Source organism: Anolis carolinensis, unplaced genomic scaffold (genome assembly GCF_035594765.1).
Source record: "Anolis carolinensis isolate JA03-04 unplaced genomic scaffold, rAnoCar3.1.pri scaffold_11, whole genome shotgun sequence".
Classification (NCBI taxonomy): Eukaryota; Metazoa; Chordata; class Lepidosauria; order Squamata; family Dactyloidae; genus Anolis; species Anolis carolinensis.
The window spans coordinates 13838412-13951612 of NW_026943822.1; the positions used below are offsets into that span (position 1 = coordinate 13838412).

Genomic DNA, 113201 nt, shown 5'->3' on the forward strand with positions numbered 1-113201 from the left:
CATTTTAGATGGATTAGGAATCAGCTGTTTTCCCCTGTAATAGGCAGTAAGGGCACCCAAAGTTTCGGAGATCTTCTGGTCAACCATTTCAAAGCTCCCTACTTGAGCAGTGATGGCAAGATCGTCAGCATAGATGAAACTCTCTGTCCTGACTTGCAGTATAATTGTAATAATTGTTTTCTGCTGCCCTGCAGACTAGGACACGGAACAATGGCTTCAAACTACAGGAAAGGAGATTCCACCTGAACATCAGGAAGAACTTCCTCACTGTGAGAAGGGCTGTTCGACAGTGGAACTCTCTCCCTGGGGCCGTGGTGGAGGCTCCTTCTTTGGAGGCTTTTAAGCAGAGGCTGGATGGCCATCTGTCGGGGGTGCTTTGAATGCGATTTCCTGCTTCTTAGCAGGGGGTTGGACTGGATGGCCCATGTGGTCTCTTCCAACTCTACTATTCTATGATTCTATGATTCTATGATAAGAGAACATATACTTCATGGTTCCAGAAGACCCCAAAGAATGAAACAAAATCCCAAATCAGTATCTGATAATACTTTGTTTTAGCACAAAAGTTATTTTAGTGCAAAAGTGTGCACTATTTTAGTGCATTTGCGTCCTCCAGAATTCTTCATCAGATTCCAATCTGGACAGAATCGTGGAAGTTGGCAAGATGCGTTATGTCATTGAAGTCGGAAATTAAAACTTTATCTCAAGATGGAGATCGTACTCCCTTTCGTATTTACTATCCTCTAGATATGGTAATACAGTAGAGTCTCACTTATCCAAGCCATTTTTGTAGTCAATGTTTTCAATATATTGTGATATTTTGGTGCTAAATTAATAAATACAGTAATTAGAACATAACATTACTGCGTATTGAACTACTTTTTCTGTCAAATTTGTTGTATAACATGATGTTTTGGTGCTTAATTTGTAAAATCATAACCTAATTTGATGTTTAATAAGCGTTTCCTTAATCCCTCCTTATTATCCAAGCTTCTGCCAGCCAATTTAGCTTGGATAAGTGAGACTCTACTGTATATATTCTGGAGAACACAATAGCTGTTTTATTCTTTTGCATCACATGGCAAACTTCTGTTCTAGCATCACAAAAAGGGGTAAAGATTTCTCTGTAAATGTTATTTGGTTTTGCCTTAGCAATGGGAAAATAATAATGAGTTATAAGCAATGAATTTGAGCAATGCTTTATGTTTATGTTAAGCACTGTTTCTTTATTATTATTATTATTATTATTATTATTATTATTATTATTATTATTTTATTATGACACAGCAAACAAGGTAGATATGCTGGATTTCGTATCACAAAATCACAAGTCGAACACTTCACAAGTGTTTAGGAGTGTGTGATGTATTTTCGGATGATGCGCGCAGATCCCAGTCGGGTGGCCTTTTGCAGCTGGCAGATCGTAATTTTGTCAATGTCTATTGCTTCCAAATGCCGGCTGAGATCTTTTGGCACGGCACCCAGTGTGCCCATCACCACCGGGACCACCTGCACTGGTTTCTGCCAGAGTCTTTGGAGTTCAATCTTGAGGTCCTGATAGCGGCTGAGTTTTTCCTGTTGTTTTTCGTGAATGCGACTGTCACCTGGGATGGCAACATCAATGATCCAAACCTTTTTCTTTTCCACAACTGTGATGTCTGGTGTGTTGTGTTCCAGAACTTTGTCAGTCTGGATTCGGAAGTCCCACAGTATCTTTGCGTGCTCATTTTCCAATACTTTTGCAGGTTTGTGATCCCACCAGTTCTTTGCTGCTGGGAGGTGGTACTTGAGGCATAAGTTCCAATGAATAATGAGTAGTTGTGCCTCTGTTTGTAGTCTGTCTGTGCAATTTTCTTACAGCAGCTGAGGAGATGATCAATGGTTTCGTCGGTTTCCTTGCACAGTCTGCATTTTGGGTCATCAGCTGACTTTTCGATCTTGGCCTGAATTGCCTTTGTCCTGATGGCTTGCTCCTGGGCTGCAAGGATCAAGCCTTCTGTCTCCTTCTTCAGGGTCCCATTTGTGAGCCAGAGCCAGGTCTTCTCCTTATCAGCTTTTCCTTCAATTTTGTCAAGGAACTTTCCATGTAATGTTTTGTTGTGCCAGCTGTCAGCTCTAGTTTGTAGTGCGGTTTTCTTGTACTGATTGTTTGTCTGCTGTGTTTTGAGGAGTTTCTGATTTTTGACTTCAATCAAAGCAGGATCTTCACTTTGCTTTACATATTCTGCCAGGGCATGTTCTTCTTCTTTGACTGCTTGTTTGACTTGTAAGAGTCCTCTGCCCCCTGATCGTCTAGGCAGATATAGCCGGTCAACATCACTGCGAGGGTGCAGTGAATGATGAATGGTCATGAGTTTTCTTGTTTTTCTGTCCAAATTGAATTGTCCAGTTCCATCTGTGTCCAGTTTATGATGCAATTTATTATTATTATTATTATTATTATTATTATTATTATTATTATTATATTTTATTTGTATCCTGCTTTTATCTTCTACGATCTTTGTGTTCCTCTGTGATTGTTCACTTTACACATTTTCAGGCACAAAAGAACGTCTTCCCGAATGCCTTCAACACACAACTACCTATGAAAGGCATTTTCATCAAGGATTAAACAAACCCAGTGTGTTAAGGCTCCCCTCCCTCCCTCTTTCTCTCTCCCGGCTTTCCCCGCTTTTGGAGAAAAGAGTCATAAATGAATCATTTCATTGCAACCGTGGGCAAATGGGTTTGAGGTGCTGGATTGGAAGTGAACCATGCAATTACATAAACATCGGAGCGGCCAGTCCGCCAGTGAGTGGAAAGACATGGATGTTAGAGGATTATCCAAACAGTAGAACACTTTTTCCATGTGTGTGTAAGAAAAAAAGCCTGGCACACTTGGGCTCACTCCCCTCCCTGCCGCCAACACTTTGGAAGGCGAGTCAGGAGAAGCTCAAAGGGGAGATTCAGACTTTCAATTTGTGTTTGTGATGAACGAGAAGCTCTTCTTCGGCGGTGGCTTTGGTAAACTCAACACAACTCCGATCTCCTTTGCTCCTTGGCCTCTCCAGCAAGCGGAATGGCAGGCGGAGATGCTTCGCTGCCTGAACCACCCGGCCTAGAAGAACCAAACTAAGACTGTCTTGAGACGTTGCACTAAACTTCGTAAAACTTTGGACGTGCTGTCCGTTTTTTTGCCTTTCAATATAAAACTTTAAAAACACTGGAAATGACATAGTGGGATGCTTAGCTGCCGGATGCGTCAGGAATTTTTTCCCTCCATAACCAAGGCATCGCTATGCAACACAAAGCAACTTTGGCCTTCTTGAAAGTGGTGAGTATTTCTGCTGAACATGATATTGAAATGGTGAATGTCCAGTACATTATGTGCTGCTAACCGATACCAGGGCTCTGTTTGTTTGTTTACAATCTTTGAAAAGTTTTAAAGTTGAGAGTGAGAAGAAGGGAAAATCTGCTAGGACTGTTTCAAGATAAAGTAGAGTTTCACTTATCCAAGCTAAATGGGCCGGCAGAAGCTTGGAGAAGCGAGTATCTTGGATAATAAGGAGAAATTAAGGAAAAGCCTATCAAACATCAAAATAGGTTATGATTTCACAAATTAAGCACCAAAACATCATGTTATACAACAATTTTGACAGAAAAAGTACAGTAGAGTCTCACTTATCCAAGCCTCGCTTATCCAACCATCTGGATAATCCAAGCCATTTTTGTAGTCAATGTTTTCAATATATCATGATATTTTGGTGCTAAATTCGTAAATACAGTAATTACAACATAACATTACTGCGTATTGAACTGCTTTTTCTGTCAAATTTGTTGTATAACATGATGTTTTGGTGCTTAATTTGTAAAATCATAACCTAATTTGATGTTTAATAGGCTTTTCCTTAATCCCTCCTTATTATCCAAGATATTCGCTTATCCAAGCTTCTGCCGGCCTGTTTAGCTTGGATAAGTGAGACTCTACTGTAGTTCAATATGCAGTAATGTTATGTTGTAATTACTGTATTTACGAATTTAGCACCAAAATATCACGATACATTGAAATCATTGACTACAAAAATGGCTTGGATAATCCAGAGGCTTGGATAAGCGAGGCTTGGATAAGTGAGACTCTACTGTATCAAAAATGTGTAGACGGAAGGAGATGAAAACAAAAAAAAGAAGAAGTTTGATTGAGATTGTAAAATGTGACTTGTCCATTCCATTTCTGATTTAAAGATTACCTAATTATTTACCTAATTACCTAATTATTAGTATTTATTACCTAATATTTATTTATTTATTTTATTATATTTATATTTATTATATTTATATAATAATATTTATTTATATTATTTACCTGCTGCCTTTCCTCTTGCACAAGAGCAGGCCCTTGAAGGTGTCCATCTGGCCAGTAAACTTTGCAGCAGTCACAGCCTGACCCAGTCTGCATTCTAATGCATTGCTAAATAAATATTAGTATCTTTCACCTAACTGATCATTTATATATGTAAATTAGGCTTTGAAAACTGTGTCGATGCATTCCACTCACCTCTTTAAACCATTGCGGCGGCGCAATGTTAAACCCTTGTGCTGTCTGAACTGCTGACCTTAAGGTTGGGTTGCTGAACTGAAGGTTGCCAGTTCAAATCCGTGAGATGGGGTGAGCTCCCATCCATCAGCTCTAGCTTACAGGGACATGAGAGAAGCCTCCCAGCTATCACATCTGGGCGTCCTCTGGGCAACGTCTTTGTAGACGGCCAATTCTCTCACACCAGAAGCGACTTGCAGTATGTTCTTAAGTTGCTTCTGACACAATTTTTTTAAAAAACCTTTCTTTTGTGGGTTCAAATTACATTAAATTCTTATTGAATACAGAGAAGTGCTTTACAAAATACCAGGAATTTCTAAAGAGTGGACTACTTTGGAAGGTGCTGGAGACTCATTTGTTGGAGTCTCTTACTGGATGGTTGAATGGCCGTCTAGCAAGGATGCTTTATTTGTGACCTTGTAAATGGGATGAACCTTCAGATTAGTTTATTTATTTATTTATTTATTTATTTACAGTATTTATATTCCGCCCTTCTCACCCTGAAGGGGACTCAGGGCGGATTACAATGAACACATATATGGCAAACATTCAGTGCCAACAGACAAACAATATATATAGACAGACACAGAGGCATTTAACATTTTTTTCCAGCTTCACGATTCCAGCCACAGGGGGAGCTGTTGCTTCACTGTCCACTAGTGGCTGTACTTCCTCATTCCTTTCCTCGTGTTTTGCTGGCAGTTTTATGATGTTGTAAATTAGTTAAATTAGCCTCCCCGCATAAAGTGTACCTAAATTTCCCTACTTGACAGATGCAACTGTCTTTCGGGGCTGCATAGGTCAACAGCAAGCCAGGCTATTTAATGGTCGGGGGCTTAACCCGACCCGGGCTTCGAACTCATGACCTCTCGGTCAGTAGTGATTTATTGCAGCTGGTTACTAGCCAGCTGCACCACAGCCCGGCCTCTACAGCTTCCATTATTCTAAGCTGCCTTCATTATATATAGATGTACAGTGTTCCCTCACTTATCGCTGGGGTTAGGTTCCAGGACCACCCGCAATAAGTGAAAATCCGCGAAGTAGGGACACTATATTTATTTTAATATTTATACATTATTTTAGTAGTTATACACTATTTTAAGTCTTTATCAACCGTGTGTTGATAAATCGCCTCCTTCTCGTCCCGTTGCCGCTTGGGCTCCTTTCCTCTCCCTTTGGCTTCTCCTTCCTCCCTTCCTTAGGTTGTAAATTGTATTTTTTTATGATTTATAATAGTCTTTTAGAGTGTATAGAAAAACTGCAAAACAGCGAATCCGCGAAAAGTGAACCACAAAGCAGTGAGGGAACGCTGCATCCCCAAAAATGTCTATTTCCCTTGTTAGAGCAACAAAGCCCGCCCAGTCATTTTTCTGGCAAAAGACACAATGGAACACTTACTAGTAACTCTTATGGAAGGAAATCGGATTGGTTGTTTCAGACAGAGGACACCTTCAGGCACAGGACTGTGCTCGGTAAAATAGACACAGGGCCACCACTATGGTGGAATGGGAAAACAATGGACTGAATGCTGGGTTTGTGTCTGATCTAAGAAGGCATTACTTGGAACCATTCTTGCCTCCTCCTCCTCCCCATTCACCCACTTAGAGCTATTCTCCATTTCTTAAACACACTCTTCCTTCAAAGCAACATTCCAAGCTTGGCCCACATATCTTACCAAACAACAGGTCTACAGAAGTCTGTTCTGCAGTTGTGCCATTATTTGATGAATTGTATATTTTGCGTTAATAGTTCTTACGTATCATATTTTCCTCCTGAAAACCCACCCATTTGATCATTTGGGCCGGGCTGTGGCGCAGGCTGTTGAGCAACCAGCTGCAACAAATCACTCTGACCAAGAGGTCATGAGTTCGAGGCCCGCTCGGAGCCCTGTGTTTGTCTTGTCTTTGTTCTATGTTAAGGCATTGAATGTTTGCCTTATATGTGTAATGTGATCCGCCCTGAGTCCCCTTCGGGGTGAGAAGGGCGGAATATAAATACTGTAAATAAATAATAAAATAAACTAAGGGTGCCAAATAGGTAAAGGTTTTCCCCTGACGTTAAGTCTAGTCATGTCCAACTCTGAGGGTTGGTACCCATCTCCATTTCTAAGCCAAAGAGCCAAGAGCCGGCATTGTCCATAGACACTTCCAAGGTCATGTGGCCATTGGCATGACTGCATGGAGCACCATTACCTTCCCACCAGAGCAGTACCTATTGATCTACTCACATTGGCATGTTTTCAAACTGCTAAGTTGGCAGACGCTGGGGCTAACAGTGGACGCTCACCAAACTCCCGGGATTCAAACCACCGATCTTTTGGTCAGCAAGTTCAGCAGCTCAGTGGCTTAACCAACTGCACTACTGGAGGCTCCATACTGCCATATAAAATCCTGATTACCGTATATACTCACAGTAGTGCTCTTTTGAGTGGCTGACATGGACTTTGGGTGTTAGGAAAACATTTACAAAACAGAAGAATTATTGTTTATTTTATTATTTTATTTACAACATTTATATTCCGCCCTTCTCACCCCGAAGGGGACTCAGGGCGGATCACATTACACATATAGGCAAACATTCAATGCCTTTTAACATAGAACAAAGACAAGACAAACATAGGCTCCGAGCGGGCCTCGAACTCATGACCTCCTGGTCAGAGTGATTCATTGCAGTGATTCATTGCAGCTGCTCTCCAGCCTGCGCCGTATATACTCAAGTATAAGCCGACCTAAATATAAGCCGAGGCACCTAATTTTACCACAAAAAAACTGGGAAAACATTGACTCCAGTATAAGCTGAGGGTGGTAAATTTCAGAAATAAAAATAGATACCAATAAAATTACATTAATTGAGGCATCAATAGGTTAAATGTTTTTGAATATTTACATAAAACTCAAATTTAAGACAAGACTGTCCAGCTCTGATCAAATCATTATTCTCATCTTCTTCAATGTAAATGTGCTTACGTATCCTTTTAATAATAATAGAGTAAAATAATACATGTAATAATAATAATAATAATAATAATAATAATAATAATATACAGGAAAATAATATATGTAATAATAAATAGAGTAAAATAATAAATGCAATAATAATAATAATACAGTAGAGTCTCGCTTATCCAACGTAAACGCATCCTGCAGATCAGAGATTTACATTACGATTCATAACAGTTGCAAAATGACAGTTATGAAGTAGCAACAAAAATAATGTTATGGTTGGGGGTCACCAGAACAGGAGTAACTGTATTAAGGGGTCACGGCATTAGGAAGGTTGAAAACCACTGTTTTAGACTTTGAAATCCCCAATCATTGGTTAGGTTGGCTATGGAGAAAACTGAAGTCCAAAAACATCCAGGTTGCATTTCAATGCGCTCATAAACCCATTTTGTAATAAAATTGCGACAAGATGCAAACTCACGACTAAAGACATCTTTCGGGATACCCCAGAGAGATTTATTTGTCAATTTTATTTTCCCTTTCCTCCTTTTTTGCAATTACGAAATAGCAGCAGTGTCCGTAGTGTTATACAGAATTACTGAAACAAAGTCATGTGACAATCCTTGGGTATGTTTCCAATTATTGTACTTGAGTTTTTTTCTGCCAGGCCCGAGAGGACAAACAGCTTTCTGATGGAGCCTGTTTTTTCTGCTTCTTTGTTGTAAGTTTCTTTTAATATTTTATTTTTTCGAAAGCTTATGTGTGTTCCCTCCCTCTCCCCTGTAACAGCTCCGATTTCTCCTGAAGGAAATGATAAGATCATGGTAAGCTACTGATTGGAAAGGATTTTTAACAAGAGAGCATGCTGAATCTCAGAGGCTTCTTGTTGGAGTTGCATGCAAGATTATGGCACAAGGGAAATGCTTCATGGTGGCATTGGGATGGCACTGTGTCTTTGGCTCTGGGATTCCTTGCAAGAGCACACATATTTTCAATGCTTTGTTCATTTTCATGTCCACATACTTGTGGATTTCCATGGCTTCTCTGTGTAGTCTGACATGGTAGTTTTTAGAGTGGTCCAGCATTTTGTGTTTTCAAATAATATGCTGTGTCCAGGTTGGTTCATAAATCACTCTGCTATGGCTAATCCAACCAGAGAAGTCAGCCATAGCAGAGCACTTAATGAACCAACTTGGTTCACCAATATCATACATGATCAAGAAATCCATTTCATTTCTTTCATTTCTTTGTCTTTTGTCCAGCTATTATTCTCCACTCTTTGCCCTATTTTCTCAGGATTCCTTTATTCCTTAATAATAATAATACAGTAATAATAATAATAATAATAATAATAATAATAATAATAATAATAATAAGGTAAAGATAAAGGTTTCCCCTGACGTTAAGTCTAGTTGTCTCCAACTCTGGGGGTTGGTGCTCATCTCCATTTCTAAGCCGAATAGCCAGCGTTGTCCGTAGACAGCTCCAAGATCATGTGGCCGGCATGACTGCATGGAGCGCCGTTACCTTCCCACCAGAGTGGTACCTATTGATCTACTCACATTTTCATGTTTTCGAACTGCTAGGTTGGCAGAAGCTGGAGCTAACAGTGGGGGCTCACTCCGCTCCCCGGATTAGAATCTGCGACCTTTTGGTCTGCATGTTCAGCAGCTCAGCGCTTTAACACACTGTGCCACCAGGGGCTCGCAATACAGTAGAGTCTCACTTATCCAACATAAACGGGCCAGCAAAATGTTGGATAAGTGAATATGTTGGATAATAAGGAGGGATTAAGGAAAAGCCTATTAAACATCAAATTAGGTTATGATTTTAAAAATTAAGCACCAAAACATCATGTTATACAACAAATTTGACAGAAAAAGTAGTTCAATACGCAGTAATGCTATGTAGTAATTACTGTATTTACGAATTTAGCACCAAAATATCCTGATGTATTGAAAACATTGACTACAAAAATGTGTTGGGTAATTCAGAACGTTGGATAAGCGAGTGTGGGATAAGTGAGACTCTACTGTACTTGTATTATCTTAAATCTGAGCTTTATGTAAATATTCAAAAACATTTAACCTACTGAGCCTCAATTAATGTAATTTTATTGGTATCTATTTTTATTTCTGAAATTTACCATGCTTGGCTTATACTGGAGTCAATGTTTTCCCAGTTTATTTGTGGTAAAATTAGGTGCCTCGGCTTATATTCGGGTCGGCTTATACTCGAGTATATACGGTAATTGGTTTAAACGTGTCCTTAGAAGAACAGTGAGCAAAATACTTCTTTTCTAGTCTTCTAGTATGCTTGGAGACACACATAAAATATAGAACAACAGTCAGTTACCATGTCTTTGGAAATTTAGCAAATTGTGAGACATACAACTGTTATTTGTGAACCGAAGGGTGGTGTCTTTAACCAGTGTGTTGTTTTCCTTTGTGCCAGGGAGAAAAGAAGAAACATCGTATTGATGATTGACTCCTGACTCTGCCTCCATTCTTTTATTTTCAAGAACATTCAAGTCTATCTTTCAAGAAACTTAACTGCAATGATGAAGAAAAAAACGAAAGCGATAGCTATGGCAAATCGATAGGGGACAGACTATTACTTGGTCCCTGAAGATGGAGCGACCAAACGGCTCAAAGACTCGGAAATCGAAGACGCTGCGCTCCCTCTCGCGCTCGCTCATCCTCTGCAATGGCAAGAGCAGTGACGAGGGGTCGAGCCCGGAGGAGAAATGCCCCGACCCCTTTGAGGACCAGGACAACTGGGGTCAAGAGGAAGCAAGCCACTGCCCTCGCCTTGAATTAGTGTGTACTTCGTCCAGCGAGGGTGGCTCTCCTGATCCACTTATGCTCACCAGCATGATGCAGCTGAGAGCCTCAGCCAGCGATAGCTGCAAGAATATCAAGAGAAAGTTCTTCATAAAGGTAGGAGAGCCACCAACCGTTGGCTATTGAGTATTTCCAAGGATTTGGTGAGATTTTCCTCTGTCTCGGTGTTGTAGATGCAGAGGCATAAAACCCTGGCCAAAATTCTTCCCTCAGAGGCAGCATAGATCGCGTGGCAAGGGTATTACACCCCTCCTGTGTCGCTGGCTCATCCAAGGCACTCTTCATTCAGTGGCACAGCAGGCTGCCCTTCCTGGAATGGGGAGAGAGCATCACCACCGGGCAAATCTGTCATTATGGCGCGATGCACAGCAGGGATAAGCTGAGGTCTTGCAGGCATCTTTTAGAAAACACGCCTGAGTTTAAGAGCTGTTCGTTCGGAGAAAATGCTGGGAGATGTTCTATGTTTTCATCTACTGCTGGTCTTGAGTATGCATGGCTCCAAGGTTGGTGAACTGAGAGCCTTCCAGGAACCCTAGCCAGGAAGTATTATGAAAGCCAGGATAGAAAATAACATTGTGTTGTCCAGGTGGTGGTGGTTGTTGCTGTTGTCGCTTCTACAATACTATACAGTTCTTGCAGTACTATACAATACTATACAATTCTTGCAGTACTATACAATACTATACGATACTATACAGTTCTTGCAGTACTATACAATACTATACGATACTATACAGTTCTTGCAGTACTATACAATATTATACAATACTATACAGTTCTTGCAGTACTATACAGTACTATACAGTTCTTGCAGTACTATACAATACTATACGATACTATACAGTTCATGCAGTACTATACAATATTATACAATACTATACAGTTCTTGCAGTACTATACAGTACTATACAGTTCTTGCAGTACTATACAATACTATACGATACTATACAGTTCTTGCAGTACTATACAATACTATACGATACTATACAGTTCTTGCAGTACTATACAGTACTATACGATACTATACAGTTCTTGCAGTACTATACAATATTATACAATACTATACAGTTCTTGCAGTACTATACAATACTATACGATACTATACAGTTCTTGCAGTACTATACAATATTATACAATACTATACAGTTCTTGCAGTACTATACAGTACTATACAGTTCTTACAGTACTATACAATACTATACGATACTATACAGTTCTTGCAGTACTATACAATATTATACAATACTATACAGTTCTTGCAGTACTATACAGTACTATACGATACTATACAGTTCTTGCAGTACTATACAATACTATACGATACTATACAGTTCTTGCAGTACTATACAATACTATACGATACTATACAGTTCTTGCAGTACTATACAATATTATACAATACTATACAGTTCTTGCAGTACTATACAGTACTATACAGTTCTTGCAGTACTATACAATACTATACGATACTATACAGTTCTTGCAGTACTATACAATATTATACAATACTATACAGTTCTTGCAGTACTATACAATACTATACGATACTATACAGTTCTTGCAGTACTATACAATATTATACAATACTATACAGTTCTTGCAGTACTATACAGTACTATACAGTTCTTGCAGTACTATACAATACTATACGATACTATACAGTTCTTGCAGTACTATACAATATTATACAATACTATACAGTTCCTGCAGTACTATACAGTACTATACGATACTATACAGTTCTTGCAGTACTATACAATACTATACGATACTATACAGGTCTTGCAGTACTATACAGTACTATACGATACTATACAGTTCTTGCAGTACTATACAATATTATACGATACTATACAGTTCTTGCAGTACTATACAATACTATACGATACTATACAGTTCTTGCAGTACTATACAATATTATACGATACTATACAGTTCTTGCAGTACTATACAATACTATACGATACTATACAGTTCTTGCAGTACTATACAATACTATACGATACTATAGTTCTTGCAGTACTATACAATATTATACAATACTATACAGTTCTTGCAGTACTATACAGTACTATACAGTTCTTGCAGTACTATACAATACTATACGATACTATACAGTTCTTGCAGTACTATACAATACTATACAGTTCTTGCAGTACTATACAATACAGTTTGTTTATTTATTTATTTATTTATTTATTTACAGTATTTATATTCCGCCCTTCTCACCCCAAACGGGACTCAGGGCGGATCACATTATATACACATAAGGCAAACATTCAATGCCCATAAACATATCAAACAGAGACAGACAGACGCAGAGGCAATTTAACCTTCTCTTGAGGGGATGTTCGATTCTGGCCACAGGGGGGAGCAGCTGCTTCATCATCCACTCTGACGGCACTTCCTCATTCCAACTATCTTTTGGGTTGCTAGGTCAGCAATGAGCAGTGGCTATATTTTATTTTTAATTGACGGGTGTTTACCCTGCCACGGGCTGGCCTCGAACTCATGACCTCATGGTCAGAGTGATTTATTGCAGCAGCTGCTTACCAGCCTGTGCCACAGCCCGGCCCCTTGCAATACTATACAATACTATACAGTTCTTGCAAAATCATTAATGACAAGGTATGTGGGGGCCCCTGGTGGTGGCACAGTGTGTTAAAGCACTGAGCTGCTGAACTTGCAGACCGAAAGGTCCCAGGTTCAAATCCTGGGAGCGGAATGAGCACCTGCTGTTAGCCCCAGCTCCTGCCAACCTAGCAGTTTGAAAATATGTCAACGTGAGTAGATCAATAGGTACCGCTCCGGCGGGAAGGTAACAGCGCTCCATGCAGTCATGCCAGCCACATGACCTTGGAGGTGTCTACCGACAATGCTGGCTCTTCGGCTTATAAATGGAGATGAGCACCAACCCCCAGAGTCAGACATGACTGGACTTAACGTCAGGGGAAAACCTTTACCTTTATGTGTACTGAAGGAAGCTGTGAACATTCAAGTCTATCTACTGTTATGCACAGGTAAGGATAGATAATGTACCGTAATATGTTCACAGCTTCCTTTCTGGAAAAGTGGGTGTGGTGGCGCAATGGGTTAAACCTTTGTGCCGACTGAACTGTTAGTAGTTAGAATCTGTGAGACAGGGTGAGTTCCATCTGTCAGCCTTAGCTTCCCATGTGGGGACATGAGAGAAGCCTCCTAGCAGGATGGTAACACATCTGGGTGTCCCCTGGGCAACGTCTTTGTGGACGGCCGATTCTTTCACACCAGAAGCAACTTGCAATATGTTCTCAAGTCACTTCTGACACGATAAAAAAATCTGGAAAGGTCAGTAAAACATTTATTAGTCATGAGAATAAGTTCATTTGTATAATAATAATAATTTGTATAATAATAATAATTTATAATAATATTATAAATCAGAAACTTCTCAAAGCACAGCAGACAAAAAACCAGTACAAGAAAGCCACACTACAAACTAGAGCTGACAGCTGGCACAACAAAACATTGCATGGAAAGTTCCTTGACAAAATTGAAGGAAAAGCTGATAAGGAGAAGACCTGGCTCTGGCTCACGAATGGGACCCTGAAGAAGGAGACAGAAGGCCTGATCCTTGCAGCCCAGGAGCAAGACATCAGGACAAAGGCAATTCAGGCCAAGATCGAAAACTCAGCTGATGACCCAAAATGCAGACTGTGCAAGGAAACTGACGAAACCATTGATCATATCCTCAGCTGCTGTAAGAAAATCGCACAGACAGACTACAAACAGAGGCACAACTATGTGGCCCAAATGATTCATTGGAACTTATGCCTCAAGTACCACCTGCCAGCAGCAAAGAACTGGTGGGATCACAAACCTGCAAAAGTATTGGAAAATGAGCATGCAAAGATACTGTGGGACTTCCGAATCCAGACTGACAAAGTTCTGGAACACAACACACCAGACATCACAGTTGTGGAAAACAAAAAGGTTTGGATCATTGATGTCGCCATCCCAGGTGACAGTCGCATTGACGAAAAACAACAGGAAAAACTCAGCCGCTATCAGGACCTCAAGATTGAACTTCAAAGACTCTGGCAGAAACCAGTGCAGGTGGTCCCAGTGGTGATGGGCACATTGGGTGCCGTGCCAAAAGATCTCAGCCGGCATTTGGAAACAATAGACATTGACAAAATTACAATCTGCCAGCTGCAAAAGGCCACCCTGCTGGGATCTGCGCGCATCATCCGAAAATACATCACACAGTCCTAGACACTTGGGAAGTGTTCGACTTGTGATTTTGTGATATGAAATCCAGCATATCTATCTTGTTTGCTGTGTCATAATAAAATAATAATAATAATAATAATATTTATTTATTTATTTATATACCACCCTATCTCCCCAAAGGGACTCAAGCATAGGTATATGTAGGAAGATAACATATGGGATATAAACAAGATAGGAATGCTTGTGGTTTCCAACAGTTCTTCACATTAGAGATGGAATGGCAATTCGTCAGCTTCCCAGCTGGGGTTGAAGCTGGATTTCCCAACTTCTTAAGAAACTTGCATAGGAAGAAAAAAAGGCCACATTGAAGGTTCCCACAGCTGGTGAATTTTTAAATGTAGGAAACAGCAATGTTGCACTCAAAGCTTTTGCACAGCAAAAATGTGCCAAAAAAAGGCAACGTTACACAATAAAAACCTCATAAAATGGCTCTCACTATGGGTTACACCAAGTTTAAAAATAATCAAATAAAGGAACAATCAATGTGTGAATTTTGGAGTTTTCATAGAATCATATTTCATGTGTTCCATAGAAGGGGGGAATCCGAGTTTTAAGGGGGCTACAACCCCCAAAAGTTTGCTGGAAATTGATGTTATGGGTATCAGGAGACTTGAGGAGTTTTCAGGGCTACATGCTGAATTGCTTCAGTTACTCCATCCCTGAAAAAACATTCTTGCTTTGTCTTCCCAACCAGGATAGTTGCATTTGGAAACTCTGCGCTGCCACGGGAAATGATAACCTAGGAATTCAAGTCTCTCGAAGTCCCAACTGTTCCACTTTTGGAAAAGAACTCACAGTGAACTACATGATCGACGGAGGAGCTGCCCAGAGGTACTTTAAAATTTTCTTTTAAAATCCTATGAAAAGCAAAAAAATTAAAGGGAAATGTTGCAGTTATCTTTGGATATATGAAATTCTTGCAGTATACAGAAAGTGGAACAGACTTGCAATTTTTCCATCCAGGGGACAGAGCTAAAACAGAATGCCTTACATCTGTGCCTTAGACTATTTAGGGTTTATTATTAAACAACTAGCTGTGCCCAGCCACGCGTTGCTGTGGCAAAGTTTGGTGGTATGGGAAATAAAGTATTGAGGAATTGGTGGTAGTTAAGGTAAAGAGTAAAGGTTTTACCTTACATTAAGTCCATTATAAATGGGTTATATAGCTGTGTGGAAGGGCCTTGAGTCTACACTGCCATATAATCCAGTTAAAATCCGATAATCTGTATTTTATAGGCAGTGTGCAAGAGGCCTAAGTGAGGCCTAACTCTTCCTGTCCCCTGGACTCAGTGGGTTGCCAGGAGACCAAGTGGGCGGAGCTTAGCCTTCTAACTGGCAGCAATTGGATAAAAACAATTCTTCCTCTCCCTCTAATTAGGACTTTATTTTTCTTTTCTTTTTGTTGTATGAACGTAGAGGCATGGATCAGGGGTTGTGCTGCCAAGTTTTATGTTTCTGGGATGTGTAGTTTTGTTGTTTTGTCCTAGGCCGAATTTTTTTTTATCTTTTTATATATATAGATTGTGTATCTCTCTGTTGTTATATTTAAAGGGGTGGCTGCGTGAGGTCTGGTGATGAGCGTTTGACGGTTAATGGGCAATCTGTTAAAGAGCTCTCCAGAAAAGAGGCAGAATCCATCATCCAATCAGCAAAAGGACTGGTAAATTTAGTAATTCCTCACAAGGTAAGCAGGCCTGGGAAGTTCACTTTCTGTACCTGCTTCTAGGTTCTGATCAGAGCTTAAGAAGGAACTTTTCAAAACTTTGGTTTTGGGCCCATTTATTAGTATTTTTGCGTTTTGGGTTTTGTAAATAGGACAAAGGGAGAAAGTGAGGGGAGGGAAGAGAAAGTGGGACATTTTTAAAACAGCTGTCAAAGTGGGATGACAGAGGATTAATCTTTATTTCTTTCCATTCATCCAGGAATCCTCAGTTTGCTCAAACAAAGAGCAACCCGTTAAACTGAACAGGCAAAATGGCTCCGTTCTGCAGACCAAAGCCAAGTGCCAAAGGACTCGTAGTAATTCAGCCAGTAAGTTTAATACTGAGTGCAATTGTGGCATTTCAGAATGATCTACATGTATTATCTAAGTCAGTACTATGAGAAAGAGCAATGTCATTAATACATTGCAGTGACTCAATGACAGATAAGAAATTTGAACCACAGGAAGCAGCATAGAACAGACTATTTGACCATCTTATTTATTTACTAGCTTTGCCCGGCCACGCGTTGCTGTGGCTTATGCTTTCAGAACGTTGCTCTTTATTTACTGTCCTGATTTTAGAGATTATATTGTTCTGTATTATTATATCACAGTAATTATTACATATTATATTTATAAACTTATATTATCTGCTTAGAACTGGATTATATGAGGCCCCTTCTACACAGCTGTATAAAATGCACACTGGATTATATGGCAGTGTGGAGTCCAGATAATATATACATGGGTTATATAGCTGTGTGGAAGGGCCTTGAGTCTACACTGCCATATACTGTAATCCAGTTAAAATCAGATAATCTGTATTTTATAGGCAGTGTGGAAGAGGCCTAAGTCTGTCTGTCCCCTGGGCTGAGTGAGTTGCTAGGAGACCAAGTGGGCGGAGCTTAGCCTTCTAACTGGCAGCAATTGGATGAAAACAATTATTCCTCTCCCTCTAATTAGGACTTTATTTTTCTTTTCTTTTGTTGTATGAACGTAGAGGCATGGATGAGGGGTTGTGCTGCCAAGTTTAGTGTTTCTGGGATGTGTAGTTTTGTTGTTTTGTCCTAGGCCGAAATTTCATTACCCTTTTATATATATAGATTACAAAATATAGAAAACATGGCAATAAGAATAAGAATAGTAGAAGTTCCCGCCCATGGTCCCTATCCCGAAAAATACTTTGAGCTCCGTGCGCATGCGTACATTGCCTGTTGTGGGTTTTGGCCTTTTTTTGGTGTTGTGATTGTGTTTTTTGTGTGATTGTGTTGTATCTTACTGGAGGCAGGGATGATGGATTGTGTTGCCAATTTTAGAGTTTGGGGGGTGTTGGGTTTTGTTGTTTTGTGAGTCGCCGTGATGCCAAAAGCCTTTTATATATATAGATTTACAGGATTTATATTCAACCCTTCTCAACCCCCCAGGGAACATACGTATGCAGCAAACATTCAGTGCTGTTTATACACTGACAAGACAGACAATTATACATTAATAATAATAATAATAATAATAATAATAATAATAATAATAATAAGTTTATTTATATCCCGCCTCCATCTCTCCCGAAGGGGACTCGGGGCGGCTTACAGCAAAATCAGATACAAAACAATGATAAAATAAAATATGAAACATCAAAGAACAATAACAAAAAACAATTTTTCTACTGTAAGTTTATTTTATGCAGTTCTATCTTTATTTGTAGTCAATTTGTTAGTTGCCAATGTTTTTGTAGTCAATGTTTTCAATATATTGTAATGTTTTGGTGCTAAATTCGTAAATACAGTAATTACTACATAACATTACCATGTATTCCACTGCTTTTGCTGTCGATTTTTGTAGTCAATGTTTTAAATATATTGCAATGTTTTGGTGCTAAATTTGTAAAATCATAACGTAATTTCACCTTTAATAGGCTTTCCTTAATTCCTTCTTATTATTCAACATTTTTGCTTATCCAACGTTCTGCTGGCCCATTTATGTTGGATAAGTGAGACTCTACTGTATACACATATATACATATACACACACATATATATGTGGATATATATATATATATATATATATATATATATATATATATACATACATACACTAGCTGTGCCCGGCCACGCGTTGCTGTGGCAAAGTGGTGGTGGTATTGGTTAAAAATTGTTGTGTAATTTTTATTTGACGTTATTTGTATGTTTTAATTAATTTTATTGTAAGTTATCTTTTTAGTTAATATATTTTATTATTTTCTTGTATAATTTTTAGTTATTTTTTGTTATTATGGTATTTTATTGTATTAATTTTTTTAGTGTTTTTAAGTATTTTTTAGTGTTTTTTATTATTTTTTATTGGGTTGCTAGGAGACCAAGTTGGAGGAGCTTAGCCTTCTAACTGGCAGCAATTGGATAAAAGCAATTATTCCTCTCTCTCTAATTAGGACTTTATTTTTCTTTTCTTTTTGTTGTATCAACCTAGAGCCGTGGATGATGGGTTGTGTCGTCAAATTTCGAGGTTGGGGGGCCTGTAGTTTTGTTGTTTTGTGGGTTGCCGTGATGCCATCACTCTTTTATATATATAGATATATGGCTGGAGTTGTACTTTAAAATGTATCTGTTCTGATTTACATATAAATTCAACTGAAGAACAACCCTACAGAACTTTATTTTTATACCCCGCCTCCATCTCCCCGAAGGGACTCGGGGCAGCTTACATGGGGCCAAGCCCAGATAAAACAGCAAACCAAGATAAAAATAACATCAAGAAATACAAACACAGCCATTAAAATTTAACACTCTAAACATAATAAAGGTAAAGACCTGGCTCTGCGAACAAGCGTTTAATGAATGAATTATGATGGCTTTAACTCGGTCCGGACTAAGGTTTACGTGCAAGATTATGTGGACGAATGGATTAAGTATTTTATTATACTGTTTTAAATGTATTTATTGGAGTGTTTTAAATTGATCGTTTTAATTGCTATGTTTTATTTTTCTACTGTATACCGGCATTGAAATTGCCAGATTGTGAGCCGCCCTGAGTCCCTTCGGGTGAGAAGGGCGGCATATAAATGATGGAAATAAACAAACAAATAAATAAATAATAAAAACATAAAATAATGATCATAGTAAAAACATGGATTTGGCACCCAAGTAGAGGGGCTGGGGTGGGGAAACGAACTGGGCAAAGTGCAACGAGTGAAAATTGTAATATGAGGTACAGTAGAGTCTCACTTATCCAACATAAACGGGCCGGCAGAATGTTGGATAAGCGAATATGTTGGATAATAAGGAGGGATTAAGGAAAAGCCTATTAAACATCAAATTAGGTTATGATTTTACAAATTAAGCACCAAAACATTATGTTAGACAACAAATTTGGCAGAAAAAGTAGTTCAATACGCAGTAATGCTATGTAGTAATTACTGTATTTATGAATTTAGCACCAAAATATCACGATATATTGAAAACATTGACTATAAAAATGTGTTGGATAATCCAGAACGTTGGATAAGCGAGTGTTGGATAAGTGAGACTCTACTGTAGTTGAGTAAGTGCATTAAATGAATACATGAAATGAATTAATAACTGTTTCATATCTTCCCCTTTCTATTTTTGAACAGGCGTGAGTCCCTACTGGATTGGAGAAATCGATGGTCCCATGGCCAAAAAATCAGCCTCCCGGTACAGACAGTCCCATTCTCTTTACAGCAACAGGAAGTCACTCTCACAGCAGCTGGACAGTTCAACAGGAAGAGCTCCCGTGAGTCCAAGACGGAAGGGAAACTCATCAGGTTGCAGCACCAAGGCAGAGCTAAATAAGGGACAGATGCAGTGCAGCTCCCCCTCCCCATTGCACCTCTAAACCTATTAATAATAATATAATAATAATTTCAGAACACACATACAGCAAGCATTTAATGCCTTTATACCAGGGATCCCCAAACTTTTTAAACAGGGGGCCAGTTCACGATCCTTCGGACCATTGGAGGGCTGGACTATAGTTGGCCACCGAGCAATAAATAATAATAATAATAATAATAATAATAATAATAATAATAATAATAATAATGAGGGTTGGATGAGACCATTTGGGCCATTGAGTCCAATCCCCTTCTGCCTTGTACACCGAAAGCACAAGCAAAGCACTCCTGACAGATGGCCACCCAGCCTCAATATTAATAATAATAATAATAATAATAATAATAATAATAATAATAATAAGGGTTGGAAGAGACCCCTTGGGCTATTTAGCCCCACCCCCTTCTGCCTTTGTGCACCAAAAGCACAAGCAAAGCACCCCTGACAGATGGCCACCCAGCCTCAATGTTAATAATAATAATAATAATAATAATAATAATAATAATAATAATAACCAGTACAAGAAAGCCACACTACAAACCAGAGCTGACAGCTGGCACAACAAAACATTGCATGGAAAGTTCCTTGACAAAATTGAAGGAAAAGCTGATAAGGAGAAGACCTGGCTCTGGCTCATAAATGGGACCCTGAAGATGGAGACAGAAGGCCTGATCCTTGCAGCCCAGGAGCAAGCCATCAGAACAAAGGCAATTCAGGCCAAGATCGAAAAGTCAGCTGATGACCCAAAATGCAGACTGTGCAAGGAAATCGACGAAACCATTGATCATATCCTCAGCTGCTGTAAGAAAATTGCACAGATAGACTACAAACAGAGGCACAACTATGTGGCCCAAATGATTCATTGGAACTTATGCCTCAAGTACCACCTGCCAGCAGCAAAGAACTGGTGGGATCACAAACCTGCAAAATTATTGGAAAATGAGCATGCAAAGATACTGTGGGACTTCCAGACTGACAAAGTTCTGGAACACAACACACCAGACATCACAGTTGTGGAAAAGAAAAAGGTTTGGATCATTGATGTTGCCATCCCAGGTGACAGTCGCATTGACGAAAAACAACAGGAAAAACTCAGCCGCTATCAGGACCTCAAGATTGAACTGCAAAGACTCCGGCAGAAACCAGTACAGGTGGTCCCAGTGGTGATGGGCACACTGGGTGCCGTGCCAAAAGATCTCAGCCGGCATTTGGAAACAATAGACATTGACAAAATTACGATCTGCCAGCTGCAAAAGGCCACCCTGCTGGGACGCATCATCCGAAAATACATCACACAGTCCTAGACACTTGGGAAGTGTTCGACTTGTGATTTTGTGATACGAAATCCAGCATATCTATCTTGTTTGCTGTGTCATAATAAAATATAATAATAATAATAATAATAATAATAATAATAATAATAATAATAATAATAATAATAATAAAGAGGGTTGGATGATACCCTTTGGGCCATTGAGTCCAATCCCCTTCTGCGTTGTACATCGAAAGCACAAGCAAGTCACTCCTGACAGATGGCCACCCAGCCTCAATATTGATAATAATAATAATAATAATAATAATAATAATAATAATAATAATAAGAGTTGGAAGAGACCCCTTGGGCCATTTAGTCCCACCCCCTTCTGCCCTTGTGCCATGGGGGCCGGATAAATGGCTTCAATGGGCCACATCCGGCCCCCGGGCCTTAGTTTGGGGACCCCTGCTTTATACAATCAGCAAGGACAAACAATTCCCAATCAGAGATAAAGGCATTTCCCATCTTATTTCCAGCATCTTGGAGGCTGTGCTCGACTCCGGCCATGGAGGGTGCTGTTGCTCCATTTTCCATGCCGAGGAACTTTGTCATCTTTAGACATCCTCCCGATCAATGTCCTTAAGGGTGCCTTTATTGCTTCTCCACTTAAAGCAGTATCTATTTATCTACTTGCATCCAATAGTCCTCCAAATGTTATTGGTCTCTGTTTCCCATCATTCCTGAACATTGCCAGGCCAGACAGGAGGTACAACCCAAACATCCGGAGGGCCACCTCTGTAGTCGACACTAGAAGATCAAGATGTAAAACTAGATTAGTTGTAATAGCAATGGGTTGCAGTCCTTTTGAGTGGCACGGCATTCACGTTCTCCCCACTTCTGTCATTCTTTTCTGAAATGCAGCCCCTTTCCAGAGCTTCACGGTCCTTAAGTACAGTGCAGTTACTACACACAGCATGCGGATTGCAGGCTTCCTTCATTACCAATATCGTTTTAATGAAAGGCCAGGGGAAGGTAAGGCACTTTGCTTCATTGCGCGTTTTCCTTTGTGCGACAAAACTAAGCAGTTCTGCCGTAAAGTTGGATGAGACTGAAGCCCCATCTATATTGCAGTTTTAGGCCCCTTCTACACTGCCATATAAAATCCAGATTATTTGCTTTGAACTGGATTATATGGCAGTGTAGACTCATATAATCCAAAGCAGATAATGTGTCTTATCTACTTTGATAATCTGGATTATATGGCAGTGTAGAAGGGGCCTTAGAATGCAGTTGAACGGTATTGAACTGGATTATATACCCGTATATACTCAAGTATAAGCCGACCCAAATATAAGACGAGGCACCTTATTTTATCACAAAAAATTGGGGAAAAAATTGACTCAAGTATAAGCCGAGAGTGGTAAATTTCAGAAATAAAAATAATTGAAGGAAGCATTAGTAGGTTAAATGTTTTTATTTATTTATTTGCTACATTTATATGCCGCCCTTCTCACCCCGAAGGGGACTCAGAGCGGCTTACAAATTAAATTTACATACAATATTATATTATACAGTAGAGTCTCACTTATCCAACACTCGCTTATCCAATGTTCTGGATTATCCAATGCATTTTTGTAGTCAATGTTTTCAATAGATCATGATATTTTGGTGCTAAATTTGTAAATACAGTAATTACTACATAGCATTACTGCGTACTGAACTACTTTTTCTGTAAAATCTGTTGTATAACATGATGTTTAGGTGCTTAATTTGTAAAATCATAACCTAATTTAATGTTTAATAGGCTTTTTCTTAATCTCTCCTTATTATCCAACATATTCGCTATTCAACGTTCTGCCGGCTTGTTTACGTTGGATAAGAGAGACTCTACTGTATTAGCATAGTACAATATTGGTAATAAATTACTATATTGTACTGTATCAATATATTGTAATATTATTAGTAATATTACATGTAAAATATAATATAGAATTAATATTATTATATTGTATTATTAGTATTATATCATATTACAATATAATATTACCGGTATGAATATTATATGTATATACAATATCTTATAATTATTATATATTATTGTAAATTATATTGTATACATATATATATATACATACATATATAAACACACACACATTGAATATTTACATAAAACTGTATTTTAAGATAAGACTGTCCGACTCTGATTAAATCATTATTCTCATCTTCTTCAATGTAAATGTGCTTATATATCCTTTTAATAATAAATGTATTAATAATAATAAAAATGGAGTAAAATAAATGTAATAGTAACATTAATAATAAAGTAAAATAATACAGTAGAGTCTCACTTATCCAACATAAACGGGTCGGCAGAATGTTGGATAAGCGAATATGCTGGATAATAAGGAGGGATTAGGGAAAAGCCTATTAAACATCAAATTAGGTTATGATTTTACAAATTAAGCATCAAAACAACATGTTATACAACAAACTTGACAGAAAAAGTAATTCAATATGCAGTAATGCTATATAGTAATTACTGTATTTACGAATTTAGCACCAAAATATCACGATGTATTGAAAACATTGACTACAAAAATGCGTTGGATAATCCAGAACATTGGATAAGTGAGACTCTACTGTACATTAATTGAAGGAAGCATCAGTAGGTTAAATGTTTTTGAATATTTACATAAAACTGTATTTTAAGATAAGACTGTCCGACTCTGATTAAATCATTAGTCTCATCTTCTTCAATGTAAATGTGCTTATGTATCCTTTTAATAATAAATGTATTAATAATAATAAAAATAGAGTAAAATAAATGTAATAGTAACATTAATAATAAAGTAAAATAATAAATTCAATAATAATTGAAATAAGTAAAATAATAAGTGTAGTAATACCAATAATAATAGAGAAAAATAATAAATGTACCATATACAGAATATAAGCCAACCAGGACCCTCACCCGTGTATAAGCCGAGGGGGCCTTTTTCAGTACTAAAAAAGGGCTGAAAAACTCGGCTTATACTTGAGTATATATGGTAGGTCTGGATTATATAATGCATTTCAATGGAGTTCGACTGCATTCTGAAACTGCATTATATGACAGTGTAGGCTCATACAATCCAGTTCAATACAATTGTATTCTAACGCCCCTACTATAAATCTTCACCAACTTCTTTGAGATGTGTTGACCTGGCGGAGGCTATGTTTGTGTTTTTAGCAAAATCAGTCAATTCAAAATTTGGGGTTTTTTTATTAAACCGTTTGGTTTTGACATATTTGAACTGGTTTTAAACCATCTGGTTTAACTCATAGTTGTTTCATATATATTTCAAGCAAACATTGTCTGGAACTCCGTAGATGGGGAGTAAATAATATTGCATTTGCTGGGACTTATCTATACTTTCCCATTAGGGCCTGGGCTTCAGCATTGTAGGAGGTCAAGACAGCATTTATGGCCCCATTGGGATATATGTGAAGACCATCTTTCCTCAGGGAGCCGCTGCTGCCGACGGAAGGCTGCAAGAAGGTAGGAAAACCTGCATTTGTCATTAATAATGTAAATGGTTGAGAGTTTAGACTGCAGAACAGGGACAAGTGCAAGATTGTACGTAGGTTTTGTATTAATTGTCCAAAATAAAAATGAAGTATTTTAAAAAAAGAATAACGGAGTGGTTCATTTATTCTGATTTATAGGGGATGAACTCCTGGAGCTGAATGGAGAATTGATGTATGGACTCACCCATTATGAAGCTCTGCAGAAATTCAAGGTCATGTGATTGAATCATAGGCCAGTGATGGACAACCTATGACACGTGTGCCAGCACTGACACGCCTAGCCATTTTTGGTGACACGCTGCTGCATGCAGATTGATTGGATGACTATGTTTTGTGGCCAAATTTGGTGTGATTTGGTCCCGTGGTTTTGTTGTTTACTCCATGGGAATTATGCACATTACATTTATATATATACTAGCTGTGCCCGGCCACGCGTTGCTGTGGCTAGGATTTAATTTTTCTTTTCTTTTTGTTGTATGAACGTAGAGGCGTGGATGAGAGGTTGTGCTGTCAATTTTTGAGGTAGTGGGGCATTTAGTTTAGTTGTTTTGTCCGGTGCTGTGATTCCATTACCCTTTTATATATATAGATACTAGCTGTGCCCGGCCACGCGTTGCTGTGGCTAGGATATAATTTTTCTTTTCTTTTTGTTGTATGAACGTAGAGGCGTGGATGAGAGGTTGTGCTGTCAATTTTCGAGGTTGTGGGGCGTTTAGTTTAGTTGTTTTGTCCGGTGCCGTGATTCCATTACCCTTTTATATATATAGATACTAGTTGTGCCCGGCCATGCGTTGCTGTGGCAAAGTATGGTGGTATGGGAAATAAAGTATTGAGGAATTAGTGGTACTTAAGGTAAAGGGTAAAGATTTTTCCCTGATATTAAGTCCATTAGAAATGGGTAATATAGCTGTGTGGAAGGGCCTTGAGTCTACACTGCCATATAATCCAGTTAAAATCAGATAATCTGTATTTTATAGGCAGTGTGGAAGAGTCCTAAGTGAGGCCAAACTCTGCCTGTCCCCGGGCTGAGTGGGTTGCTAGGAGACAAAGTGGGCGGAGCTTAGCCTTCTAAGTGGCAGCAATTGGATAAAAACAATTATTCCTCTCCCTCTAATTAGGTCTTTATTTTTCTTTTCTTTTTGTTGTATGAACGTAGAGGCATGGATGAGGGGTTGTGCTGCCAAGTTTAGTGTTTCTGGGATGTGTAGTTTTATTGTTTTGTCCTTGGCTGAAATTTCATTACCCTTTTATATATATATTCATTATATCATTCTATTATTATTGTAGTATATTATCATATGATTACTATTATATTATTATTATATTATTCATTATTCATGACTACATTGAAACTAGAATAGAGAGAAATCAGCGTGGAAACGGCAAGAGGTACCATAGATTGTTGTACATGGAAATAATGGTAGTAAATAGCTTTTGATTTATTACATACAGTTATATATTACAATTATACATTTTTGTTATTTAAACTACACATACTGTGAAATTATGTTTTTTTTCTTGAAGTGACACACCACCCAAGTCATGCTAGTTTTTTTTGGTGAATTTTGACACACCAAGTGCAAAAGTTTGCCCATCATTGTCATAGGCTCTTATACCACGTCCCTCTCTTTCCCTTTATATGCATCGCTCACATGCATCCGTTTCATGGTGATCTCTTATCTCTAACAGGCTAAGAAAGGTCTTCTCACGCTTACCGTCCGAACGAGCTTCAGTGCCCCACATTTATCATCCCAGCTCTGCAGTTTACCAAGCACCGGATTGTGCGTCGCCAAGGAGGACATCTCCGTCGGTGGGAAAACGGCTCCATTCCTGTTGGGTGCCCTTAACCCCAATGACCGGATCATTGTGGAAGTTTTCTTAAAGAAAGGTAGGTACACATTCAAAGGAACCCAAGAACAGAACTGGCTGCTTAGTAGGAGTCGAGATTGAGGGCAATAATAGTCCCATTCTCTTATGCTTTGGTGAGATCTCACCTGGAATAACCCTGTGTCCAGTTCTGGAAATACTACAATTCAAGAAGGATAACGACTGCATCTGTTTCAGTTTTGATGGTTCTTTTGAAATTATACTTATATATTTTTAGAGAGATATATATGTATACACACACACACACACACATACTAGTTATGCCCAGCCATGTGTTGCTGTGGCGAAGTATGGTGGTATGGGAAATAAAGTATTGAGGAATTGGTGGTAGTTAAGGTAAAGGGTAAAGGTTTTACCTTACACTAAGTCCATTATAAATGGGTTATATAGCTGTGTGGAAGGGCCTTGAGTCTACACTGCCATATAATCCAGTTAAAATCAGATAATCTGTATTTTATGTGGAAGAGGCCTGAGGCCTAACTCTGCCTGTCCCCTGGGCTGAGTGGGTTGCTAGGAGACCAAGTGAGCGGAGCTTAGCCTTCTAACTGGCAGCAATTGGATAAAAACAATTCTTCCTCTCCCTCTAATTAGGACTTTATTTTTCTTTTCTTTTTGTTGTATGAACGTAGAGGCATGGATGAGGGGTTGTGCTGCCAAGTTTAGTGTTTCTGGGATGTGTAGTTTTGTTGTTTTGTCCTAGGCCGAAATTTCATTACCCTTTATATATATATATATACTAGCTGTGCCCGGCCACGCGTTGCTGTGGCAAAGTGGTGGTGGGATTGGTTAAAAATTGTTGTGTAATTTGTATTTGACGTTATTTGTATTTTTTAATTAATTTTATTGTAAGTTATCTTTTTATTTATTATATTTTATTATTGTATTGTATTAATTTTTAGTGTCTTAAATTATTTTTTAGTGTTTTTTATTATTTTTTATTGGGTTGCTAGGAGACCAAGTTGGAGGAGCTTAGCCTTCTAACTGGCAGCAATTGGATAAAAGCAATTATTCCTCTCTCTCTAATTAGGACTTCATTTTTCTTTTCTTTTTGTTGTATCAACCTAGAGGCGTGGATGATGGGTTGTGTTGTCAAATTTCGAGGTTGGGGGGCCTGTAGTTTTGTTGTTTTGTGGGTCGCCGTGATGCCATCACTCTTTATATATATATATATATATATATATATATATATATATATATATATGTGTGTGTGTGTGTGTGTGTGTGTGTGTGTGTGTGTGTGCGTGTGTGTATGTATGTATAATATATATATATATATATATATACACACCCAAGAGAGCATTATTTTTAGACTGTTTATAAAAGTTTGCAATTTTAATAATTTTTAATTTTTTAAAAAATGAATTGTACTCTTTTACATGCTCATATTTATTGTGCATTAGCTTTGGTCATATATATGAATATCTTAAATCATTAAATATATCCTAGCAGATTTCAGAGCTATTATGTGTGGGGGCAAATCTGAACTTTAAGTGGGGTGGGGGGGGGGAGGAAGAGGAAGAAATATATGTTTTTATGTTTTTTATCTGGTGAGTTGTTATTTATTAATATTTTTTTTAAAATATTTATTTTATACTAGCTTTGCCCGGCCACGCATTGCTGTGGCTTATGGGAATCCTTTGTTGGCCAGGTGGAATAGCAGTGAATAGCCTTGCAGCCTCAAAGCCTGGCCGTTTTCTGGAGTAGCTGGAGCTTTTTGTTGTATGAACGTAGAGGCATGGATGAGGGGTTGTGCTGCCAAGTTTAGTGTTTCTGGGATGTGTAGTTTTGTTGTTTTGTCCTAGGCCAAAATTTCATTACCCTTTTATATATATAGATTTATTTTTGTTTTATACCTTTTTGTGTTTTTTTTTCTTCAGAGGCTGGTGTGGGCCTAGGCATTGGGTTGTGCAGTATCCCTTATTTCCAGTGTATTTCGGGCATTTTCATCCATGCCCTTTCTCCTGGCTCTGTGGCTCATATGGATGGAAGTCTCAGGTATGTTGAGAAGACCATCCTCCTACCATACAGGAAGACACAATCAAAGCACTCCCGACAGATGGCCATCCAGTCTATTTGGAAACCTCCAGAGGAAAAGACTCTATCATACAGGCAGCATATTGCATGACAGGGAGGTTGGACTGGATGAACCTTGTAGTCTCTTCCAACTCTTATGATTTTAAGATTCAATTATACGATTTTACTATTATAGTAGAGTCTCACTTATCCAACACTCGCTTATCCAATGTTCTGAATTATCCAATGCATTTTTGTAGTCAATGTTTTCAATATATCATGATATTTTGGTGCTAAATTCGTAAATACAGTAATTACTACATAGCATTAATGTGTAATGAACTACTTTTTCTGTCAAATTTGTTGTATAACATGATGTTTTGGTGCTTAATTTGTAAAATCATAACCTAATTTGATGTTTAACAGGCTTTTCCTTAATCTCTCCTTACTATCCAACATATTCGCTTATCCAACATTCTGCCGACCCGTTTATGTTGGATAAGTGAGACTCTACTGTATTATTTTACTTTATTATTAATGTTACTATTACATTTATTTTACTCCATTTTTTATTATTAATAATACATTTATTATTAAAAGGATATATAAGCACATTTACATTGTAGAAGATGAGAATAGTGATTTAATCAGAGTCGGACAGTCTTATCTTAAAATACAGTTTTATGTAAATATTCAATGTGTGTGTGTTTATACTGTATTTTAAAATCATATTTTCTAAGGGGGGGGGGGGACTCATTTTTAAAATGAAGTGGGCACACAACAATGGTATATATTCCTCCACCCCAATAATAATAATATAATAATAATAAAACTTTATTTATCTCCCCACGGGGACTCGGGACGGCTCACATGGGGCAAGGCCCAACTAGCACAATTTACAAAAACAGCAGCATAAATACATTAAACAACATACAAAAAATAGGAAAACACAGTAAGACAATAAAAAAAGAGTTAATACAGCAGTAAATCAATCAACCACCAAGTACAATTCAGTCGACTTCATTGGTGGGCGGGACCGCAGCAGCAATATAAAATAACATCATCACTTAAAATAAAAGGGACCTAAAAAAACTCAAAACAATATGTTTGTTGTATTCTTTTCTGAAGGGTTGGAGACGAAATCATTGAAATCAATGAAGCGTCCATTCAAAACATGACCCTCAATGAGGTCCATGCCCTCCTAAGCCACTGCAGCCCTGGCTCCGTGCAGGTTATCATCAGCAGGCATCCGGATCCACAGGTAAATTGACAGTCATAGGAAGCTTCTGGGTCTTTCAAGGCAGGTAACTAATTGTTGGTGGTGTTGTTTTAAGAAGTTTTAAATGGAAACCTTTGACACTTCGTAGGTCTCTGATCATCAGCTGAAGATGGCTGTTTTGCAAGCTGTAGAAAACAACAAGTTAGAAAGAGAGCGGTACCAGTGGAGTACAGAAGGTAAGGAAAACATGTCACATTACTTAAGTTTTTTAAAAAAACAAGGATCTAACTCAGGGGTCCTCAGACTTTTTAAGCCAAGGGCCGGTTCACAATCCTTCAGACTGTTGAGGGGCCGGATTATCATTTGGAAAAAAAAAATACAAACAAATTCCGATGCACACAGCACGTCTTATTTGTAGTGCAAAAACAACAACAACAACAACAACAATGAAAGAACAATACAATATTTACAAATAAAAACAATTTTAACCAACATACATTTGTCAGGATTTCAATGGGAAGTGTGGTCCTGCTTCTGGCCAATGAGATAGTCAAGTTAATTAGGGTTGTTGTTGTTGTTGTTGTTGTTGTTGTTGTTGTTGTTGTATGCCTTCAAGTCATTTCAGACTTTGGGCAAGCCTAAATCTAAAATTTATTTATTTATTATTTATTTATTTACTGCATTTATTTACTACATTTATATCACACCCTTCTCACCCCAAAGGGGACTCAGAGTGGCTTACAAATTATATGTACATACAATATATTATATTATTAGCATAGCACAATATTAGCATTATATATTACTATATTGAACTATACCACTATACTATAATATTACTAGTAATATTATATGTAATATAGAATATATAATTAATATTATTTTATGGTATTATTAGTGTTATATTGTATTACATTATAATATTATTATCAATATTATATGTATATACAATATATTATATTATAAAACGGAGGGCGGGGGCCAGGTAAATGACCTCGGAGGGCCGCATCCGGCCCCCGGGCCTTAGTTTGGGGACCCCTGATCTAACTGGATGAGATTTGTGTGTGTGTGTGTGTGTGTGTGTGTGTGTCAGGAGCAACCTGAGTTGCTTCTGGAATGAGAGAATTGGCCGTCTGCAAGGACGTTGCCCAGGGGATGCCTGGATTTTTTTTTAATGTTTTACCATCCTTGTGGGAGGCTTCTCTCATGTCCCCGCATGGAGCTGGAGCTGATAGAGGGAGCTCATCCGCGCTCTCCCCGGGTGGGATTCGAACCTGGCAGCCTTCAGGTCAGCAACCCAACCTTCAAGTCACAAGGCTTTTATCCCCTAGGCCATTGGAGGCTCCTACTGGATGAGATTAAATTCTGAATGACACTGTTATTTAAAACTGGATGAGATTAAATAACGGTGTCATTCAGAATTCTGTTTTCTGCAGCAACCAGCCCAATGTTGCTCAAAATCTTGTTTTGACTCTTGCGTGACTCTTGCTTTAACTGAAATTGCTGTGTTTTTAACTGATGTATTATTGTTGTGTTAAGTTTTGTATGATGTTTTGCACCTTGGAAACCTCCCTGAGTCCCTTCGGGGAGATAGAGCATTATATAAATAAAGATTATTATTATTGACACAACGACGTTGTATGACACAGCAAACAAGATAGACATGCTGGATTACGTTTCACAAAATCACAAGTCGAACACTTCCCAAGTGTCTAGGACTGTGTGATGTATTTTCGGATGATGCACGCAGATCCCAGTAAGGTGGCCTTTTGCAGTTGGCAGATCGTAATTTTGTCAATGTCTATTGTTTCCAAATGCCGGCTGAGATCTTTTGGCACGGCACCCAGTGTGCCCATCACCACCGGGACCACCTGCACTGGTTTCTGCCAGAGTCTTTAAATAATAATTATTCAAATAATAATCTTTTATTATTATTATTATTATTATTATTATTATTATTATTATTAATCTTGTAAGCAGGACCTACAAGCATTTTGAGTCGAATTTTTCAAATTGCATGCCGTTCTTTGCTCAATCCTATGGATGTTCCCAACATAATAAAAAGTAGTGAACAAATTATTTATTTAAGGGAAGCTGCCGCTTCATTGTCCACTTGTGACACTGAGCCCTTGATGGAGTACTTCCTCCAGAGCTTAAGAAGGAACTTTTCAAAACTTTGGTTTTCGGGGACCTTGTCTTAGACCCTTTCTACATTTCTCTATATCCTGGGATCTGATCCAGATTATCTACTTTAAACTGGATTATATGAGTATCCATTGCCAGATAATCTGGGATAAGAATATAATCTGGGATCAGATCCTGGGATAAAGGGGCACTGTGGAAGCTTCCAGAGTCTCTCTATATATCAGGGCTTCTTACATCCCTTCTACACTACTATATAATCCAAATTATCAAAATAGATAATAATAATAATCCACATTATCTGCTTTGAAGTGGATTATATGAGTCTATACTGCCATATATTCCAGTTTATAGCAAATCTGGATTTTACAGCAGTGTAGAAGAGCCTTAAACATCCACTCACGACCCCTTTCTGCCCAGATTACCTTTATTTCTTGATGGAGTACTTCCTCATTCTTCTGCGTGCTGCTAGAAGTTTTTTTATGGTGTCATAAATTAGTTAAATTAGCATCTCCACATAAAGCGGTACCTAATTTCCTACTCGACAGATACAACAATCTTTTGGGCTGCATAGATCAACAGCAAGCTAGACTATTAAATGGTCGGGAGCTGAATCTGACCTGGGCTGGATTCGAACTCATGACTTCTCGGTCAGTAGTGATTTATTGCAGCTGGTTAGCAGCCCGGTCCCAAAATGCATAACAAGTTACCTAAAATTATTGGTGGGAATTTTGCTTTCTTTTCCTCCCAATATCTTCTTCTTGTTTTAAATCCAGGTGTCAAAAGTCTGGAGAACAGCTGGCATAAGAAACCTCCCTGTGAAAAATACTCTGAAAAGCATGCCTTTCGTGGCAGTCATCATTCCCAAAAGATTATGATCCGCTCCAGTAGTGACAGCAATTGCAAGTCCAGGTCATCTGGGGGAAATGGTCTCACTGACCAGCTGAGTGATTTGAAACCAAAAGGACATAGTATTGACATACCAGTCATCGGACAATCCGGCTCATTGTTTTCCTCTTCCAGATCTAGTCTGGAGAATGACTCGTCCCCACCAACACTTAAGGACGCAGCTCACCTCTCGCAAAATAACACAAGGAAATCAACAGAGATCCTGGTTCGAAAACCTAGGTCATCAAAACCCAAACCCCCACCAAGGAAGTATTTCAAACAAGACAGTGCTGCCAATGAGCAGATTAGCAGAGAAGAGAAAGACAAGACCGGTCTACAAAGGGATGAGAACCTGCCTTCTCCAAATACCCAGGCAAGACTGATATGCTCACAGTAATGCTCTTTTCAGTGGCTGACATGGACTTTGGGTGTTAGGAAAAAAACATTTACAAAACAGAAGAATACTGTATATACTCGAGTATAAGCCGACCCGAATATGAGCCGAGGCACCTAATTTTGCCACAAAAAACTGGGAAAACATTGACTCCAGTATAAGCCAAGAGTGGTACATTTCAGAAATAAAAATAGATACCAATAAAATTACATTAATTGAGGCATCGGTTAGTTAAATATTTACATAAAGCTCAAATTTAAGATAAGACTGTCCAACTCTGATCCAATCATTATTCTCATCTTCTTCAATGTAAATGTGCTTATGTATCCTTTTAATAATAATAGAGTAAAATAATACATGTAATAATAATAATAAATAATACAGGAAAATAATACATGTAATAATAAATAGAGTAAAATAATAAATGCAATAATAATAATAAGATCAGAGTGAAATAATAAATGTATTATTAATAATAATAAAATATAGTAAAATAAATATAATAGTAGCAACAATAATAGAGAGAAATAATAAATGTACCATATATTCTCGAGTATAAGCTAACCCAAATATAAACCAACCAGGACTCTCACCTGAGTATAAGCCAAGGGGGGCTTTTTCAGTCTTAAAAAAAGGGCTGAAAAACTAGGCTTATACTCGAGTATATACAGTATATTTTGTTTGCTGTGTCATACTATGTCTTTGTGTCAATAATAATAATAATAGAGCATGGGAGAACAATAGAGGTTGGCAAACAGTATCCTCGCTGTTCTGGAGAGTTTAGCAAATGCTGCAATAGCAAGGCACCAGCCCAGTTCTCTGAAATAATAACAACAACAACAAGAACAACAACAACAACAACAACAAGATGACATGATATGGGGATTTAAAGATCGAAGTGCAAAGACTCTGGCACAAGCCAGTCAAGGTGGTCCCAGTGGTAATCGGCACACTGGGTGCAATGCCTAAAGACCTTGGCCTGCATTTAAACGCAATTGGTGCTGACACAGTTACCAACTGTAAGCTGCAAAAAGCCACCCTACTTGGATCTGCCCACATTATTCGCTGATACATCACACAATTCTAGACACTTGGGAAGGGTTTTGTGTGTGTGTGTGTGTGTGTGTGTGTGTGTGTCAGGAGCAACCAGACTTGCTTCTGGAGTGAGGGAATTGGCCGTCTGCCCAGGGGATGCCCGGATGTTTTGATGTTTTACCATCCTTGTGGGAGGCTTCTCTCATGCCCCTGCATGGGGAGCTGGAGCTGATAGAGGGAGCTCATCCGTGCTCTCCCCAGGTGGGATTCGAACCTGGCAGCCTTCAGGTCAGCAACCCAACCTTCAAGTCACGAAGCTTTTATCCCCTAGGCCATCGGAGGCTCCAATAAACTTGGGAAAGTGTCCAATGTGTGATCCAATACAACAACCAGCATAGTGATCTTGTTTGCTGAGTATTAATCTTGTAGTAATAATAATAATAATAATAATAATAATAATAATAATAATAATAATACACTTTATTTATATTCCAACCTGAGCAGATTACAGGATATAAAGCAGACATAGGCAAACATTCAGTGCCTTGTTACAATCACATAGAATGAGACACACAACACAAATGAAGGAAAGGCTTCTCCTTTCATCTCTGGCTCTGGGGAGGTATTCTTCTCCATTTCCAAGCTGAGGAGCTTGCATTGATGTGGCCGTTATGACTGCTTGGGGCATTTTTTTGGCTTTTCCCGCTGAAGCAGTACCTATTTATCTACTCACATTTGCATGTTTTCAAACTTCTAGGTTGGCAGGAGCTAGAGCTAACACTGGGAGCTCACCCGCTAACTAAGAGTCTGACTTGATTTAACAGCGTGACATGGCAGCTTAAAAAAAGCCAATGTGATTTTAGGCTGCATCAATAGGAGTCTAGTGTCTCGATTGAGGACACAATGGGGCATTAGTGAGTTCTGGCAAGCCACGCTACATATGGGGAACCAAGCTTCGATGCACAGTATGCAGTTTTGTGTGGTTACATGTTGTCACACTTGTGCTTCCTGTTTATTTCGCAGGAAGTAGAAGACCTGCTGTGGCAAAGGAACAAAACTGTTGTAACGTGTGGTGCCTTTGCAAGTTCTTCAGTCCCAAGAGCTACAGAACGGTTAAACATCGGATCTGTAGACCAAGAGAAGAAAACTCACAAAGGTATGTTTCATTCTGTGCAATTGTCAGCAAAGATGAGCTCTTACATGCTGGAAAGGCAACAATTTGAGGCTGAAATTTTAGTTTCAGGAGGCCAACGACTCAAAATAAGCAACTAGTGAATGGTGCTGGTAGGAATGGAGGACAAATGTAGGACACATTCGACCTGGTTTGGGGTTAGACTTATATATTGTCACTAGCTGTGCCCGGCCACGTGTTGCTGTGGGGAAGTATGGTGGTATGGGAAATAAAGTATTGAGGAATTGGTGGTAGTTAAGGTAAAAGGTAAAGGTGTGGAGTCCAGATAATCCAGTTAAAGCAGATAATATAAGATTATATGGGTTATATAGCTGTGTGGAAGGGCCTTGAGTCTACACTGCCATCTAATCCAGTTAAAATCTGATAATCTGTATTTTATAGGCAGTGTGGAAGAGGCCTAAGTGAGGCCTAACTCTGCCTGTCCCCTGGGTGAGTGGGTTGCTAGGAGACCAAGTGGCTGGAGCTTAGCCTTCTAAGTGGCAGCAATTGGATAAAAACAATTATTCCTCTCCCTCTAATTAGGACTTTATTTTTCTTTTCTTTTTGTTGTATCAACCTAGAGGCATGGATGATGGGTTGTGTTGTCAATTTTCGAGGTTGTAGGGTGTTTAGTTTTGTTGTTTTGGAGGTCGGCAGGATTCATCTCTCTTTTATATATATAGATTGTTAGTTGCTGAACAATGGCATCAGCAAAAGGGGAAAGTGGGGCAGAAGGAAAATCAGAAAAGGACTGGCTAAGTAAAGGTTTTCCTCGTATAGTAACTCTAGTCATGTCCGACTTTGCGGGTTGGTGCTCAACTCCATTTCTAAGCCGAATCGTCGGCGTTGTCTGTAGACACCTCCATGGTCGTGTGGCCAGCATGACTACATGGAGTGTTGTTACTTTCCCTATAGATCTACTCACATTTGCATGTTTTCAAACTGCTAGGTTGGCAGAAGCTGGGGCTAACAGTGGGAGCTCACCCCACTCCCCAGATTCAAATCGCTGACCTTTTGGTCAGAAAGTTCAACAGCTCAGTGGTTTAACTCGCTGCGCCATTGGGGTTACCAGCTGAGAAAAGTAGATGTAAAAGGTGGCAAAGGATTTATTGTTGTGCACCTATGAACAATGCCCAGGCTAACATCTTCTAGCTATGTTGACTACAGAAGTGTTTGCGATGAATATATTGTTATTCATTGAAATTGTATCACCTTTTCCCTTATTTAGGAAAGACTGTCTCAACAGCCCAAAGGCCTGCACTCCAAAGACAGACAAAAATAGACTACAGCCTTGGGCTTCCGACGGAAGACCCTTGGGTTAGAATTTCTGACTGCATCAAAAGCTTGTTTAATCCCAGTATGTCAGAAGATGGACACGCCTTGGCCTTGCATCCCACCAATGACACAAATGGAGACAATCAAGTATCCAGTTGCTCGGAAGTATCTCTGCAAAGAACAAATGTAGATACAGTCAATTCAGAAGAACTGAGGTCATCAGATGAAGGTGATTTTGTGAAAAAGGGTCCACCAGTTGCACCTAAACCAGCTTGGTTTCGTCAAAGCCTAAAAGGCTTGAAGAAAGGAAAGTCAGACTTAACAACTCCCAGAAATACAACTGACCTCCATCAGAATGTGTCTGACAATGAGCTGGCTTCCCTTTCCAGGGCAATTCGTGTCTCTCCTCGAGGGTCATCAATAAAGCAAAGGATAAGCTCGTTCGAAAGTTTGGGCACTCCTCAGTCTCAAGAGAAAGGAAACCAAAAACTAAGCCCCAAACTTTCAGTTCAGAAAGAAGCGTCTCTTGGCAGAAAGGAAACAAAATGTGCAACAGCGCATTCCAACCAAATTTCAGGCAGCAACAGTGGTCACTGTCAAGGTTCTGAAAGCACCACACTTGAGAAGTTCCCAGAGGCAAGCAATATGGATTCGAGAGAGGAATATGCCTCTACTCTGAAGATGAGCAAAAGCACCACCAATGAATGTCCTCTGGATTTGTTTCCGCTACAAAACACAGAACAAATTCAAAAAGTTTCACAAATTCAAAAAGTGCCAAGCCAAAGAGCGCGCAGCTTTCCGCTTAGCTCGGCCCAGTCGTACGAGATGTTGAAAACCAGTGGAGAAAAAGACAGCAAAATCGATTCCATAAGCCACCACTTCTCGTCAGCTTTAATGAAATCGCTGCATTCCTTTCCTCAGTTTTCACCGTGTCGTTGGAAAAACCTGCACGAAGGGTTCCCAAAGTCCGGCTCAGAAGAAAGTGCGTCGTCTCTCCTCCACACAAGTGCGGGTTATTCTTCAGACACCGGCTTTTCTCTTAAGTAAGACAACTATGTTTTCAATTCTTAATAGATTGATTTGCCAGTAAACAAGCCCTTCGCACAATTTGGATGTAGCCAACAGGAAGGCCTTGCTACAAATCTGGCATTCCCACTAAGTTTAGATAGCCTAATTTCAATCTAAATTTGTTTATAAAGTTTGCAGTGGAAAAGGAAAGATTGAAGCCCATTAGAGTTTACTGTAATGCACCATACTGGATAAGTTTAAGTTAAAGGTAAAGGTTTTCCCCTGAAGTTAAGTCTAGTAGTGTCTGACTTTGGGGTTGGCGCTCATCTCCATTTCTAAGCTGAAGAGCCGGCGTTGTCCATAGACACCTCCAAGGTCTTGTCGCCGGCATGACTGCATGGAGCACCATTATTTTACCTATAGATCTACTCACATTTGCATGTTTTTGAACTGCTAGGTTGGTAGAAGCTGGGGCTAACAGTGGGCTAACTCCATCCCCGGATTCGAACCTGTGACCTTTCAGTCTGCAAGTTCAGCAGCTCAGCGCTTTAACGCGCTGCGCCACTGGGGGTTCCCAGATAAGTATACGACGGCAATATTAAACATTTCTCCTTTCCTCCTTTGGCTAGCCTCTCTGAGCTGAGGGATTATGGTGAGAGTTGGTCAGCTCATGAAAAAGAAGTCGGTGAGCAATGCTGCAGTTCGTTGCAAGCTTTGGGCTTCTCAGGACAGTCTGTCATCTCCCTTCTTACTCCTGAAGAACTGGAAAAGCTGATCGAGGAGGTGAAGTCTTTAGATGAGGCTACATTAAAGGTTTGTGTATTATTTTGTGTGCAATCACCTTTTTCAAGATCTTTGTCCATTGGTTTTAAGATTAATTGTATGTTTTCATGGTTTGCCTTGAGCACATGGTTTTGTTGCTGCGTGCCTTCAAGTCATTTCTAATTTTAGTAACACTAAAGCATCTATCATAAGGGTTTCTTGGGAAGATGTGTTCAAAGGGGGTTTTGTGTTGAGGCTGAGAGATTGTGGCTCACCCAAGATCACCCAATGGGGTGCCATGGCTGAGCAGAGATTCAAACCATGGTATCCAAAATCAGAGTCCAGTGCTTAAACCCACTATGGCACACTGATTCTCTCACATTTGGCTCCCTTCTCTCAATGATCTTATCTTTTTCACCCTTTCCTGAAGCAGGGTGTGTTTACTAAAGGGAGACGTGGTGTGATAGCCATTTTTAAATGCCATGTAGACAGTGGAGTGAGATTGTTTTCTGCAGCTCAAGAGCATAGCCCAATGGATATAAATTATTGGAAAAGAAATCCTGCCCAAACATTGGGGACAACTTTTTTTAGAGTAAGCTGTTTCACAGAGGAATGGATTCCCTTGGAGGATGCTGGACTCTTCTTCTTTGGAGATCTCTAAACAAAGGTTTGATGGTCATCTCTCAGGACTGCTTTGATTAGATTTGCCTGAGTGGCCAGATTTGGACTAGATGGTCTTGGGATCCCTTTCCAACACTATGATTATAAAATTTAGCTATAAATATATAGCAAGTCTATACTGTATTGTGTCTTTGGGCCTGATCAGTGAGAGCTTTTTTCCTCCTTTTTGTGCACAGCAACTCAATGAGATCCATGTTACTGTTCTTCACAAAGAAGAAGGTGCTGGCCTTGGGTTCAGCTTAGCTGGTGGAGTAGACCTAGAAAACAAAGACATTACTGTAAGTAACCTTGTTCTGACATATGGTTCATTTTAAAGCTGATGTCAGGAGCATGCATTCTGAACACTGTGATGTTGTTGTTTTTTTGGTCCAATTTCAAAGCCCTCTTTAAATTATGGGCTTCTGGAAAGAGTTGTCTGATCTTTCCCTTAGAGCCAACTTCAATCCCCAATATACGTATTGTCTAAAAAGTTTGAAAAATCAAAGGCACTTGTTGATTTAATATTCGGATAAGTGTGCATTTTAGAAAATTAATGGTTACAAATTAATGATTGCTTTAAATAGCTTAATGAGTATTTTGTTGACATTGTTTCATAACATACACACAGAAGCTAAAAGTATAATTCTCCTACTTTTGGCTTTTGCAAAATGCAGATGCAATTGAATAACTTCAGGTGGTTCCACACGTTCCACCCTTCTGTTGGGATGGATCAGGCATAGCAATATGTGCATCATTTAAAAACCACTCTAGTGTTTACCTCTTTATAGATGTTGAGTCACAAATCATCTGGCTGTCTGGAAGCACTTCAAAAGGAAAGATTTCAAATTGCAATAGCCATTGGTTATCTTAAGTATAATTATGAACCATACACTTTTGATGGGTGTCACCGATGTACAGCTGAATTCGTTCCCAGAAACTTTGAGGTTAAGTTGCCATTAAAAGGTAGTTCTACCTTCTGAGGTCTGTGCAGCTGATAAGATCAGAATCCTTAGCTTTGATAACTTTAAAATGTAATGAGGCAATCCTTCCATGCCTACATGTGAAGAAACTAAATGGTTTTTGTACCAACCGAATGTCATGTAGGATAATCTCTCTTCACTTCGTCCCATGAGTCCTTTCTCAACCACCCAAGATCTACCTCGCTTAGATGAGCTTCTTGAGAACTTTCCTACCTTATAATAATATAATAATAATAACTTTATTTTTATACCCCGCCCCATCTCCCCGAAGGGACTCGGGGCGGCTTACATGGGGCCTTGCCCGATAAAACAATCAAATAAAACACAGCAATAAAACAGTTATCCAATAAAAACATCAATTACAGTAAAAACAATCGTTGAAATCAACATAAAACATACAATATTAATACTGGAGACTAATTCATAGAACCCAGGCAAAGTGCAACATGTGCCAAAATGGTCCGAAATGGGGAAGGTAATTTCACAGTTGAAATGGACAAAGTGCAATATAGCATTGGCAACACCTCAAGAATGGGGCTATTCTAAAATGGGCAGATAGATCAGATACCTTAGAATGGATTTCCTATAATAAAGCTTGGTTTCTTTTCTCCAAGCCATTGCTTCTTATAGCAAGATTTCTAACCCACTGAACCTCTTAATGTATTCTAACAGATCCCACCCGAAGAAACCTAACATGTATATAGGGGAGGAAGTGCTCTGCTTTACAGGATATTGGAGTTTCTGCATTGGTATTACGATTTAGCACTGCCTTCTTCCCTCTTCCAACACATTTCTATTTTTCTTGAGTTGGTATAGATTTACAGCATTGATCTTGGATATGAATAAGTGTTGAGGCCTGTGAAGTCTCTGAGGATGAGAACGGGGACTTTTTGGTGGGTCCGAGGTTTTTACTTCTAAGCCTGTTACTTCTGTGGGGAAAAACGAAAGTGTTCCTCCTGATGATGGGAATCTTTCAGTTAGATCTGTTGTTAGGGAAACAGAAAGTGGTTCTCATGAGAATCTGCCAGGGATTGTCTCTGAAAGGAATGTGGAGGAGACAGGAGCACTGCCTAAAACTCAACCATTACAGTTACAAAGCAATAGTGTGAAGCAGAGACATGTTCATTGTTCCCAGAGGCTGAAACATAAGCAAAGGGAACCCAGGTGTGAGAAAGAGTGATGTCATGTATAAGAATTAGAATTCTTAAGCATTTTGAGATAATGTTTGTTGGGAGATAAGTGTTGGCTTTTCATGTGTCAAGTCGTCTGTCTTGGGAGCTCAGAGTTAGGAGTTTTTGTCTTTGGTTGTGTGTCTTGCTTTCCTATTTAAGATCAATGCCTCTTGACTGGATTACAATTCTTGATTCAAGTTTTCAGGCCTTTGAAGGGCAGGGTAGAAGTGATGTAATAAATAAATAAGATATGGTTTTGGTTTAAGGGTTTAAACCCTTAAACCCCTAGATTACTGTTTCTTGTTTTACCATTTTGGGATTTTGGATTCATATTCAGAGATGGTCCCTGCTATTTGCTGTGCTCAAGAATATCAAGCTTATGGATATAACTTTGAAAATGCTTCCACAGTCTGGTTTTTCATTGTACCTTAGTGATTGCTTAGTCTGCTGATTTTGGAATGACTTTTGGATTATTGTCCACTCATTTTTGAAACTGCCTTTTCTATTATATACTCTTTTCTTAATAAACATATTATTTATCGTTGAACTGTGTCATGTTTGGGTGAAAAGGAGTCACGCAGGCGGCTGGGCTGCAACAATAGGATGCACAAAAAACTTACTGAGTATCAAATGACTTTCGATATGTGTGTTTGGTTGGCATTTCTAACAGGTACACAGAGTTTTCTCTAGCGGACTAGCATCCCAGGAAGGAACTATTCAGAAAGGAGATGAAGTGTTGTCAATCAATGGGAAGTCTCTCAAAGGCTCCTCTCACAACCAAGCGCTGGAGATCCTGCGAGACGCTCGCCAAGTAAAGCAGGCAGTTATTGTTACAAGAAAGCCCAGAGAGAGGAAAATAAGCCTCAATACATCTCTTGAATCCTCTGTGTCATCAGGAGGTGAAAATTCAACAGACTATAGTAAGTATATTTGAAGGCATCATTTAGCAGTACATGCTCTTTATGTATTCACGAGCGAACTATCCATTTGTTGTTGAAGGCTTTCATGGCTGGAATCACTGGGTTGCTGTGAGTTTTCTGGGCTGTATGGCCATGTTTCAGAAGCATTCTCTCCTGACGTTTCGCCTGTATCTATGGCAGGCATCCTCAGATTGTTTGCAAATGTATGCAAGGAAGCTGCATTAGCACTGAAATGGATCTCCTATAAGCTTGGTCATTTAATTCGGTCCAGATATACGCTCACTCTATGAAATAATGCTTTTACTGAGTATTATGTTTAAATGTATTGTTTTTTTTTTAATTTGGAATTTTTATTATAATGAGTATGTTATCGTCATTTTATACATTTGATATTAAGTAAAGTAATTGTGGCATTGAATGTTTGCCGTTTATATGTATGTTAACCGCCCTGAGTCTCTCTGGGGAGAGAGGGTGGTCTAGAAATAAAGTTTATTATTTATTATTATAAGCCTGGTGCTGCAGGTCCAACTTTTTGGCTCCTTTCCCTTAAATTAAACTCTTCATGGATTTGGGTACTTGGGCTTCAGTGTGACCCCCCTCGACATCACTTTTATTGAGATCCAAATAATTTATTTTCACTTAATTTATGCTTAAGGAAGGCTAGCATTCATTGAATATTTATTCTGGTTTTCCAGAATTTCAAACATGATTCTTTCCCAGCCTTACCTGGAGATGCTGGAGTTGAACCCGACACCTTCTGCTTGCAACCCATATGCTCTACCCCTGAGCTTTTTCTATGTAGCCCATTCCCCTCTGAAAATATCCTATTTTAATACAGCATCTGAAGACCTGATTTTCATGGTGACCTTGGAGAAGACCTCTGCCGGTTTAGGGTTCAGCTTAGAAGGAGGGAAAGGCTCCATCCATGGAGATAAACCAATTGTAATTAACCGGATATTTAAAGGTATGTATTTCAGGTTGGTTGCAACAGAAATGGGCTAGCTGTCATTCTATACTCTACAGCAGGGGTCCCCAAACTTTTTTAACAGGGGGCCAGTTCACGGTCCCTCAGACCATTGGCGGGCCAAATTATAGTTTTTTTAAAAACTATGAACAAATTCCTATGCACACTGCACATATCTTATTTTGAAGTAAAAAACAAAACAAAAAGGGAACAAATACAGCCTCAATGTTAATCATCATTATCATCATCATCATAAAAATAATAGAGGGTTGGAAGAGACCCCTTGGGATATCTACTCCAACCCCCTTCTGCTTTTGTGCACCACACCATAATCAAAGCACCGCTGACAGATAGCCACCCAATGACAACAACAACAACAACAACAACAACACCATAATAAACATGGTTGGAAGAGACCCCTTGGGCATATAGTCCAACCCCTTTCTCCCTTTGTGAACCAAAACATAAAGCACCCCTGACCAACAATGGCAATAATAATAATAATAATAATAATAATAATAATAATAATAATAATACTGTAATGTTCGGGGTTGGAAGAGTGCTAGCCTTCAAGAAAAATGAATCCATGACAGGGTTGCAAAGGAGGGAGTCTACGTGGCAAGATAAAACGGGAGGTCTCTACCTTTTGCCACAGGCATGCCTCCATTGTTGTTTTGACTCCTCCATCCCAGGTGGGGGAGGAGGCGGAAAAGGAGCATGCAAGGCGAGCAAGGAGGCAGGAAAAGCGTGCACCTTTCCCTCCTCCCTCGCCCCGTGCAGGCCTTCGTCAGAGGCGGCGGCGGGAAAGGTGTGTGTGGGACGAGGAAAAGGCATGAGCCTTTCTCTCTTCTCTCACCCCACGCGCACCTTTCACGCTGCTTTCCTCGGCGGCGGCAGCGGGAAAGCTGCCCGCGAGGTGAGGGAGGAAAGGCACATGCCTTTCCCTCGCCCAGTGCGGCTCTTTCTTCTCAGTGGAGGCAGCGGGAAAGGTGCATGCAGGGCGAAGAAAAGGCGTGCACCTTTCTTTCCTCCCTCACCCCGCGCGCACCTTTCCCGTTGCCTCCCTCGGCGGCAGAAGCAGGAAAGCTGCCCGCGGGGCGAGGGCTGAAAGGTGCATGCTTTTTCCTCGCCCCGTGCGGCCCTTCCTTAGTGGTGGCAGCAGGAAAGCTGCCCATGGTGTGAGGGAGGAAAGCCGCACACCTTTTCCTCGCCTCATGAGGCCCTTCCTCGGCGGCAGCGGCCGGAAAAGTGCCCATGAGGAGAGGTTGACAAGAAACTTCTCCTCCTTCTCCACACCACACTTTCTTGGCAGAGGAGGGAGCCACCACCCCGGGGGCCGGATAAATGGCTCCGATGGGCCGCATGTGGCCCGCGGGCCTTAGTTTGGGGACCCCTGCTCTACAGGCAAAATTGAAAAAAATCCTATAGAAATAGTCATTTAAACCTTCCCAGACAAGCTGGTTGGCAAGGAGAAAGAGCTTTTTAATCAACTACAATGCTGTTAGGCACATGTAACTGTTCCCTGTTGACATTTACAATTGTAGGGCCATTGACATGGTTGTAAATGTTCCTGAAATCACCTGCAAAACTCTTGTTTCTCTGGCTGGATTTTAAGGTGGATTTAGTGAGTCAGATTAGAAGACAAATTAAAGGTTTCCCCTTGACGTTAAGTCTAGTCGTGTCCAACTCTGGGGGTTGGTACTCATCTCCATTTCTAAGCCGAAAAGCCAGCGTTGTCTGTAGACGCCTCCAAGGTCATGTGGCCATTGGTATGACTGCGTGGAACACTTTTACCTTCTTGCTGAAGCGGTACCTATTGATCTACTCACATTTGCATGATTTCGAACTGCTGTGTTGGCAGAAGCTGGGGCTAACAATGGAAGCTCACACTGATTTGTACCGCTGACCTTTCAGTCAGCCTAGAGGTTTAACCCGCTGTGCCATTGCAGCCCCAGGGAAGATAGATCATAGCCATGAAATTTTCTGATGCAGGATTTCAACTGGAGTCTTGGTGGTGAAGTGTGTTAAAGCGCTGAGCTATTGAACTTTTAGACCGAAAGGTCCCAGGTTCAAATCCCGGGAGCGGAGTGAGCGCCCGCTGTTAGCTCCAGCTTCTCCCAACCTAGCAGTTCGAAAACATGCCAATGTGAGTAGATCAATAGGTAGGAAGGTAACAGCGCTCCATGCAGTCATGCCGGCCACATGACCTTGGAGGTGTCTACGGACAACGCCGGCTCTTCGGCTTAGAAATTGAGATGAGCACCAACCCCGAGAGTCAGACATGACTGGACTTAACATCAGGGGAAACCTTTACCTTTACCTTAGGATTTCAACTAACTACAGTAGAGTCTCACTTATCCAACATTCGCTTATCCAACGTTCTGGATTATCCAACACATTTTTGTAGTCAATGTTTTCAATACATCGTGATATTTTGGTGCTAAATTTGTAAATACAGTAATTACTACAGTAGAGTCTCACTTATCCAACATTCTGGATTATCCAATGCATTTTTGGAGTCAATGTTTTCAATATATCGTGATATTTTGGTGCTAAATTCATAAATACAGTAATTACTGCGTATTGAACTACTTTTTCTGCCAAATTTGTTGTCTAACATGATGTTTTGGTGCTTCATTTGTAAAATCATAACCTAATTTGATGTTTAATAGGTTTTTCCTTAATGCCTCCTTATTATCCAACATATTCGCTTATCCAACATTCTGGCGGCCCATTTATGTTGGATAAGTGAGACTCTACTGTATTTTTAAATAAAACTTCCTGATGGATTTGAGCCAGCCATACTATGTATTGATTTTGTTTTGTTACATATCATATATTTCATGATTGCTGTTCAGCATATTGACATTTTAGATGCAGTTTCTACACCAATAATCAAGCCTGGCTGCCTTTCTTTAGGAGCGGGATCAGAACTCAGCCCTGCTGTTCAGCCTGGAGATGAGTTGCTGCAAGTGGGCACCAGCCTCATGCAAGGTCTCTCCCGGTTTGAAGCCTGGAACCTCATCAAGACTTTGCCGAATGGGCCGGTTGCTGCCGTCATCAAGAGAAAAGGCTCCTCCTCCGGCACAAAAGCTGAATCTCCCCACGGAGAGGAGTGAAAATAATAATAACAAACTAATTTGGAGAGGGAAAAATGACTTGCTTTCTTTTCTAACAAAATAGCTAATTTTATCAGATGACCGTGAATATCTATCTGCAAGCAAACTGGGCAAGAGACATTATTATTATCCTTTGAATTCCAAAGAGCTTTAAGCAACTATAAAAGGTAAAGGTTTCCCCTGACGTTAAGTCCAGTCATGTCTGACTCTGGGGGTTGGTGCTCATCTCCATTTCTAAGCCGAAAAGCCGGCGTTGTCCGTAGACACCTCCAAGGTCATGTGGCCGGCATGACTGCATGGAGCGCCGTTACCTTCCCGCCAGAGCGGTACCTATTGATCTACTCACATTGGCATGTTTTCGAACTGCTAGGTTGGCAGGAGCTGGAGCTAACAGCGGCCACTCCTGCCGCTCCCAGGGTTTGAACCTGGGACCTTTCGGTCTCCAGCTCAGTGCTTTAACACACTTCGCCACCAATCCTGGAATTGGAAGAGACCTCATGGGCCATTCAGTCCAACCCACTGCCAAGAAGCCTTCAAAGCACCCCCAACAGATAGCCATCCAGCCTTTATTTAAAAGCCTCCAAAAAAGGAGCCTCCACCACATAGAATCATAGAATAGTAGAGTTGGAAGAGACCTCATGGGCCATCTAGCCCAACCCCCTACCAAGAAGCAGGAAATCACATTCAAAGCACCCCCGACAGATGGCCATCCAGCCTCTGCTTAAAAGCCTCCAAAGAAGGAGCCTCCACCACACTCTAGGGCAGAGAGTTCCACTGCTGAACAGCCCTCACAGTGAGGAAGTTCTTTCTCATGTTCAGATGGAATCTCCTTTCCTGTAGTTTGAAGCCATTGCTCCATTGCGTCCTAGTCTGCAGGGCAGCAGAAAACAAGCCTGCTCCTTCCCCTCACATATTGATCCATGGCCCTCACCATGTCTCCTCTCAGCCTTCTCTTCTGCAGACTAAACATGCCCAGTTCTTTAAGCCGCTCCTCATAGGGCTTGTTCTCCAGACCCTTGTTCATTTTGGACACATTCCAGCTTGTCAACATCTCCCTATTAGTAGCTTCATGTGCAGGGGACCTTCCTCCCAGGTCTGACTGAAGTTTTTGTTCTAGATATGTGTTATAGCTATACTTTTGATCATTTTGCAAGATTGTGTTCGTTGTGATGGAGTAATTTTAAATCAGCGGTCTTATAACGAAAATGTTCGTATTGTTTCATATCATATAAATAACTAGCTGTGCCCGGCCACGCGTTGCTGTGGCAAAGTCTGGTGGTATGGGAAATAAAGTATTGAGGAATTGGTGGTAGTTAAAGTAAAGGGTAAAGGTTTTCTCCTGACATTAAGTCCAGTTGTGTCCGACTGCACACTGAAGTGGATTATATGGCAGTGTGGATTCAAGATAATTCAGTTCAAAACAGATAATATAAGATTATAAAGGGGTTATATAGCTGTGTGGAAGGGCCTTGAGTCTACACTGCCATATAATCCAGTTCATATCTGATAATCTGTATTTTATAGGCAGTGTGGAAGAGGCCTGAGGCCTAACTCTGCCTGTCCCCTGGGCTGAGTGGGTTGCTAGGAGACCAAGTGGGCGGAGCTTAGCCTTCTAACTAGCAGCAATTGGATAAAAACAATTATTCCTCTCCCTCTAATTAGGACTTTATTTTTCTTTTCTTTTTGTTGTTTGAACGTAGAGGCATGGATGAGGGGTTGTGCTGCCAAGTTTAGTGTTTCTGGGATGTGTAGTTTTGTTGTTTTGTCCTAGGCCAAAATTTCATTACCCTTTTATATATATAGATGGGTTAAATACAGAAAAGGAGCGATATATGGTGCTGAAACACCTCAAAAAAACTTAATGTAAACATTGTCTATCTTCAGGAATAGCTTTTAAATGTAAAGAGGTAGCAATTAGGGTTGTGCATTTGGAGTAAATCTTGCCCTGTTTTGTGTTCTGGGTTTCGTAGGGGCGCCCAGAACGGACAGGTGATAGATATTACTAGATCGCAATTCAACTCCATTACTAAGTGAAGAACACAACTGTTTTAAGAGCACAATTTTAATAATCATGAATCCATTAATTATACAATAGTGTCTTACAACAACTCTGTCAAACAGATCAACATTGTGACTTGAGATATGCAGTCAGCGGAATTATATATTATAGCTTTAGAACAGCAGAACAGTATCATGGAACCAGAAAAGATCTTAGATGTCTTCAAGTGCAACTTCTTGTTCAGTTCAGGACACAACAGACGCATCTCTGATAGGTGACCATCCACCTTTCACCTGCTTTAATACGTCTACAACCCACCACTTGCCCAGATAATTATTCTATTCTCGCTAGTGGGAAAAACGGCTCCTAGATCAGGGACCTGAATGCATTTCTATACGGAAATCTCCAAGCACACAATGTCAGTGATGAGACTAAACTTGCCTCGTTGACATGATAACACTTATACACTAAAGTACACAGAAATCTGTAATACGTGTAAAGATACAGTTGTCCTACCCTGTTTCCCCAAAAATAAGACATCCCCGAAAAATAAGACCTAGTAGAAGTTTTCCTGAATTGCTAAATATAAGGCCTCCCCCGAAAGTAAGACCTAGCAAAGTTTTTGTTTGGAAGCATGCCCGGCACCCGCCAAACAAAACACCAGAGCATGCAAGATTTGTAAATGTACATACCAATTGTACATGGAAATAATGGTAGTAACAAGAAATTCTTGACAGGATTCACAGTTTGTCTGGTTATGCTGGCTTGTGATGACAACTGCTGTACAGTATATATAAAATGTTCATTTTTTTGTTCAATAATAAATGTGAATTCTTCTTTATGGAAAAAATAAGACATCCCCTGAAAATAAGACCCAGCACATCTTTGGGAGCAAAAATTAATATAAGACACTGTCTTATTTTCGGGGAAACACGGTATTACTAATATACAGAATAGAACAATGGTAACAGACAAATTATAATCCTTACAGGCGCATGAGTAATGCACAAATACAAACTGTTTACAGCATTACATCAAACATTATATTCATGTTTGTATGTTTTTTCAGTAACAGATAAGTATGTTCAATAACTGAGTACAACACTTTAAATTCCAGTGTTGTCCCACATAGATAAAAGTCTTAGAAATGCATGGTCAAAGGAATAAACAACTGTATATTGTGATTCACACTTTAGATAAATTCATCATAGTCCCATGTAAGTTAATGTTTTGGAGATGCACAAAAGGAATGTAAAACATAAAGGAATGTAGAACAACAAGGATTCCCGGGTATTTTGTAACCCTTGTTTCTGGATCAAAATCCCTTCTTCAGGTAGTTTCTGAAGGTTCTTTCATGCGTTTGTAGTAGACTTTTCTGCAGCTTTTGTAAATTCCACTAAGGAGTTTGTGACTCTGCTGTAGCACTTCAATTGTGGATAATGATCCTACTGCCTTCCATTTGTGAGCCTTTTACATTACATTTTACATTACATTACATTATTCCTTTGACCATGCATTTCTAAGACTTTTATCTACGTGGGACAATACTGGAATTTAAAGTGTTGTACTCAGTTATTGAACATACTTATGTTACTGAAAAAAAATACAAACATGAATATAATGTCTGATGTAATGCTGTAAACAGTTTATATTTGTGTATTACTCATGCGCCTGTAAGGATTATAATTTGTCTGTTACCATTGTTCTATTCTGTATATTAGTTAGTAATAGGATAACTGTATATTTACATGATAACACTTATCCCAAGCTGTGTTGCGTGAGCATGTTGGGCCAGTTAATGGGAGTGAGAACCATTTTATATTGACAAGGAGCCCCTTCACTTGAAACAGATATCGCAGTTGGTGTTGTTGGATGCCTTCAAGTTATTTCCAAATTATGTTAACTCATAAGGTATCTCTGTTGAGAGTGTTTGTGATTTTCTAAGGCTGGGGACTTGTGATTTCTCCAGCGGGTTTCCATGGCTGAGATGCAATACAATCCTTCGTCTCTATTACAACATTCAAACCAATCTACCACACTGGCTCCCATGCATTAAGGATAATTCAAAACGAATCTGTCCTCTTATTTTTGTAGCTGAGCAGGGACTTCTCCACATTGATAGTCAGGCCTCCATCCTATGGAATTTGGTGAGGCACTAATGTTCTCTGGCTGAGAATTCTCAATGTTTTTGTGGATCTTCAAACTGATTCTTAACTTGTTGTGTTGTCGAAGGCTTTCATGGCCGGGATCACAGGGTTGTTGTATGTTTTCCGGGCTGTATGGCCATGTTCCAGAAATATTCTCTCCTGACGTTTCGCCCACATCTATGGCAGGCATCCTCTGAGGTTTCTCTCACCCTGGACTTTCCACAGATATATATAAACCTTCCTTGCTTAGTTTCTCCATACCTCACAACCTCTGAGGATGCCTGCCATAGATGTGGGCGAAACGTCAGGAGAGAATACTTCTGGAACATGGCCATACAGCCTGGAAAACATACAACAACGCTGACTCTTAATTTATTGTGACACCTATTATAGCAGGCATGGGCAAACTTTGGCCCTCCTGGTGTTTTGGACTTCAATTCCTGCAAACAGTAGGCTGTTAGGAATTGTAGAAGTTGAAGTCCAAAACACCTGGAGGGCCAAAATTTGCCCAAGCCTGTATTATAAGGTTCATTCAGAGGCTTTCCATTGCCACTTTCTGAGTCTTCTGAGGTCATTTAGTGGTCTTCCGAGGAATTTGTTTGGTCCCTTAGTCACTATACTACACTGATCATCTCAGGGATTGTTATTTACAGAATGATGTAAATGCTACCTAACCTTAAAACCACACCATTAGATAGGTAAAGGGTAAAAGTTTTTCCCTGATGTTAAGTCCAGTCATGCCCGACTCTGGGGGTTGGTGCTCATCTCCATTTCTAAGCCGAAGAGCCAGCGTTGTCCGTAGACACCTCCAAGGTCATGTGGCCGGCATGACTGCATGGAGCGCCTTTACCTTCCCGCCAGATCTACTCACATTTGCATGTTTTCGAACTGCTAGGTTGGCAGGAGCTGGGGCTAACAGCAGGCGCTCATTCCGCTCCCGGGATTTGAACCTGGGACCTTTTGGTCCACAAGTTCAGCAGCTCAGTGCTTTAACACATTGTGCCACCATTAGATAGGATATGATTAATTTTGTGATTGGGTTGATGCCCCACCTTTGTTCCAAAATGGGATTCATCATGTGAACTATAATTGTGTCATGTGAAGGGACCCAAGGTTGTGCTGAGAACTACTGGTAGCGTCCAACTAGCATCTACTGAGCCTTTGAGATAATACAAGCTTCCCTGGCTTCTCCATCACTGTACTGATTATTCCATTCACCTAGCTTGTGAGGATAGGCATGGATTGCAGTTCCATATGAACTCCTATCTTGCCCATCATAAACCACACACCCACTTTGGGAAGGTGTGGTGCTGGCATTGCCTTGGTTTACTGCTCCCATATCTCTCAAAGGATGGCAGCTTTCCACTAATGGCATGTCAACATTACTGAGCCCAAGTCCAGGTGTTTACATTGATTTTAAAAACACATGGATACTCCCCTTGATATTATTTAGCTCAGGGTGCAAATGCTGGCAGAGGCAGCTAAAACTGCAGCTCAAGAATGCATCAAGAAGATCCAAGGGACAGGCTCTAAACATCCAGGTATCATTGTAACATCTTTAGAATAGCATTAGTTTACCCAGTTACAATGTCATAAATCAGATTTACACAACATCATTAACTGTCCCTATTCTCATCTGTTATAGTAGCACTACTGTTACAAATAGAAATTTGTAAGGAACATTTCAACGTTGCTGCTCTGTTCAGATCTTTATTCTCGCAAAAAGAAGATTCGTCTCAAAGGAAACAGGCACATAGAGTGCTACTAGTATGCAGATGATACCTAGGGACAACCACGATTCCTGAGAACTTTAAGCTGTGTTTGCAAGCAGTGATGAGTTGGCTGCGAGCAAGTAGACTAAAAGCGAATCCCGCAAAAACAGATACTCTGGCCCGGCCAGCCACCAGAGTTAATCCAGTCACTGCCTGATTTTGATGGGGAAGTTCTGGTTCCATCTGCTACTGTTAAAAGCCTTGGGGTTGTGTTGGACTCATCGCTGACAATGGAGGCCCAGCTCACTGCCATAAGTAAGCAGGCCTTTTTTCATCTTCGCCAGGCAAGGAAATTAGCATCCTACCTTTCGACAGAAACATTGGCAATGGTAATCCATGCAACAGTCACCACTAGGTTGGATTATTGTAACACCTTACACGCTGGCTTTCCGAAGACAAAAACCCAGAAGATCCGAATGGTCCAAAATGCGGCAGCCAGGCTGCTAGCGGGATCATCTATAAGATCCCATATTACACCGATTCTGAAACAACTGTATTGGCTACCAATAGAACATCGGATCCCTTACAAGATACTGATGCTGACATTTAAAGCTTGAAATGGCCAAGGACCATTATATCTTAGGGACCGCCTCATTCCTTTTTTCCATCACTGGTCACCTCGATCCTCCCAGGAAAATCTCCTATACGTACCGGGCCCTAGGGAGGTACACCTGGAAGCTACAAGGCGTAGAGCCTTTTCGACCGATGCTCCAATTCTGTGGAACTCATTGCCTCCATATGTTAGAGCAATGTCGGAATTGCAAGCTTTTGGAAAAGCGCTCAAGACTTGGCTGTTTGGTTGTGCATTTGAGTAGATCAGATCTAATTTGCCAAATAGTCACTGTTGAATGTTTTTAGGTTGAATGTTTTTATGTTGAATGTTTTTATGTTGAATGTTTTTATATTGTGGAATGATATTTTAAATTGTAAGTCGCTCGGAGCACTCTGGTGGAGAGCGACTAATTAAGAAGTGAAGTGAAGTGAAGTGGATGTCTTTTGATACATTCTCCTCCACCGAAATAATCCAAAAGCAAGGAATGAAAATTCCCAGAATTGGTCTCTCTGCTCCAAACTTCGGCCATGCACCCAGTGCCCTTTTCCTTTGAACCATTCTTCTCATCTTTGGAGATACAAGAATCTGAACAGAGCACCACAATTGTTGTTTCACTACTAGATAATCACTTGTACTTTTGAGCCCATCTTGGGGAATAAAAAATTGAAGTTTTTTGGGGGGGGAATTTTTTTCCATTGACCATGTTAAACTAAAGCACTATAGCACTCATTGACTCAAGACATAGGTTTAAGTCTTTCCAATTCAAAATCAATGGGTTTCCAGGGGACTTAACTTTGGGTAGACCATAGCTTGAGACAAAGATGCTCCTGACCTCAGCACCTAGCAGTTCCGCCCTTGCATAACGCGAGAGTGAAATTACACAAACCCTTGAGATACACCCTTTTCCCCCTTGAGAAATAAATTGTTTATGCTAGTAGTTTTACCACCGCTTTGGCCAAGCCGCTGTAAAAACCAGTTATGCTGCTTGGGAAGAAGGATTCCACCACCGTCTGTGGGAGGTTTCCACCCAGATCCGTCTGAAAGAAACTGAGGAGCTGAGTCTTGTTGGGCTCCCTGTAGGAAAGCAAACAAACAACCCACAAACAAGTCAATAAAGAGATGCAGACTCTAAAAATGTCAGCTATTCATGGATAAATATTTAAATTTAAATTCACTGGATAAAATAGTGGATAAAACCAAAAGCTTTCCCTACTTCGGTATTCTGCTCATTTCAGATAACTCCATGGAGAAGTTTGGGGGAACCAGTTTCCTATGACTTTTTGATGTTCTCTTTTAGCATATTTTATTACAATTTTACATCATAACATAGGATGTTGAGTGTCTTAAGTCATACATCATACTAATGGAGACTGGAGAGTACAGTAGAGTCTCACTTATCCAAGACTCGCTTATCCAAGCTTCTGGATTATCCAAGGCATTTTTGTAGTCAATGTTTTCAATATATCATGATATTTTGGTGCTAAATTCGTAAATACAGTAATTACAACATAACATTACTGCGTATTGAACTACTTTTTTCTGTCAAATTTGTTGTATAACATGATGTTTTGGTGCTTAATTTGTAAAATCATAACCTAATTCGATGTTCAATAGGCTTTTGCTTAATCCCTCCTTATTATCCAAGATATTCGCTTAACCAAGGTTCTGCCGGCCCGTTTAGCTTGGATAAGTGAGACTACTGTATGTTATATGTCTAAGCACGCAAAAACAAGAGTCTTTATGTCAAGCGGAGGCAATGGCTATTCTTCTGTTCAACTGTTTCTAATTGCCACTCTGCTAGAACATTTTCAGTCCTTGCTGAAATAACTAAAATCAAAAATAAAAATACTGGATAAGTCCAAAGGATTCATCTAGCCTAGTAGTCTGCTAATTTCAGATGGCTTTTAAATATGGTGATTCCATTTAGATTAAGACTAAGAACTGCATCAGAATCCCTATGTTTGTAGTATAAGCTTTTATAGACTGGATCTGCTTGCATATGATGAAGCAGACTCTTGTCTTTGAGAGCTTATACTGAAAACGTCTTTTATTCCGTCTCAGGGCTGCTACAAGATCCTTTTGCCTGGGTTTTGTTGCAATCCTGCCCATAACCGATCCCATGCATATGTTTCAGATCACAAAACGTGCTCGAACGTCTTACCCTGGAGCAGGAATGCAGATGCAACCACAGGGATAATTCAGCCCTCGGACATAATTTGGTTGGGCTGGACACAGGGGGTGATCCACATGCGTTGCTATGAGAAAGAAATATATAAACACAAGATAAGTTTATTTTTTTAAGACGACAGAGCCTCATAAAATAGCAAACACAAAATACCCAAATGATTGTGTTCAACTGGCACATGGGAGGGCCAGAAAGGGGAGGAGGTCTTCTTACCCACACTTGCTATCGTCCCATCCTCATCATGTCTAATCAGGACCACGTCTAGGAACTCCCGTGGAGAAATGATCTTCATGAAAGCCGAAGGTGTCGTCGTTCTAGTTATGCAAACATTCTGCAAAGTGGAAACCGGGATTATACCGTTTGCATATCCAGTTTGTGCAATAGAAGGAAATGCAACATCATTTACTTAGGCTAACTTTTAAACCCTATACTGACCTGTTGGTTTACCTATGCAGGTATATCTGTGTGGTTACCCTGTGTATACTTTTTTTTTGGGGGGGGGGGGGTTAGGAAGGTGGCAACTGATACTACAGTAGAGTCTCACTTATCCAACATAAACGGGCCGGAAGAACGTTGGATAAGCGAATATGTTGGATAATAAGGAGAGAATAAGGAGAAGTCTATTAAACATCAAATTAAGTTATGATTTTACAAATTAAGCACCCAAACATCATGTTAGACAACAAATCTGGCAGAAAAAGTAGCTCAATACACAGTAATGCTATGTAGTAATTACTGTATTTACGAATTTCGCACCAAAATATCATGATATATTGGAAACATCGACTACAAAAATGCGTTGGATAATCCAGAATGTTGGATAAGCGAGTGTTGGATAAGTGAGACTCTACTGTATATCCTACAGTTAAATAGAGGCATCTCCTCAGTCTCTCATCAATACACTGATGGACACACATGTTCCACCAGCATGATGTACAATTGTTGCAAAGGGGCTATTGGAAAGGCCCAGCACATTATTCCCTTGTCTGAAAACGGGACATCAAAGGCTAAGGTTTCTAAACAGGCATTAAGCTGTTTACAGAAACTCAGTTGTTGATCTAAATTAGGAAACAAAAGCATTGGGCAATAGGAATTGTTGCTTCAAGTCCATGATTCCTTTTTGGCTAGCAACTAGAATGGATTGGCATAGTCAGTGAAAGTTCATGCCAGTCGACAGCCATGGTTCCACAGTAATAAGGCATGGATGGAGATCTTTTTAATTTCAGCAGTGGAAGATAGCAAGTCAGTGATTATTACGGTTCTCAAATAGCACTAAGATGGCTTGGATGTAGGCTGCGGATAACTGTGATAATAGATGCATAAATCTTGCATGGTGCCTACTAAGAAACGGTTACTGGGAAAAGTGCTAAGGAAGGTTAACTGCAGAACATAAACAAAATACAGTAGAGTCTCACTAATCCAAGCCTCGCTTATCCAAGCCTCTGGATTATCCAAGCCATTTTTGTAGTCAATGTTTTCAATATATCGTGATATTTTGGTGCTAAATTCGTAAATACAGTAATTACAACATAACATTACTGCGTATTGAACTACTTTTTCTGTCAAATTTGTTGTATAACATGATGTTTTGGTGCTTAATTTATAAAATCATAACCTAATTTGATGTTTAATAGGCTTTTCCTTAATCCCTCCTTATTATCCAAGATATTCGCTTATCCAAGCTTCTGCCGGCCCGTTTAGCTTGGATGAGTGAGACTCTACTGTAATAATCACAGATGATTTACATGAATGTAATGTAGACAATAGTAAGGGTAAAGGTTTTTCACTGACATTAAGTCCAGTCGTGTCTGACTCTGGCGGTTGGTGCTCATCTCCATTTCTAAGCCGAAGAGCCGGAATTGTCCATAGACACCTCCATGGTTATGTGGCCGGCATGACTGCATGGAGTGCCCTTACCTTCCTGCCAGAGTGGTACATATTGATCTACTCACATTTGCATGTTTTTGAACTGCTAGGTTGGCAGAAACTAGGGCTAACAGCGGGAGCTCACCCCGCTTCCTGGATTCGAACCATCAACCTTTCGGTCAGCAAGTTCAGCAGCTCAGTGCTTTAACCTTCCGTGCCACTGGGGGCTCCAATATAGACAATAAAGCACTTGAAATGGTGAAATATTGTGTATACTTTGATTCAATCACTTATTAAAGCAAAGATTGCAATCAAGAAATCAGAACTAGCTTAAGAGCAACTATGAAAGAACTGGCAATGATATATCACTAAATACTAAAGTGAGGACTGTATTTCCCATCAATGAAGGAAGCTGATAGGAAGAAAATCAAGTTGCAGCAAACAACAACAGTACACTTACTTCATTAATCTTTTCAATGACTGCGACTTCCTTCACATTTTGATCCCATTTTTCTCGAAGTCCACCAGTTTCCGGCCGTAAACACTTAAAGACATCCTCTGTTTTTGCTGGTATAATTCCTTCGGCCTTGTATCTTTATGGAGAAATAAAAACAACAACAGTCAGAAAACTGAAATCAAAACCTGCCCCCAAATAGTTTATATACTTTATTTATATTCCGCTCTATCTCCCCGAAGGGATTCAGAGAGGATTACAGGTACATATATGGCAAACATTCAATGCCGATATACAATTGACAGAGACAGACAGTACATAAACAGAGGCAAGGCTTCCCCTTTTTCATCCCCGGCATCCAGCTGTGCTTGACTCGGACATGGGGAGGTGCTGTTGTTTCATTTTCCTGTCGTCCATAAACACCTTTCCTGGTCAGATTTTTGCTGGCATGTTTTTCAGGGCGCCTTTTAACTCCCTGCCAAAGCAGTACCTATTTATCTACTTATATTGTTTTCGAACTGTTCAGTGAGCAGAAGCTGAGCTGATGGCGGGAGCTCACCACTGTGTACAATTCACACTGTGTCCAATTCTGGGCACCGCAATTGAAGGGAGATGTCGACAAGCTGGAAAGTGTCCAGAGGAGGGTGACTAAAATGATCAAGGGATCATTTTAGAGATCAGTCCCTATGAGGAGTGGCTTAAAGAGCTGGACATGTTTAGCCTGCAGAAGAGAAGGCTGAGAGGAGACATGGTGAGGGCCATATAGAAAAGCCCTGAAAACATGGCTATGTGCCCAGGCTTTCGATGATTAAATGATAAAGACATCCCGGACTGACTTATCACCACAGGACAAGGATATTGGATGAACGGACTTTACCCATATGTTTTATGGTTAAACCATATGTAGGCCCGGGCCGTGGCGCAGGCTGGAGAGCAAGCCAGCTGCAACCAGCTGCAATGAATCACTCTGACCAGGAGGTCATGAGTTCGAGGCCCGCTCGGAGCCTATGTTTGTCTTGTCTTTGTTATATGTTAAAAGGCATTGAATGTTTGCCTATATGTGTAATGTGATCCTCCCTGAGTCCCCTTCAGGGTGAGAAGGGCGGAATATAAATGCTGTAAATAAATAAATAAATAATTTTATATTTTTATATTGTTTTAAGTGTTGTAATTGGATTTTATTCATTGCTATGTTTTAACTATGTGTAGGCATCAAATTGTTGCCAGTTGTGTATGCCTCAATGAGTCCCTTCAGTTGAGAAGGGCAGAATATAAATGTTGTAAAGATATATAATATATATACTAGCTTTGCCCGGCCACGCGTTGCTGTGGCTTATGGAAATCCTTTGTTGGCCAGGTGGAATAGCAGTGAATAGCCTTGCAGTCTCAAAGCCTGGCTGTTTTCTGGAGTAGCTGGAGCTGTTTCTTGTATGAATGTAGAGGCATGGAGGAGGGGTTGTGTTGCCAAGTTTAGTGTTTCTGGGATGTGTGGTTTTGTTGTTTTGTCCTAGGCTGAAATTTCATTACCTATATACAGTAGAGTCTCACTTCTCCAACACTCGCTTATCCAACGTTCTGGATTATCCAATGCATTTTTGTAGTCAATGTTTTCAATATATCGTGATATTTTGGTGCTAAATTTGTAAATACATTAATTACTACATTACTGCTTATTGAACTACTTTTTCTGTCAAATTTGTTGTATAACATGATGTTTTGGTTCTTAATTTGTAAAATCATAACCTAATTTGATGTTTAATAGGCTTTTCCTTAATCCCCCCTTATTATCCAACATATTCGCTTATCCAACGTTCTGCCGGCCCGTTTATATTGGATAAGTGAGATTCTACTGTGTGTGTGTGTGTATATATATATATATATATAAAATATATAAAGATGTGAGGGTATGTCATAGGGAGGAAGGAGAAAGCTGCCCTGGAGACTAGGATGCAGAACAATGGCTTCAAACTACAGGAAAGAAAGGAGATTCCACCTGAACATGAGGAAGAACTTCCTCACTGTGAGAGCTGTTCAGCAGTGGAACTCTCTGCCTCGGAGTGTGGTGAAGGTTCCTTCCTTGGGAGGCTATTAAACAGAAGCTGGATGGCCATCTGTCGGGGTGCTTTGAATGCGATTTTCCTGCTTCTCGGCAGAGAATTGGACTGGATGGCCCACTCTTTGATTCTATATCAACACCTTTTCAAATGACCAGGCTCACTCTCATTTGGAAGGCAAAGTAGAGGCAATATGTAACAAAATCAGTATCTTCTACTATTTACAGAAGCATAAAATGTACCTCCATGAAAAGTGTGTTTTATTTTTGTACTTACAGGTTTCCACGAAACTCCGTCGACGGTCTCCAAGAAATTGCAACTTCATTCTAGGGGGACGAGGAGAAAGAAGTGAGAGAAAAACCAAGACGTTATTCTATAGGATCTTTGTCTTTGGTATAATATTTTGTAGGGTTTTCTTAGGCAAGGAAGAGATAGTTTTGGCTATAGCTCAAGCATGGGCAAACAACAGACACAACGTCACTCCATGGTGTGTCCTCAAATGCACCAATGAGAGCAAGCCGAGGGGGCAGGCTTCCCCCGTCTGACTCAACGGGATCACATTGTCACTTTAGTCCCAGGATGCCGGGAAAGTATTTCCAGGGCAAACGAGAACAAAGGTGCATCTTCACTGTTGTTTACCACCACTTTAACTGCCAGGGCTTAATGCTATGCAATCCTGGGAACTGCTGTTTGGAAAGAAGCCAGCACACTTTGGCACGGAAGGCTAAAAAATCTTGTAAAATGCCCACTTTCATTACAAGATTTCATTACAGCATTGTGCTTTGGCAGATAAAGTGATGTCAAAATTTCAACAGCCTGGGATCTTAATTTCTTTATTTCGGTGTAGATAGATACACCTTCGGAGCGTATTAAAGCGCTGAGCTGCTGAACTTGCAGACCGAAAGGTCACAGGTTCGAATCCAGGAAGCGGAGTGAGCACCCGCTGTTAGCCCCAGCTTCTGCCAACCTAGCAGTTCAAAAACATGCCAATGTGAGTAGATCAATAGGTACCGCTCCGGCGGGAAGGTAACGGTGCTGCATGCAGTCATGCCGGCCACATGACCTTGGAGGTTTCTACGGACAACGCTGGCTCTTTGGCTTAGAAATGGAGATGAGCACCAACCCCCAGAGTCAGACACGACTGGACTTAAAGTCAGGGGAAAACCTTTACATTTTATTTATTTATTTATTTATGTATTTGCTACATTTATATCCCGCCCTTCTCACCCCGAAGGGGACTCAGAGTGGCTTACAAATTAAATTTACATACAATATTATATTATTAGCATAGCACAATACTGGCAATAAATTACTATATTGTACTATATCAATATATTGTAATATTATTATTAATATTACATGTAATATATAATATATAATTAATTTTTTTTTATTTTATTTATCACATTTATATCCCGCCCTTCTCACCCGAAGGGACTTAGGGCGGCTTACAACAGTGGCAATCATTAGATGCCCATACAAATCAATATAAAATTAACATTACTATATTGTATTATTAGTATTATATTGTATTACAAAATAATATTATTAATATTATATGCATATACGATATATTATAATATTATATATTATTGTAAATTATATTATATACATGTACATATGTATATAGATACATCTTTGGAACGTATTAAAGGCTTTTCCTTAATTCCTCCTTATTATCCAACATATTCGCTTATCCAGCGTTCCGCCGGCCCGTTTATGTTGGATAAGTGAGACTCTAAGGTAAAGGTAAAGGTTTTCCCCTGACGTTAAGTCCAGTCATGTCTGACTCTGGGGGTTGGTACTCATCTCTAAGCCAAAGAGCCGGCATTGTCCGTAGACACCTCCAAGGTCATGTGGCTGACATGAGTGCATGGAGCGCCGTTACCTTCCCGCCGGAACAGTACCTATTGATCTACTCACATTGGCATGTTTTCGAACTGCTAGGTTGGCAGGAGCTGGAACTAACAGCGGCCGCTCACGCCGCTCCCGGTGTTTGAACCTGGGACCTTTCGGTCTCCAGCTCCGTGCTTTAACGCACTTTGCCACTGGGGCTCTAAGTGAGATTCTACTGCAGGGGTCCTCAAACTTTTTAAGTGGAGGGCCGGTTCACTGTTGTTTAGATTGTTGGGGAGCCAGACTATGATAAAATAGTCCAAAATTAGGATTGTTGTTGTTGTGTGCCTTCAAGTCATTTCAGACTTAGGTCAACCCTAAGTCTAAAGTTTAGGACAGAGGCCAGGTCAATGACCTTGGAGGGCCACCTCCGGCCCATGGGCCTTAGTTTGGGGACCCCTGATCTAGACTATCTCGTAAGACCATAGGTAAACAAAGAGACCTCCAAAGACCATCCAGATGGTCTCATAAGACCATCGGTAAGGAAAGCGACCCCCAAAGGCCATCTAGATGATCTCATAAGGCCATCAGAAGACCATAGATAAGGAAAGGGACCCTCAAAGACCATCTAGATGGTTTCATAAGACCATAGGTAAGGAAAGGGCCCCCCAAAGGCCATCTAGACAATCTCCTAAAACCCTAGGTAAGGAAAGGGTCCCTCAAAGGCCATCTAGATGGTCTCATAGGACCATAGGTAAGGAAGTGACCTCCAAAAGCCATCTAGATGGTCTCATAAGGCCATAGCTAAGTAAAGAGACCTTCAAAGACCATCTAGACAATCTCATAAGACCATAGGTAACCAAAGAGACCTCCAAAGACCAGGTAGACTTAGTTCAACTCTAAGTCTAAAGTTTAGGACAGGGGCCAGTTCAATGACCTTGGAGGGCTGCATCTGGCCCGCGGGCCTTAGTTTGGGGACCCCTGCTCTACTGTATATAAAAGGGTAATGAAATTTCAGCCTAGGACAAAACAACAAAACCACACCCAGAAAAACTAAACTTGGCAGCACAACCCCTCATCCATGCCTCTACGTTCATACAACAAAAAGCTCCAACTACTCCAGAAAACGGCCAGGCTTTGAGACTGCAAGGCTATTCACTGCTATTCCACCTGGCCAACAAAGGATTTCCATAAGCCACAGCAAAGCGTGGCTGGGCAAAGCTAGTATATATATATATGGCTGGAGTTGTACTTTAAAATGTATCTGTTCTGACTTACAGGGTGGGGGCTTGCCAGAGGGTACCACAAGGATCCAATTCCACAGTTCTACCAAATAAAATCTTCTGAAGAATTACTACAAGACATTTCATCCTCTTTGTCCTAATCAAGCATGTCTAGTTAACCTTTTGGCACAATTTGTGTAGCAAAGAATACAAGTTTTCGGAAAATAGATGAGAGAAACCTGGAAATAAGTTAAGATTATCCTACTATGATTAGCCATTCGTTTTAGGACATGAACCACAACAAAATGAAGATAAGGAGACTGAGAAGTTTCACTGAGAATACGGATGAACAGCTTGCTCCATTTCCTATCTGTGTCATTTATGCGCGTGTTTCAACTGAAGACCAACCCTACAGGACGTATTTTGTTCCTAACTTGGGGACTCCTTGTACCATGATCTCAATCAACCTATGTCAGGGCTTTGCAATTCAAGGCCTTGCCGCTGGGGGGCGCGCGCGCTCAAGCCCTTCCCCAATGGCTGCCCGTGCCCACTCACCGTCCGCTTGCAGCTGCGCCATCCGTCGGGGTCTTTCCGGTAGCTTTGCATGCGCTCCGCCGCCCAGCTGGCACTCGCCTGGTAGTCCATGATGGCGAGGGAAAGAGCGCCGTGGCGTCTGTGCCACAAGGGAGGAAGCGAGGCCAACCCAGAGGAGGGGCCGGCCTTCCCTCCCTCCCTCCCTCCCTCCTCCCGCGGGATGGCCCAGAAAGTGGCCAAACCGGGTGGCTCTGCGGCTTCCACATGACACGGCTTCCCGGCTGAGATTTCCAGGAGGCTTCTGGCTCTCAAGGTTAAGGCCTCTCCAAGTGACATTTCCCTCCAGCTCCCAAATGAGCGAGCATTGCAGAAAGTGAGGCTTGATCTACACTGGTTAGCAGCCAGCTGCAATAAATCACTCATGAGTTGGAGGCCAGCTCGTGTCGGGGTGAGCACCCGACAATTAAAATTAAAAAATATAGCCCCTGCTCGTTGTTGACCTAATCAACCCGAAAGATAGTTGCATCTATCAAGTAGGAAATTTAGGTACCGCTTCTATGTGGGGAGGCTAATTTACAACACTATAAAAATCACCCAGCCGCCGTTGGAATGAGGAAGTTGCCGTCACAGTGGATGATGAAGCAGCTGCTCCCCCTGTGGCCGGAATCAAGCATACCCACTGGAAGCTGGAGAAGGTTTAAATTGCCTCTGCGTCTCTCTCTATCTATTTTCTATGTTATTTTATTTATTTATTTATTTATTTGCAGTATTTATATTCTGCCCTTCTCACCCCGAAGGGGACTCAGGGCGGATTACAATGAACACATATATGGCAAACATTCAATGCCAACAGACAAACAACATATATAGACAGACACAGAGGCATTTAACATTTTTTTCCAGCTTCACGATTCCGGCCACAGGGGGAGCTGTTGCTTCACCGTCCACTAGTGGCTGTACTTCCTCATTCCATTCATCGTGTTTTGCTGGCAGTTTTATGATGTTGTAAATTCGTTAAATTAGCCTCCCGCATAAAGCGTACCTAAATTTCCCTAATTGACAGATACAACTGTCTTTCAGGGCTGCATAGGTCAACAGCAAGTCAGGCTATTTAATGGTTGGTGGCTTAACCTGACCCAGGCTTCGAACTCATGACCTCTCGGTCAGTAGTGATTTATTGCAGCTGGTTACTAGCCAGCTGTGCCACAGCCCGGCCCTTGAATATTTGCCTTATACCCAGTTTCCCCTAAAATAAGACATCCCCAGAAAATAAGACCTAGTAGAGGTTTTGCTGAATTGCTAAATATAAGGCCTCCCCTGAAAGTAAGACCTAGCAAAGCTTTTGTTTGGAAGCATGCCCAATGAACAGAACACCAGAGCATGCAGGATTGGTAAATGTAAGTAGCATAGAGTCTTGTACATGGAAATATTAGTAGTACAGTAGAGTCTCACTTATCCAAGCTAAACGGGCCAGCAGAAGCTTGGATAAGCAAATATCTTGGATAATAAGGAGGGATTAAGGAAAAGCCTATTAAACATCAAATTAGGTTATGATTTTACAAATTAAGCACCAAAACTTCATGTTATACAACAAATTTGACAGAAAAAGTAGTTCAATACGCAGTAATGTTATGTTGTAATTACTGTATTTACGAATATAGCACCAAAATATCACAATATATTGAAAACATTTACTGCAAAAATGTGTTGAATAATCCAGAATGTTGGATAAGCGAGCGTTGGATAAGTGAGACGACATTAAGTCCAGTCGTGACCGACTCTGGGGGTTGGTGCTCATCTCCATTTCTAAGCCAAAGAGCTGGCGTTGTCCGTAGACACCTCCAAGGTCGTGTGGCTGGCATGACTGCATGGAGCGCCATCACCTTCCTGCCGGAGCTGTACCTATTGATCTACTCACATTTGCATGTTTTCGAACTGCTAGGTTGGCAGGGTCTCCACATATATATGTGTGTATATGTATATAGGAGCCCTGGTGGCGAAGTGTCTTAAAGCACTGAGCTGCTGAACTTGCAGACCGAAAGGTCCCAGGTTCAAATCCCGGGAACGGAGTGAGTGCCTGCTGTTAGCTCCAGCTCCTGCCAAATGTGCTAAATAAAATAAAATAATAAATTAATTATATATTATATATTACATGTAATATTAATAATAATATTACAATATATTGATATAGTACAGTAGAGTCTCACTTATCCAAGCTAAACGGGCTGGCAGAAACTTGGATAAGCGAATAACTTGGAAATAAGGAGAGATTAAGGAAAAGCCTATTAAACATCAAATTAGGTTATGATTTTACAAATTAAGCACCAAAACTTCATGTTATACAACAAATTTGACAGAAAAGGTAGTTCAATACGCAGTAATGTTATGTTGTAATTACTGTATTTACGAATTTAGCACCAAAATATCACGATATATTGAAAACATTGACTACAAAAATGGCTTGGATTATCCAGAGGCTTGGATAAGTGAGGCTTGGATAAGTGAGACTCTACTGTAATTTATTGCCAGTATTGTGCTATGCTAATAATATAATATTGTATGTAAATTTAATTTGTAAGCCGCTCTGAGTCCCCTTCGGGGTGAGAAGGGCGGGATATAAATGTATTCAATAAATAAATAATGTGCTAAATGTGAATTTATGAATTTAGCACCAAAATATCACAATATATTGAAAACATTGACTACAAAAATGGCTTGGATTATCCAGAGGCTTGGATAAGTGAGACTCTACTGTAACAAGAAATTCTTGATAGGATTCACAGTTGGTCTGGATTCACAGTCAAAGTGAACAGCAGCAAATTATGCATTTTACTGTATCTCTTCATTGCCAAATGAGGAGATTCTTTTTTGAGGAGACTAATGGAAGTATCTTTGTCAACACTTGACTCCTATATTCCTGTCTGCTGCATTAGAACATCTCTAAATATATATCTTTTCCATGTCCTCTGCATCCTGCGCCCGGTTTGCCGGGTTTCAGGTTAACGGTGAAATAATCAAATTCAAACGCTTTCAGAAAACTCCCCGGTGAAATTAGAATATTTGTGAAATCCAAGCTGCATTTGAAAAGATCAGAAGAAGACAGATGGAGTGGAGTCGCACAGCGAGATGGGGGAAAGCACAAAAACGGAGAGGAGAGTGGGACAGCTCCAAGATTTTCATATAGATAACTCAACATCTAACTCCTAAATCATCTGTATCAGAGCAGATCATTAATTTGTAATATGTAAACACCTAGAAAAAAATGCCATGGTTATTAAAAGTCAATATGGGTTTCTCAAAAACAGGCCTACAGAGACGTTGCCCGGAGATGTGGGCCTGGGCTGTGGCGTAGGCTGAAGAGCAAGCCAGCTGCAACCAGCTGCAATGAATCATTCTGACCAGGAGGTCATGAGTTCGAGGCCTATGTTTGTCTTGTCTTTGTTCTATGTTAAAAGGCATTGAATGTTTGCCTATATGTGTAATGTGATCCACCTTAAGTCCCCTTCGGGGTGAGAAGGGTGAAATATAAATGCTGTAAATAAATACCATCCTGCTGGGAGGCTTCTCTCATGTCCCTGCCAGCTAGAGCTGATGGACGGGAGCTCAACCCGTCTCGCGGATTCGAACCAGCAACCTTTCAGGTCAGCAATTGAACCTTCAGGTCAGCAGTCCAGTCGGCACAAGGGTATAACCATTGCGCCACTAAGCAATATTAGAGATGAGAGAAAAACAGTGTTGTCATTGAGAAAAGTATTATGGTTCGCAGAATCATGGAATCATAAGAAGAGACCTCATGGGCCATACAGTCCAACCCCCTGCCAAGAAGCAGGAATATGGCATGCAAAGCACTCCCGACAGATGGCCATCCAGCCTCCAAAGAAGGCTTTTATTTATTTATTTATTTATTGAATAAATTTATATCCCGCCCTTCTCACCCCGAAGGGGACTCAGAGTGGCTTACAAATTAAATTTACATACAATATTATATTATTAGCATAGCACAATACTGGCAATAAATTACCATATTGTACTATATATATTCTAATATTATTAATAATATTACATATAATATATAATTTATAATTAATATTATTATATTGCATTATTAGTATTATGTTGTATTAGAAAGTAATATTATTAATATTATGTGCATATACAATATATTATAATATTATATATTACTAGCTGTGCCCGGCCACGCGTTGCTGTGGCGAAGTATGGTGGTATGGGAAATAAAGTATTGAGGAATTGGTGGTAGTTAAGGTAAAGGGTAAAGGTTTTCCCCTGACATTAAGTCCATTATAAATGGGTTATATAGCTGTGTGGAATGGCCTTGAGTCTACACTGCCATATAATCCAGTTAAAATAAGATAATCTGTGGAAGAGGCCTAAGTGAGGCCTAACTCTGCCTGTCCCCTGGGCTGAGTGGGTTGGAAGGAGACCAAGTGGGCGGAGCTTAGCCTTCTAACTGGCAGCAATTGGATAAAAACAATTATTCCTCTCCCTCCAATTAGGACTTTATTTTTCTTTTCTTTTTGTTGTATGAATGTAGAGGCATGGATGAGGGGTTGTGCTGCCAAGTTTAGTGTTTCTGGGATGTGTAGTTTTGTTGTTTTGTCCTAGGCCGAAATTTCATTACCCTTTTATATATATAGATTGTAAATTATATATGTATACTAGCTGTGCCCGGCCACGCGTTGCTGTGGCTAGGACTTAATTTTTCTTTTCTTTTTGTTGTATGAACATAGAGGCATGGATGAGAGGTTGTGCTGTCAATTTTCGAGGTTGTGGGGCGTTTAGTTTAGTTGTTTTGTCCGGTGCCGTGATTCCATTACCCTTTTATATATGTGTATATATGTGTGTGCAGGTTATTTTATTTTAAACAGGTTATTGCTCTTCTTGTGAAAAGCATGGCTGAGCCTATGATTCCCAATTAAATACTTAATTAAAGGAAATCAAAGCAGGAAAATGAGAGGAAGAAAGTGAAAACTGGACATTCAAAAATAAGATGGAAAAGGATTCAATGGAACTGCCAAATCAGGGCAGTTGGAGATTATGCAAGAGCATACAGGTGCATGGATTCAATTTGCAAGCCCAAATAGGCCATTTCTAAGCATCCCAAGTGTGACATTATAGTTTGGTTATCAAAGAATGCCAGAACCACACAAGAGGAGGATAGTTAAATGGAGTAGTTACTCTTTCAAAAGGCAATTTTTCAGCCAGCGCATTAGGAGAGGGAACAAAAGCAAGCTTCGCTCAGCAACAAATCTAACAAGAGAATGAAATTCTCAGTCCTGTCAGAGGACCCAAATGAACTGCCAAGAAATGTCATCAGTTTCCGATTTATGACACTAAGGCTTTACAGCCGAGTATTTATAGAAGGGGATGAGAGCCTTAATTCTGGAAGGTCGGAGATGGTAATCGTTTTGTAGTGTCCACTCCTGATAGTATATTTCAAATGCAGAAACTCATTTTCCAGTAGTTGGATCAAGTTGTCCAAAAATGGAGACAGTATTGTCTGCTGAGAACATGGAAAAGAGTTTTCTTTTATCATGTCAGAAGCTACTTGAGAACATATTGCAAGTCGCTTCTGGTGTGAGAGAATTGGCCGTCTATAGAGACGTTGCCCAGGGGATGTTGGGATGTGTTACCATCCTACTGGGAGGCTTCTTTCATGTCCCCGCAAGCTAGAGTTTACAGATGGGAGCTCCCCCGTCTCGTGGATTCGAACCAGCAACCAGTAGCAGCCTGCTCTTTGTCTGTGTTACGTATACACATGTTTTTTCTTTATCCTCTAAAGGAAACAAAGAGTTTCATTCAAAATGCAACCCTCTCCATTTTCCACATTTTAACCCTTTTTCTCCTACCTTGAGAAGTTTCTTCTGTGTAACTAGATGCATCTATATATATAAAAGGGTAATGAAATTTCGGCCTAGGACAAAACAACAAAACTACACATCCCAGAAACACTAAACTTGACAGTACAACCCCTCATCCGTGCCTCTACGTTCATACAACAAAAAGAAAAGAAAAATAAAGTCCTATTTGGAGGGAGAGGAAGAATTGTTTTTATCCAATTGCTGCCAGTTAGAAGGCTAAGCTCCGCCCACTTGGTCTCCTAGCAACCCACTCAGCCCAGGGGACAGGCAGAGTTAGGCCTCACTTAGGCCTCTTCCACACTGCCTATAAAATACAGATTATCAGATTTGAACTGGATTATATGGCAGTGTAGACTCAAGGCCCTTCCACACAGCTATATCACCCATTTATAATGGACTTAATGTCAGGGGAAAAGCTTTACCCTTTACCTTAACTACCACCAATTCCTCAATACTTCATTTCTCATACCACCGTACTTCGCCACAGCAACGCGTGGCCGGGCACAGCTAGTATCTTATAAGTAAAACTTATTTTTTACTACAAACTAGAGCTGACAGCTGGCACAACAAAACATTGCATGGAAAGTTCCTTGACAAAATTGAAGGAAAAGCTGATAAGGAGAAGACCTGGCTCTGGCTCACAAATGGGACCCTGAAGAAGGAGACAAAAGGCCTGATCCTTGCAGCCCAGGAGCAAGACATCAGGACAAAGGCAATTCAGGCCAAGATCGAAAAATCAGCTGATGACCCAAAATGCAGACTGTGCAAGGAAACTGACAAAACCATTGATCATATCCTCATCTGCTGTAAGAAAATTGCACAGACAGACTACAAACAGAGGCACAACCATGTGGCTCAAATGATTCATTGGAACTTATGCCTCAAGTACCACCTCCCAGCAGTAAAAAACTGGTGGGATCACAAACCTACAAAAGTATTGGAAAATGAGCACGTGGGACTTCCGAATCCAGACTGACAAAGTTCTGGAACACAACATACCAGACATCACAGTTGTGGAAAAGAAAAAGGTTTGGATCATTGATGTCGCCATCCCAGGTGAGAGTCGCATTGACAAAAAACAACAGGAAAAACTCAGCCGCTATCAGGACCTCAAGATTGAACTTCAAAGACTCTGGCAGAAACCAGTGCAGGTGGTCCCGGTGGTGATGGGCACACTGGGTGCCGTGCTAAAATATCTCAGCCGGCATTTGGAAACAATAGACATTGACAAAATTACGATCTGCCAACTGCAAAAGGCCACCCTACTGGGATTTTTTATATTTATTATATTGTTTTAATTGTTTTAATTGAATTTTCATTGCTGTTTTAATTATGTGTAGGCATCAAATTGTTGCCAATTTTGTATGCCGCCCTGAGTCCCTTCGGGTGAGAAGGGCGGGATATAAATGTTGGAAATAAATAAATAAAAATAAATCTGCGTGCATCATCCGAAAATACATCACACAGTCCTAGACACTTGAGAAGTGTTTGGCTTGTGATTTTGTGATACGAAATCCAGCTTATCTCTCTTGTTTGCTGTGTCTTAATAATAATAATAATAATAATAATAATAATAATAATAATAATAATAATAATAATGGTACTTTTTAAAATCCTCCTTCCTCCCCACTTGCTTTGTTGTTTATTTACCAAGGGGTTTAACACCCTCATGCTCTTCTGTGAACCATAACAGGTTTATATCCAAATAGGCAGAAGAGGGTTTGAATGTAACCACACTAGACTTTGTTTTGAAGAAGTGATCAGATTTTAATATTCTTCCACAGCAGAGCAACACAACAACCGCTCTCCTACTTGAACGGTTCGATTTCTCTCTGCAGGAATAGACTCACCAGGAGAGATCTCTCCTGAGCTGTGCCTTTAAGACTCTGCATGTGTTTCCAGCTAGCTGTCTTTCCCATATTTTGAAGCACAGGCAGGCAAGAACAGCCACCGCTAGATTTCAAAGCATCCCTTATAGATAAAAATATCAACATTTGTCAGCATCTAAGCCTTTGAGACACCTGTATCCAACTGTTTTTCCAGTGTTCATAATAGTCAAGAGCTGTTGCTGTCTTTTAAAACCTTCCAATTGTTTTTTTTAAGGATGTCGGAAGCTGGATTATCACCGAAGAAGAACACAAAATCCTGCAAGAGATCTAAAACTTTAAAACGCCACACCAGCATCTATGCCTATACAGAGCCACCTGACAGGTAAGATATTATGTACAGTAGAGTCTCACTTATCCAACACCTGCTTATCCAGTGTTCTGGATTATCCAACACATTTTTGTAGTCAATGTTTTCAGTACATCGTGATATTTTGGTGCTAAATTCGTAAATACAGTAATTACAACATAACATTACTGCGAATTGAACTGCTTTTTCAGTCAAATTTGTTGTATAACATGATGTTTTGGTGCTTAATTTGTAAAATCATAACCTAATTTGATATGTACAGTACAGTCTCACTTATCCAACACTCGCTTATCCAACGTTCTGGATTATCCAACACATTTTTGTAGTCAATGTTTTCAATACATCGTGATATTTTGGTGCTAAATTCGTAAATACAGTAATTACAACATAACATTACTGCGAATTGAACTGCTTTTTCAGTCAAATTTGTTGTATAACATGATGTTTTGGTGCTTAATTTGTAAAATCATAACCTAATTTGATATGTACAGTACAGTCTCACTTATCCAACACTCGCTTATCCAACGTTCTGGATTATCCAACACATTTTTGTAGTCAATGTTTTCAGTACATCGTGATATTTTGGTGCTAAATTCGTAAATACAGTAATTACAACATAACATTACTGCGTATTGAACTACTTTTTCTGTCAAATTTGTTGTATGACAGGACATTTTGGTGCTTAATTTGTAAAATCATAACCTGATTTGCTGTGTAATAGGCTTTTCCTTAATCCCTCCTTATTATCCAACATATTCGCTTATCCAACGTTCTGCCGGCCCGTTTATGTTGGATAAGTGAGACTCTACTGTACTTCTGTCTATGAAACATCATAACACTAATAATACTGAATACCTCCTTTGGTCTTATGTCAGTTTTTTTTTCATTGTATGCAAAAATTTCTACCCAATTGGAACATATATTACCTTTGATTGTATGTGAGTTTATCCTTTATTATTATTATTATTTATAGTATTTATTTTCTGCCCTTCTCACCCCGAAGGGGACTCAGGGCGGATCACATTGCACACATACAATGAGTCTCACTTATTCAACATAAACGGGCCGGCAGAATGTTGGATAAGTGAATATGTTGGATAATAAGGAGGGATTAAGGAAAAGCCTATTAAACATCAAATTATGATATGATTTTACAAATTAAGCACCAAAACATCATGTTATACAACAAATATGACAGAAAAAGTAGTTCAATACACAGTAATGCTATGTAGTAATTACTGTATTTACAAATTTAGCACCAAAATATCACGATGTATTGAAAACATTGACTACAAAAATGCGTTGGATAATCCAGAATGTTGGTTAAGTGAGTGTTGGATAAGTGAGACTCTACTGTATAAGGCAAACATTCAATGCCATAACATAGAACAGAGACAGAGACAGACTCAGGTATGAGCTGGCCTCGAACTCATGACCTCTTGGTCAGAGTGATTTGTTGCAGCTGGCTGCTAACCAGCCTGCGCCACAACCCGGATAAGCGAATGTTGGATAAGCGAGACTCTACTGTATGATATTTTTCCCTGTGATATATCTGGCTACTTGTGCCCAAAAAAGAGAGGTGGTGGGAAAGATTCTGGATGGTCATCTGTCGGGGGTGCTTTGATTGTGCCTTTCCGCAGAGCAGGGCATTGGACTGGATGACCTTGGGTGGTCTTTTCCGACTATGGAAACTATTTCTTCTTTCTCTCTGTAATTATGCATAACACTGCAAATTTTCCAACCTATGTGCCAGCTAATATCTGGGGTGGGAGGAAAGCGAGAAAAAGTGGGCTAATTTCAGAGTCACCATTGTTTTGATTTCTTTTTCAAGAATACCTATCTATAAGGTGGATTTAACTCACAGTTTGTGTTTTCTATTCAATACCGCTCCCCTTCAGCAATTCAGATGAAGATAAAGGAGAGGAAAAGGTCGACAGTAGTGACCCAGAGCAGATCTTCCAGAACATACAGTTCCAGAAGGAGATCATAGCCAACATCCGTTGCAGACCGTGGCCCATGAGGCAGAAACTCCGGGCACTCAGGTGAAGAAGGTTCTCCACGTAAATGCTGTCTAGAAAGAAATCATCTGTTAAGTCTGGTACTTCGGAGGAATGATACATTTTTTTAAAGGATGGTAGACTTAGAAATGTGGGGTGCAGTTTCTCCATTGTTGTCTTGCCCTATTTGGAGAGGGAGTTATAGTGCTACAATTGTCTCCAGTTCAATCAATTCAACTGGATGATCCTTAGGGGTGTCTCCTAACCTTATGATTGTATGATCTTATTATTATTATTTTATTATGACAGAGCAAACAAGATAGATATGCTGGATTTCGTATCACAAAATCACAAGTTGAACACTTCCCAAGTGTCTAGGACTGTGTGATGTATTTTCGGATGATGCGTGCAGATCCCAGTCGGGTGGCCTTTTGCAGTTGGCAGATCATAATTTTATCAATGTCTATTGTTTCCAAATGCCGGCTGAGATCTTTTGGCACGGCACCCTATTATTATTATTATTATTATTATTATTATTTTATTGTATGACACAGCAAACAAGATAGATATGCTGGATTTAGTATCACAAAATCACAAGTCGAACACTTCCCAAGTGTCTAGGACTGTGTGATGTATTTTCGGATGATGCGTGCAGAACCCAGTAGGGTGGCTTTTTGCAGTTGGCAGATTGTAATTTTGTCAATGTCTATTGTTTCCAAATGCCGGCTGAGATCTTTTGGCACAGCACGCAATGTGCCAATCACCACTGGGACCACCTGCACTGGTTTCTGCCAGAGTCTTTGAAGTTCAATCTTGAGGTCCTGATAGCGGCTGAGTTTTTCCTGTTGTTTTTCGTCAATGCGACTGTCACCTGGGATGATAACATCAATGATCCAAACCTTTTTCTTTTCCACAACTGTGATGTCTGGTGTGTTGTGTTCCAGAACTTTGTCAGTCTGGATTCGGAAGTCCCACAGTATCTTTGCATGTTCATTCTCCAATACTTTTGCAGGTTTGTGATCCCACCAGTTCTTTGCTCCTGGGAGGTGGTACTTGAGGCATAAGTTCCAATGAATCATTTGGGCCACATAGTTGTGCCTCTGTTTGTAGTCTGTCTGTGCGATATTCTTACAGCAGCTGAGGATATGATCCATGGTTTCATCAGCTTCCTTGCAGAGTCTGCATTTTGGGTCATCAGCTGATTTTTCGATCTTGGCTTTAATTGCCTTTGTCCTGATGTCTTGCTCCTGGGCTGCAAGGATCAGGCCTTCTGTCTCCGTCTTCAGGGTCCCATTCGTGAGCCAGAACCAGGTCTTCTCCTTATCAGCTTTTCCTTCAATTTTGTCAAGGAACATTCCATGCAATGTTTTGTTGTGCCAGCTGTCAGCTCTAGTTTGTAGTGCGGTTTTCTTGTACTGATTTTTTGTCTGCTGTGCTTTGAGGAGTTTCTGATTTTTGACTTCAATCAAAGCAGGTTCTTCACTTTGCTTTACATATTCTGCCAGGGCATGTTCTTCTTCTTCTTTGACTGCTTGTTTGACTTGTAAGAGTCCTCTGCCACCTGATCTTCTAGGCAGATATAGCCGGTCAACATCACTGCGAGGGTGCAGTGAATGATGAATGGTCATGAGTTTTCTTATTTTTCTGTCCAAATTGTCCAGTTCCACCCGTGTCCAATTTATAATGCCAGCAGTATATCTTATGACAGGTATGGCCCAGGTGTTTATGGCCTTGATGGTGTTGCCTCCATTGAGCTTGCTTTTGAGAATTTTTCTGACCCTTTGTGTGTATTCTTTACTGACCACAGTTTTCACATGTTCATGCTTGATGTTGTCCAGCTGTAGTATGCCCAGATATTTATAGGCCTCTGGCTGGTGACACTTTATTGTTTGGCCATTAGGCATATTTATGCCCTCACTTTCAATGATTTTTCCTTTCTTCAATGCCACTGTCGAACATTTGTCCAAACCAAACTCCATGCTGATATCAGTGCTAAAATTTCGGACAGTGTTGGTCAGAGACTGGATTTATTATTATTATTATTATTATTATTATTATTATTATTATTATTGACACAACGACGTTGTATGACACAGCAAACAAGATAGATATGCTGGATTATTATTATTATTACATGTATTATTTTGGGGTGAGAAGGGTGGCATATAAATGTAGTAAATAAATAAATAATAAATAAATACTCTAAAATACAGAACAGGCCATATCATGTCCGCCCTTAAAGTAGACCTTATTATTGAATATTCTCTCTATTTCTTCTATCATACTATTTTCGGAGAGGAAAATATATATTTGACCATTGGCTTTTGATATGAAGTGTGATGGATGTTTCTATCCGGTTCTTCACTTCTCCAAGACCACCCTGAGGTTGACTGGTCCTTGTAGCACATTAATAAGATCAAATGTAATCCCATCCTACTTTTGAAAGAGGATTATGTGAAGGAGGCAATTGGTTTACTGTTGGGTTTTTTCAGCATTCATTCGTGTGCCTTGGCAAGTCTGTTTGCAGTTATGAATGAGGGGGGAATGGCAGGAGCTCCGAAAGGGTCCCACTTTCCTCTCTCTCAACAGGCAAGCGAAAGAAATTGTGTTGAAGTACGAAGGCCGCCTGACTCGGACAAGAGGCTACCAGGCAGCTGGAGCAGAGGTAGGTCTGCTTTTCGTCAGCATCTCCAGAACTCACTTTTCATGGAAACGATGACACAAAGGAGAACATTTTCCATATTTCACTGTAGAATGAAGAACGCAGCAACCTACAGATTGCTAATTTTGTTTTCTGGCTGTGTCAGGCAGAAATAAAACAGAGCGCTCTAAACTAAAGAAACATGCATTTTTTACTTCCTTGGCTTTGCCAGATTTTGCCAGTTGTTTCCAAATGCATCTGCATTACCTTGGATCGGGGATCTGGGTTTGCTGAGGGCCCTCCCACACAGCCCTAAATCCCAGAATATCAAGGCAGAAAAGCCCACAATATCTACCGTATATACTCGAGTATAAGCCTAGACACCTAATTTTACCACAAAAAAACTGGGAAAACATTGACTCCAGTATAAGCCGAGGGTGGTAAATTTCAGAAATTAAAATAGATACCAATAAAATGACATTAATTGAGGCATCAGTAGGTTAAATGTTTTCGAATATTTACATAAAGCTCAGATTTAAGATAAGACTGCCCAACTCTGATCCAATCATTATTCTCATCTTCTTCAATGTAAATGTGCTTATGTACCTTTTTAATAATAATAGAGTAAAATAATACATGTAATAATAATAATAATAATAATAATAATAATAATAATAATAATTACAATAATAATAATAATAATAATTAAAAACAACAGGAAAAACTCAGCCGCTATCAGGACCTCAAGATTGAACTTCAAAGACTCTGGCAGAAACCAGTGCAGGTGGTCCCGGTGGTGATGGGCACACTGGGTGCCGTGCCAAAAGATCTCAGCCGGCATTTGGAAACAATAGACATTGACAAAATTATGATCTGCCAACTGCAAAAGGCCACCCTACTGGGATCTGCACGCATCATCTGAAAATACATCACACAGTCCTAGACGCTTGGGAAGTGTCCGACTTGTGATTTTGTGATACGAAATCCAGTATATCTATCCTGTTTGCTGTGTCATAATAAAATAATAATAATAATAAATAATACAGGAAAATAATACATGTAATAATAAATAGGGTAAAATAATAAATGCAATAATAATAATAATATCAGAGTGAAATAAATGTATTATTATTATTATTAATAATAATAATAAATGTAATAAATGTAATAGTAGCAACAGTAATAGAGAAAAATAATACATGTAATGATACCAATAATAATAGAGAAAAATAATAAATGTACCATATAGTCTCGAGTATAAGCTGACCCAAATATAAGCCAACCAGGACCCTCACCCGAGTATAAGCTGAAGGGGGGCTTTTTCAGTCTTTGAAAAAGGGCTGAAAAACTAGGCTTATACTTGAGTATATACAGTATTATTATTATTATTACATGTATTATTTTACTCTATTATTATTAAAAGGATACATAAGCACATTTACATTGAAGAAGATGAGAATAATGATTTGATCAGAGTTGGACAGTCTTATCTTAAATTTGAGCTTTATGTAAATATTCAAAAATATTTAACCTAATGATGCCTCAATTAATGTAATTTTATTGGTATCTATTTTTATTTCTGAAATTTACCACCCTCGGTTTATACCGAAGTCACTGTTTCCCAGTTTTTTGTTGTAAAATTAGGTGCCTCGGCTTATATTTGGGTCAACTTATACTCGAGTATAAGCCGAGGGGGGCTTTTTCAGTCTTAAAAAAGGGCTGAAAAACTACGCTTATACTCGAGTATATACAGTACTTTGAACTGGGATATCTGAGTCCACACTGCCATATATTCCAGTTCAAAGCAGAAAATGTGGGATTTTATTCAGCTGTGTGGAAGAGGCCTAAGATGAACCTATGATGTGACACATAAAGATATTCCTGTTTTTAAACGTTATTCAAGTTTTAATCTTGTAATTGAATGGTTTTACTGGCATGCTGTAATTTGAAGGAAAGAAAACAAGAGAAATTTTTTTGCTTTGTTTTGAGATATTTGGGGGGAAATCCCTCTTGAAAGTAGTACTGAAATATTGTTTGATACTTCTTTTTTAAAAACCCAAAGAAACAGGACTACGGCTGGATCTAAACTGCCATATAATGTAGTTTCAGAATGCAGATTAACTGCCTTGGACTGGATTATATGAGTTGACATTGCTATATAATCCAGATCAATGCAGTAAACTTGCATTTTGAAACTGTATTTATATGGCAGATCCAGCCGCCAACAACTAATACTGCAACTTCAGAGAAAAACTTTGCAGTAGCGTGGATTTCAACTGTAATTCATCACTCAGAGGAAAGAAAAACCTATCTGAAAAAAGGATTGCCATTGTTTCACTACAAATAAAGTTTTTTTGAGTTTTTTTTTAATGTGTGCTTTTCCTAGCTCTGGCGTAAATTTGTTCGGCTTGCATACAACTTCATGGTCATCTTTATTCCTTGGGAAATGAGAATCAAGAAGATCGAAAGTAAGTATAAAGATTCCCAAAGAATTGCAGCAGAAAAGGACCGAAGTCAAGGAAATGTCTTTTGGAATTTTGTTTGAAATTAACAACACCATTCAGATGATGATATTATTTTAAAAAATCTCTGCTATCCTGAACATATTGGGAAGGGGGAGAGTTAGAGTTAGAAATCCATGTCATTCTTTTGTTTGTTTGCTTACGAGCTTCAAATACATTTTGAAAATACAGTAGTTGCAATTCAGTAATGGAGTTTCTTAGCATCTTTGCTATGCAATAACGCATGTATCAAGTTACATAAGATAATACGTCACTTAGGATACTGTGGACATTCATTGACATTTTGTATACAATCAGGGCCAGCTAACACCTCCCAACAAATAATAGTAATAATAATAATAATAATAACAACAACTTTATTTTTATATCCCGCCCCATCTCCCCGGACTCGGAGTGGCTTACATGGGGCCATGCCCGACAACAATACAATAACAGCAATAAAACAATAAAACAAGATCAGCAATAAAACAATGTCATATCAATAAAAACATAACATCAATGAACAGTATAGAAGTCAGCGCATGGCATAAAATGGTTAAAAACGGCTAAAAACACGAAGCTGGGCCCAAAGGAAAAACTTCAGCGTGGTAGAGGTAATTAAACAATTTAAAATCAATAAAGTGCGAGATAATCGTGGCCAATATCACATGAGCAGGAAACAGCCAGGCTTTGAAGCTGCAAGGCCATTCAGTGCTAATCAAGGAGGCCAATTGCAACATTCATATTGCCTCAAACAGACAAGGGTTATTTAACCCATCCTGGACATTCCAAGGATATATAAACCCGCCTTGCCTAGTTTCCAACAGTCCTCACAACCTCTGAGGATGCCTGCCATAGATGTGGGTGAAACGTCAGGAGAGAATGCTTCTGGAACATAGCTTACAGCCCGGAAAACTCACAGAAACCCAGGTTCTACCATATTTTGCAGTTTGATTCAGGGAAGGTACAGTCTTAGGAACAGTAATGTATTTTAAAATGTGTAATATCTATATATATAAAAGGGTAATGAAATTTCGGCCTAGGACAAAACAACAAAACTGCACATCCCAGAAACACTAAACTTGGCAGCACAACCCCTCATCCATGCCTCTATGTTCATACAACAAAAAGAAAAGAAAAATAAAGTCCTAATTAGAGGGAGAGGAATAATTGTTTTTATCCAATCGCTGCCAGTTAGAAGGCTATGCTCCGCCCACTTGGTCTCCTAGCAACCCACTCAGCCCAGGGGACAGGCACAGTTAGGCCTCACTTAGGCCTCTTCCACATTGCCTATAAAATACAGATTATTTGATTTTAACTGGATTATATGGCAGTGTAGACTCAAGGCTCTTCCACGCAGCTATATAACCCATTTATAATGGACTTAATGTCAGGGGAAAAGCTTTACCCTTTACCTTAACTACCACCAATTCCTCAATACTTTATTTCCCATACCACCATACTTCGCCACAGCAACGCGTGGCTGAGCACAGCTAGTATTTTCTAAATGGATAGAACAAAGTATCTGAGATTTTCTATTCTCTAGCTATAAATCATGCACAAATATCTGTACATAAATAGGTACAAACCTGGGCAGGGATCCTTTCTTTAGGTTCATCTGAATGGTTGCAGCTAGCTACACATTATGTAAATGTCAAAATTCCTCTCCGCGCTTCCTTTTTTTGCTTTCAGGCCATTTTGGGTCCGGAGTCGCGTCTTACTTCATTTTTCTGAGATGGTTGTTTGGTATCAATATTGTCCTCACCATCATGACGGGAGCCTTTGTCGTTTTACCGGAGGTAAGCGACGGCTTGCAAATCAGAGTGTTCAGTGGCATTTCAGAAAGGAAAGCATGCACAAAGCAGTAAAATTGGTGTATACATGATGGAATGGGCATGACATAGGGCAATGTAGCTGGTTTTTAAAGTGTTTGAAATTTACAAATACAACAGTTAGTTCTATCTACCAGAGACTGGTTTATTTTTCAGCCGTTTTTTCTATTGCAGATCCTGGCTGGAGACCCTTTTGGAACCACGCCCAGCAAGCGCATCCCGCCGGATCAACTGAAATCAGCACAAGACTTGGATACCATCTGGTCTTTGGGGGCAAGATGAAGAATCTAGATTTCATGCCCACACATAGAGGGAGGGTGTCTTTCTTTAATCAATACTATCAATTTAATCAAAACTACTAATCGATAGTGCCTCTTTCATTTGTTTTTATTGTAGGGTTATCTTCAGTACTCCGTTCTATTCTACGGCTACTACGGCCAGGCACGAAAGATTGGAACGGCTGGCTATCGACTGCCACTTGCATACTTCCTTGTCGGGATGGCTGTCTTCGCATACAGTTTCATCATCCTTTTAAAGAAGTAATGCAATCCTTTTTTTAACTTTTGTTTGATCATAGATTGCACTATGGTACAATTTGGAGGGGAAGATTAACTTGCTGTCCACCTGAGCAGTTCAAAAACAAATGTCTGTGAGTAGAAAATTCTAGGTACCACTTAATGCGGGGAGGGTAATTTAACTTAATTTATGACATGATAAAACTGCCAGCGGCATGCAAAGAACATGAGGAAGTACTACCATCAAGAAGGACTCGGTATCACAGTGGATGATGAAATGGCAGCTCCCTCTTGTGGTTGGAATATTTATTTATTATTTATTTACAGCAATTATATTCCGCCCTCACATCACATCACATTACACATATAGGCAAACATTCAATGCCTTTAACATAGAACAAAGACAGGACAAATATAGGCTCCGAGCGGGCCTCGAACTCATGACCTCCGGGTCAGAGTGATTCATTGTAGTTAATTGCAACTGGCTTGCTCTCCCGCCTGCGCCACAGGAATAGAACATACCCTCATGAAGCCGGAAGTTGGAAAATGTTAAATTGCCTCTACTGTCTGTCTATATATGTGACTAGCTGTGCCCGGCCACGCGTTGCTGTGGCGAAGTATGGTGGTATGGGAAATAAAAGTATTGAGGAATTGTGGTAGTTAAGGTAAAGGGTAAAGGTTTTCCCCTGACATTAAGTCCAGTCGGCCTTGAGTCTACACTGCCATATAATCCAGTTAAAATCTGATAATTTGTATTTTATAGACAGTGTAGAAGAGGCCTAAGTGAGGCCTAACTCTGCCTGTCCCCTGGGCTGAGTGAGTTGCTAGGAGACCAAGTGGGCGGAGCTTAGCCTTCTAACTGGCAGCAATTGGATAAAAACAATTATTCCTCTATCTCTAATTAGGACTTTATTTTTCTTTTCTTTTTGTTGTATGAACGTAGAGGCATGGATGAGGGGTTGGGCTGTCAATTTTCTAGGTTGTGGGGTGTTTAGTTTTTGTTGTTTTGTTGGTCGCCGGGATTCCATCACTCTTTTATATATATAGATATGTCTGATAATGGCACTGAATGCTGTTCTGTTCTGTCTGTTGAAACGGCATTGAATGTTTGCCGTGTATGGGTACTGTGATCCGCCCTGAGTCTCCTCAGGGAGGAATAGAAATAAAGTTGTTGTTGTTGTTGTTGTTGTGGTGGTGGTGGTGGTTATTTGTAACTATTTGCACTTTTCTGGCCCACTACCCTTTTTAGGAGCCAACCCAGGTTTTTACCAAAGTGTGTTTATTGTTTATTGGTATATGTGATTTTATTTGTTTATGATTTGTTTTTTATTGCTGAGTTTTATATTGTTTGTTGCCTGGGCTTGGCCCCATGTAAGCCGCCCCGGGTCCCCTTGGGGAGATGGGGCGGGGTATAAAAATAAAGTTATTATTATGTTATTATTATGCATTCTTCTTTTCCAGGATGGCTAAAAATTCAAGAATGAGCCTTGCAAGTGCTTCTGATGAAAACTACACATTTTGCTGGCGAGTGTTCTGTGCCTGGGATTATCTTATTGGCAACCCTGAGGCTGCAGAGAGCAAGTCTGCTGCCATTGTGAACAATATCAGGGTAGGTGATTCATGATTTGTTAAAAAAAGAAATGGAACAAATACATTACGAAGCAACACCTCAGATCTTGATGTGCTCAAATTTTGGCATGAAAACCCTGTGATAGGTTTGCCTTACGGTCACTATGAGTCGGATATAACTTGAAGGTACACAACAACAACATGCAGTTGTGCTTCTACATTTAGCCCCCGGTGGCATAGTGGGTTAAAGCCTCGTGACTTGAAGGTTGGGCTGCTGACCTGAAGGCTGCCAGGTTCGAATCCCACCCAGGGAGAGCACGGATGAGCTCCCTCTATCAGCTCCAGCTCCATGCGGGGATATGAGAAAAGCCTTCCACAAGGATGGTAAAAACATCAAAACATCTGGGCAATGTTCCCTGGGCAACATCCTTGCATAAAGCCAATTCTCTCACACCAGAAGTAACTTGCAGTTTCTCAAGTCGCTCCTGACACACACACAAAAATAGCAAATGTCAACTGAATGGAGTAATAACAATGTATTAAATATCATTAAACATTGTATTACATACAATAAATGAAAATAAATTTCATATCAATTTCAAATAAATGGTTACAAATGACAATCAAACTGTTGCATTCACAGTATGATGAATGGTAGTTGCATTCACAATGGAGTAAACTTTCTTGTTTGTTTTCTTGTTTCTTCATTTATTGTATGTAATACAGTAGAGTCTCACTTACCCAACATAAACGGGCCGGCAGAATGTTGGATAAGCGAATATGTTGGATAATAAGGAGGCATTAAGGAAAAGCCTATTAAACATCAAATTAGGTTATGATTTTACAAATTAAGCATCAAAACATCATGTTATACAACAAATTTGGCAGAAAAAGTAGTTCAATACGCAGTCATGCTATGTAGTAATTACTGTATTTATGAATTTAGCACCAAAATATCACTATGTATTGAAAACATTGACTACAAAAATGTGTTGGATAATCCAGAACGTTGGATAAGTGAGTGTTGGATAAGTGAGACTCTACTGTACAATGTTTAATGATATTTAATACATTGTTATTACTCCATTCAGTGGACATTTGTTAATTCAAGCCCTTGGGAACCCATTTTTTCTTATAGTACAAAAAAATATTTAGCCATGGAACTCTCAAACACAGGTGTTTTTTTGGTTGTGTTTAAAATGAAAATATTAAGAATGTATTGTGTTAGGCAAATATGTATACATTAGGTATAATGCATAAAACATGTACATACAAAGATATGTGACTCCAGATTTTCAGCAAAACTGGTGAAAAATGGGATGAGACTGGAAAATGGGGCAAATCCAAAAATAATTGATTACTTTGTGCCTTACAACAACATGCATCATCCCTAATTGGCGCAGTCACTGCACAAGTTGTGAGATTTCATGTATTTCATGTATCTTTTGAACTCTTTCCAGGAAGCTATACTGGAAGAGCAAGAGAAGAAGAAAAGCACAAATATGTATGTATAGCGATTCATGCCCAACCCTTTTCTTTCCCTCTGCTCAGTATAATATAATCTTTTAAAGGACTTTCCGAAGCCGTTGCCATTCTTCCCTATGTTTCTTTGGCAGGGGAGTGACAATCACCTTAAGGATCATTGCAAATATCCTTGTGCTTCTTTCGCTTGCGGGAAGCATTTACATCATTTACTTTGTGGTGGATCGATCCCAAAAGTTAGAGCGGACGAAAACGGAGTTGACTCTCTGGGAGAAGAATGAAGTAAGAGACGGTTATTTACGAAAAATATGAGAGATGATTAAACAATTGACTTGATGTAAATGGATTCTCAAAATACCTTATACAGTAGAGTCTCACTTATCCAACATAAACGGGCCGGCAGAACGTTGGATAAGCAAATATCTTGGATAATAAGGAGGGATTAAAGAAAAGCCTATTAAACATCAAATTAGGTGATGATTTTACAAATTAAGCACCAAAATATCATGTTATACAACAAATTTGACAGAAAAATTAGTTCAATATGCAGTAATTCTATGTAGTAATTACTGTACAGTAGAGTCTCACTTATCCAACATAAACGGGCCGGCAGAACGTTGGATAAGCAAATATCTTGGATAATAAGGAGGGATTAAAGAAAAGCCTATTAAACATCAAATTAGGTGATGATTTTACAAATTAAGCACCAAAATATCATGTTATACAACAAATTTGACAGAAAAATTAGTTCAATATGCAGTAATTCTATGTAGTAATTACTGTACAGTAGAGTCTCACTTATCCAACACTCGCTTATCCAACATTCTGGATTATCCAACGCATTTTTGTAGTCAATGTTTTCAATATATCGTGATATTTTGGTGCTAAATTCATAAATACAGTAATTACTACAACTCTTTTATTTTTGTTGTATGAATGAGGCATGGATGAGGGGTTGTGCTGCCAAGTTTAGTGTTTCTGGGATGTGTAGTTTTGTTGTTTTGTCCTAGGCCGAAATTTCATTACCCTTTTATATATATCTACCTTGAGTCCCCTCTGGGGTGAGAAGGGCGGAATATAAATATTGTAAATGAAGTCCATAGAACAAATCTGTCTCTAATTGGCATGCTTTTATTTCACTGATTCTCCTTCTGCTAGACAATGCTCTCCTCTATTCCTTCAGCAACCGAACTGAAATCCATGTGTGCACTTCTTTCTAGGTGAGTGTTGTTGTCTCGCTCATCACGATGCTTGCCCCGTCTGCCTTTGAACTAATAGCTGCGTTGGAGATGTACCACCCAAGAACCACTTTACGGTTTCAGCTTGCCAGGTATGTGAACATTGGGCATATCAAGGCTGGACTCTGCTGACATCTAGAGTGGAAAGAAGGCACAGGAGGCGTCCAGCTACCATGCTTCTTCCTATGCAGACAATGACAAAAGTGCCTGCCACCACCAACAACAAAAATAATGATTGAAACCACCCATACTTTTAACATGACTTTGTTTAGCCTTTAGAAGAGAAGGTTGAGAGAAGATGATACAGTAGAGTCTCACTTATCCAACATAAAAGGGCCGGCAGAACGTTGGATAAGTGAATATGTTGGATAATAAGGAGGGATTAAGGAAAATTTATTTATTTATTTACAGTATTTATATTCCGCCCTTCTCACCCCGAAGGGAACTCAGGGCGGATTACAATGAACACATATATGGCAAACATTCAATGCCAACAGACAAACAACATACCGTATATAGACAGACACAGAGGCATTTAACTTTTTTTCCCCCAGCTTGACGATTCCGGCTACAGGGGGAGCTGTTGCTTCACTGTTCACTAGTGGCTGTACTTCCTCATTCCTTTCCTCGTGTTTTGCCGGCAGTTTTTATGATGTTGTAAATTAGTTAAATTAGCCTCCTGCATAAAGCATACCCAAATTTCCCTACTTGACAGATGCAACTGTCTTTCGGGGCTGCATAGGTCAACAGCAAGCCGGGCTATTTAATGTTCAGGGGCTTAACCCGACTCGGGCTTCGAACTCATGACCTCTCGGTCAGTAGTGATTTATTACTAGCCAGCTGCGCCACAGCCCGGCCCTATTAAAAATCAAATTAAACATCAAATTAGGTTATGGTTTTACAAATTAAGCACCAAAACGTCATGTTATACAACAAATTTGACATAAAAAGTAGTTCAATACGCAGTAATGCTATGTAGTAATTACTGTATTTACGAATTTAGCACCAAAATATCACGATGTTTTGAAAACATTGACTACAAAAAAGCGTTGAATAATCCAGAACGTTGGATAAGTGAGACTCTACTGTAATTATGTTTAAATATGTGAAAGGCTGTCATAAGGAAGATGGAAAAGGATTGTTTTCTGCTGCACTTGAAACTAGGGCTCAGATCAATGGGTTTAAATGACAGGAAAGGCAATTCCACTTTAACATTAGGAAAAACTTCCTGACCGCAAGGTGAGTTGTTCAATAGTAAAACTCTCCGCCTTGGAGTTCAGTGGAGGTTTTAAACAGAGGCTTGCATGGCCATCTGTCAGGGGTGCTTTGATGGTGCTTTTCCTGCACTATAGGCAATTGTGTGATGGAATGAAAAATCAAAATGTGTCATCCACGCACTGCCTGGCCAGAGAAATAAGATACAGTAGAGTCTCACTTATCCAACATAAACGGGCCAGCAGAATGTTGGATAAGCAAAAATGTTGGATAATCAGGAGAAATTAAGGAAAAGCCTATTAAATGTCAAATTAGGTAAAGGTTTCCCCGATGCTAAGTCCAGTCATATCTGACTCTGGGGGTTGGTGCTCATCTCCATTTCTAAGCCGAAGAGCCGGCGTTGTCCGTAGATACCTCCTAGGTCATGTGGCCAGCATGACTGCATGGAGTGCACTTACCTTCCCGCCGGAGCGGTACCTATTGATCTACTCACATTGGCATGTTTTCGAACTGCTAGGTTGGCAGAAGCTAGAGCAACAGCGGACGCTCACTCCACTTCCGGGATTTGAACCTGGGACCTTTTGGTCTGCAAGTTCAGCAGCTCAGTGCTTTAACACACTTCGCCACTGGGGCTCCTTAAACGTCAAATTAAACACAAAAAACATCATGTTTTACAACACATCAACAGAAAAAGCAGCCAAAGGTGGGCGCAAGGGAGAACGCCAGCACTTACTGATCATAATGTCTTGTTCTTCATATCTTCCTACAGAGTTCTTGTCTTGTATCTGGGAAATCTCTACAGCTTGATCATTGCCCTTCTGGATAAAGTTGACCTCATGAGCATTGCGGTGAGTTGCAAATCATGGCCATCTTGATGCAACAAGTGTGTGATTTGTCTTATCTTACACTTCTTCAACGAGTTGTAAGGATTGCAAGGGAAAGTATGCAAATAGCTTTGTACATGTGAAAAGCCTGGCTATATTGATTAGATTTATTTAACATGTAATAAGGAATAATAATAATAACAATAATATAAAATACATCACACAGTCCTAGACACTTGGGAGGTGTTCAGCTTGTGATTTTGTGATACGAAATCCAGCATATCTATCTTTTTTGCTGTGTCATAATAATAATACTTTGTTTATATTTCACCCCTCTTCCCTAAGAGACTCAGAGCGGATTACAGCATTTATATACATAGGCAAACATTCAATGCCCTTACAGTCACAGATATAGTGAGACACACAAACACAAACAAAAGCAAGGCTTCTCCTTTCATTTCCGGCTTCTAGAGGCGGTGCTCATCTCTGGCTTTGGGGAAGGTGCTTTTCTCCATTTTCAAGTCAAGGAGCCTGCATTGTCACCTCTTTGCCTTTTCCCGCCGAAGCAGTACCTATTTATCTACTCACATTTGAATGTTTTCGAACTGTTAGGTTGGCAGGAGCTAGGGCTTGTAGACAGGAGCTCATCCCGTCTTGCAGATTCAAACTGCCAACCTTTAAGTCAGCAGTTCAGCAGCACAAGGGTTTAACCCATTGCATCACCATGGCCCCTAAATAATAATAATAATAACAACAACAACAACAACAACAACAACAACAACAACACTTATGCCTCAAGTACCACCTCCCAGCAGCAAAGAACTGGTGGGAAAATGAGCATGCAAAGATACTGTGGGACTTCTGAATCGAGACTGACAAAGTTCTGGAACAAAATACACCAGACATCACAGTTGTGGAAAAGAAAAAGGTTTGGATCATTGATGTCGCCATTCCAGGCGACAGTCGCAATGACGAAAAACAACAGGAAAAACTCAGCCGCTATCAGGACCTCAAGATTGAACTTCAAAGACTCTGGCAGAAACCAGTGCAGGTGGTCCCGGTGGTGATGGGCACATTGGGTGCCGTGCCAAAAGATCTCAGCCGGCATTTGGAAACAATAGACATTGACAAAATTACGATCTGTCAACTGCAAAAGGCCACTCTGCTGGGATCTGCACACATCATCCAAAAATACATCACACAGTCCTAGACACTTGGGAAGCGTTCGACTTGTGATTTTGTGATACGAAACCCAGCATATGTATTTTGTTTGCTGTGTCATAATAAAATAAAATAATAATAATAATTTCATTTTTTATAGCGCACCTCCATCTGCCTAAAGGGACTCGCTGTGGCTCACATGGGGACAAGCCCTAAAAACATCAAAACACTAAACAAATGACAGAATTAACATGTTACAACAGCTATTTAAAACATCTTAAATAAACACAACCATATCAATTAAAAGCGAATAAATAAGTATTTAAGATTCAGGTAAAACATTGTATTGTCTTGCCTCATCACAGTTGCTATATTCAGAGTTTATATTACCTTATAACAGTTTAAATCAATGATTTCAGGAAACGGAAGTTCACAACAATGGAAACAACACTTTGGAAGCCACTAACTTCTTAGCTACACAAATGGTTTTAGGACACAACTTTTCTACAGCTGTTCCCAATGGACATCTGATGAACAGTACTTTCCTTCTTGTTGGGAATCACACTCATAGAATTAGAAATAATGTTCCAGCGAATGTAAACATGATCAATAATACAGCACCTCCTGAATCCAGCACCCAAAGTCACCAGAATCAATGTTGGGAGACCTACGTTGGTCAAGTACGTTATATTTTCATTTCCTTTGATTTTATTAGAGTTTGTTATATCCTTACTTATTTTAACCTTTGTAAACTATTTCTTTTCTTCTTTCAGGAAATGTTGAAGCTGTCCATCATTGATATGCTGTTCACAGTGGCAAGTATCCTGTTGATTGACTACTTCCGTGGGCTTTTTGTTCGATACTTGAGCGATTATTGGTGCTGGGATTTGGAAAGCAAGTTTGTGAGTAACTTTTATATACCTGTGTGGGTGTAGGCATATATATTAATAAGATAAAGATAATACTGAAAACAACATGTCCAATTGATAGACAGTGCTGTTGTTACCATCCTGGGGTCCACAAAAGCAGCTTTAGCAATTCACTTGAAGGTTGAACCTAGACATCAACCAGAAGGAAGAAAGTGACTCCATTTCTAAGCCATTAAGTCCATTATAAATGGGTTATATAGCTGTGTGGAAGGGCCTTGAGTCTACACTGCCATATAAGAGCTTAGCCTTCTAACTGTCAGCAGACCAGGTGGGCGGAGCTTAGCCTTCTAACTGGCAGCAATTGGATAAAAACAATTATTCCTCTCCCTCTAATTAGGACTTTATTTTTCTTTTCTTTTTGTTGTATGAACGTAGAGGCATGGATGAGGGGCTGTGCTGCCAAGTTTAGTGTTTCTGGAATGTGTAGTTTTGTTGTTTTGTCCTAGGCCGAAATTTCATTACCCTTTTATATATATAGATATATAGATATAGCCTCCAGCTATGCTAAAGCTCACACTGCTAATTGTAAATGTATCCACTGACAAATATTTGCTTTGACAAATGACTAATCCCTGCATTTTTGTGTGTTTTATAGCCTGAGTATGGAGAATTCAAAATAGCTGAAAACGTTTTGCATTTGGTCTACAATCAAGGGATGATTTGGTAAGATCTTTTAGCCACAAATGTTTCCAAAGTGGCTAACAAATTCTTAATCTCACCGTCTGCTGCAGCCTTAAGGTCTGAATGAGATACGACATACAAAGGGAAAAGGATGGGGATTTAGGAAGGGTGGAAATTAAGCTCCGGTGACTGTTTTCTTTTTCAGGATGGGAGCCTTCTTTTCTCCTTGCCTCCCAGCATTCAATGTTCTCAAACTTATTGGTCTTATGTACCTTCGGAGCTGGGCCGTGTTAACATGCAACGTACCTCACCAGCAAGTCTTTAGAGCTTCAAGGTTAGTACTATAGATAGTAGTGATATGATGTGGTTGATATGCTGCTTTGTACTACCGAAGAAGAAGAAAAATGTAACTGATGACTGTAGTTATTTTCACATATATTTGTAAATAAAATACATTTATTTATTTATTGTGTCAGAAGCGAATTGAGAATCTATATATACGACACACAAAGGGAAAAGGATGGGGATTTAGGAAGGGTGGAAATCTATATATATAAAAGGGTAATGAAATTTCGGCCTAGGACAAAACAACAAATCTACACATCCTAGAAACACTAAACTTGGCAGCACAACCCCTCATCCATGCCTCTATGTTCATACAACAAAAAGCTCCAGCTACTCCAGAAAACGGCCAGGCTTTGAGACTGCAAGGCTATTCACTGCTATTCCACCTGGCCAACAAAGGATTCCCATAAGCCACAGCAATGCGTGGCCGGGCAAAGCTAGTCTATATATATAAAAGGGTAATGAAATTTCTGCCTAGGACAAAACAACAAAACTGCACATCCCAGAAACACTAAACTTGGCAGCACAACCCCTCATCCATGCCTCTACGTTCATACAACAAAAAGAAAAGAAAAATAAAGTCCTAATTAGAGGGAGAGGAATAATTGTTTTTATCCAATTGCTGCCAGTTAGAAGGCTAAGCTCCGCCCACTTGATCTCCTAGCAACCCACTCAGCCCAGGGGACAGGCAGAGTTAGGCCTCACTTAGGCCTCTTCCACACTGCCTATAAAATACAGATTATCTGATTTTAACTGGATTATACCCTTCTCTTGTAGATCTAATAACTTCTACTTGGCGATGCTGCTCTTCATGCTGTTTCTGTGCATGCTTCCAACCATATTTGCCATTGCCCGTTATAGGCCGTCATTTAACTGCGGGCCATTCAGGTGAGTCGATGGCATTGTGTTTTCTTTGGTATTTGTGTGTTAACTTTCAGGTAATCTGCACCTTGTAGTACACATGATACCACACTAGTTCATACATATTAAACTGTCTGCCCCAACAAGTACTAACTAGAGCAAACCCTGCTTCATTTCCAAGATGAGAGAAAACTTGGGGAAACTTGTGCTTCATCAAAGTGTTTTCTGATCATGTTTCCACAAAACTTACACCGACTTCAATTAAATGCTACAATGACTTATTGCTTTGAATGTTTAACGTGCTGTAAAGTTTCATGAGAACTATTGATTGCTTGGTTGCTGTGGGTTTTCCAAGCTGTTTGGCCATGTTTCAGAAGCATTCTCTCCTGACATTTCACCCACATCTATGACAAGCATCTTTAGAAGTTGTGAGGTCTGTTGGAAATGAGGCAAGTGGGGTTTATATATCTGTGGAATGATGTCCGGAGTGGGAGAAAGAACTCTCGTCTGTTTGAGACAAATGTGAATGTTGCAATTGGCCACCTTGATTAATAATAATAATAATAAGAAGAAGAAGAAGAAGAAGAAGAAGAAGCTGTATTTATACCCCAACACCATCTCCCCGAGGGGACTCGGGCCGGCTTACATGGGGCAGAGGCCCAAACAACATAAGGACAAAATATAAGCAACATAATACAATCACAATATAAAACAGATAAAACAGTAATGCAATATATCAATTAAAACAACAATACAGGTTAAAAAATTACATTAAAAACACATAAAAGGTAGCATTGAATAGCCTTGCAGCTTCAAAACCTTGCTGCTTCCTGCCTGGGGGGAATCCTTTGTTGGGGGGTGTTAGCTGGCACTGATTGTTTCATGTCTGGAATTCCTCTGTTTTCTGAGTGTTGCTCTTTATTTACTGTCCTGATTTTAGAGTTTTTAAATTCACAACTGCCTCAAACAGACAAGAGTTCTTTCTCCCACCCTGGATATATAAACCCCACTTTCCTAGTTTCCAACAGACTTCACAACCTCTGAGGATGCCTGACATCAATGTGGACAAAACGTCAGGAGAGAATGCTTCTAGAACATGGCCATACAGCTCGGCAAACTCACAGCAACCCAGTGATTCCGGCCATGAAAGCCTCCGACAACGTATTGTTTGCTTTTCACTAGTGGGCAAGAAAAAATATATGACATTGTGTCTGACACCATCAAAGCCGACTTCCCTGTCTGGTTCAACAAAGTGATGACTTATGTGAGCAGCCCGGTAGTGGTCCTCCCAGCTTTGTTGCTTCTCTTGTAAGTCTACAAACCGTTTGTAAATATAACAATATACCTGGGGTATTTGTTGAGAACTGCATGGTAAATGCTTTCATGCTAGAGGTGGGAATTACTCGGTGCCATTCGGGATGGCAACGCTATATTGGGAAGAAGGCAGGAGGCATCCATTAACATGCTATTTGACATTTATCTTTATCTTACGAAAGTTAGGAAAGCTGACATTTAGTGTATGACAGTGTCATTGCATGGTATAAATATCCAGATGACTAAATTCATGCAAATTAATACATGATAATAAGTTGAACATCCAGCTATCCAGATTTTGTGACCTGGGAGTTTTGGCTCCGATGCACACATTGCAGAAATCCTGTTGCTTGAGCATAGTGTAGTTCTTAGTCTTCATTTTGAGTCATGTGATAATAACAAAACGGTAGGAGATGTTTAACGTATATACTCGAGTATAAGCCGACCCGAATATAAGCCGAGGCACCTAATTTTACCACAAAAAAACTGGGAAAACATTGACTCCAGTATAAGCCGAGGATGGTAAATTTCAGAAATAAAAACAGATACCAATAAAATTACATTAATTGAGGCATCAGTAGGTTAAATGTTTTTGAATATTTACATAAAGCTCAAATTTCAGATAAGACTGCCCAACTCTGATCAAATCATTATTCTCATCTTCTTCAATGTAAATGTGCTTATGTATCCTTTTAGTAATAATAGAGTAAAATAATACATGTAATAATAATAAATACAGGAAAATAATACATGTGTATTGCAGCCCAAAAGATCAGAGCGACGGTAGCAAAATCCATACTTGAGGTCAGAAATGGAAATGGCGATGGTTTGGGATGATACAAATCAGACACTGTCATTGTTATGTTGCTGCTATCATAATTTTAAAGAGCTAGTTTTAATTTTTGAATAAGTTTTAATGTTTTTATTGGAAAGTGTTTATAAAGGTTGTATACTACTGATGTCATGGCCTATGGCTAGTACAATAAACCATTCATTCATTCATTCGCAATAATACATGTAAAAATAAATAGAGTAAAATAATAAATGCAATAATAATAAGATCAGAGTGAAATAATAAATGTTTAATAATAAATAAATTATTATTAATAATAAAAATAGAGTAAAATAAATGTAATACTACCAACAATAGGAGCCCCGGTGGCGAAGTGCGTTAAATCACTGAGCTGGAGACCGAAGGTCCCAGGTTCAAACTCTGGGAGCAGAGTGAGTGGCCGCTGTAAGCTCCAGCTCCTGCCAACCTAGCAGTTCGAAAACATGCAAATGTGAGTAGATCAATAGGTACTGCTCTGGCAGGAATGTAAGGGCGCTCCTTGCAGTCATGCCGGCCACATGACCTTGGAGGTGTCTATGGACAACGCCGGCACTTTGGCTTAGAAATGGAGATGAGCACCAACCCCCAGAGTCAGACATGACTGGACTTAACGTCAGGGGAAACCTTTACCTACCTACTACCAACAATAATAGGGAAAAATAACAAATGTAATCATACCAATAATAATAGAGAAAAATAATAAATGCGCCATATATTCTCGAGTATAAGCTGACCCAAATATAAGCCAACCAGGACCTTCACCCGAGTATAAGCCGAGGGGGGCTTTTTCAGTCATAAAAAGGGGCTGAAAAACTAGGCTTATGCTCGAGTATATACCATACTTCCATTGCAGCAGGAATTATGGAAATTTACTATTGTATTTTTCATTCTTACATCATGGAGAGAGCTTATTTAAGGACACCTTTGTCTTCCCTTCTAGCATGCTAATTTATTACCTTCAGAGTATTGCAAGATCGTTAAAATTCACTAACAATCAATTAAGGATGCAGATCCAGAATGTAAGTACTGGCGAAGGTTACTGCTTTGTTTACTTATTTCTGTATGAAAAATTAGTCTTTATTGAGAATGTAAATAAAAGGCAGAGTGACATTCCATTTTGGGCAAGGTTCTGAACTCCCAGCATTGGTGAGATAAATTATTTTGATCCATTTCAATCTAGCTTCAGACCCGATTATGGGCTTTGGTCACCAACCAACACAGGAAGTTGGGCAGGATGCATGGCACTCTTGGTTCTGCTGGACTTCCCAGTGCCTTTTCATAGGGAATGGGACATTGTTATGTAGTGGTTCTAGTCTTTTGTGGAAAAGTTCTGAAGGACTCCTATTTGATGCCTTAACCCAGGGGTCTCCAAACTAAGGCCGGGGGCCGGATGCGGCCCATTGAAGCCATTTATCCGGCCCCCACGGCACAAGGGCAGAAGGGGTTGGGCTAAATGACCCAAGGGGTCTCTTCTTTTCTTACAACCCTTATTATTATTATTATTATTATTATTATTATTATTATTATTATTATTATTATTAACATTGAGGCTAGGTGGCCATCTGTCAGGGGTGCTTTGCTTGTGCTTTTGGTGCACAAAGGCAGAAGGGGATTGGACTAAATGGCCCAAGGAGTCTCTTCCAACCCTCTTTTTTATTATTATTATTATTATTATTATTATTATTATGATTTATTGTATGACACAGCAAACAAGATAGACATGCTGGATTTCGTATCACAAAATCACAAGTCTAACACTTCCCAAGTGTCTAGGACTGTGTGATTTATTATTATTATTATTATTATTATTATTATTATTGTAAGTATGACACAGCAAACAAGATAGACATGCTGGGTTTCGTATCACAAAATCACAAGTCAAACACTTCCCAAGTGTCTAGGACTGTGTGATTTATTATTATTATTATTATTATTATTATTATTATTATTATTGTAAATATGACACTGCAAACAAGATAGACATGCTGGATTTCGTATCACAAAATCACAAGTCGAACACTTCCCAAGTGTCTAGGACTGTGTGATTTATTATTATTATTATTATTATTATTATTATTATTATTATTATTATTATTATTGTAAGTATGACACTGCAAACAAGATAGACATGCTGGATTTCGTATCACAAAATCACAAGTCGAACACTTCCCAAGTGTCTAGGACTGTGTGATTTATTATTATTATTATTGTAAGTATGACACAGCAAACAAGATAGACATGCTGGGTTTCGTATCACAAAATCACAAGTCGAACACTTCCCAAGTGTCTAGGACTGTGTGATTTATTATTATTATTATTATTATTATTATTATTATTATTATTATTATTATTATTATTATAAGTATGACACTGCAAACAAGATAGACATGCTGGATTTCGTATCACAAAATCACAAGTCGAACAATTCCCAAGTGTATAGGGTGCAGATCCCAGCAGGGTAGCCTTTTATTATTATTATTATTATTATTATTATTATTATTATTATTATTATTATTAACATTGAGGCTGGGTGGCCATCTGTCAGGGGTGCTTTGCTTGTGCTTTTGGTGCACAAAGACAAAAGGGGATTGGACTCAATGGCACAAAGGGTCTCTTCCAATCCTCTTTGTTGTTGTTGTTATTATTGCTTGGTGGCCAAGTATAGTCTGGCCCTCCAATGGTCCGAAAGATCATGAACTGGCCCCCCGTTTTAAAAGTTTGGGGACCCCTGCCTTAACCCAATGGTTCTCAAAGTGTGCTCCACTGAGCCCTTGGAGCTCCGCAAATCATACCGAAGGGCTCCATGACACCCAACTCTCTCTCTGTGCTGGTACGGCTGTACCAGAAGCTCCAACTTTATTTTCTTTCTGCTAATGTTTGCAGTCATAGGACAGGCCGCCTGTCCATCATCATTAAGTTTGGTTCCGCCCCTTGTTCAGGGCTCTGGGAGGGAAGGAACCATTTTTAAGTCAGTCTCACTTAAGGAAGCTAAGCTATAGAAAATATAGGGGCCGGGCTGTGGCGCAGGCTGTTGAGCAGCTGCAATAAATCACTCTGACCGTGAGGTCATGAGTTCGAGGCCAGCCCGTGGCAGGGTGAGCACCCGTCAATTAAAAATAAAATATAGCCCCTGCTTGTTGCTGACCTAGCAACCCGAAAGATAGTTGCATCTATCAAGTAGGAAATAAGGTACCACTTATAAAAGTGGGGAGGCAAGTTTAACTAATTTACAACCTGGAATGAGGAAGTGCCGTCAGAGTGGATGATGAAGCAGCTGCTCCCCCCTGTGGCCAGAATCGAACATCCCCTCAGGAGAAGGTTAAATTGCCTCTGCGTCTGTCTGTCTCGGTCTCTGTTTGCTGTGTTTATGGGCATTGAATGTTTGCCTTATGTGTGTATAATGTGATCCGCCCTGAGTCACCTTCGGGGTGAGAAAGAAGGGCGAAATATAAATACTGTAAATAAATAAATAAATAAATAAATAAATAAATAAAGGACGTAGACCAGCTCGTCCCGTAGAAAAGCTTCATATCTCAAGAACATCTGGGGATATAGAACATCCGAGAAAACAGAAATAGAAATTCCAGGGGGAAAATCACAGCCTCTCACAGCCTCTCAGCCTCACAGCTCTTGAGGGAAACAGCCCTAAAGTTTCCAAAGAAACCTCGGAGAGAGAACAGCATCATAGATCCACGGAACCCCAGCTGAAATATCTGCAAGCCTTGGTTGGTAGGTCCACTCGATACCCAGACGCATTTGGAATCGGTAGTAGGTCCCACATCAGCTATGCCCATTTGATAGACAGCCTGGGAGAGGTTATAAGGGGATTTTCTTCTTACAGAGAAAATATAGTTATTCCAAGCCAATTGCCCGTCCCCTGAGGACAAGATTGAAAAGCCAACAGTTTATTAAGGAAACCTTGAAGTGTTATTTGACTCCTTGAAGATTTATTATTTGTTCATCAATAAAAACTTAGTTATTTTATTAAAGACTCAAAAGGCCATCCTTTTTAGGGAAATCCTCAAGAACCTCTCTTTAGGCGCCCTGGCTTCCCGCTGGGCATAAAGTATGCGTCCTATACAAAGACAATAGGTACAGGCCCAGCATGTGACAGAACACTCTCCCCTTCTAATTCCAAGAAAAAAACATTGTTTTAATTTTTTAAAGGGAGAACCTTCTCAAACACTGCCACTACCTTCTGGAACACCCTCCTATTGGGAGTTAGCTTAACCTCCTTCTTGTTTTATTTTTGCCAGCAGGCAAAGTCTGAAGCAGGCTTGTAATAAGCAAACACAGGTCAGGTATTTATTTTGGTTTTTAAAATTGTTTTATCCTGTTTTAAATGGTGGTTTTAATTGGGTTTTTTTTTTTAACCCTGGGTGGCGCAGCGTATCAAAGCGCTGAGCTGCAGACTGAAAGGTTGCAGGTTTGAAACCAGGGAGCGGAGTGAGCTCCCGCTGTTAGCCCCAGCTTCTGCCAACCTAGCAGTTTGAAAACATGCAAATGTGAGTAGATCAATAGGTACCGCTCCGGTGGGAAGGTAACGGCGCTTCATGCAGTCATGCCAGCCACATGACGTTGGAGGTGTCTACGGACAACGCTGGCTCTTCGGCTTAGAAATAGAGATGAGCACCAACCCCCATAGTCGGACACAACTGGACTTAATGTCAGAGGAAAACCTTTATATTTACCCCTTTAATTGTTTTTACATTTTACTGTGAACATCTCCTCAGTTGACGCTCTCTGGGTTCTTTCTAACTCCCACTCTGGGAGAAAGATGGTGAAAGATGGAAGAGGGTTTACAAGATGAATCCTGTACCCAATTATTTACTCCATGTACATATTATTCTTTTCTTAACTAAAGCTTTTAAATAAAGTACCTTGTAGTTAATTATCTTTTATGTGTATTGCAGGAAAGAACTGAAGATAAGAAAAAAGTGGCAGCAGGTGAGCAGCTATGCTTGAATGTAGGTTCTTTGGAAGTCACAGGCTGCAACCATATCCGCTTTAACCCTTTCTCACATTAGTTCCCAACCTTTGGGCCTCCGAGTGTTTTGGACTTCAGCACCCACAATTCCTAACAGCTGGGATTTCTGGGACTTGAAGTCCAAAACAGCTGGAGGCCCAAAGGTTGGGAACCACTGTTTAAGGTAATACATTTGTTTCTAATACACTTAAGCTTCCATGATGTCTCTGAAGATATTCGTGTCTTGATCTCACAGCACTTTTCTGTATGTTAGCCTGAAAGTGACTGGTTCAGCATCAGCGTAGAAATTTGTTATCGGCAAACACTGGAATTTGGGACTTTGCAGTGAATTCTCATGTTATGCAGCATCTCTGAAACTGAGAAGTAGTCAACTACCCTGTTTCCCCTAAAATAAGACATCCCCAGAAAATAAGACCTAGCAGAGGTTTTGCTGAATTGTTAAATATAAGGCCTCCCCTGAAAGTAAGACCTAGCAAAGTTTTTGTTTGGAACAGAACACCAGAGCATGCAGGATTGGTAAATGTACGTACCATAGAGTGTTGTACATGGAAATAATGGTAGTAACAAGAAATTCTTGATAGGATTCACGGTTTGTCTGGTTTTGCTGGTTTGTGATGACAACTACAGTACAGTATATAATAAATGTTCATTTTTTTGTTCAACAATAAATGTGAATTCTTCTTCATGGAAAATTGACATCCCCTGAAAATAAGACCTAGCGCATCTTTGGGAGCAAAAATTAACTGTCTTATTTTCGGGGAAACACGGTAGGCTCAAAGTTACCTATTCTATTTAAATAATCTCCCTTTCTCCTGGCATAGGATGATGATGATGATGATGATGATGATGATGATGATGATGATAATATATGTTATTCATATTCTGAATAAAGTTATTATTATTATTATTATTATTATTATTATTGACACAACGACATAGTCTGACACAGCAAACAAGATAGATATGCTGGATTTCGTATCACAAAAATTATTATTATTATTATTATTATTATTATTATTATTTTATTATGACACAGCAAACAAGATAGTTATGCTGGATTTCGTTTCACAAAATCACAAATCGAACACTTTCCAAGTGTCTAGGACTGTGTGATGTATTTTCGGATGATGCGCGCAGATCCCAGTCGGGTGGCCTTTTGCAGTTGACAGATTGTAATTTTGTCAATGTCTGTTGTTTCCAAATGCCAGCTGAGATCTTTTGGCACAGCACCCAGTGTGCCCATCACCACCGGGACCACCTGTACTGGTTTCTGCCAGAATCTTTGCAGTTCAATCTTGAGGTCCTGATAGCGGCTGAGTTTTTCCTATTGTTTTTTGTCAATGCGACTGTCACCTGGGATGGCGACATCAATGATCCAAACCTTTTTCTTTTCCACAACTGTGATGTCTGGTGTGTTGTGTTCCATAACTTTGTCAGTCTGGATTCGGAAGTCCCACAGTATCTTTGCGTGCTCATTTTCCAATACTTTTGCAGGTTTGTGATCCCACCAGTTCTTTACTGCTGGCAGGTGGTACTTGAGGCATAAGTTCCAATGAATCATTTGGGCCACATAGTTGTGCCTCTGTTTGTAGTCTGTCTGTGCGATTTTCTTACAGCAGCTGAGGAGATGATCAATGGTTTCGTCGGTTTCCTTGCCCAGTTTGCATTTTGGGTCATCAGCTGATTTTTCGATCTTGGTCTGAATTGCCTTTGTTCTGATGGCTTGCTCCTGGGCTGCAAGGATCAGGCCTTCTGTCTCCTTCTTTAGGGTCCTATTTGTGAGCCAGAGCCAGGTCTTCTCCTTATCAGCTTTTCCTTCAATTTTGTCAAGGAACTTTCCATGCAATGTTTTGTTGTGCCAGCTGTCAGCTCTAGTTTGTAGTGTGGCTTTCTTGTATTATTATTATTATTATTATTATTATTATTATTATTATTATTATTTCTTTCTTTTAAAAAAAAAGGATAGGTAGATCAACTGATAAATGATAGACAGATAAGTTTCCAAGTTTCAGCAGTTAAGATCAGTTCATAAAGCCTTTGTGAATGGATTGTTCCACCTCCATTAAAACTAGAAAAGGCTTAGTTATTTCTGCCTATGACTTTGCGGTGGAAAGCATAACCTACAATGAGAGTGTCTTTCCCCTCTGCACAGAAAATGCCATCTCTCAGGTGAATACAGTCTTTTAAAAATATATGATGATGGCAGATGTTAGAATTGACTTGTTTCATTTGTTTAGTGAGAATCCCAACCGCAGAAGACAATGACAAAAGACCAGAGCTGGACAGCGATGGCCAGGAATCTGTGACGCCCAGGAAAAATGGCAGCGTGTTGAATTATGAGTCTCCCAAAAACAGGCAAATACCAACCATCTCTCAGTCTGTTCAGCAACCTGAAGTACCAAAGCCAGTCAGCCCAAACCTAGGAAATCCTACCGCAGTTGCTTCCATACCTGCAGCTCCAATGCCTATCTCTCCTCCCCCTCCAACACCTTCTCTTCCCATTGGAGACAAGCCCAGAAAAGAACCAGTTCCTAAGAGGTAAGGCTTTCCTTTTGAGCCCTCAAAGGCAATAGATGTAGGCATGAATGAAGTCATGGTTGTATCATGTGTCTATGAATCACAAATGGCACAGATGAATGCAGACAGTTCAGTGTCGATGGCAGATCCATCCCTCTCAAGTCCCTACATTGTAATCTTTATTTCTCAGAATAAGTTAATCGGTAAAAGTTTACTACTATCTTGGGTTGGGAAACAAAAAACTCTCACATAGAAAAATCTGTTTACTGGGTTGCTGTGAGTTTTCCAGGCTGTATGGCCATGTTCCAGAAGCATTCTCTCCTGACGTTTCACCCACATCTGTGGCAGGCAACCTCAGAGGTTGTGAGGTCTGTTGGAAACTAGGCAAGTGGGTTTTATATATCTGTGGAATAATGTCCAGGGTGGGAGAAAGAACCGTTCTCTGTTGGAGGCAAGTGTGAATGTTGCCATTGGTCACCTTTATTAGCATTGAATAGCTTTTCAGCTTCAAAGCCTGGCTGCTTCCTGCCTTGGGGGGGAGTGTTAGCTGGAAAGTGTTAGCTGGTCCAGGTTGTTTCTTGTATGGAAGTTACCTGCATATTATTTGAGAACACAGAAATGCTGGACCACTCTAACAGCAACCATGTCAGACTACACAGAGAAACCACTGAAACGTACAAGCTTGTGGACAATTTCAACGGAAAGGAGGAAACCATGAAAATGAACAAAATCTGGCTGGCAGTATTTAAAACACTCTAAAATCAGGACAGTAAATCAAGAACAACACTCAGAAAACAGGAATTTCAGACAGGAAACAATCAGGGTCAGCTAGCATCTTCCAACAAAGGATGCCCCCAGGCAGGAAGCAGCCAGGCTTTGAAGCTGCAAGGCTATTCAGTGCTAAGCAAGGCAGTCAATTGCAACATTTACACTTGCCTCCAATAGACAAGAGTTCTTTTTTCCCACCCTGAAAGTTATTCCACAAATAGATAAACCCACTTATCTATAATAATAATAATAATAATAATAATAATAATAATAATAATAATAATAATAATAATAAACTTTATTTATATACCGCCCTGTCTCCCGGATGGGACTCAGGGCGGTTTCCAATCATAAAAACAACACAAACATTACATAACAATATAATAACACTTTATTAAGCAAAGTAAGAATACAATTATAGAAATAAATAACACTTACATGACCTGATCAAGGGGAAGGGAACCATAAACCCAATATATTAAATATATCATTTTAAGTTAGAGAAATCTTGTGCAATATATTCAGGCCCAGAAATCGGTGGTATTCCAATGTAATTACTGAAAAACCTGCCGACACCACCAGGTCTTCAGTTCCTTACGGAAATTGGATAATCTAGTTTCCAACAGACCTCACAACCTCTGAGGTTGCCTGCCATAGATGTGGGGAAAATATCAGGAGAGAATGCTTCTGGAACATGGCCAGACAACCTGGCTTCTGGAACATGGCCAGACAGCAACCTAGTGATTCTGGCCATGAAAGTCTTTGACAGTAAGTTCAAGAACATCCCTTGAATGAGAAATGGTTTATGCTAAAGTTGTTTTCGCTCTCTCACTCTCTGTCTTCCTCTTTTCTGTCCGCAGATACCCCAGTGTGCATGGGAGTGCAAGCGAACTCTGCCGAGCCAAGGCTTATACCCCTGCAAAGTACAAGAAGCGCGGAGATGTCCATTCAGAACCCCTGTTTAGGAAGAGCATCCGGCAAATGAACCCAGAGGCCCGAAGTGCCGCCAGAGTCCCTTCTTTCTCAGGCCGCAGAGCTCACACAGCCCGGTATTTGATAGTCAACGAGCACGAGCCTCCTGTGAAAATCCTCCGCTCGAATACACAGGTGCCCAGGAATTACAAAATAGATGAATCCGGCAACGTAGTGGAGCTGTATCCAAGAAACTTCCGGGGATACATGGTTCGACCGCCTCACAGGGTGTACTCCATGCATTTCACCGAAGATGAGGAAGAGGACGAGTTCAGGAGAGGCATGGCCAAAAAGTCCCATCACCCAAGGTCTCTCTCCGACCTCCGCAGGGCCCCTCACTTCTACATTGGCGAGTGCGCCGACAACCCAATCCTGAGCAACAAGGCCTTGGCCAAAATGCACTACCGATCTTGGGAAGACGATTTTGGGCTTATGTTTGAGCGGCCTCCACATGCCCAGAGGAAGATCCACATGAAGAATATTGACCTGGGCCAGTCCTACCCAGAACACTACATGAAACCGAAATCCAAGCACAAACCTGAACCGTCTCCAACTGAGTCGGATTCTGTTTCTAGCAGTGATCAGCCAAGTTGCAACGACCAATATATTCAGGTTATTCACAGTAAAGAGAAGGGTCCGTCTGGGGGAAAACTGATCAGGAAGAAATCCAAGACTGCTATTGATTTAAACATGGCTGAAGCTAATGAACTGATATGCTCAAATGTGTAGCAAAGTGGGGAAATCATAACAGACGTATACCGATCTCGTGTTGTTAGCATGAAGAAGCTATTATGCTTGTATTTCAGGAAAATTATGGGGGGAGGTGGGAATCCTTGCATGTATGAAGCAATTTTCTGTCTATTGGGGTATGATATTCTGAATTATAGTGCTGTGATCCTGCACTGGACAAATGTATATTAAAATGCATGTCAAGCTATCTATCTATCTACCAATATACAATGACTTAAATGCATATTTTCTGCCGTCCTAGCAGTTCGAAAACATGCAAATGTGAGTAGATCAATAGGTACCACTCCGGCGGGAAGGTAATGGCACTCCATGCAGTCATGCCAGTGGCCACATGACCTTGGAGGTGTCTACGGACAACGCCGGCTCTTTGGCTTAGAAATGGAGATGAGCACCAACCATAAGAGTCGGTCATGACTGGACTTACTGTCAGGGGAAAACCTTTATGCATATTGTGTTGTTGAAGGCTTTAATGGCCGGAATCACTGGGTTGCTGTGAGTTTTTTGGGCTGTATGGCCATATTCCAGAAGCATTCCCTTCTGACGTTTCACTTCCTGTTGTCTCACCCCATTCATTTGCAAGTTGGATATTTGTAACTCGGGCCATGCTTGTACATGAAAAAAAAATAAGACATTGCTCTGAAAATAAGCCCTAATATGTCTTTTGGAGCAAAAGTCTTATTTTCGGGAAAATACGGTAGTGTTAGGGAGCCATAATGGTGCAGCGTATTTAAGCGCTGAGCTGCTGAACTTGCGGATCGAAAGGTTGGCGGTTCGAATCCGGGGAGAGGAGTGAGTGCCTGCTGTTAGCCCCAGCTTCTGCCAACCTAGCAGTTTGAAAACATGCAAAATGTGAGTAGATCAATATTTATTATTTATTTATTTACAGCATTTATATTCCGCCCTTCTCACCCCGAAGGGGACTCAGGGCGGATCACATTACACATATAGGCAAACATTCAATGCATTTTAACATAGAACAAAGACAAGACAAACATAGGCTCCAAGTGGGCCTCGAACTCATAACCTCCTGGTCAGAGTGATTCATTGCAGTGATTCATTGCAGCTACTCTCCAGCCTGCGCCACAGCCCAAGCCCTCTCCAGCGGGAAGGTAATTGCGTGACATGCAGTCATGCCAGCCACATGATCTTGGAGGTGTTTAAGGACAACGCTGGCTCTTCAGCTTAGAAATGGAGATGAGCACCAACCACCAGAGTTGGACACGACTGGACTTAATGTCAGGGGAAAACCTTTACCTTTACCTGCAGTAGTGTTTTGTGTGGTTCAAGTGTAGGATTACAAGTGTAGGTGGACAGTCCCCCAAATGCAGAATGGGTATGACTGTCTGCACACACTTAAAAAGTGAACTATAGATGGTCTTTCTAGTGTGATGAAAGGTGGCCTCCAAATCCTGGGTCGAGGCACATGGTTGACTGAGAAACTACAGTGGCAGCACGGCGTGTTTGAAATGAAAGATAAGATAGAAGATTTCTCTAAATAATTAATTTCAGGGTTAATGGATTTAGGAGGCCTGCTGATTTTCGAGCCATTAATTGCTTATTAAACTTCTCCATGTTGCTGTGAAAAGCACACTGAAGGGGTCTCTCTCCGCCGCCGTCCCCTTAAAGCAGATTAAAAGGCACCCGGTTTGTCTTTCTTCTTCTTCTTTGTTTGGCAAAGACTTCCAAAGAGAAAAAGGTGAAGGTGTTTGCATGCAGGTTCAAAAGGGCCTATTTTATTTGGAAAATGCTGAAAGGCTGCCATTGAAACCCAATATGGCACAGCTCCCCTTTGTCAGAAAGGGAACAATCTTCTTTGAAAGATTAGAACAGGGAGGAAAGAGAATACATATAGAACTAAATCTATATATATAAAAGGGTAATGAAATTTCGGCCTAGGACAAAACAACAAAACTACACATCCCAGAAACACTAAACTTGGCAGCACAACCCCTCATCCATGCCTCTACATTCATACAACAAAAAGAAAAGAAAAATAAAGTCCTAATTAGAGGGAGAGGAAGAATTGTTTTTATCCAATTGCTGCCAGTTAGAAGGCTAAGCTCCACCCATCTGGTCTGCTGACAGTTAGAAGGCTAAGCTCTGCCCACTTGGTCTCCTAGCAACCCACTCAGCCCAGGGCCTCAATTTCGCTGTTTAGTTTAAATTAGAAATGGTCAGAACATTTTTATATATATATATAGATGATAGACAATCAACTCACAGTTAACCGGCACCCGTGGGGAGTGGTTGATGCCGGATAACAGAGAGTCATCTCTGGTTGCTTGAGAGTTTGTATTAATGCTATGACAGTCAACTCTCATTTAACTGGCACCCATGGGGAGCGATTGATGTTGGATAACTGAGAGTCGTCTCTGGTTGATTGAGAGTTTGTATTAATGCTGTGGCCGTCGACTCTCATTTAACCGGCACCCGTGGGGAGTGGTCGATGCCAGATAACTGAGAGTCATCTCTGGTTGTTTGAGAGTTTGTATTAATGCTGTGGCCGTCGACTCTCATTTAACCGGCACCCGTGGGGAGTGGTCGATGCCAGATAACTGAGAGTCATCTCTGGTTGCTTGAGAGTTTGTATTAATGCTGTGACCATCAACTCTCATTTAACCGGCACCCGTGGGGAGTGGTCAATGCCAGATAACCAGTTGTCTCTGGTTGCTTGAGAGTTTGTATTAAACAATTCCTCAATACTTTATTTCCCATACCACCATACTTCGCCACAGCAACGCGTGGCCAAGCACAGCTAGTATATATATAGAAAAGAAAATATTAGGGACTATTTACCCACTTTACTTGATACATTCATTGATGCCTTTTACTTCCAACGCAATCAGTACATAAAACGGGAAGATTCTGCCCTCTGCTGTCCTTCATGTGTTTTGGAGCTCAGACCATAATTCCTCTTTAGATGAAATATATGTAATGCTCAAGATCCTACAAGGCAGACTCCAGCAATACCTGGAGCGAGAGTTGCCAGATGTCCAAGCTGGGTTTAGAAAAGGCAGAGGAACAAGACACCAAATTGCCAATATCCACTGGATAATGGAGGAAGCCAGGGAGTTTCAGAAAAACATCTACTTCTGCTTTATTGACTATTCCAAAGCCTTCGACTGCGTGGATCATAATAAACTGTGGCATGTTCTTGGTGGTCTGGGGATACCAAGTCTCCTTGTCTGTCTCCTGAGAAATCTGTATAAAGACCAAGTAAGAACAGATCACAGAACAACAGACTGGTTCAAGATTGGGAAAGGAGTGCGGCAGGGTTGTATACTATCGCCCTCCCTAATCAACTTGTATGCAGAACACATCATGCGATGTGCGGAGCTTGAGGAATCCAAGGCCAGGGTTAAAATTTCTGGAAGAAACATTAACAACCTTAGGTATGCAGATGATACCACTCTGATGGCCGAAAGTGAGGAAGAGCTGAGGAGCCTTATCACCAAGATGAAAGAAGAAAGTGCAAAAGCCGGGCTGCAGTTAAACATCAAGAAAACCAAAATCATGGCAACCAGACTGATTGATAACTGGCAAATAGAGGGAGAAAACGTGGAGGCAGTGACAGACTTTATATTTCTAGGTGCAAAGATCACTGCAGATGCAGACGGCAGCCAGGAAGTCAGAAGACGTTTACTTCTTGGGAGGAGAGCAATGGCCAACCTCGATAAAATACTGAAAAGCAGAGACATCACACTGGCCACGAAGGTCCACATAGTGAAAGCAATGGTATTCCCCATAGTAACCTATGGATGTGAGAGCTGGACCATAAGGAAGGCTGAGCGAAGGAAGATAGACACTTTTGAACTCTGGTGCTGGAGGAAAATCCTGAGAGTGCCTTGGACCTTGGCAAGAAGATCCAACCAGTCCATCCTCCAAGAAATAATGCCCAATGGCTGCTCACTGGAGGGAAGAATATTAGAGGCAAAGTTGAAGTATTTTGGCCACATCATGAGGAGACAGGAAAGATTGGAAAAGATCACGATGCTGGGGAAAATGGAAGGAAAAAGGAAGAGAGGCCGGCCAAGGGCGAGATGGATGGATGGTATCCTTGAAGTGACTGGCTTGACCTTGAAGGAACTGGGGACGGTGACAGCCGACAGGGAGCTCTGGCGTGGACTGGTCCATGAGGTCACGAATAGTCGAAAACGACTGAACGAGTGAGACGACGACGATATTCCAGAAGGGTGTGAGATGGGAGCCTCTGGTGGTGCAGTGGATTAAACTGCTGAGCTGTTGAACTTACTGACAGAAAGGTTGGTGGTTCAAATCCGGGGAGCGGGGTGAGCGCCCGCTGTTAGCCCTAGCTTCTGCCAACCTAGCAGTTCAAAAACATGCCAATGTGAGTAGATCAATAGGTACTGCTCTGGCAGGAAGGTAATGATGCTCCATGCAGTCATGCCAATGGCCACATGACCTTGGAGGTGTCTAAGGACAACGCTGGCTCTTCAGCTTAGAAATGGAGACGAGCACCAACCCCAGAGTCAGACACGACTAGACTTAATGTCAGGGGGAAACCTTTACCTTTCAGGCTGTTTAGTAGCCAGCTGCAATAAATCACTATGACCAAGAGGTCATGAGTTCGAGGCCAGCCCATGTCAGAGTGAGCACCCGACAATTAAAATAAAAAATAGCCCTGCTCATTGTTGACCTAAGCAACCCGAAAGACAGTTGCATCTGTCAAGTAGGAAAATTTAGGGACCGCCTTAAAGAGTTATAGAATCACACTGTTGGAATTGACCTCACCATCTACAACAGGGGTCCCCAAACTAAGGCCCGGGGGCCGGATGCGGCCCTCCGAGGTCATTTACCTGGCCCCCGCCTTCAGTTTTATAATATAATATATTGTATATACATATAATATTGATAATAATATTATAATGTAATACAATATAACACTAATAATAATACCACATAATAATATTAATTATATATTCTATATTACATATAATATTACTCATAATATTACAGTATAGTGGTATAGTTCAATAAAGTAATATATAATGCTAATATTGTGCTATGCTAATAATATAATATATTGTATGTACATATAATTTGTAAGCCACTCTGAGTCCCCTTTGGGGTGAGAAGGGTGTGATACAAATGTAGTAAATAAATGCAGTAAATAAATAAATAATAAATAAATAAATTTTAGACTTAGGCTCACCCAAAGTCTGAAGTGACTTGAAGGCACACAACAACAACAACCCTAATTAACTTGACTATCTCATTGGCCAGAAGCAGGGCCACACTTCCCATTGAAATCCTGATAAATGTATGTTTGTTAAAATTGTTTTTATTTTTAAATATTGTATTGTTCTTTCATTGTTCTTGTTATTGTTGATGTTTTTGCACTACAAATAAGACATGTGCAGTGTGCATCGGAATTTGTTTGTATTTTTTTTTTCAAATGATAATCCGGCCCCTCAACAGTCTGAAGGATAGTGGACTGGCCCTCGGTTTAAAAAGTTTGAGGACCCCTGATCTACAACAACTAACCCTCTACTATGCAGGAATAAATGCCATAATGTGCTGCTATTGTCTTTACTTTTGCAAGCCTTGGGCTTCTCTCCATTTTGCTCTTCTGTGTTTCTGACTGTCGTCCCTTTTCAAACCAGTAGCCATAACCATACTGTCTGGCAGTGAATATTATAATTTAAACATGAGCATAGAACGAGTTCCTTCTGCTTATCCAAATTTCCGACAAGCAATCACAAGTAGCTGTATAAAGAAGAATCTTTTCATTTTTATCACATATCATTTGCGGGCGATGCTTATACAGACACACACAAAAAGTAGGATTTTTAAAACATACTAAAAATAAATGTAGCTTGAAAAGACCTCTTACAACAGCTGTTGTTGGAAGAAAGTTAATTAAAATGTAATTAGCTATTACATTTTGCTCTGAAACTAAATTGGCTTATTATAGCCTTCTAAACCGTTGTGGCTGAAATGGTCACTATCTGAATGTAAAGCTGTTCCTGTTTATTGGAATACTATATTGTGTACAACATTATGCATTATGTATAGTGTTCTATGTGCCAAAATACTAAGTACTGTTCCTCTCTCCATTTCCTCCCCAATTGGCATGGATGAATTTCTGAAGGCACCTTACAGATTAAAATTACAGAATGCTCTAGTTATAACCCTAGGAGCCCCGGTGGCGAAGTGTGTTAAAGCACTGAGCTGCTGAACTACCAGACTGAAAGGTCCCAGGTTCAAAACCTAGGAGCAGAGTGAGCATCCACTGTTAGCTCCAGCTTCTGTCAACCTAGCAGTTTGAAAACATGCCAATGTGAGTAGATGAATAGGTACTGCTCCGGCAGGAAGGTAACGGCGCTCCATGCAGTCATGTCGGCCACATGACCTTGGAGGTGTCTATGAACAACGCCGGCTCTTCGGCTTAGAAATGGAGATGAGAACCAACTCCCAGAGTCAGACATGACTAGACATCAGGAGAAACCTTTACCTTACCTAGTTAAAACCAGGCAAACAGCCACCATGAAAATAGTAGAGGTGAACTACAACTCCCAGAAATCGAGATCTATCCCTCTCAAACCCTTCCAGTATCCAAATTTGTCATTTGAGTTCACAATGCTCTCTAGATGTAGGTGAACTACAACTCCCCCAAATCAAGGTGAATTCCCCCTAAAGCCTTCCAGTGTTTTTTGTTGCTCATGGAGGATCTTTGTGCCAAGTTAGGTCCAGATCCGTCTTTGGTGAGGTTCAGAGTGCTTTTTGACTGCAGGTGAACTTTAAATCCCAGTATCTACAACTCCCAAATGTCAAGGGCAATTCCCCCCAAAACTCACCAGTATTCGAATTAGGACATGTCGAGTATGCATGCTAAAATTATTTATTTTATTTATTTATTACAATATTTATATCCCGCCCTTCTCACCCAACAGGGGACTCAGGGCAGCTTACAATAAAACGCATATATAAAAAATTATACAGTAAATATAAATCAGTTAAAAAATTATAACTGATAAAAAACACATTATAAAATGTACAGTGTAGATATGTGAGATTAGATTACACATTATAAGATAAAACACATTATAAAATATAGATAGAACAATGGTCCAGATCCATTGTTCTTTGGGTTCACAGTGTTTTCTGAAGGTGAGCTACAACTTCTATAAACCAAGGTCAATTCCCCCCAAAACTGAGTATTTTTCATTGGACATGGGGATTCTTGTGTGCCAAATTAGGAGTAGGAAAGGTTTATGCAGTGGGCAGGATCATGCAAATTCCACACCAGTGGAGAGACTAAGAAACACTGGGGTGTCTGTGATGGAGGAAACATATAAAATCTACGATGAATTTTTTCCCATATGAAAGCATTCACTTGGGTAGTGGGCAGTATGGTGTTTGTAGAGGACATTGGCAGGGCTCTTGGACATGTTCATGGCACACACTGTATTGTCATTGGAGGGAGGGCCATTGGTGTCTCCTGAGTAGTGGGAGCTATAGCAATTTGTGGATAGTTGCATCTATCAAGTAGGAAATAAGGTACCACTTATAAACTGGGGAGGCAAATTTAACTAATGTACGACATTAGAATGAGAAAGTGCCGTCACAGTGGATGATGAAGCAGCTGCTCCCCCCTGTGGCCAGAATCGAACATCCCCTCAGGAGGTTAAATTGCCTCTGTGTCTGTCTCTGTCTCATTTCTATGTGTATATGGGCATGTGTATATTGAATGTTTGCCCTATATGTATATAATGTGATCCGCCCTGAGTCCCCTTTGGGGTGAGAAGGGCGGAATATAAATACTGTAAATAAGTAAATAAGTGGACGACTTGGAAGGCACTGAACAGACTGTGCTCTGGCACCATGAGATGCAGAGCCGATCTTAAGAAAAGGGGCCACAAAGTTGAGTCCATGAGATGTGAATGTGGAGAAGAGCAAACAACAGACTACTTACTAGGAAGGTAATGCCTCCACCTTTGTTACTTGGGTCTGGATGGGAATATTTTAATAAATCAAATGCAGAAATAATCCTTAGAATGTGCTCTTTAACAACCACTATTCACTTTTCCCCATAATCACCAGACAATTGGATGCATTTCTGCCAACGATGAACAAGCTTTCTGAAGCTGTCACGGAAGAAGTCGACACTCTGTTTCCGCAACCAGTGTCTCACAGTTCTCTCAATGTCTTCATCAGAAGCAAGATGTCTCCACAGATTTTCTTTCATTATTGGGAACAGAAGTCAGACAGTGATAAATCTGGACTGTATGGAGGATGCCGTACGACGGTGTTTTTTAAAAATCTGTACCCTTTATTCCAATGATGGGCAAGCTTTTGCACTAAGTGTGTCAAAATTCACCAAAAAACCTAGCATGACTTGGGTGGTGTGTCACTTCGAGAAAAAAACCCATAATTTCACAATATATATAGTTTAAATAACAAAAATATATAATTATAATACAGTAGAGTCTCACTTATCCAAGCTAAACGGGCTGGCAGAAGCTTGGATAAGCGCATATACTGGATAATAAGGAGGGATTAAGGAAAAGCCTATTAAACATCAAATTAGGTTGTGATTTTACAAATTAAGCACCAAAACATCATGTTTTACAACAAATTTGACAGAAAAAGCAGTTCAATACGTAGAATGTTATGTTGTAATTACAGTAGTTTCACTTATCCAACACTCACTTATCCAACGTACCATAGATTGTTGTACATGGAAATAATGGTAGTAAATAGTTTTTGATTTATTAAATACAGTTATATACTGTAGAGTCTCACTTATCCAAGCCTCGCTTATCCAAGCTTCTGGATTATCCAAGACATTTTTGTAGTCAATGTTTTCAATATATCGTGATATTTTGGTGCTAAATTCGTAAATACAGTAATTACAACATAACATTACTGCGTATTGAGCTACTTTTTCTGTCAAATTTGTTGTATAACATGATGTTTTGGTGCTTAATTTGTAAAATCATAATCTATTTTGATGTTTAATAGGCTTTTTCTTAATCTCTCCTTATTATCCAACATATTCGCTTATCCAACGTTCTGCTGGCCTGTTTATGTTGGATAAGTGAGACTCTACTGTATATAGTTTAAATAACAAAAATATATAATTGTAATACAGTAGAGTCTCATTTATCCAAGCTAAACAGGCTGGCAGAAGCTTGGATAAGCGAATATATTGGATAATAAGGAGGCATTAAGGAAAAGCCTATTAAACATCAAATTAGGTTGTGATTTTACAAATTAAGCACCAAAACATCATGTTTTACAACAAATTTGACAGAAAAAGCAGTTCAATACGTAGAATGTTATGTTGTAATTACAGTAGTTTCACTTATCCAACACTCACTTATCCAACGTTCTGGATTATCCAACACAATGTCTTGGATAATCCAGATGCTTGGATAAGCAAGGCTTGGATAAGTGAGACTCTACTGTATATAACTGTATTTAATAAATCAAAAACTATTTACTACCATTATTTCCATGTACAACAATCTATGGTACCTCTTGCAATTACCACGCTAATTTCTCTCTATTCTAGTTTCAATGTAGTCATGAATAATGAATAACATAATAATATAATAGCAATAATATAATAATATACTACAATAATAATAGAATAATAGAATGATACACACACACACACACACACACACACATATATGTAACTAGCTGTGCCCGGCCACGCGTTGCTGTGGTGAAGTCTGGTGGTATGGGAAATAAAGTATTGAGGAACTGGTGGTAGTTAAGGTAATGGGTAAATGTTTTACCTTACATTAAGTCCATTATAAATGGGTAATATAGCTGTGTGGAAGGGCCTGAGTCTACACTGCCATCTAATCCTGTTAAAATCTGATAATCTGTATTTTATAGTCAGTGTGGAAGAGGCCTAAGTGAGGCCTAACTCTGCCTGTCCCCAGGGCTGAGTGGGTTGCTAGGAGACCAAGTGGGCGGAGCTTAGCCTTCTAACTGGCAGCAATTGGATAAAAACAATTATTCATCTCCCTCTAATTAGGACTTTATTTTT

At 40.0% G+C, this 113201-nt stretch overlaps 3 protein-coding genes and 1 non-coding gene across 11 annotated transcripts; 2 read left to right on the plus strand and 2 right to left on the minus strand.

Moving 5' to 3' along the window:
* The first annotated feature begins 2710 nt into the window (after positions 1–2710).
* Positions 2711–47814, plus strand: il16 (interleukin 16). Of its 6 annotated transcripts, none has more exons than XM_062962934.1 (22): positions 2711–3313; positions 8183–8236; positions 9970–10454; positions 15325–15461; positions 16182–16314; positions 16553–16661; positions 19940–20079; positions 22354–22464; positions 24856–24970; positions 25138–25211; positions 26689–26887; positions 28764–28881; positions 30028–30160; positions 30267–30354; positions 33037–33521; positions 35601–35733; positions 36977–38066; positions 38661–38844; positions 39651–39752; positions 42276–42525; positions 43364–43489; positions 46409–47814. In XM_062962934.1, the coding sequence occupies exons 3-22, from the start codon at positions 10146–10148 to the stop codon at positions 46606–46608; spliced, it is 4236 nt and encodes a 1411-aa protein (XP_062819004.1). In that variant the 5' UTR covers positions 2711–3313; positions 8183–8236; positions 9970–10145; the 3' UTR covers positions 46609–47814. The 6 variants fall into 6 exon arrangements, with proteins under 6 accessions (XP_062819004.1, XP_062819008.1, XP_062819007.1 ...); XM_062962938.1 differs by having other exon boundaries at positions 10037–10454; XM_062962937.1 differs by lacking the exon at positions 8183–8236 and adding an exon at positions 8305–8339.
* On the minus strand, positions 35650–35737 carry mir5402 (microRNA mir-5402). The gene has a single exon (NR_130003.1). It is a non-coding gene; the product is annotated as a microRNA mir-5402 (primary transcript).
* Positions 47815–48654: 840 nt separating the features above from the next.
* On the minus strand, positions 48655–63419 carry stard5 (StAR related lipid transfer domain containing 5). Its single transcript, XM_003229376.4, has 6 exons — positions 63253–63419; positions 59915–59964; positions 57591–57723; positions 55478–55595; positions 55241–55334; positions 48655–54153 (listed from the first exon to the last, which is right to left on the minus strand). The coding sequence occupies exons 1-6, from the start codon at positions 63340–63342 to the stop codon at positions 54006–54008; spliced, it is 633 nt and encodes a 210-aa protein (XP_003229424.1). The 5' UTR covers positions 63343–63419; the 3' UTR covers positions 48655–54005.
* Positions 63420–63434: 15 nt separating this feature from the next.
* Positions 63435–103387, plus strand: tmc3 (transmembrane channel like 3). 3 transcript variants are annotated; one of them, XM_062962942.1, is made up of 23 exons: positions 63435–63544; positions 71214–71321; positions 73205–73348; positions 75893–75968; positions 78331–78412; positions 80138–80244; positions 80452–80550; positions 80674–80816; positions 82254–82401; positions 83822–83865; positions 83978–84125; positions 85064–85173; positions 87066–87144; positions 88701–88961; positions 89055–89183; positions 89806–89873; positions 90037–90165; positions 90954–91064; positions 92220–92345; positions 94124–94202; positions 98097–98130; positions 100408–100708; positions 102316–103387. In XM_062962942.1, exons 2-23 carry the CDS (start codon positions 71215–71217, stop codon positions 103154–103156), a joined length of 3366 nt encoding a protein of 1121 aa, XP_062819012.1. In that variant the 5' UTR covers positions 63435–63544; position 71214; the 3' UTR covers positions 103157–103387. The 3 variants fall into 3 exon arrangements, with proteins under 3 accessions (XP_062819012.1, XP_062819010.1, XP_062819013.1); XM_062962940.1 differs by lacking the exon at positions 63435–63544 and adding an exon at positions 64362–64628; XM_062962943.1 differs by lacking the exons at positions 63435–63544; positions 83822–83865; positions 83978–84125 and adding an exon at positions 64362–64628.
* The last annotated feature ends 9814 nt before the right edge of the window (positions 103388–113201 follow it).

Excerpts from the sequence above, each read along its gene's own strand:
- il16 (XM_062962934.1), top strand. The coding sequence starts at position 10,146 with ATGGAGCGACCAAACGGCTCAAAGACTCGGAAATCGAAGACGCTGCGC. Across the intron at positions 26,888-28,763 it reads GGAAGTTTTCTTAAAGAAAG|AGGCTGGTGTGGGCCTAGGC; the intron begins GTAGGTACACAT and ends TTTTTTCTTCAG. Across the intron at positions 30,161-30,266 it reads GCAGGCATCCGGATCCACAG|GTCTCTGATCATCAGCTGAA; the intron begins GTAAATTGACAG and ends GACACTTCGTAG.
- stard5 (XM_003229376.4), bottom strand. The coding sequence starts at position 63,342 with ATGGACTACCAGGCGAGTGCCAGCTGGGCGGCGGAGCGCATGCAAAGC. Across the intron at positions 59,965-63,252 it reads GGCGCAGCTGCAAGCGGACG|AATGAAGTTGCAATTTCTTG; the intron begins GTGAGTGGGCAC and ends TCGTCCCCCTAG. Across the intron at positions 54,154-55,240 it reads ATCTGCATTCCTGCTCCAGG|GGAGCCCAACAAGACTCAGC; the intron begins GTAAGACGTTCG and ends GCTTTCCTACAG.
- tmc3 (XM_062962940.1), top strand. Across the intron at positions 87,145-88,700 it reads TTGACCTCATGAGCATTGCG|GAAACGGAAGTTCACAACAA; the intron begins GTGAGTTGCAAA and ends CAATGATTTCAG. Across the intron at positions 90,166-90,953 it reads CAAGTCTTTAGAGCTTCAAG|ATCTAATAACTTCTACTTGG; the intron begins GTTAGTACTATA and ends CTTCTCTTGTAG.